General features: G+C 40.2%; 1 protein-coding gene, 1 long non-coding RNA gene and 1 pseudogene across 2 annotated transcripts; 2 read left to right on the top strand and 1 right to left on the bottom strand.

The window, feature by feature from the left end:
* Nucleotides 1-21,421: 21,421 nt before the first annotated feature.
* LOC128087867 (uncharacterized) lies at nucleotides 21,422-26,295 on the bottom strand. Its single transcript, XR_008210036.1, has 3 exons — nucleotides 25,834-26,295; nucleotides 23,779-23,863; nucleotides 21,422-21,685 (listed from the first exon to the last, which is right to left on the bottom strand). It is a non-coding gene; the product is annotated as an uncharacterized LOC128087867 (long non-coding RNA).
* A 40,131-nt stretch (nucleotides 26,296-66,426) lies between these two features.
* On the top strand, nucleotides 66,427-87,625 carry LOC128087693 (uncharacterized; annotated as a pseudogene).
* LOC128087817 (orofacial cleft 1 candidate gene 1 protein homolog) lies at nucleotides 86,756-128,413 on the top strand. The gene is made up of 8 exons (XM_052697733.1): nucleotides 86,756-86,990; nucleotides 101,333-101,409; nucleotides 102,808-102,860; nucleotides 108,649-108,715; nucleotides 109,021-109,197; nucleotides 119,940-120,026; nucleotides 122,998-123,081; nucleotides 127,841-128,413. The coding sequence occupies exons 2-8, from the start codon at nucleotides 101,406-101,408 to the stop codon at nucleotides 128,053-128,055; spliced, it is 687 nt and encodes a 228-aa protein (XP_052553693.1). The 5' UTR covers nucleotides 86,756-86,990; nucleotides 101,333-101,405; the 3' UTR covers nucleotides 128,056-128,413.
* Nucleotides 128,414-144,179: the final 15,766 nt, after the last annotated feature.

Below are 144,179 nucleotides of genomic sequence, written 5' to 3'. Positions count from 1 at the left end.
TGATCATCCTTTCATGATCATATGATCATAGTAAACCAGGTTTACTATGGCATTTCTGCTTACTTGCATGGATGTTTTGTAATTTACAGCACTACAAGAAAACATAGTTCAAGACACTAATGGTTAAAGGTTCATGAGAGAATGTGGAATAAATTGCTTATGTTGAGTTACAGGAGTGTGACTTTTGAGCAGATGTTTGCAAAACATCCTTTCTGAGCAAAATAGATTTTTTTTCCTGCCTCTGGAATCACTTTCTACAGCAGAACAGTGATATGTAAAGAAATATACTCATCATTTGTGTTTATTAAAATTTTCTTCTCATATTACTTTTATGCTTTTGTTATTAGATCTTTTATTGAATGCTAATGGATGTTATTAAGCTCACAAGGGATCTCAGACATTTTTCACTAACTTACCCAAATCTCTGAATTCTGCCATTCCTGTTTTGTTCTCATGAGGCTCACTTCTTACTATTCTTTTTCACTTTTTATCATGTATAGCATTGTAAGTACTCAAATTAGTAATGAAAAATGAAACTACAGGGGTCCACTGCATTGCAGATAATGACTGATAAGTCTTTTCACTTGCCAGTGGTATGTTATGTCATAACTTTCCACCTATATCCAATAATATTTTTCATTATTGCACCATCCACCATACAGAATTGTAAGGGCTTGTTTAGATTCCAAACATGTTTTCCTTAAGTAAATCCATATCTAATAACAATGGTTATATTCTGTTTCTTGCTCTGTAGTGAAAGGTGAAGCACTGTTTTCTCTTAGACCTCACATCGGCTTTACAGGTGCTCAGAGATGTCATCAACAGATATTAAAGGTGATACACCACAAAATGAAAGAGTCTAAGGTGCAGTGATGCTCAGGGAATACAAAAACTTTAGCTTTGTGCTGCGGTGCTAAAGGGATGAACTGTTAATTTACCATTAAAGAATAGATGGAATGAGTGGGGGTCAGTGGCTTTTGAACTGAAATCCTCCCCAGGTGATTGTGTGGAGGCTGCTCCCCAGGTGACAATGCTTCTCCTGCACAACTGCCTTCCATCTCACTGCACCTGCTGCTCTAGCTAAGGCAGAACCTTAGCTCCCTTCTCACCTGTGTAGGACCATTTCTTCCACTGTTGCTTTTGCTTGTCTGGGTGTCCTTTCCTTTGGTGGCCTGCAGTAGAACCAAGGTCAGAGAGATGTATTTTTTTTGCCTGAGTGCTGCAGAGAAGATGCTTTGCTGTGCTATGCTTTGTTTTACTATGCACCACGCTCCCCAGTGTAAAATGCTCTGCTGACCTTCCTTGCCTTGTAGCATCTCTGCAAGACATGACTGTGATGACTTTAGCATGTGTTCTCATCCTGAATGCATCACTTATGGAAGTGAATACAGTCCAATATCAGTCTGGATGAAGTTTAACTATATTTGGAGAAAGCCCACTAACTGCTCAGAGCCCCTAAAGCCTCAGGGACTCCTTCCTGATCACTGCTGTACTCCAAGGGACTGTTTGGTGGAGTAGGTGGTGTCCTTAAATCGTGGGCTTCTTGCAACTTGGAAGATACATGGTGAGTAACTTCAATTTCTTGTACTTCAATCATTTGAATGTTTCAGTGAGGATAATGTGTGAAGGCTGTATGTTTCCCATTTTAGGAATGAACTTGGGGTTTTTTTTAGCTTGGAGAAGGCTATTGTGGAGACCTGATTACAGCCTTCTAGTACTTGAAGGAAGCTTATAAGCAGGAGGGGGAATGACTCTTTATACGGTCTGATAGTGATAGGACAAGGGGGAATGGCTTTAAACTAAAAAAGGGGAGATTTAGGATAGATGTTAGGGGGAGATTTTTCTCTCAGAGGGCAGTGAGGCATTGGTACAGGCTGCCTAGAGAAGCTGTGGTGCCCTATTCCTGGAGGTGTTCAAGGCCAGGTTGGATGGGGCTCTGGGCAGCTTGAGCTGCTGGGTGGTGTTCCTGCCCTTAGCAGGGGTTGAAACTAGATGGGCTTTAGGGTCCCCTCCAACCTAAGCCATCTTATGAACTGATGGAAATATAAAATATGGGTACAGGGAACCTCCTGCCATCCCCAAAGGGGAGGTGGAGAAGGGAAGACTTTCCTGAGGATTTGCCAAGTTATAAAAATGTGTTCAGTGGATGGAGGTAACTGAAATAAGTCACTTGCTTAGCATATTCACTGTCAAACACTTTTTTTTTTTTATTATAACGTCTCTTCACTCTTAACTGAACTGTTCCCTTCTGAAGAGGAAAACTCTGGATCTACTTTAGAGGCATTTCTGTGGCCCAGAAAGGCTGTCCCTTACAGGACTCTTCTCTTGAGGCTTGTTCCTCCCTCCTTGTGGGATAACTTGTGGGTGGCAGTGGTGGTGATATGACTAGTGACATTTGCCTGAGTCTTCATTTCAGTGTGGGTACCTCAGGGACACAAAAAGCAAGCAGGAGCGATGGGAGAACCCAGACACAGACTCCTGCCTTCACTTGCTGGCATGTTTCACTCATGCTTTGTTTCTCTTGGTCTGCCACTGTTCCTTGTGTCTTATCTTGCAAATGGACAGCTAGAATCAAAGGGAAGCAGTTGATGGCTTCTACTTCAAATTGTAAACGCTTCTGCTTAATGTATGGGGACACAAGACTCTGGTTTACATAAGTACCTGCCATTGCTTATAGTTATGTAAAGTAGGGATGAATCTCTAAACCTGGGATCAAAAGCCTTGTACACATGAATGTGTCCATTAAGGGGAGAAAGAAAACAAGGCGGAGATGTGCCAGTGAGAGCACGGATCACTTCACATTTTGGTTTGTGGGAGAGCTGGAAGCAAAGACAAACAGTGACAGTGCATGTTATTTCTCAAACACTAGGTTGTTGTTTAAACTACTAATAGAAAAGGTTCCCCTCTTCATGCATCCACACTTGTTATGCACAGAAAAATCCAGATAACAGCAGAGAGACCAGGCAAAAATTTGAGGGTGGTCTCAAGTAAAGAAAAAGAAAGTATTGCTCAGTGGGCAGAATCTCAAACTGCCTGAACACAGCATGTGATGCTTCTAAAAGGATGAGTGCTCTGGTGCGCTTCTCTGACTTCAGCTTTAGCCTGGGTCCTGCTGGATGAAGGGAAGATCATTATTTGATAGAAGTATGTTTGGGGGAGCAGCAACCTGCAAAAGCTTTGGTGTTCTTTTTTTTTTGTTTTGTTTTCGTTTTTAATGCCTCCACTGCCTTCAGAAAGTTGGGGATGCAAACTGCTGTGCTTAGAAAAAGTCCTCGCTGTGCTCACTGCAGCAGAGGTTAGTTTGTTTTATTTGAGTGAGGGCATGAAAGGCAGCCTAATACAAAGGGTTGGTCCTGCACTGAATGTGGACCAGACAGAGCTGCAGGAGGCAATTTTACTGCATGCAGATAGCTCTCCTCATGCCAAGAGCATAGTTGGTAAGAGAGAGGTGCAAATCCTTCCCAGGAAAGTGTCTTTGCTTCGAGTGCTGTGCATGTGCCCAGCTCTGTGATCTGGGCAGTGGTTACCAACACGTCTTGTAGAGCACTTGCAGACAGAGAGTCTGCTGTTGCACTTTGTAATCTCAAATAATTTGTTTATGGCCCTATAAACCCATGTAGGGGATGTAGGATGTAGCTTACTTCTACAATGCTAGAATTCACAAATGGCAGGTGAGTCTTCTCAGTGCTGACTGTGGTCCATGTGAAGCAGATAGAGCATCAGCCCTCATTGTCCGTCTCCTCACGGATTCCTGCTTGTCCCCAGCATGGTTTTAACCTCCCTCTACTACTTGATTTCCTGGCCTATACAAACCTCCCCAAATGTATGTTTTCTTCTGCATCTCCTGCCATGGAATTCAGCCTTGAGAACGTAAGGATGTGCGTCTGTGTTTGCTGCTGGGGCTAGAAGCCATCTAGCTCACTAAACTTTCTAGTGCGGACCCTCTAATGGCATTTATACACAGTAAAATTCCTTATTACAAATTAGGATTTTAATTCTAAGCTTGGCTTGATAGAATGTAATTTAAAGCCATTTAGGATGGCTTAGCCTTCAAAGCAAACTCAAGATTGTTTAATTAGTCATGCAAGCCACTGAACGCTAACCATAACACAAAACAACTAAAGTATTTATTAGCTTTAAAGCTAAGTTAAGCTTTGTATGTTCCAAACTTTCAATAAAGTGCATTGAGTGTTAAGCAAGTCTTGTTTTTTTTAATCTTCCAATGCTCAGTAAATTTTATCTGTGAATAAAAGCACAGCCTGAGATTTGCAAGACATAGAACAAAGAAGTAAATTAAGCCAGCTCTCCAGCATTAGGGGAAATAGTGGCTGTAGCAATGCTTGATGTATTCTGAGACTCTTCTGCCTTATTTTATTTTAAACTCCAAAACAAATGAAAAGTTGTCCAGACTTCGTGGTACAGCTTCTGATTTTTCCCATTTTCTAAACTTTCTGAAGTGCTAATAAACAAAATCCCAGCAAGCAGCCCTATAAAAGCTGTGAAATGCAGCAAGGGAGTGGTGAATAAATTTGTGTGATACAAAAAGTAAGTCTCTCCATGGTCTCTTAGGAAGTTGCTAGCATGGGCGACACCGGAATTTGGAGGCTGAAGTCAGAAATATTTTTTATACAGCCAATACATAGCCAAGTCAGTGTTATCAAACTTCTTACTGCTTGCTTGTATCTGTACTTGGATCTAGGTGCATTGACCTGGGAGCAGGAGCGGTATTCAGAACTGGGTTATTCCCAATCCCTGGGAACAACGTCCCAGCTCTCTGAATTTGGGGCTGGGGAACAATTCCTTTTGTGCATGGAGAAAGGCTTTTAGGGTGGTGAAGCACTGGCACTGATTGCCCAGAGAGGTGGTGGATGCCCCATCCCTGGAGACATTCAGGGTCAAGCTGAATGGGGCTCTGAGCAACCTGATGTGCTGTAGGTGTGTCTGCTCATTGCAGGGGAGTTGGACTAGATGACCTCTAGGAGTCTCTTCCAATTCAAAGGGTTCTGTGAAATTGTAGCTCTTATACTGTTCAAATATTTCATCACTGATTGGGGAAAAATAAGGCTTTTTGTTTTACAATTTTTGATTTTTCTTCAACGCCTCAGATATTTTTCTTGATCACAGCCATCAGCTTTTTTACAGGTGAATTGTTTCCTAGATCCTGTTGGTATTTATAATGAATTTTGTTCACACCCCTGATAGCAATGGCAGGGAATAAATCGCTTTCCTCCATGAAAATCAAGCCTAAAACAACAGATATCCCTTAACAGATTAGCTAAGCTCTATTTCTACTTTTTTTTTCTTTCTCCAGGACTGTGATAAAACAGACAGAAGACAACTGTTACATCTACTTTTCCCTGCTTTCGTAACTGACTTCCCCTAACTCCCCTCTGTGCTGAGCCATGGATTGCCTGCAGAGATGAGGAAATAGAGACCTGAGGTGGTGAGCTTGTGGCTAAGGGCAGTTCCAAAGGAGGTGGTGTGAGCCCAGAAGCCATTTAGGTGTTTTGTTTGCACACTTCTGCGCTGTTGGCGGTAGGCTTTCACTCTTAGAATAACTCTAGGAATTAACGAACAGCTGTCTTGGTTTCCACAGCAAAGTTAGGAGTCCCAAAGGGCCGTGCTCTGAGGTTGGGTTTCCTGGTATTTTGCTTGGACCTTTCAGCCTAGATACTCAGGTATTAATTTGCAGCAGGATTTCCAGGGCCCTCTGCTTCCCACAGCTGAGTGGTTAAAAGCCCTGGCGCTCCTTACCTCATTTAGGGCTTTTAGAGCCTTGGGGTTCTAAAATAAGCCCTCATTGAAGTAGAGCCCTCCTGATGAGGTTGCTTGAGCCTCTGGCAGCACCTGGTCACAGAGCAACCTTCCCAGTGTTTCTTCTATGGCCATGTCTGTGACAAGGCAGAGCTTACCCAGGCTTGTCAGATCAAATGGAAATAGTCCCATTTGGTGAGATGAAGTTTCCTAATACAAATGTTTGGAATATCCACTGTTGGCTCTGCCTCTAAGACAGATCAGCAAAAACTAAGTTTTGGGAGGCTGTTGAGTATCTTTTGATAAGATGCTACTATATAAGGACAAAATGTTATAATTCTATTTCTTGTTGATTTCCTGTCATGTGAAACGTTTTTTCTGTGCTGAAAGAAACCCTTGCAAGTTATCTCTAAGCTGCTCTGCCCTAAGGCTTTGGGAATTTAACTTCTTCCCCTTTCAAAGGTTTTTTTTTTTTTTTTTTTAAAGCTTGAAACTTCAGGGGGGAGGGGGAACCCTTTCCAAACCTGCCCCCACTCCCTCAGGTGATGTTCTTCTGAAGTGTAAATGCTCAATTATGCAAAGATAAGAACATGAGAAACTTTGGAAAGCAAAAAAAGGTTACCTTGATTAATGAGCAAAGCTGTGTTAATAATGGATTTTTAATCTCATGGCCAAACCAAAGAAGGAGTGGGGGAAGGGAAATAATCTAATCTAATTGGAAGCAGTGCTTGTGCAAAGTCAGTGTAACACCAGGGACAGAAAAAAATGCAAATGGATGAGAGACCACTCATTTCTCTTCTGTCCCTTTCCCACTGTTGTAGTGAGAGGGGACTCAGTGCTAACAGGTGTGCACAAGGTTGTGACACAGTCAGTGCTAGGTGGGAGGCTGCAGGGATGTCTGCACGCTGATATTATCCCATTCCCTTGGTGGACTGGGTCAGGGTTGCTCCTCCAGCATCCACAGCCAGCTTTTGTTCTGTGCTTGACAAGCTGCCCCACAGGCTGTGTCTTGCCCAGCAGAGGTGCCAAAAAGGCTGAGGGGATTATTTTGGAAGGAGTGATGTAGGGGATGGAAGAAGCAGCACCTGGGTCTCCATAATTTTTTCTTCTGTGCCATCCACCACATTTGACACACTTTTATAGCCGTACCTCTGTATCTTTAAACTGGAAAACGTAGTTGCACCAATTAAAAGTGGCTGTCTCAAACACTTGTAACTGCTTCTTAAATACTTCAAAAATAAATGTTTGGGTTTATTTAACACCATTTTCCTAATCATGCTTGTTTCATTTCTAATAGCACAATTCAAACTGTGTTATCTTGATAGTGGAATTAAACTTACTTCTCTATATAATATTACCTGAAAGCTGCTAGATAAGCCTAGCAGTTAACATGATTTAGGTCATGAAAAGCAATAACATTAGAGCAAGCTTATTTATAGAGTTTTTTTTGCAGGGAAGACAATACAAATCATGTACTCAGCACAGAGTATGAGATACTATGAGAGGCTGGTGTTTGGGCTGGTACCATCTGTCCTGCTGTCAGCTTCAGGTCTGAGCAGACTAAGCACGTGACTGAGTTCTGGGATGTTGATGATGGGCAGTGCCTCCAGGTCTGCAGCAAGCAGTTATATTCCTGGTGTTCAGTGTCTCCTTCCTCTCTGGCTATGCTTCATGGATGGTTTTACCTTTGTACCTCTGTACTCTGCACTGGTAGGGCTGCACCGCAAGTACTGTGTTCAGTGTTGGGCCCCTCACTACATGAAAGGCATTGAAGCCCTGGAGTGTGTCCAAAGAAGGACAACGAAGCTGTGAGGGTTCTGGAGCACGAGTCTTACGGGAAGCGGCTGAGGGAGCTGGGGTTGTTCAATCTGAACTGTCTGTCTTTTCATGGGCAACTGTTGAGTAATCCCTATCAGTTTGATGTCTTTTGATTTTTCTTTTTTTTTTAAACCCCTTTCTGTTTAATTAAAATGGATACAAACTTTCCCAAGCTTTAGAAAGCTGCACCCATTATCCTATGTAAAGTCATCTGTGATAAGGAGCATGCATGTAGAATACATGCCTTATTCAGGCCCAGCTCAGCCACTCAAGTCTAACAACATTCAATTTAGTACAGCAGTGCTTCAAAATACTGTGTGCGTCTCTTGACACATCTGCTGCAGGTCCTGCAGTCCCATGGCATGTCTCGTTCCATGTTTATTCCCTGTCACTAGCTTTACATGTTTGTAATTTCTTAAATAGGGGAAAATTACTCATGTTAGAGATTTTTTTTTCTTTTAAATCAGTTTCTTATTGTGTGCAAACTAACCACTCACCTTTCTAGGCAGAGAACTGGTGGTTATCACTTACTTGATTGCATATCAGTGAGTTGATTAAGTGAAGCTGATTTTGATGCTCAGGCTCAGAGAAACAAAGATAACTGTACCTGGGAGCAGCCTATTGAGCACAAGGCACAGAGGCTTCAGTTAAATCTCCCTTCTGGATTGAAATTCCCACTGGATGTTGCAGCAATAGAGATCGCGGGGTTGAATCTGTCTAGAAGTATGCTGAAAAATAATCTCCAAATAATGAACAGCCCAAAGTTACTCACAGCAAGGCTTAAGATAATTTAAATAACGTTTTGAGGTGTTTAGTGTGTAAATTGACCTTATCCTGTGTCTGCATCATTTCTGAGAATTGTTTTGGAAGAAACTTGGAAGTTTTGAAAATACTACCCTCCAGATCTCAAGGTAGTTGTGCCAGGAGTACTGGTCTGGACTCAGCTGAATGCGGAGTTTTTTTCCACTTGCTCTTTCTTTTTTTTTTCTTCTTTTTTTTTTTCCTTTTTCCTTTTACAGCAGCTTACCCCTCCAAAGTCTGTGTTAAAATCCTGCCCTAAAAAAACCTGATCCCTTCTGTTAAATGTGATGTGGGGTTTCTTGTGCTTTGCGTGTACTCGTGCTGTGGCTGGGACAGCTGTGCAGCGGGAGCTGTGCTCCAGCTGTAAGACTCCTTGTCAGGCAGCTACTTGCCAGAACTTGAAACTCTATTTATGTCTTAGTAAAGCATGAATAATATAAAGGTGTCAACACTTCTTTAGATTTTTTTTTTTTGGCTATGCCAAGGTACAGTTGTTTTATAGTTCCATTTGAAAAGCACTCACAAAGCATTCAACAGGGGGACTCTCTAATGGACTTTTACTGCTTTGCGTAGGAGAAACGCAAATTCACAAAGGAGGAACTTGGACACGTACAGCAATAATTGAAGTAAATGTGTGTTCAGCATTTATTAAGCTTCAAGGTGAGGAAGAACAAGCCCGCCAGCCCTGTCTTATGGCCTCAGTTTCCTGTGAAATCAAAATAGTGCGGCTCCTCTAAAAGCATCTCTTAGTGGCAACAGAAAGCTAAAATAATACAGAGAGGAAACTTATTAGTGTGATGGGAGTGAACTGAGAGTAAGATAAATGTGTTCATGTATCTGAGTGCTCTGAAATAATGCACATTCTTCTGAATTAATAGGCAGCAAGTCAGTCAAATTATTCTGTGTCCAATTCTTCTACTGACTTTGTCGCCTATAGAAAGTCATAGCTTGAATAAGAAACATCATCAGAGCTTGAATAGGTGTATCAGTAGGCCATTTATAGCACTCTGGCCATAAGATGGTCAGAATGTTGGAGCACCTCCCCTACAATGGCAGGCTGAGAGAGCTGGGGCTCTTCAACCTATAGAAAAGAAAGCTCTGAGGGCCTTATAGTGGCCTTCCAGTACTTGGAGCGGCCCTATAGGAAAACTGGGGAGGGACTTTTAATGAGAGCATGTAGTGACAGGATGAGGGGAAATGGCTTTAAACTGGAAGAGGGTAGATTTAGACTAGATATTAAGAAGAAATTAGGAAGAAATTTTTTACTCTGAGGGTGGTGAGACACTGGAAGAGGTTGCCCAAACAAGGTTGTGGATGCCCCCACCATAGAGCCGTTCAAGCCAAGGCTGGATGGGGCTTTGAGCAACCTGGTCTAGTGGAAGGTGTTCATGCCTATAGCAGGGGGTTGGAACTAGATGATCTTAAAGGTCCCTTCCAATCCAAATCATTCTGTGATTATATATAGTTTGGAAAAGCATCGTTATAAGCAGTAAACATCTCATGTCCATTTTTCTGGAGGAGATTCATCTCTCTGGAGATGTGAAACTGAAGTCCTGATCAGCAGTGATATTGCTTGGGCTTTCCCTGTGGTGCCAACTGTGACATCTACCTGTAATTTGATGACATCCACTGGTTAAGGCTTTGTTTACCTTATTAAGCTGCTGCAGCTCCTCATTAAATGATAAGAGATGTAGGGCTTATGTCCTTTCACGAGCACTGAGATTCTCTGAGATATGTGATACTATTTGTAGCCCTATGGTTATTAGCTGTAATTATTTAATGAATTAAGTGGTGGTCAGCTAGAAGTACTGAAATGATAGTTCATCAACAGCAGAGCAGAGGTGAACAAGACAGTGAATGTAATTGAGCCAGAGAGCTGGAGATCTAGTAGATAGCATGCCACTGGAATTTCACTCTCTTGCCTGTCTCCTCCCGGCAAGGTTTTGATATTCTGATGCCCTTTTGTCATGTCTGATGGTATCTTGAAAGCAAAGATCATGTATGGCCTCACTGGTGAATCAAACTGCTATGGGTTTCTCTTCTGAGCACAAAGGTGCACATCTGACTGCCAGAGGCATGTGAGTAGTTCTGGTACTGGAAGAGAAGAACTGGGGCTGGGCTTGTCTGTGAGCCCCCTCTCTGACCTTGAAAAACTGAGACCTCAGAATCAGCTTTTAAACAGATTCTGGTGAAAGCTGATTCCCTCGGCCTTTGCAGTACCCATGGGCTCAGGACAGAGGTAAGCTTTGAGCTGTGTGGGCTGAAGTAGGTGACACTGATGCTCCCTGTCTGCCCTTGCTTCCACCTCCCAAGGGTGAAAATGTGTAAATGGGAAGAATAATACAATCTGAATGTGGTGCATGGGAATTCATATATTGATGGTATGTTTAGGAACCTTGTGGTTTTCAATTAAAAGGCAAATTCAGGAAGTGATACCATGAGCTTGTCTCTTTTTTTTTTTTTTTTTTTTTGGCTAATCTTCAGGCATGTTTGAGGTCTGAAAAATCAGACTCTGTAGCTAATCTGTGGAGACCTGTTGCCTCCAAGCCTTTTGTGTTGGAAAACTGAGGGTATGTTCTTTTGTATGTGTTTAAAGATGACTTGCACTAAATCAGTTTTTGTTCTGAAGTATGATTGGTCATGAATTCCTTGCTCGTATATTAATTAGTCAGTACTTCAAGATGCACTCTGATCCAAATCTAGTAAATTGACTATAAACTTGCACAACTTCAATTGTGTGAATGGATCCAGTTATAGGACTTGAAGTTGTTCCTGATTAGATCAAGGCCAATTTCACTCCTGATTAAGAAGTAAAAACAAGATAATAGATGAAAAGGCTTTCAAAGTAAATACTGAACTTTGCTACTGTGTAGAGACGTGAAACCTGAGGTGTATGAAGAGTAATGCTGTACTGTTTCCTACCTGTGGCTGGCAAGTCCATTTACCCTCGGAGGTAAATTTTCCTTAGTTTTACACAAGCAATCTAGGTTAAACAGCCCACAGCCAGCATGAGGTGCTAGGCTGGAGCAGTGAATCATGAGGTTAAAAGGTGCTGGAGTGCAGCACTAGAGTAGACTTCTGAATTGCTTAAGGATAGTAAGAAAGGACAGGAAACTGGAAAGAGTAAGGAAAGAATAAGACTTATATGAGATCCTGGAAGAGGTCTTTCTTGAAACCAGTTGCCTTGGTGTTTCTCATCGCTTGTAGTTTGCTGTTCTTCAGCAAAATTTCAAGTTTGTTCTTTGTGGTAAGTTTTCCCCTGTTGTTGGAAGCCAGTGATGGGGAGATGTTCAATGAACTGCTGGCAGTTTTGTTTTCAGACTCCTGTCTTGTGGTGTTGTGCATCTCCGGTAAGGTACGACGGTGAAAGTATCAGAGAGACATGGGTTGAATGAATGAAGCTGATTGGCCAGAGCTGAGAGTCAGAAGTGTTTGGATCTTTGAGCATTTTCTGTTGTCTGAGGAGATCTGAGGCTGAACTGAACATTTGTTTCTACGTTAAGAGAATAATGGCAGGATTAATGAAGGACTATAAGAGAATATATGCAGTAGAGGTGTAGGAAGGATGTATGAAATTGGGGTGGGAAGCTAAGAGCATTGGAAGTGGGGATTAGGTGCTATAACAAAGGATGGTCAAGGAAAGACAGTGAAGAAAAATACTGCTAAATCTAAATATTATCTTTGTTTTTGTTTTTTTTTAAGAAAAAAAATGCAGATTACTTATGTGTCTAAAACATCGTGTGTCTACTAAATGTCATATACAGATTTGCCATTTAAGAGGTCTATTTTTTTCCCATTTTGTAACTAAAACTGTCATTCTGGAATTAAAATGGAGTTATAAAAATCTGATTTGCCCTGATGTTGAATGAGTTTTTAAAAAAATTGAATGGCTTTTCATGTAATTTTTGTGCTTTGGGCAACTAGTGTGAGGAAAGTGCTATTGCACTGGCTCTCATGTGAATAGACTGGCTTGAAAAAAAAACGAAATTAATTGGATTCTTTAAGAAAACACCGTTACGCTTTGGCTAAGGTTGCACCAACATGCATTGTAAACTCAGCGGCGCTTCAAAACAAAATGCAGAAGTAAATGTTTTCTTAGCTCTAACAGTTGTTAAGGCCATCCTTGGTTGTCACAATCCTTGCTCATATATTATTTTTATGTTTCCAGCATACAGAAACAGCAGCTAGGGGAAGTTTTTTTCGTTTTGTTTTGGGTTTTTTTTTTTTGCACTTGACAAGCTGCATTTTGCTATTTTTCAGTTTGCCTTTTTCTCTCTTGCTGTGAGGAATTATGTTTGGGGCTTAGAAACTGCAACTGATTAGATATGTACTCAGAATTTCAACTTTCTTTACTACTTCTGTAGTGCTGTCATTTATTGTTTAGGTATTGGTTCCACTTCAATTTAAGTCCTCTACTTGGGGGCTTTTTGAATTGCGTAGTTTCTAACAATTTTAGATGAGAATACATTTTTTTTTTTTTTTTAAATTGAGACTCTGAAGTGGTGTACTTATTACAGGAAAAATAATTTAAGAAAAAAAAAAACGTAGTCATTAAAAACAAAAAATTAACCAAACTTGGCAGATGCAAATGCTTCCTCCTTCCTTCCAAAGTAGCTGAAATTAATGTTTAAAAATTAATGTTGAAAATTAATCTTGATATACACCATATGCTTGACATCTTTCCAGTCAGTCATATTGGATCTGTTTCTCTCTGCCTTTGAATCAGGCTGTTATCCAAGCTGCATCATAGCATATGAAAAACATGGAGGATATGAGTGCTTCATCTAGTTTGGTTATGTATTACACTGCAATTTTCTCAGACCTTATCTAATGAATGCTGATTCTACTTCAGCACTGGGACTTCTGAATTACTGTATTTGGAGCAACACAGAAACAGCTACACTAAATACTATAAATACTGAGGGAAAAAATGGATTCTGCAGTTAGTCAGATGTTTTAACTTGTACAGGTTGGACTCAGTCTAATGTAGAGAAGACAGGAAGCAACTTAAAATTAAGAATGATGCTAGTTTAATATAAAGGAATATATTAATGTACTGTACATATTTAATATAAAGAGTGTACCAAGTGAATTCATGTGCTTTAAACATTACACATGAGGAAAACTGACAGTGCCATTCTGTACAGCGCTTTTCCAAAAGCACTTTCTGCCTTTTTTTTTCAATTCTGTGTGAGGCTTAAAGCACTGCAGAAAGCAAGCCAAGCTTTGCGTAAGGCTGGCAATATGCTCTCCTGGCCAAAGGCAACTTGATGCGTTTGCAGCAGGCGGAGGGAGGATGGGGAGATTGGCCAGCTCGTGTGCTGCGTAGGTGCTCCTTGAGCGTGTACTTGCGTAACCTTCCCAAAAAATCAGGCCCTGACAGCTCCAGAGAAACTTGGCTCGTGGGAGTGCACGTATGCCACCTGAATTCAAGGGAGCTATTATCTGCAAGCTGGCACCTCTTGCAGGGCGATTGCATTAGTAGCAGTGAGGGCAGTGACTGCACTGGGGATGCTGCATGGCTCCCTCCCTCTGTGGCATGAAGCTGCCTGTGGTGGCTGGTGGAACTCTAGGGAGGAAGACAGTAGGTCACTCCTGGGGTCTTCTGAAGTTTTTTTTTTTTTTCCTGCTTTTAAACCAAACAAGTAAGTGTTGCCTTTAGCCTCCTAGTACCAGGTCTGTTATTTTTATTTTTATTTTTTTTTGTTTTTTGTTTTTTGCCTGGAAGAATGTTCCTTCTGGTTCCTGACGGCAGTACCCAAGGCCATATCCACCAAGTGAATGAGCTTCCTGCAGTCTATGAGTGCTTGAGAACAATTGCAAATTTAACTTGGAATCAGTCACCTTGCTTTGTTGACTCTATTGAATATTTAGATATGTTACCTACTTAGGCGCTTTGAAAGGGACATCTAACATTTCTGAACGTCTGAACAGCTTTGAAAATCTTGATCTTCTTCTTCTAATCTTTAGCTTCTAAGTGCTTTCACAGTCTGGCATTCTAATCATTCTGAATATATTCCAGGTCTGTGAAACAAACAGTAACTTTCCTTGTGATGGTTATACATACATATGTTCATGTTAAAGATTGTGATATCACTCTTGATCATAAGCTGTAAGCTCAACAAGTGCATTTGAGATCCCTAGATACCTTCTGCAGTTCTAATCTGTTCCGTGAACTGATGAAAACACATTATTGTAAATTAATGAAATCACCTTTGTCTCATCTGATTTTAGATAACGAAATGCAGATATCAGCCCCAGGAGCTGATTGTTTTTGCTTCTTAGTTCTTAACAAAATTGAGGTCCAGCTTCTTCCTGCTCTTCTCACTTCACTTGTTTATTTTTGGTCTTCTGCTTCCATTACCATTTCAAGAATTTTCTTAGCCAAGTCAACTTCAACCATTTGTTTGACCATGTTTAGTTTCCTGGTCTCCTCTTAATTTCAACCCATGCAAGTCTCGGACCTAATTTTTCTGAAATAAGATGGATTTTTGACATTTGTTTAAACCACGTGATATTCCTTTAAAATTCACTCCATGATTGCTCTTCCTTCAAAGATATTGTTTCTGTATATTCTAGGGCTGAAGTGTTTCAGTAGTTTCAGTGAGAAAAAGGTACGGCCAAAAGTCAAGACCTCAATTGTGGGAGGGGGAAGAACAGATGGGGATGGTGGCTATCAAATGGTCATTGTGAATTTCTGTGGAAATATTACATAATGTGTCCTCAGCCATTAGCAGGGAACACACAGTGTTATTTTAAATCTTTTGGGCTCAGGAGAAGGAAAGGTGTCATCTGGCAATGACGTGGCTACAGACACGATGAGACAGGAGCTGAGTTTGCTTGCTCCCTCTTTTTCCTCTTGATAAGGGATAGTGCTTGCACTTCTTAGGTAGACCTTGAAAGATAGCCAGTTGGCCCTTTCTCTCTGTGTTCAGCATGCTGAGAGGCAAACTGCTCTAGATTCTTTCACTCCATGCTGTCTTAGTCCTCTGCTATTTATTAAGTCTGGATATTCTCATTCTCCTTTATACTTCAAGCACAACTATACAAATCTTTCAGCAGTGTGCTTTTCTGATGTTTTGCAGCAGTGAGTTATACAGATAAGTGCTGTGTATTGCATGGTAGGGAGAAATCCATCTATGTTTGCACTATTGTTCTTATAGTAATAGTTTAATATTTTCATTTAAAAATCTCAGAGACCCCAGATCCTCCCTGCAAGGAGATGCTATCTCCATTCCTGCTTATTCTGTGTTTAGGAATTTAATTTAAATAAGAAATTTTCTAAGTGTAGCAGTTAGTCTTTTATTTTTTTATTTTTTATTTTTTGTTAATATTGATCATAATTGGAGATGGACTATCACAGTAAATGTGGCTATGAAAAAGCTAGGTAGGAGGCTCAGTCTGATATTTAAATGAATCACTGCAGCACTTAGAGGACTGTAAAAATGCAGGGTTGAATGTAAGCAAAGTTAAACTAAGATACACCAGAAGGTAGATTCTTGTGCTGGCAAAGTGCCTGGAACTTTTGAGGGATATTGAGGAATAGCCTAAGGCCCCAAACCTTGTGGCTTTCAAGGTTTGCTTCATTCTGTCTTACACTGTTTGTTTGTCTTTGTTTTCTTTTTAAGAAAGGCTTTCAAGTAAAGTTCCTACTTCAGACGGGTACTTCTGGTAAGGTTAACTCAACCACAAGGTTTGTTTGTTCAGATCAGTGCAGCTTGCTAGCCTGATTTTTTTTTTTTTTTTTTGGTGCATGATGTATCTTTCTAGTCAAATGCTCCTCATTGTGTACATCTTTTTTCCTTTTTTTTTTTTTTTCTTTTTTTTTTTTCTGCTGCCCAGTCTTTTAGTTTCACATGCTAGCAAAAAAACTTCAGTGCTGCTTTTAGAGGAAGGAGGTCAGGTGTGACAGCTGGTGCAGATGAGGATGGGGCTCAAGTGTTTTGATCCCTGTGTACCGCTGTGTGCTGCAGTGTGTGGCTATGCTGGTGAAGAGCCTGTAGTCCTCCTCTGCCCTTGCCACCAGCATGCTGGGCGTGATGCTTGTGTAACTGGCCACTGTGGCTTGTGAACGCTCAGGAGGAGTTTCGGGAGGTTGTGCAGCCTTTATGTAGGACAGGGTGTGCTGGAATAGAGCTTTCAGCAATTCAAGGCTTGGGTTTTCTTACAATTAAGCTCTAAGGCGATTAATATGCAGGTTTGGGGAGGACATGCTGAGCAGTGAAGTACGCATTAGTTTGCCTCATCTGCATGTGTGTGAACACCATTTTGTACACGTGCTCACTGCGTTGTGGGGGGAGAAAAGGGTGTGAAATTTGGAGCTTGTTCCAGGAAGAACAGTTGGCTCCTTCTCCCTCAGGGCAAAACCAAGCTGGCCTGTTGCCCTGTTTTGGACACCTCGCTACCCTCTGCAGAGTGAGGCCAGTGCAACAGGAGGAGGAAGCAGGGATCTGCAGGGTGAGGAGGCCACTAATGCTGGCACCAGAATGGCAGTGTCCTCTGTGCATGAGCTGATGCCAAGCACAGCCAGGAAGCCACCAGGAGGGCTCTTTGCAGCCTGCTCCTTGCTGTGCTGGGTGTGCAAACATTTTGAAAGAGGCAGGTTGGGGCCTGCATGGAAGCCTCTTCTACCTTTTATGATTGGAACAGCTTGTGAGGGAGAAGCTGTCATTTTTTCCCAGGGTGTGTGGAACCAGTTTCACTGGTACAGCGTGCTGCTGTGCTGCTGAGCCAAAGCCTATCATGAAAGGGACTGTGACGTACCTGTGTGTGGTGCTCCTGATTTGCAGGAAGGGCGTGCACTGCAAGCTTGCAGCCTTTAGGTACTGTTTCAGCCATCTGCAGAGCCACCTATTTTTCTCCAAGGGCTGTCCCCATGCAGAATCATGGGATGCCAGCCATTAACAGTTTAAAGCACTGTTATAGAGATGCCACTCAACTTTGACTTCCAGAAGGAAGATTTTTCATTTCATAGCTGTTTTTTTTTTTTTTTTTTTTCTCAGTTATTGTCACAAATGGGACCTCTAATGCCTCTGCTTCTCTGGGATATTTCTCAGGGTGGTATTGCTGGCTTTCCTGATTTTATCGTGTCCTCTGGCATTTGGTGTTTTTCCTTAAACTGCAAGTTCTTTGCATCTTCTGAAAGCACGATTCTTGGATTGCCAAAAATATGGTTCTAATTCTGGTGATGAAAAAAGATTAAACTTGCTGGAGAAAAATAAACTTACAAACAAATCTGTTTCCACCCTTTCATTTTGTCTGTAAGGTTGACTCCCAATCATTTTAAACCCTTGCCATCAGCAGTGCTGCAGTAGCCACTGCAAACAGATCTCTCAAGTGGTTAAATAGAGAGTTAGACAAGTTGAGCTACCCCTCCTCACTGTGACTCTGTGTGGGCAGTGACAGCTTCTCTAGGCTCTGCTTATGAAGGTATTTCCTTTGTGATTGTTGTATGTCTTTGAGGACACAGAGAAAACCCGAATCTTTTTGGCAAGATCCTTACGAAACTTCTAGTTCTGTAAATTAAGTTTTAACTTAAAGTTGCCTTTAAGGTTGAGGACTAAAATATTTGGGGCTTTTGACTTGCCGGAATCTTGCTTGCAAATGATTTTTACTGAGCTGTTCTTCAAAAAAGTTTTGAAAGCCTGTAACTTCAGTGCAGTCAAGTAAAGTTGGTCTGGATCACAGGTGTGCCATGATAAAACAAGGCTGTACAACTTACAGGAAAAGAAGTTTCTTCATCTTGCTATGATCCATGTCCTCTTTTCCACTCCCTTCTGGTATTGCTAACATGCCAGGCTTGCCAAGAGGAATTAATGGGTATGGGCTCAACCCCGAAACTGAAGGGTTGTTGGAAACCACCTTCCATTTCATTCATAAGTACTGTGCTTTTGGTGCTCCGCTCCGTCAACATTCTATTAGTAAGAAATTACTCAGAATTTTGGGGATGATTAAAAATGTGCAAAAACTTTTGAGTAGTGTTTACTTGTTAAGAAAATAAATGAAGGTATGTTTGGAGCAATTGGAAGCAGTCCAGCTTTGGGCCAAAAGCTGGAATGCTGTATTCCACTTTAAATTCGCCCTCTCTTGGCTCAAAAACTTTAGCATGTTAATTTGCTTAATTCTTCAGTTCTTGTGAAAAGAACTGTATGTGTGTTTCAGACAGTAAGCCAAGTATTTCACAGTCCTGCATAGAAAATCACTTTTTCACTGATACAAAAGTGGACTGACACCAAAATTTTATGAATGCTTATGTACGTGCACAAAGTGTGGTGCACCCTGCTCATGCAGATATGATGACATAAATGCATGTCTGCAGCTTTATATCCTCTAGCTTTCTTGTCTTGCTGCTTTCATGCAGCTCTGTATATGAAACTGGAAAATACAATAGAAGCAGCTTGAGAAACATATATAGGTCTATTCCTTCTTGCTACCTTCATTCTCATCAAATGTTTTTCTACCCATCAATTGGAATTTTCAAGGTAGGGATGGCAGAGAAGAGTAAAATCAATGAAAGCTGAGGTGTTTATTTTTTGCCATGTAAATGCTGCATTGAGGAGACATCAGTGTCTGTACTAGAAGTCCAGAACAAATCTTGCCCTGTACTGATGGGTTGTTCGAAAGTATCAGCATGCCCAAAACAGTTTTTCCCTATTGCTGTTTGTTTCCCCCAGATAAACAAATTTCACAATGGTTTACAACCCATCCCCAAAGCCTCCAGGCTGCTCTACTTGCTTTAGCTGTAAGTATGTGTGCAGCCTACGGGGTGGAATAATGCCATGATCCGTGTGCTGTGTTTAAAAATACTGTGGCTGTGCTTCTCGGTGGCTGCTGGAACATCAATGTGGTGATAAGTCCAGGGCTGGATGCTGAGTGCTGTGCCAGCTGCAGGGATTTCCAAAGGAGACTGGTGCTACTGGTATATGTCTAAGGTACCCACATGTCCCTTGGCTGAACAGGGTGTGCAAATTGTACAGTTGTCTTCCTATTCTTGTAAGCCTGTGCAACAGGAAAATCATACATTCTTAAGCATAAAACAAGAAAATGAGACAGCATAAATAAACCTGTGTTTCAGTTCCGTATCTGTGTGAAACTGAAGAAATATCAGCCAACGAGGTGTTGTGTTCTAAAGCATAAATATTTAATTGCCACTCTAAGGATAGGCTGGTAAGGGAGGATGGAAAAAGTTAACCACACACTTATTTTGCTTGTGGGCAAAAGTCCAGCAGATCTTTCATGAGAGGGATAATTATGATACGATGGTGCAGAAACGCGTGTGGTAGCACATGTGGATGCTGACCTGGCAGCTCCTGCCAGTGGTGATAGGGCTGTGCGATGCACAGAGTCATGTTTTCTGCTGGGAAGATGTTGGAGGAAGGGCTGAGGGAATGGGATGGAGGTAGGAGGGGCAGGCCCAATTGCAGACCCTCAAGTTCTACATCATTAAACATTCTGGAGAAATAATAGACGCTGGTGAAGGACTGGGGCAGTGGGTGACTGGTCTGAGTCTCTGAGCATCTTCTCTCCCCTCTCACCAAAATCTGCTCTGGCAAAACACCTGATGGAAAGTGATATAATTTGCAGTCAGATGAGGACATGCATATTAATGTAGGCTGCAGGAGAGAGAGGAAGGAGGACTAGTGCAGGAAACGTTACGTTATGTGGAGAAACAGGCTCCTTGGCCACTTTAATTGGCCTTTTCGTTGCAGCTCCGTTTCTGGCTTTCACCAAGGGATTTTATATGGATGGAGATTTTTTTTTGTCCTTCTTAAATTATTTATTTATTTATTTACTTTTTCTTCCTCAGAGCGAGCAGTATGGTGGGAGAGCTGCAGAGGACACAGCCCTGGCAGCACCACGATGATCAAAGCTGAAGGGAGGGCAGTGATGTCAGGGGCTCATAGCAAAGCTGCTGGGCGATGCAGCCTGGCTGCATGCAGAAGGATGACAGGCAGTGGAGGAGATATAGGGGTGTCAAAGGAACAATAGGGTGCAAAGGTGCCTTTGCCTCACCTTTGAATGTGTTCTCAACCCTTTCAAAAAAAAAAGTATCGTGCCTAAGCAATAGGTATACCTACCTGTAACTACAGAAACACGTTTTGAATTGCTGAAATTACAACAAAGGGGCATGTTTTACATGCAAAACTTGTGCATGCGTTTTTGGTAGCGTATGCCTTTTATTTCATTCAAAAGAAAGGCCTGTGAAGACTAGGAAAAGAAGAGGATACTGTCTCTTTATGAATACTAATAAGGAAATCAAGGGGGACAATGGCACTTCAAGTTTCATCTTTCCATTTCCTAGAGGCGCAAACTCTGCAAGTTGTCACCTTGGTGTATTCAGTGCCTCTTGAAGCACTAGACTCCTCCAGAGAGAATGTCAGCCCCAGCCCTGGGCAGTTTTGACAAACAGAGTATATATTGATACATGATAAAGTATGCTAGAAATCACCCCAGCGCTAAAGGCTACTATAGTTTTAATATCATCATTTGAATTAACAAGCATTCTGTGGAGAAATAATGAGCTTTCATTATTCAGAACATCATCCTTACCCCGGGAACTCAGAAACCATTAGCTCTTGAGAACTTAATGAAAAGATGATAAAGAATGTTTTAGATAAAAGTTTGAACGGGTGCACTTGGTAACTAAGGTAAAATATTAATGTTTCTCTCGGTGATGAATCGGTGTTGCTAAACTCGTGCTGTGGGAGGAGGCGGAGGGGTGGGCAGGTGTTCCCATGCATGAGGTGGTGGGCAGGGCAGAGGATGCTCTCTGGGCACCAGGCTGTTGTTAGTGGCATGCCGAAGGGATTCCCGGCTTTGTCAACGACTCGTGGCATTGCTGTGAGAGCTGGAAGGGGTGGAAGGACCAAAACAAAACGGGAAAAAACATTATAAAGTAAAACAAAACATCCTTCTCTGAAGCCACTGACCAGACGCTCCGTTTGGGCAAGTTGGAATGTGGTTGCCACTTTGTGAAATGCCATATGGGTGGCTTGCTATGTGTCTGCAATAAAAACCCTCGGTGCAATAAACGAAGAAAAAAAATATATAAAAGTTTAAATTTTATTGGGTGTAAAGCTCTTAAAGAACTGCTGCTCTCTAAGAGTATAAAGATTGCTGAGTCTCAGTGTAGTACCCCAACTGAAACGTGTTAGTCCTGCTGTTTTCTTCCTTTAACTGTAGCAATTTGCTTTCTTGCTGTTCGTTAATCCTCATGAGTGCGGGGGGAGGCAGCCGGGCCTCACCTGCAGGCGATGGGAGCGGGTGGCTGTCCTGCCTGGGCAGAGGTGGTCTGGGGACCCCTGGGTTCGAACTGCAGTAGGAGAATTGTCATCAGCGACCAGGGATGGGGGGAGAAGAAAGGGAACAAATAGGAATAAACTATCACATAAACAGTCTTAAGTCACGGTGCTTGCCGCTAACAGATGCAGTTAGGTAAATGCTGTTACCTCAAGAGGTGTTATCTTCTGGGGATCCTTATCATAATTTTGTTTTAAATCCGAACAGCTGTTGTTTAACTACCACAGACCACAATTTATCTACAGCTTGAGGCCATAAAGGTACCTTTATTACACTCTCTCCTTTTTTTTTTTCCATTTGATTTAATTTCAGTGTGTCTGACACCAAAATGCTATATACAATTTGCATATTACAATATGCACTACTGCAGATTCCATGCGCTGCTAAATGGGAAAATCGGAGAGGGATGGTAAATGGGTAAAGCTTGCAGTGACAAATAAAAGAGGAAGACGAGCTCCCATGTTTCATTTACATGTAAAATATTCTGACAATAGTTGTTTCTCCAAGAACAAAGAGCTGGTTTTTCTAGGGTGACTGGTTTATGATGGCTGCAAGAAAAAAAAAAAAAAGGATGTTTTTTCTGGCACCGGAACAGAAGCATGCTTATCTGAATTGAGCCCTGGGGCTTGCCATATAATTGGAATAAAACTTAAGTCTTACTTAAGAAACCAACAAATATGGAAGCAGCAACCATATCCAAAAGGAGCAGCCACTGTGCGTGAAGACTGAAAATCACCTTTCTGCAGGCAGTGTCCTGTCTGAAGTTGGAATCTTGAAAAGAGGAAATTGTGGCAAAATGTAGCTTTGTTTGGAGCATCTGGTGTTTTGCAGTGGATTTCTAAAACTTATTATCAGATAATGAGGGAAAGGCATAACAGGCGTTCTGTCATGTGTGGTGTGCATGGGCAGTTGTGGCTCTTAGAGGGTATCCTTCAAATTTCTGCAGTTCCATGCCCAACAACCTAGGGAGGGTATCTTCCAAACCCAGTTTACCACTTCAGTCATGCAAGGAAATTTGTCTGCATGTACTTGAGTTTCTCACAATTGCAATGCAGGAAATGCTTATTGCCTCTCTATGTACTTCCCTTTGCCCTCAGGGAACAGGGAGACCTTTGCTTATGGAGTTGTTCATCTAGCAGCTCCTACTGATGCACAAACAGTGCTGAGAAATACTCCCCAAATGAAAAGTCGGGAGAGAGAATTTGGATAGACCTTTACACTTAACCCCAAAACCTCCAGCGTTCTACTTCATATTAGTTTTTGTTCAGAATAAATAATAGTAATGACAACAGAATTAATTATGTGTATAACAGCTTGATGACAAAATATAACTCACCACCTGTGCTATCCTTCCTTCATGCTAGGTGGGAATATGAAGGCTGAACATGTCTCTGGGACTTGCGAGTGGGGCCTATGTTTTGAACTGTTTTTTTTTTTAAACACAGTATACATAATCTGTTGGCACTTATTAAAAAAAATATACCATAACCCAGGAAAAAAGTTGACCTTTCATATTATGACATCCATCGAGTAACATGAGACTGTTTAGCTTGGCTTCTCAAGGGCAAGCATGGAGGAAACCACCTGGTGGGTGGAAGTAGGCAGTGGATGCATGACTGCTTAATGACCACTTCTCAGTGCAGTTCTTGGGCGCTGCTGCTGATCAGCCTGGCTTCATCTCCTTACACAGTGCTTAATAACAGTATGGGCAGAGTGGACATGCTATGCAGATTTTATTCATTTCCTTTGATCCCCCTCAGATATGTCCTTGTTAATCTATTTCCTTGTTTTGGAAAACTGGAGAAATCAGGAAGGGACTGCAAAGAACCACCAAAACACTGTGTTAATGTAGCAGTGGAGTTTGCAGCATGGAGCACTTCTCCTTGCAGATGTTATGCAGTGCTTAATGTCATAAAATAATGAATGGTAGTGGGACATTTTAAAGGATGTGAGGGTATGTAATGGTGGCTAGTGTCTCTTGAATAGTATTGCTCCTGAAAATACAAATACACAAAATATGTTGTCTAGAATTACAGGGCAGGAGCAAATAAACAGTTAATTGACTGTTCTGTAATTAATTCTACATGCGTGAAGTGCGATACTTACGGGACTTGCCAAAGTAACATACACACTTCACAGTCATCTCCTGGTGCCTTTTCAGGTGTAGAGGATTTTGGTAGTCTCTGTAGCTCTGGAGAGTAATGAAATTGTTATAATTTATTCCTGATCTGCTGTTTTTAAATTTTTTTTTATTTTTTTATTTTATTTTTTTCCTTCCTACCCTCTTTTTTGAAACAAAATCTTTTTCATTGTCTCATAGTCCAGAGGAAAAAATAGTACAGCTGCTGTTTGGAAGCTCAATTATTCTTTGATACAGTGGAATTCTTTTCAGTTGGTTCTTGTCTAATTGGAATGGTTTATGCTTCTTGCTGTGTATTAATCTTAAACACAGGGTGTGACAGTAACATAGCCCAGTGGGCTGCAGACTGAGTGAAGGTACAGATATGTACAGAGACATAGATGAGGCCTTTGACTATCTGGCACCTGATTTTCCCCACCTTTAACAGCATATGCTGTAATTCCATAAACCCGGTGAAATGCTTGTTGCCATCATGCTGGGTAAGTAGCTCAAAACTCAGAGCTGCACATGTAGGAATATGGATGAGATCCTTCAAAATGAGTCCCGGCAACAGTAAATTCTTGACCTGGCTCTGTCTCATGGTTTCAGCAGTCCCCAAAGCTGTGGATCTCTGGACTTCATCCAAGTCTCTGAAGTCAGCTGTAATCTTTTCCAGTGCTGCCACAAAAAGCATCTGTAGTTTGGTGACACAACAGGAGTGTTTCAGACTGCTGAAACCAGGCTTGGGAAAGGAGCTCAGGGGAACTTGTGCGTGCACAAGGTGTGTGTATGTTCTCCAAGTATGCAGCTTGTGCTACGTGGATGTGGAGGTCATCGGGAAGCTTTATAATATGGACTTTGGAATCTCCAAAATGTCGTTTGTATTTTACCTTATTAAATATGGAGATCATGTCAAAGGTAAATGTCAAGGGTCTATAAAATTACCCTTCTTATCTCCTGTATGTTTATCAGTTGATAAATGGAAGAAAGCTAGTGCCAAAATAACTGTGAATGAATAATTTATAAATGACTAATGCATCGTGTGTGTTGTTTCAGGCAGAAAACAGTGGGACATCAATAATCAAAAGAAGTTGGATTAATTTAGCAGTATTTTGCAGTTAATATTGTTATCTAAATGCTGCAGTCTGAACCTTTGTCATCAGGAGATCCTTCTTTTTGTCGCTAAAAACTGATCCACAGATCACTGAAATCAATAGAAGTCAGCTGTTGACTTCATCAGGCTGTGAATCAAATCTATAATATGCATATCTAGCCCTTCTATTTCTTACTGCTTACATAGATTCTTGATTTTGAATTTCTTTAGTATTGTTCCATGGGATGGATGTTGGTTCATCAATTTCCTCCATCCCTGCGTGCCTGTGGATTGAGTGTCCTTGGCACAAAATTTGGTGAACTTAATGGAACAAGGATGGGGGAAATGTGACTGATGAAAGAAATAAAAATCTGCTCTCATATTTTGGATACTTGTGTTTCTGATTTATACAAGTGAAACTGATTTCTTGCAACCTATGTAAGACAGGCTTTTTTTTTTTTTTTTCTTTTTTTTTTTTTTTCTTTTTTTTTTTTTTTTCTTTTTCCCAGCATGTATTTTTCACATTCCTACTCCCCAGTAGATAACATTTGACAGATTTTCAGCGCTGGCCGCTGCGAATAAGGTTAAGCACTGAAGAAGTGAACTAGATTTTCTTCCTATTCCCTTCCATGTGATTTAAATATGGCCCATTTTGCCATCACATGACAGAGCTGCCAGAGATTGCCTCAAGGTAGTTTATGGCTTTAACTAAAGGTCATCTTATGGGGGGGAGGAGGGAGAATCCCGTGGAGTAGGGGGAGGGGACAAATGTATTTTTAAAATACATGCATTAAAAACAAAAGCTATTAATCATTCATTCGGGTGATACAAATGCAAAAGTGAAGCTGACTTTGTATCTGAGTGAATCACTTAGGGGAAAGAAAGCCACCAATAACAATAAATGCTCTTCTCTCCCTCCCTCCTTCCCTCCTTCCCCACAGCACGGTACCTCACGAAGGAAAGGTGTGCGGAGTGGTTGCCTTGATTTCAGTCTGCGGCTTTCGGTGCCTGACCTACATATCTGGCTAGCAGCTCACCGCTGCAGAAAATGCCCTCCTGCAAAACTTCTATCCCACTGGCTGCTAATAAGAGCAATTCTCACGTAGCACTGCATCCATCCCAACAATGTAATTGGTCTGGCTCTCCCAGCCGGGATCCGTTCCTCCTGCAGGCCCACGCTGCGCAGAGAAATCCCAGACCTCCTGAGGGCTGAGGGGCTCCGAAACCGTGCTATGTTATCAACAGCTACATGGTTAGCTAACTGCTGTGACTAAATGGAGATTGGGAAGCACTGCAGGCGAGGGATGAAAAGTGATGCCCTCCCATAGCACAAGGCTGATAATGCAGAATTGGCCAAAACAACGAAACTTCACAGACAGCGCAGCAGAAGGCTTTGGCTCTCTTGTTTGGGCATTTTATTACCTGGAGCAAAATGTGCAGAGAAGGGAGATAATGAAGTACTTGACTAATTCAGTGTGATCCAGCTGGCTAAGCCAGAGGGCCTGCAGAGCAGGAAAAGCTACAGAACTCACTGCTAGCCATTTTCCCTTGGTACCTGTGAAGCCAAAACAAAGAAGTGCAGAGATAAAAAAAAAAACAATAACCTGAGCAATATCAATATCGGGAAAGGGGGAGAGGGACAACAAAAAGGGAGGAGAAACCACTAAACTTCCCCTTCCTCTCCCTTCTGCTCTTTATCTAATAGGGGGAAAAATGTTACTTTCATTGCTTCGTGACATCTTCTGATTCCCTTGAGAAATTCACTGAATTCCCAAATGTTTAGCACCCTGTTTGCTGCAATGCTCAATGCCAACTTGATTTTTTTTTTTTTTTTTAATTTAACTATTATGTACCTTTTGTGTTCAGGAAAAAGACAGACAGATGCATTGTAGCGCCTTCACAAATTCGTGTTCAACCCATGGCCTAAAAGGCTAGATTCTTACCCATGGAGAGACTAGAAAATGTAGAGTGTACATTCCCCTCCCCAGCTTCTAGCCACTGGTGCATTTTCACCACTGCACTTTTTTTCTCTGACAGCCTGGCTATTTAAGCAGACGAGATGCATTGCTCCCTCTCTGCCCTTTCCTTTCTGCTCCCTGCCATCCTCCCTGTGCAGTTCCAGCTGCCCTAGCAAGCTGTTCCCAGAACCGGAGCGTGACGCTAGCAAGAAGCTGGCAGAGAATCAAAGGTGGCTACTATGCTTATTTGAATATCCAAGGCCAAACTTCGTACCTGATGTAACGCGGCAGCAATGCTGGGAGAGGAAATAGAGAAATACCCACCTTTGTGCAGGCAGAATTTAGGCCATGCTGCTCGTCGTGGCTGCCAGGGAATGAATCACTGCTGACCAGCCCGCCTGCCAGCCGCTGCTCACACCATTTTTTTTAACAGGCGGCAGCAGACACTGCGCATCACTGCGAGATGAGCATCACAAACATGCTTTGCAGGGAAGGCGACCACAGCAGACTGCCAATGCTCTACCAGTGCCAATTATAGCGACGCTTTAATCGTTAAATCTGCTTCATGAAAACGGGATCAGAGCCAAAGTGTTTGTGATTTGGAGGCTTGTACTAACTTTTGGTAGTTACCATCAGGGGCAGTTGATGTGACATCACCCTACAACTCTATGTGACTCTTATTTTTAATGGCCCACATGCCTCTACATGATAATTTTGCTGCTGGTGTTTGCTTGGCATTAGCTCGAGAGACAGCAACACCAACAACCAACTGTGAAGATGTGTTGGACATTTGCAGTTGTTATAGAAATTGGAGGCAATGACTGGAGCTTGTTCCCTCATACCTCTAAAATGGAAGTGCCTATTTGCTACCTTCTGCCTTGAAGCTAACAAAAAGGAGTAGTTGAGATAGCTGCTCTCTGACAATGTGGATATCAAGATTCAGGAAGCCTCGTGCAGTTTTATATTTAAGTTCTCCAAAAACACGTTTTACTCTCAGAAAACGTTCTCAGTATTAGAAATGTATGTTCCCTGCCCATTTCTTCCATATGGTGCTGTTGAGACCAGAAGTGCCTGGATAAAGCCTCACACTGGGTACTCCTGGGTGCTGGCAGTCAAGGGCAAAACAGGGAACATTGTCTTGCGATCGTGCTCTATTGTGGTATGGTTGGGATTTTACTGTAGACAATTTATGTGTTGTAAGCTCCTTTTGGGAAGGGAGTTAAGACTTTTATTTAGATCTTATAGTGGAGATGTTTCGACATCTAAAGTTTAAGCTACCATTTATATGACATGAAGGTTACTCGATGGTGTCCGTTGCCTAATCAGAAGTATCCATGTGATGCAAATTAGCAGCTGCTCATACATAAGTCATGAGTTCAAAGAGTCATTGCGATCCTGTATCAATACAACTATCAATAGTGATAATAAAAATTATTCAGACAAAGCCTCTTAAGGCACTGCTGGATTTAGCTATGCAGGAAGAAAGGGAATGTGCCTCTCCCTGGAGAAATGATAACCTGGAGCTATGTTGTGCTTAGAGAAGGGGAAAAAATGGCAACAAGCTTATATTCCTGCTGAGGAAATGAGTATGACTTGATCTGAAAATGTACGTGTATATGTACATTAAAGCATCTTTCTATAGGTGATTTGCTGTATTGCTACAACTATCAAGTGATAATTTCACAAAGAGGTCATATTTCAGAGTTTGGTCCCAGTAGACCAATAATCATGATCTTTCCTGCTCTTTGAAAGCTTGCCTACTGAGCCTTCATGTTACTCTAGACTAAATCTGTGAACCTTTACAATATTAAAAACCAAAGCTGATATGATAAGACCTTAATGAAGTGTTCAAATAGGAGTTAATTAGACAGCCTCATACACTCTTTGGTCAGGATTGTGTCCATCTTGGTGGTCCCAGGGACCAGGCAAGACCCATGCAACAGCATGAGAATTTAAAGTTGGAAGAGATATAATCGATCAGTAAAGATCAGAGGGATGGATCTGAGAAAGGGAAAGCTTGTGTTGCCAGCTCCTCCTTGAACGCAGCTTCCTTTCCCATCCTTTACAAACTGGAAGCACCACCGGTCCCAGCGTGCACAGCTTGCTGGGAGGGCTCTTTCAGCAATGCAAAGCACTGAACAGGAGACCCCAACAGGAGGCTGCTAGCATAAAATTTATTGAGGGTTTGATGCCATGCTTGTTATAAACAAGCAAGCCTGGCTCCTGTTATCCCTGCATGCTTTTCTAGGTGAGATTTTCCCTGGATTTCTCAGAGCAAAGTGGTATCAAATCCTCACCTGGAACAGTGGTGGGAGCTGCTGGAGAAAGCAGCATTACCAGTGCCTGGGTCACCTGAGGACTTATGAGGGTCAGAGAGACATCAACTGGATGAAAGCTGTGTGCCCTGCCTTGTGTCTCTAAATGTTACACTCATGTTTAGATAACTCACAGGTCAGTTGTTCTTCTATTTTGAGCATGCAGCAAACCATGCTGAGACAGCTTGTAAAGCATGTGACTGATTTCCCATTTTTTTTTTCCACTCCTCTCTTCCTGCTGCTGCTGCTTTCCACGGTGCATGGCTTCCCGTGGCAACTAGGAATGCTGAGAAAATAAGCAGAAAGTAATGGCTTCTGCCTGTGTTCTGGCTGTGTTTTGGGGTGCAAGGCAAACACTTCCCATTCCCTGCTTTGGTAGAGAGCTCCAACTGTAGCTGCAACTCTGCAGCAGGAGAGTGGAGGAGGGGAACTGGAGAACCAATTCCTAGGAGCACATGCACTGCTTCAGACCTTTTCTACCTTCTTTGTAACCTCTGTCTTCCAGCCGTGGCTGCCTGTTTGCATTAATTACTCCTTGCTCCCTAGATGCACTCACTTCAAGTTACCTGTAGGGTTCAGAGTGCAGAAACCAACTGACCAGGGTTGAAAGCAATTAACAAACAGGTTATTTTAAATTAATGACTTCTTTTCACCAGCTGTCCAAAGCTGTTTTTTCTTTTTCTTGCCTTGTTCATTTTGAACTCAGTGAAAAGAGGAATTGGAATTCCTTTTGCTATTGTGATGCCTTTTGCCCTTTCTTTTGTTAGTTCAATACTAAGCACTTCCAGCTTTAGATTTAAAACGAGTGTAGAAATACACAGAGTACCTAAACGAACCCTAATGGTATAGGATATTGAGAAAGAGTGGTTCTTTTCTTCTACTAGCTGTCTCTCACTAGATCAAGAGGGGTTTCTTTGTGAATGGCATATTGAGATGCCAGTGCCTTCTTGCTGTGTTGTCTTGCTATCATTCCTTCCATCTACACTCTTATGCTTTGTGGTATGGACCCTCACTGATTTCCTTACAGCTTTGCTGGGAGCTGGATTTGTATCCATCTACCCTCAAAATGCAAGGAAGCATATAATGCTGACATTTAATACTGTAAGAAGCCTTCTCTTTTCTGTGCGCTTTAAGCTTAGGCCTATCCCACCTGTGAGAGCAGCATGAGAAGGAACTCACGCCAGTCAAAATACAATTGTTTTAGGTGTCCAACTTAACTCCCTAATAAGCATTCTCATGTAGCTTCAAGCCATTAAACCCCACTGTGTCAGGTTGTTTCTCTGGTAGGACTGTATGAGATCATCCTGTTGACTCATTGATCTCAGCCTTGGGAAATGTTTTCCAACAGTTTAGCTCAGGTCTACCTCTGAATTCTTATGCCACAAGCTCTACCCCTTTTTGCCATGCTAAACCAGTTCTCTCCTACTTCAGTGCATCTCTTTAGAGGCATCTACATTGTTATGCTTTTCTCAGCTGTAGTGCTAGCCAGACAGAACCTCTAGGGTACAGCTGGGCATGTGACAGCAGTTCTGTCTGGGGAAATAATTGCCCCATTGCTGCTGACCCCAGCTCAGACTGTGTAGTGCTCAGGGTCCAGGTTGCGGTTGCTTTTGGTGCATAAGCAGGCAGGTTTGCCTAGCCTACCTTCAATGATCAATTATTTTGTCTCATCTTCTTAAATTGCTCTGTGTGCTTTACCAGAGAATTTCTGTTTCTTGCCTTTTGTCCGCTTTTCATCTTCGCTGGTTAGATCTGCTAACTGTCCCAGTTATTCTGTGGCTGTTTTGTATGAACTCCCTCCAAATTGCTGCTAGTTTTTGTTTACACAAAGCACAGAATTGAGCTTTTTTTTTTTGCTTTTTTTTTTTTCCATAGTAGAATGCACCCGATCAGTACAGATAAAAACCATTACTTTCCTCTTACTTGCTGTCTCTGCATATGCAGCCTAAAACTGTAGTGACCTTTTTTGCTGTCAGACTGCATTGTGGGCTCCTGTCTAATTTACTATCTGCTACTGACCCTCAGTCTCCTGCCCACTGCTGCTTTCTGGGTTTGTTCTGGAGTGTGTTTTTTATTTTGTTGTAAACTATGGTTTCTTCTGACTTGAATTTCATTTTGCAACTTTTCTGGTGATAGGTTTTGCTTCTCCAGATATCAGCTATCTTTTGTTAGTGGATTTTTTATTCCCTTGGGTTTCCTATTCTCCATAAATTTAATTCAAAGAAATTAAATTTTTTAAGATGATTCTTTGAGAAAGAAACAAGAAGTTTCAATTCCCTACTTGTGTTATTTTGTTGACTTTTTGCTTGCATCTTCTACATGTAAACATCATTAGAATAGTTAACAAGTGCTGATAAATGGAAGATGAGTGACAGGTTACCACTGAAGAGGCAAATTTGAGAGTCATTGGCTGTGTGATGATAATTGAATCCCCTTGAGTGGATGAGATCACCTACAGCACTGTGAAAGTGGAGGAGGTGAGCAGAGCAGAGTGCTGGAGAACTGCTGAGGGACCAAAATCCAGCGGTCTGGCAAGGAGCTACAAAGAGGTGCTGGCAGACAATCTGGGATGGATGTAGAAATGTTGGGAAAGTATGAAATGATGGAGAGGATTTTTAGATAAATGGAAAAGTACTTTTATCTGCTGTGTTGTTAATTCAGCGTTGGTCAATACAGTGCCTGCCTTAAGGTGAAGACAAGGCAGTGTGTGCTTTTTCTATGGAGCAAACATCTTGTTGATGTGCTGCTACTGATTTAGCTGGCTTTAAACCAATTAAGCCTCACCTTGTTTTCTCTAGCACAGTCTCTTTTCTCCTGTGAAGACTGAAGATACGATTCATCCTGGTTCATCTTCCAAAAAGTCCAGGAGGAAAGGGAATTGACTTACACCACCTTTTTGCTCAGAAGATTTATTATTCTGCTATCACTAGAAAGTACTCTGAACATATGGACTTATTTGAACCCTGCACACAAACTCCACAAGGAAGTTTCAGATGTTCAGGTCCTCCTGAATTTATATTCAGGAATTCTCTCAGCACTAGTAATATGAAATGTGTATTTAAACATGGGTGTTGAGATAAAAGAAACTGACTTGGGAGTTTTATTTCAGTGGTTTAACAAACTCGGAACGTTCTCTCGGATTTCCTGGCAGTGCTCAGATTAAAAATTGTTGGTTGAGCTAGAAAAAATTAACCTCGTGCTGTTGATCTCGGAGAAGATATGGTCACTGTGTGCCAGCTCAGGAGCTGGTCTCAAGAGTGCAAATTACCCTAGCTTTATTCTTGGCATGTCGACTTTGCTCTTCATCTGCCTGCTATTAAGGTCAGTGGTACAACATGGCAGGGTCTGTGGCCAGCACAGTAACTTCAGTAGTAACACTGTACAGTGGATATTTCTATGAGACATACTTATGCTATCAATAAGGATTTGCTTCTCTGTTTTTTGTTTTTTTAAGAGATTTCACCTTTGTGCAGATTTAATAGCAAAGCAGTAAACAGTGAGAAAAAAAAATGGCCTTATTAAAAACATAGTAAATGGGTTAGGAAAGAGAAGGTGTTGTCAGAAATTCGGGCCTTTAATGTTCCCCAGAAGTTCCTAATGACGTGAAGAAAAGATTGTGAACTTAGATACATACAACAGATTTTTGACAGGTTCAGATATCTTCTAATCAGTGCTTTCTGAATTGTCAGAGCTTGATATTGCACTTGACAAAATATGAAGGGCCCTGTACAGCTGCATACAGTGAACATGCCATATATACCCCAAGGGTCTTGTGGCCAACAGCTGGAAGATGGATGCAGTAAGCTACTGTTCCAGTTTTCATTTCTTATCTTTACTACAGAAGATATGGGACTATCTTCATCCTGGGTGTAACTCAGTAAACATTTTCCACACCTGAAGAGTCTTGAAAGATGTCTGTCCTGTCTCCTGAAGATGTGACTACTGAATAGTTTAATAAAGATGTTTACCCTTGCTTGTCAGGGTGCCTGGTGAGAGATGTGATGTGCAATCAGGCAGAACCAGATAGTGCTCTGAAACTCTCTCAGCTGAGGGGCTGATCCAGTGCCCAATCCAGTGCCTAGTTAGCAACTTCCCATTTTCCTCAGCTGATATTCCCCATTCACTCAGAGGCCAGCTGCGTCTGCATAAGCTTTTAAAGAAAAGCAGGAGTTTAACTTTTTTCCCCCTGAAACTGAAATTAGAATGCTTTTTTGTATGATACTTATGTGAGGCTGCAATTTGGGGTGTCTTAGCCATGTTAATAATGGCTCCTGCATCTCTTGTTTTTATATGGCAAGATTCATAGATCATGGCCTAATTTTGATCTCTTTTACTCCTGATGTTAGGTTGTTTACACTGTAGAACTTGCTGATTTACTCTGGAACAAACAGCAGTAGAATTGATGCCAGCTGCTTATATGATGCATTAGGATGTGCCATAGGATGTAAAATCACAAGGCCTAAATGAGAGATTTTAGTTATTGAAGATGTGCTTTGCATGTACCTTACTGTAGAAGTTGTCCTTCACAGCCTCTGATTGGGAAGGTGGAAGATCCATTTCCATGCAAATTGTGCAACTTGTGCCAAATTATTATAGATAGATTTATGATACAGAGAAGAGACTGAAAGGAAACTGTATGTCAGAAATGAATTAGAAGCCAAGAAGGAAAAAGAAATGTAAAACACTTGGGCTGCCTGTATCATTTAAATATTTTAAATAGGAAATCATATTTCACTTGCTCAAGGCCTTGGTGTAGGGAACATACTTAAACTGATTCTTAAATTTAACGTGAGCACTGAGGTACTTGAAGAACAGCTTTTCCTCCAAGCAAATGTAGAGTCTTGCACCCGGGGATGAATAACTGCATGCATCAGTACAATTGTAGGGGATGACCTGCTAGAGAGGAGCTCTGAGGAGAAGGACCTGCGGGTCCTAGTGGAAAACGGGTTGGCCATGAACCAGCAGTGTGGGCTTGTGACCAACAAGGCCAATGGTCTCCTGGGGTGCATTAAAAAGAGAGTGGTCAGTAGGTCAAGGGAGGGGACCCTCCCCCTCCACTCTGCCCTGGTGAGGCCACATTTAGACTACTGTCCAATTCTGGGCTCCCCAGCCCAGAATCCCCCCAAAATGGGGATTTCCTAAAAGGAATCCAGCAAAGAGTGACAAAGGTGATAAAGGGCCTGGAGCATCTCCTATGTGAGGAAAGGCTGAGGAACCTGAGTCTGTTCAGCCTGGAGAAAAGAAAACCGGGGAGATCTCATACACGTTTATCATATCTCAAGGGAAGTGGGAGGCAAATGGATGAGACCAGGCTCTTCTCGGTGTTGCATAGCAATAGCACAAGGAGCAATGGCCTAAAACTTGTACAGAGGAAGCTGCTTGCAAGCATATGGAAGAACTTCTTTACAGCAAGGGTGAAGGAGCACTGGAATAGGTTGCCCAGAGGAATCGTGGAGTCTTCTTCTATGGAGATATTCAAGATCTGTTTGGATGCCTACCTATGCAATCTATTGGAGGGTACCTGCTTTAGCAGGGGAGTTGGACTCTATCTCTTAAGGTCCCTTCCAACTCCTGTGATTCTGTGATTCCTCTGGTGCTTTCTCTGGATTGGGTTTAAGATTTCAGGGAAATGTTGCCAACAGTATGTGGTTTTATCATTTACAAATAGCGTTTACTAGGGAATAATCCACAATGCTTTCATCTTTTGTATTATTTAAATACTTGCAAAGTGCACTGGCTAGAAGTGTTATTTGGTGGGGTGATTATATGGTATGTACTTTTGAAAGAACAGAGATGAGTAGCATATCTGCTTGAGTGAAGGGTGAGATTTCCTTGTGCTTGCCTCTGTGTGTGTGAGAATTTGACTGAATTTTGTTGTATTGAATAATTCTAAAAAATTGAATTCCAAGCTGACGTATCTCAATATTTTCATGAGATGGAGCACATTCTCGTCCTTACAAAGAAGGAACTAGACAAAACAATTCTATACAGTTGAAGCCACTCAAACTTTATATGCTTTTTTTTTTTTTTTTTTTTTTTTTTTTTTTTTTTTTGGTGCTTGTGTGTGAAAGCATAAAACAAAATGCAAACTGCTAAAAATCTATAGGGAAGAAGACTACCAAGGGAAAATCAACTCTTCTGCAGTAAATTTTACAAGGATCCTTTTCCTAATGCAAATCATATGTGTGTAGAGAAAACACTGAAAGTATTTCATCTCACATGTTCTAATTCTTATTTACGACCTCTGTTACAGACAGTCAGACCCTTTTTCCTAATGCAATCTATGTCTCCAGTCAGACCAATGACACCCACCATACTTGTGACAAACTGCAATCAATAGAATTTCAAGAATTTGTTCTGATTGTTAGCAGCAACATCTGGGGTGTAAATACTGGTAATATGGACAGCATATATCCTTGCTCTATGAAACAAAGTGTTCTGGGAGTTTTGGATGTAAGAAGGTATTTCCAAGGCTCTTCCTGTGTGGTTCCAGCAATACCTCCAAGTCAGTCCTGCTGTATGAGAGGTGCAGGCGCTAGCCCAGATGTACACAGCAACTGACCTCCTGGCCAGGACATGCCAGATTACTGGCTTGATGGAAAGAGTGCAGTATGGCTAAATTTAGACTCAATGGGAACATTAATCTGAGCCTTCCCCTCCTACCATGTTGTTGCATTACATGAAACGTGTAGGAATGCAATGATGCCTGAGATGTCAGCTCCTCTTTCAGATTTGCTGAAACTAGGTTCAAGTATAGGTTGGGGGATAAGAAAATATTTAGCAGACCAGCAAAGCTGGTCCATTTTTTTTCAAGGAAAGTGGGCTGTTTGTTATTTTTTTTTTTTTTCCCCTCAAAGCCATGCTGTGCTAAGAAGGTCATGATGATAAGAATGGTACAAAGTTATCACTGCTGCTCATTCACTGTAAATGATTCTCTTGACTTAAGTCAGACTTTAATGCGCTTGAACGACTGCACCTCCCACGCTGTGCTGCTCTGAGTGGAAGTGGGTGTGCAGGAGATACTCTGCTTTCCCAGTTTCATTTTCTCTTCTAAGCCAAAGCCTTTGTTAAATCTAGGAATTGTCGTAGACTGATTTTATGAAGGATCATAAGAAGTTAGGGTTTGCAGAGGCCAATTAGTTCTGCTCTGTCTCTCTGCCAGTGTAGAGCTGTAGTATGCAAAGTAATTCCTAGTGCTTTGTGTAGCTAATTTTTAACGTGGGCCTGGAGTGTTTTCACAGTTGAACAAAAGTCTTTTTTTCCTGATGTTCAGCCTAAAATGTTCTTACTCGCTTTCATCCCATGACCTCTTGTTATACTGCCATGTACCACACTCAGCAATTTGATTTGCTTTTTGGTGTTCACAGCATGTAGGTGCATGTGGAAGGTCATTGTATTTTGGCTGTATGGAGTTTCTTTTTAAAAAAGGAAGGTCAGAAATATGTGCCGTTGAACCCCTACTATGTGATATACAATCAATTACACTGCTTGGAGGAGTACTGGTGACAGACTTTGAAGGCTTAACAAGTCTCTTTGTTGAAATGAGCTGTTTTTTTTTTCATGTATTATTCCATGTTCTCCTCACCCCTGTGTTCACAGTATGAGCCAGCCTTTTTTTAGCCTCTCCTTATTTCAATTCTTTCTCTCTTCACCACCCAGCTCCATAATAAACTGTAACAAGGCAAAGACGTACACACAGTAAATCGCTTCTTTTGGCAGAGCAGGAAAGTTTGTGCTTTCTTTTATAATCCTCTTTACGTATTCCAAATTAATTTGTTTCCGCAGCTTTTCTCCTTTGTATATTTTCAAAAGGAATCTACTGTCTGTTACCCTGGAAAACTGCTGTCCTGTACACACTGTGCAGAAGATATCTGCTCAGCCCTACATAATCTCCCTGGTTTTACCACAGCCTCCTCTGCTTTGTGTTAGAGGATGCAGTCAGATGAAATTTGGACCAAAAACCCGCCCCCAAGTTCTTGTGAAGCCCAGGAGTTTTCTACTAAGTTAAGTTTTAAATAAATAAATCTGAAACCACAACTAATGTATGTCATTTCAAATAGATATTTTTAACAAATGCAGGCATAAATATGAATTCATACTTTCAAATCCGCTATTGCACTGTCAAATATCTATTTGAAAATGGTGATAAACAAGCAAAACTGATTAGTCTGCTTTCTTGTTTGAACAGGAGATGCATATAGAAGCAAAACAAATGATGCTCATAAAACTGTGTTCTATTCCATTGCACTGACCAAATATTACTTGTTTTATACATTCTTATCATCTTATTGACACTGATCCTCTTCTGGGAGACAACTCAAAAGCCTGATTCATAAATGCAGTTCCAAGTAAAAAAAAAAACCAATGATATCAGGTCTTAGTTAAAGTTAGAAAAGAGCACTGAGCTCTTCTAGTCCAACCATCAACCCGACCCCACCATGCCCACTAACCATGTCCCTCAGTGCCACATCCACGTGGTTCTTGAGCACCTCCAGGTACAGTGACTCCACCACCTCCCTGGGCAGCCTGTGCCACTGCCTCACCACTCTTATGTGAATACATTTTTCCTAATGTCCAATCTGAACCTCCCATGGTGCAACTGAAGGCCATTACCTCTAAATATCTGAATGCCTGATGTCACTGAGTTATCAGTTCTTGCAAAGGGCTGTGAGTTTTAATGAGAGTTTTTGTTATTTGTCCTTTAAGGATAGAGCAGAGAAACCTCAAATTCTCAGTAGATAAAGGATTGTCCTGAAGAGGGCTGAAAGTGGTACTTTTGGTCATCTAGTCTTCTGGTGTAATTTTAGAAAGTTCAAAGGTGATATGGGCTTTCCAAAGGAAAAAAACACCTAGGAAAAGCATGTGAGCTTTATTTGCTGTGAGATCTGGGAGAAAGCTGACCCAGAGTTTGCATCCATCACCTCTTACTGTGGCCAGCCATGTACCCTCAGCAGATGGAACAGCTACATATTTCACCAGGTCCTCAGAGCATTTTCCCCAGCTGATCAGCATCATTTCTGCCTTGTCCAGGTTGAGCAGCAGCCAGCTGGCCTTCTTCCAGAAACCAGTTTCTGCCAGGCATTGTTTGAGGTTGGCAGCAGCCACATCTGGGTCAGGATGGAAGGAAGGAGCACTCCGGGTGTCATTGGTGCATTGATTGGTCATTGGTGCTACTTCAGAGATGCCCTGCAGCAGCTTTTGAACCAAAGAGGTGAATGGAAGTGAACCCAGTAGGAAAATACTGCGCAGTTGCCCAGTGAAAGATTTGAAAGAGCATATCAGCTCACATGGGTTGGTGAGGGGGAGTGTCTGGAATTTCTCCCTATGGATTTTTGTGTTCATTAGTGTATAAATCTCATAGTGAGCAGATTGTTTTGGGCAGTCTTTCCACTCAGCCAGTGTAAATCCCTGTGGCTAACTGCTACTCAAGTGCCCGGGTAGTGAGCAATGCTGGCGTTGTTCAGGCAGCAGGAGGGAAAGGATGGTGTCCTGTTTTTTGAAACACTCCTGCTTTCAAGCATTTCATAGGTGTATGTCAGACATGATTTCAGGCCATGATGGATATCTAGTAATTGAAGAGATTTAGGAGTGCAAATGTACCTGGACTTGATGGTCATTATGGGTCCCTTCCAACTCAATATATTCTATGGCATCCCATGGGATCTCCAGAGGAAAGAAATGGGAGCAGAAGAGGTTTGAGCCCAGGGTTAACATCTCCCCCCAAGGGAGGGGAGTCCTATGAGTGGATTAGCATTGTGTAAAATCTGAAATTCAGTGAGAGCTTCTACCTTAATGTGATGTCTTTAGAACACAAACTCATTATGATAATGATGTGGTTGGTAAGGAGAAATTCAGAAGGTTTAGCCCCGAAGAACAGGCTCTTAAGAAATAGCATTGTGAGTGTTTTTAATTAATGCATTAAGCTGAGTGCCCATAATATGTAATTTGCACATACTTATAGTTCTTACACACCAACAAAATTGGTGCTAAGGATCCTGTGTTCTTACTTTACCTACGGCAGAAGCCCAATAATATCAGACAGCAAGCTGTACTTTTTAGCAGAATAAAATGCCCAAGAAACACAGCCTGTGTGGAAAAAGCATGGAATGCAATGCCAAAGAATTTTCAGATAACTGACAATTTTTGGTACCTTGTTTTTAAGTATGTGTTCAGTTGTGTGCAGAGCTTAAATGCTGTGGTTTTAGTGAGCTAAAACACCACCCATGATGACTTGCAGACAGCAGGTTGCTGAAGTAACACTTCAGAAGAACGATATCTTTAAACATGTATGTTTCCATTTCTGAGCTACAGGGAAGTGATTTCACACATCTAGGCTATGTTATATAACATAGATATTAGATATTCTGACTTAGATAGTCTTCCTGGAAGTTTTTGTCTTTCCATTGTTCAGTGGAGCATCCACATGAACAGAAGTCAAGAAGAAAATCAGTCACTATCTTTTAAAGTGTCGTGGGGAATATTTTACAGGTGGATGTAAAACAACTGCTGGATGTTGTTTTAAATCATCCAAATTTGGTAATGGGTAAGGTATAAGTTCAGGTTTTCAAAATAATTTGCATAAAGCTTGGTTAGGGTTTGCCAAACTGTCAAACGAGTGGAAGACTTTCTCTGAAGACTTTCCTTAAATCCCAGAAGATTAGTTCCATACCTGATCTTGTCCAGGCAACCTCTGAGTTACGCATAAGAAAACTCACATTCTTGTTGAAAACTAGGCTGTGTTCCATTTTAAAAATGGAAACTTAAGCTTCTAGCTGCTGGAATGACACTTCAGATTTGTTCTTTTAGATGTGAAGATTCTGCAGTATGTATTTGTTTAGGGAAAGTATACATTTATGCTTATATTCATTCACATTTCAAATAACAGAAGATGTTAACATAAGGTTTGAAGTACTGTTGTACACTCTGCACAGTGCACCAACTCACCAATGGTATCATTTAAGGAATCAGTCTAAATAGAGCACTAATAGCTGTCAAATCATCAAAAATAAAATTAACAAATCCTTCCTTTTCCATTCTTCTCACCCACCCCTTACTCGATGTGCTCATCAATTGCTCATGTTGTTTAATACTGCCTATTTCTGATGGTTCATGTTATTGGCCAAATCCAGTGACACTGTTTATTCATCTTTCACTGAAAATATTTAGGAACCAAGTCCTCAGCATCACTCCACATCAGGTTCTCTTGAGATTTATTTTAATATAATAGGAAATAGCTCATTATTATTTAAAGCAGCAGCCTTAACAGCACACTTGAGCAAATGCGGAGTCTTTACTGGCTAATAGAACATTCGCGGTGAAGTTATGATTTTCTCTACATTCATATTGCTGGAACTCACAGTGGTTTAATTCTTCTGTTACTCTGAGTTAATTACCAGTGTCTTAGTGGAAGTATTCAGTCAGGTTGTGTGGCTGCATGGGGACTGATCAGATGAATTGCACAGCACTCCTCTTGTCTGACAGAAATCAACTGTTACTAACCAGTGGGATGGCTAATGGGGTTGTCAGGGCTTGGGGGGGTCTCAGTGAGGAGGGATGGACACTAATGGGAGTCTTAAGCTCTTTCTGAGTAGTTGTAGATGTTACTGGCAGGATGTGGTGGCATTTGGAGCTTAATTTGCCACTTAGCTGCAGAAATTATCAGTTTCCTTAGATTTTGTTTTCCTTTATCAGTTGAAAATTCAAGAGCCTTTGTTTCTTGCAAACGATGTGTCAAATTAAAAGAGTAAATGTGTTTTCTTTTTAATTTTATTTTTATCACCACTTAAATTAGTAGGAAAAAAGTTACTGCTTAAAAGTCTTAAAAGTCTTTTTTTTTTTTTCTTTTTTCTTTTTTTTTTTTTTTTTTTCCCCAAAGCAGGAACATCTAGTGGCAAATTGGCAGAGAGCTAATGTGACCAACCTGCTTGTTCATCTCGTAAAATCTCAGCTTGAGAGAATTCTGTCTTTCTGGGCCCCGTGGGCTCTTGCCTAGAAACCATCATTTCTATCAAAATGAGGTTCCTGTGAGACTTCTTAAGTAGATGCAGGCTCAAAAATAGGACTCATGTCAGGTTTAATAATGGGGACTCCTTTTAGCTGCAGAAGGATCAAAGCACCTCTATCATAGATATCTATCTAGGGAAAATGATCACATCTATGTATGAAATATACTACGTTTAGAAATATTGACTCGTATCATAAATCCAAGGTGAAACATTCTGCTGATGAACACCTCACTGTTAATAATGACAGTCAAAAATGTGCTCTAGTAGTTTCAGTGTAATTTGGCCAGAGACTCATCAACCATCTACATAAAGCTAGCTTGGAAAAGGCATTTTCCTTGTTGAGAGGTGGATTTGACTGGAAAGCTGCAAGAAGCTGTGTTCGCTTGCTGGGTGTCGGATGGAAAGGGGCCCAGTGGTGCATGGCTTCTACCCACAGCACAGGCAGGTTGTTTTGTTGATGATGGCAAGGAGAAAGCCAGACCAATCAAAATGAAGAAATTGGATACATGGATACATGACCTCAGTTCTCAGAACTCCTACCAGTTTTGCCCTTTCAGTATGGACAAGTCCTCACTGTTCTCATGATCCGTCTCCTGGGGAAGGGCACCAGGACCCCAGCCCCATATCGTGTGCCCTGCAGTGAGTGCAGGAACGCCTGACTCCATCCTTCTGCTGGAGAGGGCAGGCCCAATTCTCTGTGGCAATATGGCTTTCATTTCACCTCGATTTTTTTTTTGAAGATGACTCAAGTCCATTAGGAGGAAACAAGCAGTTGTGTCACAGTTACCAAAAACAGCAGTGTTAATGCTCAGCATGTAATAACCATATTATCTTCTGGCATCTGATGCATTATCAGATTTTATATTATGTTGGTGGGAGTGCAAATGTCTAGTACATGAAATGAAACTGTTGTATTATGTAATGGAAAGGTGCATCACTGTCTGGGGTTGTTAACCCTTCAGAGATAGAGCTGCTCTGTCCCCGCAGAAGACTTCTGACTCTGCTGTAGCTTAGATGCACACAAAAGTATGAGTTTCTACCATTTAGCAGGGTGAAATGTTTTGCTATATAAATCTGAGTATCTTCCCAAGAGAACCCCACCTGGCTGTTTAAGAAACCTCACCAGTGTTGAGATAGAAAAAGATTGTTTACTTTTCGTACAAGCAGATCCCACATTTAACTCCTTTTGTGGGTAGCAAATGCGAGTCTGGAAGGCTACTTGTTTGTGAGTCACAAAGTGGGGGTTTTTTTTGGGTACATGGGAAGAAGTAAAATTCAATGAGTCTGAAACTGTTCTGTTCATGCTGATAACTAGGCTGCATAACACAATTGCAGGTGCACTGTTAAGATGAGATTTCTGTTCTTTTCTGTGGCATTCCTAGTGTAGACCCATAGAAATAAAGCAGAGTAAACTCATCATGTGATTTCCAAGTCTTGTTAAGTATTTCAGGCTTTGATCCCTCTCTTTTACTTTATTGGGAAGAGAGTGCCTATCCTTTCTTCTGAGTTGTTCACTTTTAACAACTTTTCTACTTCATATCTTTATTCAATCTGTATTATGAACTCACATCCGAGCCTACCTACCTTAAAGAGTAAGATTCTACAGAAATCATTGGTTTTGTGTCCTTTAAAGATTCCCATTCCTGGCCACACAGATGCTCTGAACTTGGTGTGAACTGCTTGGTTGAGTGAGGTCCCCACCCCACCATCACATGGTGACCCGTAAGTCTGTATTCAACGTACTAGTCATTTGTAACTATTATGCAAAAAACATCCTGTTACTCAGCAAATGGAAAGGAAAAAAATGTGTCTAGAAGGATGCTGCTATCATTGCCATAGTTTCATGCCCAAAACTTGCAGCTTGCATAACCTGTGTCCATCAAGAATACAGATATTTGAGAAGAAGGGAGGTGATCCTGCCCCTCTACTTTGCACTGATAAGACGTCGCTGAAGTACTGTGTCCAGATGTGGAGTCCTCAGCACAAGAGAGATGTGGATCTGTTGGAGTGCATCCAGAAAAGGGTCACAAAAATGATGCAAAGGACCCTTTGAGCACAGGCTGAGAGAGCTGGGGCTTTTCAGTTTGGAGAAGAGAAGGCTCTGAGGAGACCTGAGAGCGGCCTTTCAGTATCTAAAGGGGGTCTGCAAGAAAGAGTGGACAGACTCTTTAGCAGGGTCTGTTGTGATAGGACAAGAGGAAATGGTTTTAAACTAAAAGAGGGAAAATTTAGATTGGGTTTAAGGTAAAGGCTTTTTATGATAAGGGTGGTAAGGCACTGGAACAGGTTGCCCAGAATGCTGGTGGGAGCACTGTCCCTGGAGACATTCAAGGTCAGGCTGGACAGGGCTCTGAGCACCCTGATGTAGCTGTAAGTGTCCCTGTTCACTGCAGGGGAGTTGGACTAGGTGACCTTTAAGGGTTCCTTCTAACTCAAATGATTTGATGATTCTATGAAGTAAGTCCTTTTGTAACTTGCTGAAAATTAGAGGCAAGGGGATTGCTGGGGCAGAGAAAGCAGCTTATGGAAAGGCTGCTTTAGGGAAAGGAAGGAACCTGGTGATAATGAGGAGCTGACATTATGTACTAGTAGACTGGACTGATTGGTCATCTTTAACTTGCAAAATTGTGTATGAAAATGTTGCAAACCTCACCCAGAGAGGGAAAAAATGAAGAGCTGTGTTGGTGGTAAGATTCAGTGGGAATTCTTTAGCCCACATAACAGGTCATCAGATGAGCATCATGTGCCCTATTTGTACATCACACAAAACGAAGTAGTTGCCTGGAATGAGCTGCAGCAGTATCTTGCTGATGTATAACATCAGGGCTGGAAAGCCTGTCCTAAGTGCACACTGCTGAGAAAGATCTCAGTCTTGGGCAGTGTACTCTTTACCACCTATAAATTGCATAGCTTGTTATTGAGGGGAAAAAGCAGAGGTGTAGAGAAGAGAGGAAAGCCTGTTGCCTTTGCTTCTATTAAGTAGTGTTGCACATTTAATGGATGGGTAACAGGAAAGACTGTAAGGGGACGCCATTGTTAATGTGAGCTCCTGCAGCTTTTATTATACTTGCACCCGCTATAGTTAGGGTTGAGCAGCTGTTTCCATTATGAACTCCTATTTCAGGGGTTTATAACTTGGTTGTAAAAATTTGCTCCAGGCTAAACTGTAACTCACCGGGTCTTCGCCTGGGAGAATTTTTTTTTTAAACAAAACTTCAAAAGAAGAACTCCATCTAGTCATTGTTCTGCAAGCTTGCACAGAAGCCAAATTTTACTGGAAAGCCTTGAGAACTGTTTAAAACTAGGAACTGATTAAATTTCCCTCTGTCATAGTTTTAAATTAGCCATGTGAACTACTTTGCAAAATGTGGCTGAAGAATGCAGGCGACCAAGAGAGGAATGCCACCGTGACTCAGCTGATGTCCATTCAGTCTGGTAGCTGCTCAGTTATGGGAGTTTTCCTTTGAAAAGACAGCAATGGGTTATGTAGGATGGAAGAAAGCCGGATTTGCCTTTACTCATAAGATCTATGAAGGTTTATTGTCTGCATATATTAAGCCACACGTATACAATACAAGCCCTGCATTCACGTTTTGTAGCATAATATTTCTGCAGAGGTGTCTTATAACACGTGCTTAGACATACACATGTTTAAGACTCCTGGACATATGACTTCTTTCAGAAAGATCTTAGAATCCCATCACCAGTCTGCCTAAATTGTGTTCAATGGCCATAACTGCCTTTGAATAATGTGTTAAATAGCCTTTTCTTTTTTTCTTTTTATAAGGTGTAGTCACACTTTATAAGGACAGTTTCATATCTAAAAAATTTGAGTTTGTTTGTATGGCGGTAAGTATAAACTGGAAACTGGCAAATCTCTCCAAAACAAATAAATAAATAAATAAAATCAGCAGAAGTTGCAGAAAGCTTACGGAAAAACTTGAATCTTTTGTTTGGCTTGCTAAATTATTCTTGCAAAACAGTAAGAAAATGTGAAATTCCTTCTCTGATTTGTGTCAACATCATCTATTGTCAGATTTGTAAAGCTGTTTTGGTACGTGAAATGGCAAACCACCTTCCCTCAGTTTCCAGAGACAGGAACAATTTGTGAAACCTGACTAAACAATATAACTGAAAAGATGTGAACAATTGCCCCACTGGCATCATCCTTAGATCATGGCTGAATTGAAGAAATCTTGCAGTGACCACTTGGGCTCAGTGCAGAAATTATGGACAAAGCTGTATGGAAATACAGGATGGAAACAGATTTGGTAGTTGGACCTCAAAAGTTAAATTTCTGGTTCCTTTTAATGTTTTAGATATTATTCTGATCTGAACTTTAAAGTAGCAAAAAATGCTTACAACTATCCTAATCTTGTGAAAAGAGGTAGGAAAAATGCAGGTTTCTGTTTGAGCTTCTTCTTTCATTAAACTGCCTATAGAATCATTAAAGCTGGAAAAGACCACTAAAATATCTAGTCTAGCTGTTAATTCATCATCACCATGCCCACTAAACCATATCTTTCAAATACCTGCAGTATTCAGAGTCACACTGTGTTCTGTGGTGCTTTTCCCACAAGACATGAAATTGTCCCATCCTTTATAAAGCACAGATGATGCTCCATGGCTGCGCTGTCCACTCAGCTACTCAGAAGGAAGATGGTCTCTGGGAATGTATGTTGTAGGCATTGACATTTTGGAGTGTCGTGGTATCCTCTTCTCCTGGTGAGGTGAAGAATGCCACCATTAAGCTTTGCCTGTCACTAGCTAAGCTTCTGTAACTCCATTATGTTTCAGACTACAGTATGAGGGATGCTGGTTTGTACTGTCTTTGTTTATAAGTATACTGAAATAAAACACGCTGGCTCTGGGTTCTTGACTCCTTATGTATTATGATTGTTGATTTGAACATGATTGACTCCATATACTATGATTGTTACCTGCTTAGTAACACAGAAATGCCACACAATTGAAATCTGCCAAACTTGATTTCTTTGTGATTTCTTTATCCTACATGTCAAGGATTTAAGAAAAGTGGGGTAACAAAGTCTGCTTATGTGAAAAAGCGAAGCTTTCTTCATTCTTCTATTCAGAATCCACTTTGGATTTTGAGATTTTCTAAGTCTATCACTAAAGACAATAAGATGGCATCTCCCTCTCTGACACCTAGGAGAGCATAGTTTGAACCTGACTGCTCTCTCACAGCAACAGCAGCTGCACTGGTTAAAGACAAATTCACACAGGCAGAGTTATGTAGTCTTCATAGGTTTAAACCAACACTTCATTCTGTTTGAAAATGAATAATCGAGTAGGGAATGCTGGCACAGAGAACTCCTGTCAAGATGAGACTGCATTTACCAGCAACTTCAGTTTCTGTGTTTAAACATGTACTTTGGGTATGACAAATTGCAGCAATTCAATGAGTGTCAAAACACTTTGTTTAAGAAAAAAGAAAAAAATTGTATTCTTGACTCAAGGATAAGCAGAAAGTAGGCACTGTCTGAATTATGGTGTAGTGAAATGTATAATAAGAGTAGAATACAAATCAGCACCTTCTAAAAAAACTTTCTTCCCCCCAGACCATTATTCTGGGCAGTTATTTAATATCTATAATTAAACATGGACTAAAATTACAGGTTGCCAGTGAATGAGTTGTGCCCTGATCTGTCCCTTTCCCATGAATTATGTCCTAGATGACTAAAGTCAGGTGACAGTGACTGCAGTGAGTCTACCCTGAGATAAGGAAGGGTTTCAGGGTGCTTGTAGAGGATGTTCCAGCTCAAGGCCTGTACTTTGCACATGTCTGATGGATCTTCTGCTGACAGCAAGCCACAGACAAATGAATCACCCTACCAGAAAAGTGAAGAAAAAAAAAAACCCAAACAAAAAAACCAACAACCAAACAATAACCAACCAAACTAAACATTTTGTTGGTGTTTTCAGCTCAGATGTTATAGAGGAAAAGCCCTGGGAACTTGTTTGAAAGAAGAAGGAATACATTTGATAAGGAGGGTGACATGACAGATAGTAAGGACTGGTGTGGTTTTTGGCATTCTGAGCAATTGAGTGTTCCTGGAGTGCCAATTCAGGAAGCCTGTGCTTCCTGACCTGCAACGAGGATTTCCCACAGTTTCTCTGACCACATGCACACAAAACAGCTGCTAAGCAAGGAACATTCAGCACTGTCCCAGTTTCTCCCAGAAATACATGTTTTCTTGTTATGCTCCTCCATGGTACTTTCTATGGGAGGTGCTTCTCTTTTCTCCTGCTTTATGGGAACTGGTGATCAGGGCCTGAACCTCTGATTGACCACCTGAGACAAGCAATGGGTCAGCTGTGGGAGCACAGGTGAAGGCAATTCAGCTGTGCTACTAGAAGGGGTGGAGGCTGTCTGCACCTCTCCTAGAGCCCATTTAAGTGCTGAGTGCCCCTGAAGACAGGTCTTTTTCTGGAGGTTGCTCCTTGAGGAGTTTATTGTGAGCCTGCGATACTGGTGAGCATTTCCATTTGCTTTGATTATCTTTCCGCCATGATAATTGTTTTAAACCTAACCTCTGTATACCTATTGATTGTACACCTGCTAGCTTTACTCTTTTGTTTCTCTAATGTCTATCCTGACCATCACTCTCCCTCATCCTGCCCTCTAATGAAACCTTCACCTCCACCTTCTTGCTCTGCACTTGAGCTTCATCTGTTGTTCAAAGCAGTTGTTTGTGTTAACTCCCATTGTGTCATCCTTTTCTCAGGTCCCTGCTGCTGGATGCTCCCATCCAGAATCCTGCTGGCCCTTCCCTCTCATGTGTTGATATTTCTCCCTCCTTTGCACTCTGCTGCTGCTTCCCTCATCCCTCCCACAGTGCCTCTCCTTCAAAAGTTCTCGACAAGGAGGCAGTGAGCAGATAAGGAGCAGGGGCAGATAAAAATCTGCCCCTCATTAGAAAAGCAATGTTCTTTGTAAGGTTTGATTTCTGATGATAGCCTTCTGACTTGCTTTAGCTAAACCTGTTACCCACTCTGACTAATTCCAGGATCAAGTGCCTCTTATAAAAATGATCAAGCCAACAAGCAGAATAAATTACAGTGTTTTAGCTCTAAAGGTAGTATTTCATGTTTAGATCATTTTTACTGCTCAGGTAGGGTACTGTAGGAGTCAACTCAACCCAGTTAATGACCATAAATAATAATGACAGCATTATTCTTTTGTCTTGTCCTTTGCACACACTAATCTGCGCTGACAGCCAGCTTTGCTCTTTTATTAACTCTCCGTCAGCTGTAATCAGTGATGGTGAAGTCAGGCAGCAAAATTTACATGTGCCAAGTCTCACCATTTTTTTTTTTTTTATCTGAACCATTTCAATCTTCAGTTTGCACATCTTTTGGAGTAGCAGTGGGGAGAAAGTATCAAGGGAGGAAGGCACAAATGTTGTGACACGTTGACTTATTACAATGAACAGCATTCATAGCAGTCATAGGATAGCACCATCCTTTGGTTATTCTTCCCTCCTTCCTCCCTCTACCCACTTTCATGAGGAAAAAATATGCAGCAGTAATTATACCTACCTTGAAAGTCAAAGACATATCCTCGATTATATCTTTTGATTATTTTATTTGTGAAGCTAGAAACCAGTGTTTGTATGTTTGGAGAGAGGCGGAAGGGCTTAATGGATCACTTTCTAGCTCTTGTGACAATGCCTCAGCCCATTTTAATGTATGATTTATGCCAGTTGCTAATAGATTACCCGGAAGTTGATGATTAAAGTGGAAGTTTCTTTGGAGAGGGGTGATATAACTGAGGTCGGGACCTCCTAGTGACCTCAAATGTAACTATTACCCTTCTAGGTTAGTTGCAATTGGAGATCAAAGTGCTAGTACAGGAAACATATTTGGTCCTGAGATTGTCAGCTGGGGGCTGCTGTTTGACAACAAGGTAGACAAGCTTGCTGGAAAGGAAATAGGTGTTTTGCAGTTTCTGCTCCGCTCATACATGGGATAAAACACTCAAATTACATATCAGGATGTGGTATTTGCATTACTTTTCATAAGGAGTTCTGCATCTCAGCTGAGTAAAATATTGCTTTATAAACAAGCAGGAAAATGTTTCAGGCTGGTGGCTGCAAGAAACTCTGAGTCTGGCAGCAAACTTTTTTTCTTGCTCATTTTGCAAAGCTGAGAAGCTTTGCTTTATCTCTTGGGATCCTATTGTTTCAGTTGGTGTGGATATAGTTTGCAGAGAGGGAAAAGAGGCAAGAGCCTCAGTACTCGTTGTGGATCACAGAGCATATTATGGTTTGTCTTACAGGGGTGTTCATGCAGGTCATGTGTCAGTACACCAGCACCTGGCTCATGTGCAAAGGGAGGAAGAAAACCCCAACTCTTATTTCTGACCAGCCACCCAATACTGAGTGATTGCTGTCTTCCAGACATTTCTTTAAGGCTTGAGGTAGGAATGCTAAACAATCCTGGTTGCTACAGGTGCCTCATTTGCAGCTTGTGCTCATGTGTGCTCATGTTTTTTAATGAAGAGTCCTTGGATCCGAGTTCCTCTCATTTATACTAGTGAAATCTGTGAGGAACAGAAGCTATTTAATTAATCAAATTAATAGAACGACTTTTTTTGAACCTCTAAGTGGGCAGAGAAGCCAAACCATTGTTTCTTACTATAGAAACACAGCTGTACTTACAATTGCCAGGCAAGTTTATCACCATCGTTCACTGCTTTGCTTTTCATAAAGCCCACTGCTTTTTCCTGGTAGTGCTACTGTGACATGATCCTTAATTGCCATGGGGGTAAGGGTCTGGGAGCCAGTGAAAGCTCATGTGGACAGTGTATGGATGGGGTGTGCTCCAGCTCCTCCCCTTTTCATTGTGGTGGCCCTACATTGGTTAAGGAAGCAAAAAGCTGTAGTACCTGAACCATAAGACAGGCTTGTGTAGTACTTTATTTCTTAGCAGATTTCCTAGAGGAAAAACTGCACTTTTATTTTAGCTCAGTTCCAACACATTACTTGGGTGTTATCGCGATGCTGAACTGCACTGTTGGTGTGTTAGGACAATGTGGAGATAACTTTGTAATGCTGTTAACTGGTGTAGGTTTCCAATTGCATGAGAGTCCTGCATGTAGATGCAGGCCTTTTTTGCACACGTAGAACCCTAAGTGTCTCTGTCTCCAGATAGAGAGTGTGATGGTTCTTTGGAGCAGTTTAAGTCAGGGCTTGAGGTTATAAAAAGCTTTAGCATCATCTCAACTGAAGAGAATGCAGTAAAAAAAAAAATCCCATCCTAATTGTGAAAACACAAGCAGTTTCTCAGGAACACCTTAGAAAGAATCTACTTTAGTTACTTTTCTCTGCAGTATCTTCTACTGTGCTTATCAAGCCACAGTATAACTTTAAGTAAGCAAGGCCTAAGGTTTGGTTGGGAAGAATGTGTGCATGCAGTAATGCTGGGATTTTAATCCTCACAAGTTGTACCAGCAGGTGCCCTGACAATACAGATGAAAACTTCTGAAGATGGTCCAATCAGCTCTGCCAAATTGTCCTGATCATGTATTACTCTTAATATTGATTGAAGGTACCATGGAGGAGATGGTGACTAAAAAGTGGCTTTGAACAACAAATATTTTCAGAAGTGCTGATCAAAAAGGCTTTAAAATCAGCAAGATGACAATACCTTTTTATTTTAGTGTGTAAATTTTCCCATTTTCCACTCACTTCACTGGAACTCTTTGAAAGGGCAGATAATAGCAGGACAAGGGGAAATGGTTTCAAGTTGAAGGAGGGAAGATTTAGGTTGGATGTCAAGGGGAAGTTCCTTACAGAGAGAGAGGTGAGGTGCTGGAACAGCTGCCCAGAGAAGTTGTGGATGCCCCATCCTGGAAGTGCTCAAGGCCTGGTTGGATGGGACCCTAGGCAGCCTGGTCTGGTATTAAATGGGGAGGTTGGTGGCCCTGGATGTGATGGTGGGTTGGAGCTTCATTACCCTTAAGGTCCCTTCCAGCCTGGGCCATTCTGTGAATACTCTGAGTTTTTGTTGACCATTCCTGGAAAACTTTATTTTGCTCTGAGCTTCATCAAGAACCACTGCAAAGTTTTCTTGACTTTTTTTATGTAACAAGTTAATGATAAATAGAATACACAAATGGCTGACCACCCAGCTAAAAGAAAAATGTGTTCAGCTTCATTTCAAGTGAATGTGACAATTTGTGTTCAGACATGCTGATGGAAGCAGTTTCTGCATCCTTCCTTAATGCCAATAGTAGGCAGACTCTGCTTTTTTTTTTTTAATTTAATGTTGATAAAGCTAAGGTTGACATCTTTAGGTCTGGTGCAACCCATCTATGTAGCATGAAGCATTCCGAAAGCTGTGGATCTTTCTCCAGGAGAATTTCCAGATTGCTGCTGGCACATGCCTTCAAATTGCTTTTCAAAACTGCCCCTCACCACCTCATGGAGAACTAGTAGAAATAAGACACGTGGCCCTATAAAGAATGGCAAGCAAAAACCCCCAACAAGTTATTTCCAATAGTAAACCCATACATTGTAACACACCCCACTCTTGTGTAACATAACACTAACGATACCAACCTTTTCTGACATATTTATTCCCAACTAGAAAGGCTGACCAATTTCCTTTACAATCTAATGCTTCCTATAAGGCTGTGAGGATAAAATATTCAACCTGCGCTGTGCAGCTGTATCTTTCAGTATTGCTGTGACAGAGGTTGACAGCAGTTACGTAGTTGCTGGTTCTCTGTGTATGTGGCTCGCATTTTGTAAATGTTATTCAAAACTAGTTGATTTCAAATCTTACTTCTGTTTGGGGAAAGCTGAGAATTTGCCTCAGCTTCAAGAGTCAAGACATAAAATATCAGCTGTGCAAGAAAATCATGCACCCTGCAGAGCTGATTGTAGTCTCGCGTGATGACTTTATTTAGACCAGGCAGTTGCCATATGATAACATTAGAAAAAGGAGGAGGAAGAAAAATCTTTAGATGGTAAATCAGATATATCTAAGCAAGGCAGATGCAATAACCTGCCATTTCTGCTCCATATACAAGCTTAGATTTGGGGAACCCCATGGACTGTTTTCAACTCAGCGTTTCTTGCTTTCAAAATGGAACTTGAACTTAGGATAAGAGGGTTTCTCCCTGTCCTTTTGCACGTGTCTGAGAGGCTTTCAAAGAATGCCATGGATTAACTGACCTTCTCCCTTCATGCATTAGGACTGGGCATGACAGGGCTAGTACTGGGGGAAGGAGGCTGTAATTCTGCTGTGTCCTATTCCAGCAGGCAAGTTTGTGTAGGAAAAGTCACTATCTTTCTTATCTCCTCACTCAGTGCTAAGGGGATGGCAGGATTTGCAGTTACACCTGATCGTATCTGAGGAAAGGCAGAGGAATTTGCTCCTTTGCCAGAGCATGTTTTGCACTTCATTGCACTATTATAAATCACTCTTCTCAGCTGTAACTCATGAATGAGTATGGGGAAGGGGGGAGTGGAAAGGGGAGGGTGTGGAGGTTGAGCAGGGTTAACAAAATTTGAAACAGATTTATGGAAAGCCCTTCAAGAGTAAATAAAAAAAGACAGCCCAGCTGCTGCTGTTCTGCAACACAGCAAACTATGAGTAAGAAATCCTAGTAATTAGTTTCATTTGTAGGTGAAAAAAGGTCTTTGAGAATGTCTGGTATTAATTATCATTAAGGGTTAGTCATCATTTCCATTTGAAAAACCTATATTTTTTATTTTTAGCTTTATGTGTTGTCAGCTTACATGCAATTAAAGAACCCTCAAAGCAACCAAATCACATGTATCACTGGCACAACTTTACAGGCACTGAGCCAGCAGCCTCCATTTGTCCCAGGCCCTCCATGTCCCTGCCTCAATAGGGAATTAAATACAGTGGCAGCTGCTCAGTTAGCACTGATGGAGGAGACCAGACCTCCTTCCCAGCTGAGCGCCTTGCTCTATGCCCTCCAGACTACCTGGCTGCAGCAGCAGTACTGTTTCAGGTGGCCTCTGAAAGAGGCTGTAAATCTTAGTTGAGGTATGTAGGCGGAGACTTTCAATAGCAGAGAGAAATGCTAGGTATCTGTATCATTTGCACTGAAAAACTGGTATGTCTTTGTGCATTTTTATGCTGACTTTAAAATGATTAAAATTAGTATTCTTTCAAAAATGCACTCACCCCATTTTTATATAGAGCCAGACTCCAGATTTGCTTAGCTTTGACTGCACCAGGAAGTGTTTTTTTTTTGCCCTTAAATTCTGTTTTGCATTCTGAATTACAGCACTTGTTTGTGCCACAGCACTGCGTGTATCTGCCACAGATTATCTTTGTTTATCTAGTGTGTGAATTTTAGAGTTTTATTGATCTGTGTTGCGTTAGTAAGGAAAGGTTGGTTTTGTAGCTGGTAATTGCTTTATGGCAAGCAATAAGGACTAGAAGGATTTGTGCTGGTTTACTAAATACGTGGGTAGGGTCCTGCTTCTGTTGAAGTTCTGCTACCGATTTAACTATAGCCAGCCTGTTGCTCCTTTTTGACTAAATCACTGCAAGGTTTTGGCAGTTTAATCTCCTTATCTTTAAACAGAACAACTATTAATTCTCTGCTAGCAGATCTTCCTAACCCTGTTTGGTACAAGAGGAAGTGTTTTGTAGCGTAAATGATGTAATGTTTGGCTCCCGCGCTGTTCACTGGAGCTTGTCAACAGAAAATATTTTGGTTGGCTGTTTCTAAGACCTGAAATAATACAGCATCACTTTGGCTCATTAGGGCATTAAGGATTTCTTGTGTTTCCTATAGATTTAGAAGGAAATGGACAGGAAAGTTTTGCTGGTGATGTGAAGAAGCAGCGTTTCTGAGGGAGCTCTACCTGCTGAGGATTCCCTAGCTCTGGTGTACTTCTGCATGCCCAGCTGTGAAATGCAGCAGCCGTGAAGAAAGGTGTGCAAAAGAATTGTTTTGAAATGCTTGCTCATTAGTCTTAATAACAGCAGAGCTAAAAATAGTTTCCTCATTGTGCTTCTTTTTATTACATATTTATAGTAAATATTTTTTTGAGTGTTTACATATATACGACTATACATATAAAATTATATGTATGGTAATCTGCAGTTTTTGGTTTGTGTGCATCTCCCACTAATATCAACAAGTGGTTTTGTGGACAGAAACCTTCCATGGTATATGGTTTTATTCAGAGGAAAAGCAGCAGCAAAAGAAAATGAGGAATTAAACATTAGCTGATTCTTAATTACATTAACATTAACACTTTAATTTACTTACTAGAACAGATTATTTTGGATGATTTCTGTATTAGTTATTCAAATCTCCACTCATACATTATTGTTTTCCTCTCTAATTGTGTAAATTTAGCTGTTTACATACTAAAATGTGGGTCAACTGAGAACTGTGTAAAGTGGGATCAATATAATATTGTTCTGCAACATCATCCACGCTTTTATCAAGATAAAAATCCTTATGTATAAAATCTGTGGGTTGATATTACTATTAAATCATCCCTCGAGAAAAACCCTCACTGCTAATTAATGAATTATGAAGCTCTGTTTAAAAGATAATCTTTGACACTTAAATCTATTCATAAGAAGAACGTTTTCATCAGTAGATTCCATCAGAAAGTACTAATTAAAGCTTCCTCTTCCTGCTCTGTGTTTAGAGACAACACAGGCGAAAAATGGCTGCTCATGCTAAGATTTTATTCAGATTTCCAGTGCAGTCCAATTTGCATAAATTCTAATAAAGCATTATTAAAATCTATTAACACTTGTCTATGGCAATTAAGTTAAGTTTGCTATTTTGAAAGATTGCATTTCATGCAAACTGAGATAAGGAAACATGGAGGGCTAGCAAAGAATGCAGTGTAATCCAGGGAAATGTGTGAAATGCGTGTTATTCACAAGGCACAAACTTTGGGAAGGAATAAAGCTCTGTTTTCTTAAAGGCAGTAGAAAATTTTTGACTCTATGGAGTTGAGATTCAATCATGGCTGCCCTCAGATGTTTATTTTACCATGTGTATGATATACAAGACTGGTGAACATCATGATACTTTATTATAAAACCTGGAGGGCGCTGTCCTCTAGAGAGAATTGAAAGTTTTAACTAATATTGATTATTTAGTACAGACTGTAAAGATTGTAAATTGAAGTGGGGGGGGAAGGAATGTGGAACAAGGAAAAAATTAAGCTCTTTTAAGTGTTCTTGAAGGTTTCATGGGAATTGGTGAAAATTCATGTGATGTTAATTCACAGAACTTCTTTAGTCTGTGTATGTTGCATTTGTTTGTTCACACAAATTACAGCTGTAATGCCCCTGGTACAAACCCAGGGAAAGAGATAGCATTGGAAGCCAGCTTGCCATTCTAGCTTGATACCCCACTTGATCCCTGTTTTGATAGAATAGCTCTTCATGCTTTGCTGTATGTGCCTAAAGGAATCTCCAAACACTCTTACTGGAGCCCTATGAAGCCTTTGACATGGTCCCTCAACAGATCCTTGGATATCTTGGTAGATGAGATGCTGGACATGAGCCAGCACTGTGTGCCTGCAGCCCAGAAGGCCAACTGCGTTCTGGGCTGCATTAAAAAAGGGGTGGCCAACAGAGAGAAGGAGGTGATTGTCCCCCTCTATTCGGCTCTTGTGAGGCCCCATCTGCAGTACTGTGTCCAGGTCTGGGGCTCCCAGCACAAGAAGGACACAGAGCTCTTGGAATGGGTCCAGAGGAGGGCCGCTAATCAGAGGGCTGATTGATCAGAGGGCTGGAGCACCTCTCCTGTCAGGAAAGGTTGAGGGAACTGGGATTGTTTAGCTTGGAGAAGGCACTGGGGAGACCTGTTGTGGCCTTCCAGTACTGTTTGCATCAGTGGATAGTGATAGGACAAGGGGGAATGTTTTTAAACTAAAACAGAGGAGGTTTAGGTTAGATATTAGGAAGAAGTTTTTCGCACAGGGTGGTGAAGCACTGGAACAGGTTGCCCAAGGAGGCTGTGGATGCCCCATCCCAGGAGGCACGCAAGGCCAGGCTGGACGTGGCTCTGGGCAGCCTGGTCTGGTGGTTGGTCACCCTGCACATAGCAGGGGATTTGAAGCTAGATGGTCTTTGAGGTCCTTTTCAACCCAGGCCATTCTATGATTCTATAGGGTGTCTTAGATTGGGCATAATGGAGAAATTTTCTACTGCAGTAAGTGCGGTGAGTCTCTGGAGTATGTTGCCTTGAGATGTTGTTATTACCCCATCACTAACTGTATTCAAATCCAGACTAAATGGCGCTTTGAGCAGCCTAATCTAGCAGGAGATGTCCCTGCCAAGGGCAGAAGTTTGGGAGTAGAAAATATCCAAGGGTACCTTCCCACCCAAATCATTGTAAGACCCTCCCCCCCCCCTTTTTTTCCACTGCTGCCCCATGCTTGAAAAGGGATACAATGATATGAGGATGCAGGTGGCATGTGCAGTGCAGCCCCAGAGGACTGGCTCTGGCTGCTTACACTCATTGCTGAGCCCCTGAGTAGCTCACCCAAGGAAACCAGGACAACCCCTCTACTGGGGGCCTGAGTTGAGACCCTTGCTCTCTTCTGCTACATTTGTAACTGTCGCTGCAAACTTGAAGCTGCAGCTGCTCAGCACTCTGATTCTGCATTTCTACAGTCTGCGGTTTTTAGGTAGGGAAAGGACCTGTTACTGAGACTAAAGAGAGATTCCAGCTATTAGGAATGCCTTGTTCAAATTTAATGAGCAATACCACTTCTTTCAGGGTTTTCTGGGAGAAGATTTGATCCTTTAGTTCCTGATAACATATGTGCTCAAAGCTTCAGAGAAGCTGGAAGCATCAGTCATCCAAAAGGAAGATAAGCACGGAGGATATGCGCATACTATATTCACCCCAGTAGTTTGCATTTTAAATCTGCTTTGGACAAATTCACCCAAACTCTGCTTAGGAATCCACTTTCATGAGGGCTGTTTTAAGGGCTTTTAAAAGAAATAGAAGCAAACAAGCAAGAAATGAAAATCTTTGACAAAACTCACAGATCAAAAACAAGAGAAAATGGATCCTTTCTCCTATACTTGGAATTCTTCTGTCCAAATTATGCTCTTTGGACTATGAATTGGGACTGAGAGCTGGAAGGTTCTTAGCATTAGGGAAAGTTGTTTGTCAGTATACCTGGAGAAGTCAGGTTTTGCTTTGTCTCTGTGTTCTTCAAGACTTCAACTTCTTCAGTGTTCTGGGAGTTCACTGTTCTGGGAAAAGAAAAACAAGTAACAAGGCTATGGTAGTTATGCATTTACTTTGCACTGACGCTCCAGGATTACATCACCCTGGAAGTTAGCTATTTGGCACTCCCTTGAAGAAATCGGCTGTCTCCATCTCCAAATTTCTGTTAAAACCACATAAAGGCTAGATTTAGTTACCAGAGATAACCTTGGCAATGACTTCCTACCAGTGCTGGTTATGCTTCACTGAAAGCAGAAGTTGTGAAGCAGTAAAGAGGATTCTAGGGCAGGAGATGGTGCTGGGCTATTAAACCTTCATTACTAAAGGACAGGACTGCAAAGGTCATGGCTTTGATTTTGGCTCTCTTTCTTGCCAGCATCTCATATGCTAATTCTAAAGCACAGCATAAAATAGAGTAAAAAAATCTTGTCACTAACCATGGTATAGTCCTTAAAGGCTAGAAGGATTTACAATACTTTGCTTGCATGTATCTATATACTTAACCAGTAAGGTTGTTTTTTTTTCCTGGAGTGAAGCCATATAAGTATCTAGATGGGTGGGATGACATTATTTATATCATTTTCAGAAACAAATTAGTTGTTGGACATTTTTTAGAAGTTTCTCTAATTTATTCATTAACATTTTATTTTCTGTAGCCTGCTAAGTTGGAATTAGGAAAACAATACCAGCAACATTTTGGAGTGTTCTTCAAAGCATTTTTTAAATAGTTTTTCAGTACTATGTGGCAAGAAGTGAAACACACAATATTTTTTCTATTGTACAATAGAATACACACAAGCATAATAGAATATGAATGTTATACATGCTTTAAAAAAAACCAACCTAATATTCTAATGCATTGAGGTTGTGCCTCTCGCAAGCAGTGTTGTCTCTCCTAGCTTTTGCAAGGGGACAGTTTATCCCATGCCATCCAGTGTGGAGAACATAGAATCATAGAGTGGCTTGAGTTGGAAGGGACCTCAAGAATCAGCAAGCTCCAACCCCCCAGCTACAGGCAGGGCTGCCAACCTCCTTACCTAATACTAGACCAGGCTGCCCAGGGCTGTGACCATTTCCTCTATGGATTTATGCATTCCCCACATGTACAAGTTGCCACTGGAGCCAACAGTTATTGAGGACATGCAAAGAAAGCAGGAGTGTGTCCTCTGTAGCTGCTGTCCAAAAGAATGGTGGGACGTGGCATTTCCTGAAGCTTTGATGTAGTTTGAAGGGTTTATACGAGGTGGGGTTTATTTTGGTAAAGTGAGTCCTCCTCTCTGTCTGTAAAATAGTTATCATAGAATGATGTGAAGCATCCTGAGAGCTGGAGCAATGTTGCTCAGATGGTGTTACTGCATGAATGGCGTTCCATGGTGATCGTGGGGAGCAGCCTGCTCTCTCTCAGTTTTCAGAATGAGGGCAGTTGGTGGCACCAAAAACAATTGGAGAAAATTTGCTACCAGTGCTGTTCTGCTGCAGCCCAGACATGGAAATAAAAACAGTCTCAGTGATGAGCATCACATTTCCCGGTATGAGTTAGGCCTTTTGCTGACTGTGAAAAGCATACGGTTAATAATGAATTAAAAACTTAAATACTAGCACCTACACAGTGTGACCAGTGAAAATTTCCGTGACAATCTTCTAATTTACTCCCTGTCTTCAAAATTGTTACTGGATTTTCTGTTTACTTTTCCCCATCTGGCTATTTCCATCCATCTGTGGTGTAGCTGAAGTCTGTCAGATCGTTTCTCAGATTGGTGGAGACTTTAAAATCATAGAATGGCCTGCGTTGAAAAGGACCACAATGATCATCTAGTTTCAACCCCCCTGCTGTGTGCAGGGTCGCCAACCACCAGAACAGGCTGCCCAGAGCCACATCCAGCCTGGCCTTGAATGCCTCCAGGGATGGGACATCCACAGCCTCCTTTTTTAACGTAATGTCTGTTGTGCTTTCCTGCGTGCAGCTCTCTAAATATGTTTTCCTGTCTTTCCACTCACCCGCCCAGTTCTTCACAACTAGCTGCCTTGGCAAAATGTTTCTGGGTTTGCTTCATACCACATGAAGTCTGGGCAAAGGAATGCTTTCTAATACATTTATGTTGCTTATTAAGAAGAAAACCAAATCTAGGACAAGAACAAAATTAATCACTGGCTTATTAGTTTGGCATTGTTTCTTGCATACAGAAGTGTTTTATCAAGCATGTTTTTTTTATAAGTAAATAAATGACAAGCAGGAGTATCAAGCTTAGCCCAGCATGAGTATTAACAGTGGTTACTGCTGACAGCTTTTTGCTATTTCAAAACAACATGTTTCTTTCCCTTAACTCCATTGTCAGTGGGAATAAGGCAATACCAAACCATTCGGCAAGGATGCGTGCAACAGGGAGCATTCATGGCTTTACTTTTGTCTCAATTAGGAGATGTTCTAACTTGCGCTGGGAGACTTTGCCCTGGTGCCCCCCAGAGCTTGAGGCTGTGTCTGCAGCAGAAATCTGGAGCCCTGCAATTCCCCTGCAGCAAGACAGGACAGGGCTGTGGTAGGAGAGCTCCTTCTCCAGCTCCTTCTCTGGTCCTATGCGGTTCAAAGCTACAAAGAAAAAGGTCCCAGAGTTTACAGCATTGGGTTGCAGGGGTACATCTCTTGATTTCAGCCAGAGCTTTCATTAATGCTGAATTGGAAACATTTAGCAGAAGGCGAATACACTGTTTTATCTTAATCTATGGCAAACAGAGCTGTGGCAGCAGCCCACTGAATTTAATAGAAATGGGGTGGGCATTTAATGTGCGGGCATGGGCTTATTACATTTGTTTGGGCACAGTGGCATGTGATTATAAAGCAGGATGCAGCAAATAAAATTCACTCTTGCTGTTCACCCTTGCTGGGCAGGAGTTAGACTTTTGGGGAACTTGCAGTGTGAAATGTTTGTATACTCGGTGATGAATGGGGAGCCCTTGCAGTCCTGAGTGATGTGGGTCCAGATGTGGGGCAGGCAGACTGAGCAGTGTTCCTGTTCTCTCCCCCAAAAGCCAGCTAGTAACTTCAAACCTCTTAAGGGACTATTCTGTGAAGTGGAATTCTGGTATCCAAACTGTCATGCTTGTCTCAGTCTGCCTCCCGTGCTCTGTAGCCCATATCACTGGCAGCCAGTCCACCTGGTTTGTCTTGGAAAAATTTGCCACCCTTTTTTCTCTTTTTTTTTTTTTTTAAAAAAAAAAAAAAAGCACTTGAATCTTTACATCTCCCAACTGCTATTTTGTTTTGTTTATTTCACTTCTTTCAGACAATCTAAAACCTTTTTTTTTTCTTTTTCCAGGTATTAAAAATCTATTCTTAATTACAGGGCTTTGTATGAACTTAGAGAGATATAATAGTGCAACAAAGGAACGTCAGGCTGCCTTCAGTCAGTTTAATTTTACCTGGGAGATCAGGCACATTGACTACAACTTGTATACCACAGTTTTGCTACAGAAGATAAGGGAAGATTTTGTTTTCTGCAGTTTGTGGCACATTACACTGATGAATAGAAACACATACACTTTTTGGGTACTTCCTCCTAACTTAGCAACTTACAGATAAAAGCAAAACAAAAAAAAAAGCCAAAGCAGCACTACTTTTGCTGGTATGATGTTGAATAGAGTTGTCTTAAAATGTCTGTGAAATAGAACAAAGTTTTCATCTGTCACCTTTACATTTCATCTCAATATCAATGCAGATGGATCGTTTCACTCCACTTATTCTCTTGTTTGAAGTCCACATTTTTTATGTTGATTCTCTCATTTTTAGAGATAGAAGAGCCTTTAATCGAATAAAACAGCAGTTGTGATAACCTGATAATCAAATAGGGGAAACTAAACAATGGAAATTACAATTCAATCCTATTCCTTTGCAAAGGATTTGAAATGTTATTCACAAATAACCTTAGACTAAAGGACTTAGCTTTGCTGACATATCCAGGTTAAGTAATGGAGGTCCTTTCAGAAATGATGTTCTTTGATGTATGTCTGATATTTAAGATACACGTGTTGAGTTGTGCTAAAGATTTGAACAGCTCATTTTGGGAACACCTCTGACTTGAAATCCCTGGGATTAAATCTTGAAATGTTAAAATTTTATGGGATGTGTAAGTGGCATGTGGAAATACCAGGGCCACAAACTATGCTAGCAGGGAGTACGAAGCATCTGGATTTAGGGATTTAATGGGAGTTTTTCTCCAGGATGCCATGACTTGCTAAGAGGTGATTGCTAAGGATGGATCTTCCTGGGATTTCTGTATCCTTTTATTTAACTTTCTTGGAAGCATTGAGTTTTATGAGGGCTTGCATGGAGAGTGAGTAAAGAAAGAGACAATTAACTTATAATATTTCACAGAACAAAATAAAGATATTTTGTGTGAAAATTTAACAAAAGCAAAGTTAAAGATCTTAAAGCTAGCTTTAGGTTAAAAGTTGGCCAAGAAATTTTCAAGTTCAATACACAAATGAAAGTCTGCAACTGAAATGATGGAGGGACAGTGTGCTATGATGTGTCATTTCCAATGCCTTATTAAGATTAAAAGGAAATGAGAAGAGCTCGGGCTGCTTGGTGGGGTTGAAATCTTCAGATTGGTGGTAGGATTTTCAGGTTTATACACCCGAGGAGCAGTGCTATAACTCACCATACTATGTAGCCACACAGTGACTGCTTGCCTTAAACCACAACTTTTCCTGGGAAAGAAAAAGCAACAAAAACTCTTTAAAAAAAAAAAAAAAAAAAAGCAAAAAAAAAAGCCTTTATTTATCTTAATGTAAATCTTATCTGCAGCATAGACCTAGTACCTTTTATTGCCACTGTTGTTTCATTGTAGTTTAAATATTAGCCTTTGCAGTGCATTTGCCAGAAGCAGCGTTCCCTGTGTTTTATTAAAAGTAGCTGAAGTTTACCTCCTGTTATTTGTAGATAAAAAAGGCTCCTTTTCTGGCAACAATGTGAATGCCGTTATGTGTGCTGTACGAAGTTCTAACAGCTGTCTGTGACTTCTTGTATTCCTGCCCATTTGTATTGCAATGGGACTGTAGTGTCTGTATACATGCACATGTATATCCATGTATTTGTGTTGAAAAACAAAGTATCTTCAGTGTAGCATTTTATTCACTAAAGTAAACGCTGATGCATGGCTCCTGAGAAGGTGAATAAAGGGAAAATACTATTAAAAGGAAGGCATATTGCATACCTGCTGGGCTTATGCAGTATTTGTGGGATCCTGGCACGTGTGCAGTTACATCCCAGGTCAGCAAAGCATTTAGTCAGGAAAAAAACCTTAAATCTGCTTACAGTGTTAATTTAGAAGTTTGAATCCAGAGGAGCTGCCATGCTATTTTTTCTTATTATCTTTGTCGTTCATAGAATAGAATCATAGAATCATTTGAGTTGGAAGGGACATTTAAGGGTCACATAGTCCAACTCCTCTGCAATGAACAGGGACACCTACAGCTACATCAGGGTGCTCAGAGCCCCGTCCAGCCTGACCTTAAAAGTCTCCAGGGATGGAGCTTCCATAACCTCTCTGGGCAACTTGTGCCCATGCCTCACTAATTGATTGTGACTGAAGAAAGGTAATCTTTTTGCTTTGTTCTTATTTTTTTTTAAAGTAATGCCTACAAGAAGGTGCCCTTTTGCAGTTCTTTTAGTCATTTTTAGTATTAGTTCTTCCCTAACATGTGCATCTCTGATGACTAGATCATAGCTGGAGCAGCAGCTCCTACTGACTTCTTTTAGATCAGGGTTTTCTTGTGGTCCGTGAGTGGTATGATGTGAATCCTCAATGCTTTGGCCCCATTGTGGAGCTTGGCAGAAGTCCTCCCAATAGAGAGAACACAGGAGGGAAATGCTGTGCTGTTCTGCTGTATCTAGAACAATTACGCTTTTAAGAAACTGCTTTGTAGGAGGCCACAGCTCAGTCACTCTTGCAAGCTGCAGGCCTGGCAAAGCTTCTGGTTTCGTCTGGTTTTGTGACTCATGCTGGATCCTTTGGAGACCAGGGGTGAGCCAGGACTGCCTCCTTTCTTTTTTGTGGGGCAAGCCATTAGGTCACTCTCTCCTCAGACCAGGTGTTTTGCTTCCCAATGACTTGCAGAACTTGACGTAGAGGTCTCTGACCTTCTGCCAGCTTTGATCAAAGCCAGGCAAGATGCTCATGAGTTGCTGTGAGATGGGTGGATGGATGGACATGCACACACTCAGCGTGATTGCATTAGCCTTGTCTTCTTAGAAAAACAGATGAAAGCTATGTAATTTAACAGCTGAATACGAGTTCTGTGGACAGTAATAGAAACAATGCTGCCTCTACCACACCATACAGACCTGGCTGGCTTCTGAGGCTCTCTTTGAAGAGCCAGGGACAGGCACAGTTCTGCAGTAGTGAGATGTATGCAGTGTGAATAAACACATCTGGACATTGCTTAAGGGGGGCTGACACTGGTGTCTACCTAAGCATATGCTTTCCACTTGAGCCTCTGTTTGGAATAAGTTCCATGAGGGAGAAGATAGCTTGATCTTGTTGATTAAGCCTGGGGCACAGTAGCGCTTCTAATACCGTACTGCCCAGCTCTCTTGAAGACATGTCCGTGTCCACAAGGACAGATGGTAGCCAGAGATGTGTATTTTACATTATTGCTTACTTTTCCACCTTCATTTCTCAGCCAGTGTACAGACTTTCCAGGAGCCTGTTGCCAATTGCCATGATAAAATTTCTTAAGAAGTGCACAAATTTGACTGAAAATGCACCTTTCAGCTGTTATGCAGAGCAGCTGCTACAGCAGCACAACTAGGCAGGCTAACCTCTTTGCTATCCAGCAATGTCAAAGTGCTCTCCCAGAAGTTTTGTTCTGGAAATGAGAAGCAAGCTGTCCCATTATAACAATAACAGTAGTTATATGTTTTTTCAAAGTGAAGCCAAGTATTGAAAATATGGGGGAAGGTAAAAATTTGGTAAGGAAGAAAGGAAAATATTAGTTCTCTTTCAAGCTAGCTGTTTTAAAAGCTGAAGACGTCACCACATGGGCTCATACTTTTGAGTAGCAGGTTTCTTTACCAGAACTCAAGAGTGAAACTGGAGCTAAGGTTATGTCATAGTTTAAAAAAAAAAAAAAAAAAAAAGGCTGATTTTACTTTGGACATGCTGAGGAACAGCTCATTTTCTACCCAGAATCTTTTGGCAGGTTACAGTGTCTTTCTAGCAAACGTGTGCTGTTTTTCTGTTGCAATATATTTGAGAAATGGAGATTTTTTGGGCTCTGCAGGACATAGAATACTGTGCCTGTGTGCATCTCAAGCTGTGGGAAACCTTTATCTTTAATTACAGACTATGATCTGAATAATGCAAGAGCTTTATATCATACAGAGATAAAGCATTATTGTGTACATGCAAGTGGAGATTGTTAAAACAGTGGAGTATTTTTCCTCTGATTATAATTTTTTAAGCATTAAACCCAAGATTTCTCTTGAAATAACTGGATTTACATAGCAATGCTTTGTTACTATTTGGAGGTAAGAATTTTGTGGAAATCACTTGCCACTTCATCTCGATGCCCAAGTCAAGATGTTTGCTCTGCTGTGCCTGCATTTCTGCTCTACCTTTGTAGGTTCCTACCTGTCTGTAGGTGTCCACCTGGCTTTTGGCTACCCAGAGTTCCAATTTGACTTGGGATCTAGCTGCAGCTGGATGTGTTCCAGAGCTGGGAAACACCTCTGGCTACTGTCAGGCGTAGGTTATAGCAATATATGTGACTACATTTCTGTGTTGCTTTCTATAACTTCAGTATCATTCTACCTGTGAGATTAATATTCAGTGCCGTGGAAAGGATTTTGACAATTATACCTGGACCTTTAGCAAGTATCATTTTTATTTGATGCTATCATCACTTTGGCATTTGCAGTTCTGTGGGCAGCAGCGAGCTGAGCTGTTGCAGTATGGTACTTCAAACCTCGAGTCTGGTTGAAGTAATAGTTAATAGCTACTGCAGATTTACTTTACTCTTGAGCCAAGAAGGGATGAATGCTGGGAGCCAAATCTGAAAACTCGTCACAACCACATGAGATGGAAAAGCAGTCTCTGCGACATATTGATAGCTGTGGATGACAGATGTGATATTTATTGCCATGGACAGTAAAATTTATATACATTAAAAAAATGCAAACTTCGGCAAGCGATGGGAAGCACTGACAGGAAACGCCTTAGAACAAATTTCTGCAAGAAAATGTGGCCGGAGGAAGCTGCTTCAGTGAAAATGTTTTATTTGTTCTGATCCTGGGGGAAAATGGTAGAGTACAAGAAAAGTCAACTTCTGAAATATCATTTCCCTTTACCCAGTGAAAGTCACCTCAACTCTGGTAACTAAGGGGGATGTTCTTCCCTGGATAGCTTTGTAATTAGGGATGTTTGTGTACCATCTGAGAAGAGAGCTATTTAAATGAAAGCTTTACTCCAGCTAAATTAAACTGGAGTGTCCAAAAATGTTTGGGTTGCCCTTTTCTCTTGATCAAATAAAATACTCTCTGTTAAATATTTAATATGTATATTGTTCCACTTCTTTTCTGCAATATTAATTTTAGTATTTAAGAAGCCTAGCAGAGTATTAAGTGGAACAGTAGCTTTATACAGTAGAAGATTGATTAATAATGCAAGCTTTTCATCAAATTATAGGTTCCCTTTTGTTTCTTTCCAGCCTAGTTATTGCAGTCTTGTGACACTGCCTGGTTACTGGGAGAAAAACTGAATTCTGATAAGAAAAATTAGGAAGATTACTTCAACAGCCAAAATTGGATAAATTGTTAACCATTATAGATACTACAGCTTAGAAATACTGGAAACAAGGTTAGAAGTGGCAGGAGATATTTTCATCTATCACAGAATTGGGAACTTCTATTTAGAAGGGAGGGTAATTGTACATTCCAGTGTTGCAAGTGTCCCCCAAACATCAACGTATATAATGTTTGCATAGGGGAGACCTTATCACTCTCCATAACTGTGTGAAAGAAGGTTGTGGCAGGGTGGTACAAGCATGATGGTACAAGGTACAAGCATGAAGAGCTTTGTTCACCAGCTCAACTACTGTGGCTTCACGAGAGTTTCATGGGCCATGGAAAGATCTCCTTCGCTTCCTGAGTTTCTGGCTGAAGAAGTGGTGTTTGCTAGCAGTAGGAAAGTACGTACATCAATTGTTCCCTATGTGAATCGGCACTCACAGTACATTCACAAAGTATCTTGATGTAGTCAGGCTATGTGGTAGGACTGAATTGACCAGCAGTTGAAGGTTAACCCAGCATTTGGCTCAGCTTCACATAGTTGTTTGCTCACTTCCCCCCTTCCCAGTTGGATGGGGGAGAGAATTGAGGAAAAAAATGAGAACTTATTAGGAAAGAGACAAGAAGAAGGATAATAGTTGTGCCTGTGTATATCTCTATATACCTATGTGAATAAGTATAATAAGTGATCCATAAGAAACTGCTCACCAGCCCTGGAACCAAGCCCAGGACACTCCCACCTCTCCAAGACTCCTTCCATTTGATGTCATATGGTGTGGACTGTCTCTTCGGCAAGTTTAAGTCAGATGTCCTAATCCTGATTCCTCCCAGCTCCTTGGCCCCTTTGCTGAGGATGGCCTTGGCTCTGAATAGTACTGCTTTACAGCAGCTAAAACCATTGGTGTGCTATCAACACTGGTTTTCTCCTGGAAGCAAACCATAGTGTCATACCAGCACTCTGAAGAATACAATTCCATCCCAGCTGAAACTAAGCCACCGATAAACCTTGCTAATGCCTGCATTTGTCCTCAGCCGTGAAAAGTCCTGGTTCCTGTATCTTGCTGTCCTTTAGCACCACGCCGACAGCAGCTAACTCTTGTACTTTTCCAGTTACTGCTATACTCTAGCCCATTCTTCAGGAGACAGATTACCCACACCTGCTGCAGCACTGCAAGTGAAGAGCAGCCCAGAAAAGAAGTGCCATGGCTGCCCCTGGTCCTGCCCTGCAGGAAGCATGGAATGAGACCCCCCAGAAGAGCAGCACAGGTGCTCAGCTCATATGGGGAGCAGCTGCTGGGCCAGAGAGGAGCCTGCAGGCAGCAGAGCTGGAAGGCAAGCAGCCAGCGGCACTCATGGGACCCCTGCCAGCCGGGTGCCCCAAGGAAGACACACCCCCAAGCACAAGCAGGCCCTGCTCACAGCCTGCTAGGGTCTGCCCTGTTCCACGCTGCCACTGAGCAGCAGCCAGATGCTGGGTGCCCACTTTGACACCTGACCCCATTCAGAAAGAGCTCCCGCAGGCCCCAGAAACATCCCAGCTGCAGGCTCCCTGGGCCACCCTGCCTTTCCTTTGTGCATGTTTTGTGATGGCCAGGACAGCAGTGGCCAAGATGATGCCACTGGACTGGCAGCCATGGGCAGCCCTGCACTGCCCAACGTGCACTTCTCCAGATGCCAGCCGTGGGACGGCCCTGTAGTATGGGACCCACTGCAGGCAATGGGACAGCAGCCTCTCCTTACTTGTTCTACTTTGTAGTTCATAGGTGTATACTTTAGGAAATAAAGTGCTAGGAAATAAATGTGCTATCACTATCTATCCTTATCAAAAGTTGATTTCTCTTCCATTTACAGTCTCCCTTTGAATTCAGAAAGGCCTTGGAGAGGCAATCCCAACAGCCTTCTGTTCTCCAGGCTGAACAAGTTCAGTTCTTTCATAGGAACTGTCTTCATAGCAGATTTTCTTGACCAGAGTGAGGTGGGCATGGAACAGGCTCCCCAGGCTGCTGGAATTCAAGGAGTGTTTGGACAATACTCTTAGTCTTAGGGTTTTAATTTCCATTAAAAAAATAGTGGTGGTAGCTGGTGGTGTATTCACAGATCCTTATTGGATCTCTTCCAACTCAAGCTGGTCTATGATTCTAACAATTCTACTGTGTATAGAAAGGGCGCTGTAGTGGAGAGATCTTCCAATATTAGGTGAGAGGGTAGTCAGGGTGGTTGGGGGGGTGATGAGAGCTGGGATTTATTGTCTTATTTGGTTAACTCCAGTGTAGTGGGTCAATGTTACAAGCACCAGAGTCTCAGTGGTGTGTGCAAACTTGGAAGGCATGACCCTAGCCCATCTGAAGGAAGCAGCAGAACTCCTGTTGACGTGGGCAGGACTGGATTCTGCTCCAAACCTGTGTGTTCTGCTCATCAGCAAATTGCAGCGGTTCCTCCCTTGGCTGCTGTGAGCTTTGAGCTTGGCAGTCTTGTGGCCTCTGTAAGGCAGGGTGCTGCATGGTGGTTTGCTGTGCTGGCGCGATGTGCGTGAGTCTGCAGCGTAGACTTGCAAATTGAAAGGCATGGAAAGTGCTATATGTCACAGTCGTTTAGACTGCTGTGCACTTAGCACTGGAAGTTTTATAGAAAGGCAAAATATACAATTCAATTACAACTGCTGCAATGCAATCCAAGTTGATCTAGTTTCTCCCACATGAGCTGACCACAATTTTAAGCTTGGCATAGCCTGAAAGCTTGAGGAATGTATTTCCAGTAATTGCCAGGCCGCTTCATTATTTCTGTGTATACATAAACACTAAGCTGTGATCATAGTGGTCATGCTTGAGCTGCTATCTGAAATTCACTTGTGCTATAGGGATTGACTAATCTGGTTCATACTGACAGCAGTTTCCATTTACTGTATTAGCTGTCTTTGACTTTGAGTGTCATGCAACTCCAGCTAGAATCAGAAAACAAAAACTGTTAAAAAGTACGAAGTGCGTGAGTCACACAGCAGAAAACCCACGTGTCATCACAGAATCCATTATTTCTTGTCTCAGAAAATGAGACCAGGTGGCAGAAGATCCATTTATAAGATGCCAAGACTATGAAGCATCTAGTGAGGAATAACAGACGGTCATTTAGCTTTTAAGCTTATGAGAGAGGAATAGCAAAGAGTCAGTCCTTTGCAGCCTCAAGACATGCTCTTACTTGGCCTGCATAAACTTCTCCCTTAGTTAGTGTTTCTATTTGTGCACATATCATGGCATTCATAAGAGTTAATCCCTAAAAGTTCTTTTCTTTTGTTCCCAGGCAAAGTCTCTTGTGCAGTCTGTAGGTTTGTGGGTTTTTTTTCCCTGTTTCTCTCAGCTTCATCTGTTGTGAGTTCTCTTGCACAGGGCAAACTAAAGCTCCAAGTTAAAACTGGATGTACTTCTTTATTCCTTCCTAGCAAATCTATTTCTTTTAAGTTTTTTCTCAGGATATTGATTGCTGGTAATTTAATGTGTCTCAACTGTGAAAAGCTGTTATGACAGTTTCACACACTATTGCAGTTTTTTATTTCCCCATTCACAGACAAAAATGGAAGATTTTGCTCGCTGGAAACTGTAATATATAATTCAGATAGCATCACCTCTGTCAGTAGCCAGATGCTGTAACTTCCAGCAGCTGGATTGTTATTTTAAAATAGCCCAGTCTGTAATTATTTGGTCTTTGTTGCGTTTCTATAAATGAATTAGTCCAATTAAATGAATCTTCAGGTAGTTGAGACATTGTTCAGTAAAGAATGTGCTGAACTATGAATTTGGCACATAAAATTAAGCCTGTACTTAGGGAAGAAGTGGAAGAATGCTTGGGACTGCCAGCATCCCTGCCTGTCTTATCACAGGACTGTTTCTGTAAGCTGACAAAGGTCTGTATGTAACATGGATGGTGACTTTATTTACTAATATCTAGTTCACCTCCAATGACAATCCTGTTGATTTCACCCCTCGCCTCTCTTAGTGAATCAAGCAAAGTCTTCAAGGTCTCCACACCGTTGTGTAGGGTATCTTGAAGACCACGTTGGGCGCATGGACAACACCCACTGCCTTTCTCTGATTTTAATTGGAAAATAGCATCTTCCTTCCTACTGCCTGCAGCACAACTCCAGAGGCAGAAATATCTGTTGAGTAGATTAAAATTTAAGTGCTCTAATTAGAGAAAGGGAAGGAAGTTAGAGAAGGAAAAGAAAACCTTATTTGAATTTGTTTTACCTTGAAGAATGTGTAGTGCATTAGAATGAATGAGCAGGACTGTCTTAAAAGTTGCAGAAGTTGAATGCTCTCAACTTCAGAAATGCCGTGTTTATGGTTACCAGAACAACTTCCATGCAATGCTGGCATGGGAAGGTCCTGCAACAGCTTCCCTATATGGTCTCCCAAAACGCCCCTGTCTCCTTTCCTCACTAGAAAAAACTCACCTCTCCTGGTGTGATTCAAGGTTTTGCCTATGTCAGCCCTTGACTACTCCTCTGCTTTGAATGAAAAGAACAAATTAAGCAGCAAATTACAGGCCAGGTGAAATGAGACGTTCCCAAATCATTTGTTGATTTGATAGCAATTCTAATTTGTTTTTTCTCTAACAATGATGTTCCACTAGAAAACCCTTGTCTGTCCTCAGAATGGTCTATGTGAGGCCCTACGCAGATGCCGTTTGAGTCCATGAGATTTTCTATATTGCCTTTTGCAATAGATTAGCACAGCTTTCTCTCAGCTGAGATAAATACTGTATGGAGAAGTGAAAGATTGGGGTGTGCCACCCAATGCAAAATGTGATTTATTCTCTAGTTAGTTGGTGTTGTCGAGGAACTGTCAGGTCTGTGGTTGGTAAAAGCCCAAACCTGGTATGGTTGTAGTCCAGCTAAATTCAAATATATGTTTCCACAGAAACATAACAAAACACTGCAGTGATGGTTATAGACATCCAGAATAAAAGAGGATTTATAGGTGTGGAGCCTTTTCCAATGGTAAACAAGGGGCATTTTGGACAGAACAGGAGGAGAGAAGACCTTAAAAATAAAGAAGCCATCTAGCATTCCATATGCAGAGAAAACAATTTCCATGCCTCTTATCAAAAATGTGTTAAATCAGCTAACATTGATATAACTTCAAGCAATTAGGAGCACGCTAATAATGATATGAGTCTTCAGCTGTAAATAATTACGCTGCCTCAAGGCTATGCTTTAATTCTTGGCTTGCTGTATCTATAAACAATAATCAAACTGCAAAGCAAGTTGTGTTGTTTTTGTTCACAATTTGTGAAATGATTTCTGTACCCTACAGTGATGCTGATGGCTATTTTGACCTTCAAGAACTCCGGCCTGTGAGGCTAAGAGCTAATGTGTACTTCCATCGATCTGAGTTACAGGCACACAGCAGGTTACTGTGCCTGTTCTTCACAAGTACAAAAGCTGCTATCGTCAATCAGTGTGTGTTGTGAAAAGGGGGCTTGCTGCTGAGACTCAATAAATAGGGACATTAGGAGGAAATGTTATAATTGCTGCTACCCACATCTTGTTAATGAGTAATGTACAGTTAGACTCCATGCAATTGCAGCTAAACTGTTTATACAATTTATTCTTATGTTGCAACTAACATTTAACATAATGAAGTATCATAATTGCAGCCATTAAAGTCAAGATTAAGATTTGTTTAATTAGAATTAAGAAAATGTAGAATAGACTTTGAAAATGTAGGGTTTAGTGGGTAGAATCTGCAGCATGTAGGGAAATTTAGAGGATGAGTGTTAAAGAGCTTTGTTTGTAGAAAAGCAGCGCAGATAGGGTGCGATTCTGCTGTCATCCCTGCTTTTGGAGCAGCTCTGTTGTAGAACATACAACACTGACACAGGTGTAAAATTGAAAATGACCTGCCCTCCAGTTCTGACTCTGATTTTTAAATCCTCAGATCAAATGTAAAATGGTCTTTATTTAGAAGCAGTGTGTGTATACTTGGCTTCCTGATGAAGTGTTCAAGCACATCTGTATGCAGAGTTGCTATTTTATCCTTGGTGCACACCTGAAATAAGTTGGGCACGAACAGGGGATTAAGAATGGAATGACTCTATACACAGTGATACAGAATTATGATATACATACATATATATTGTTAATAGAGTAACGGCTCTCAACTATCTTGAAACACTGCAGATACATAGGGTCAGGTAAGCACCAGCATCTGGGAGGGGGAGGTACGTAGGAAACAGAGAGTGGTGCCCTGAAACAGAAATTGTATGGGATATTTGTGTGAACCTGCAAGCAGCTTTTTGGAAGTCAAACAGTATTTAGAGGCAGCAGTAATATCTTAAGGCTTGTAGTTTGAATACAGCCCTGTGTTAGAGTTCTGAGGGAGCAAAGTAGATGGTAAACTAAAAACACCATGTTATTTGTGAGGCAGCTCAATTAGCTGGGAAGGGCACCTGGGTGGGATGTCTGTCTCCCAGGGCTGGTATGTCCACAGGAAATACTGCTGCCAATTTCACCTCAGCTTTGAGAATCTGATGCAAAAAATACAGTGTGTTGTGTTGAAAAGATAATGTCAAGAACATAAACTGGTTTTGGAGAAATCAAAGTAATTTTAAATTGTTCTTTATATATATATATTTGTTATTATTTTCACATTGTGGTTTCATTTCCTTTTCCCATTTCAGAGTGGGATTGAACATTTTGCTGCATTTGGCGTGGGTTGGTTAATTTGGCATGCAATGGTTAATTGTTTGGGGATGCTGTGATTTCTGTTGTGAGCAGAATTTTGTGCAGATCACAGTTGGCTGAGATACGAAGCTCAGGAACATTTTATTTTCATAATTTCTAGAAGCTTTTTAAAAATATCTTTGTATCATTTTCAGATTGGATTTAGAATTTACTGAGTAAATATATTGCAGCAAAGATCTTTGCAATGGCATATTAAAGAACTCACTGATCATAAGCACTGCAGTCAAACATGTGATAATTTATGCAAAGAATAATTATAGATGACAAACAAAAACAAAGGCCAATTAGGACGATTACTGCTGTGGTGTCATATCAAATGAAATTTTTATCATTCTTTCTCTCAGCACTGGACTAAATCACAGCATAAACCTGTTGGTCAACATTTCTGAAAGAAAATGAACTGAACAGCTGTAAATATTGGTACAATGCTGAAGGTTACAGACAAAGTCAGTGTTTATCTAAAATTTAGATTGATTCCCTTTAGAAGGATTGATATAAACATGGAATAAAATTGGCATTGATTTCACTTTTAGGGGAGAAGTCACTGACTCTAAGATAAGACACATTTAGATATATTTGGTTGGCTTGCAAGAAACTGTGCTGTGCAGTTGTTGTGTCTTTTTTCTTGGCTTGCTTTCAGTATATTCAAAATAAGAGTCCTGTGACAGCATTTTAAAGCCCAATTTATTTATTTATTTTTAAATAAGGTGCAGCATTGCTTGCTGAAACACGATAGTCCTCACACAATATAAGCACACATAATGTGTATTCCCACAGCTGCACAACACATTACTGGAACAATTTGTTTTTGAATGCTAAGGACTATTTCTAGTTCCTTTACCCTTAAATTCTAATTCATGTATTTAGGGAGGCTTGTGGCTTGGGGTATCAGATATGCTGCCCTCTCCTCATCTCCTCATGGCTGTTGTGCAGATAGCTAGGAGGAAGCCTAAGGCTCAGGGATACCTGGAAGGGGTCTGGAAAGGGCTGTTTGAATTATCAGCATGATACCTTGCTAGTCTGAGGCAACAAATTCCTAATCCAGAGAAAAATGCCTTTTCCAAGTGCTTGTAATACAGTCCTGTCTTGAAAGCTGTAAGGTCTACTCATACACACTATTACAGTGGACTTCTAATTAGTGCCATAGCAACAGCAGAGGATTTTGTAAGGTATGTTCTCCTGGTGGTTGTAGGCAGGGATAAAAAGTCTTTACCAAAGAGACCCCAGAGGACCTCTTACCTGACTCTAAATGTAGTTCAGGTTTGTTCTATGTATGTAAGCAACATACGCCAGATATCAATATGGAGATATCAATAGCGATAGGAGCACCAGTCCACCTTGTCCCCATCTGTGAAATCTCTTTCCTCCCTTCTTCTCAGTAATTGAGCTAGGCATGGAATAGAAGAGGGGGATGCAAACTCTTTGTCCTCTTGTTAAGAGCTGACAGCTGATAGTTTATTGTTTTTAGAAAAATGATTTTTATAATGTTTAAGGTACATGTTGGAGATGTTGAGCAGATAAACTGAATTTATGTTTTTCATAAGTAAAGATGTATTCAGCATCTATGTTCCCACCCTTCAGAAAGAGAACCCTTATCCAGCTGGAGCTGGTCTGTTCTATTTTACTTATCAAAAGCCCTACCAGGATTTACATCATTATTGAGTCCCATTGGTAGTGTTTCTATGAGTTAAAAAATAAGAAAATAATAAGCCTGATGCAAATGATACATCTTCTAAAGCTATTGTGCCTGAGTAGGTAGCACAAAGGGTTTCCAGGCGGGTGCCACCCCATGGAGCTGAGTTGCTGCAGCTCCCTTTGTCCGTGGCGCCGGGAATGCCAGTGTCCTCAGCTGACTCCAGCTAAAATAGGCAAAACAGCTCTTGGCAGGACTTTGCATCCCACCACAGGGCTGTGCCCTCAGCTAGAAGGGGATGCTCAAAAATGAATCAACCCTCCCTGCCCCCTCCTCACCCAGACCTCTGTGGGCACCCTGAGAAATTAGGGTGTGTGACCCTTGTCACACCCTGTAAAATTAGTCCTGTCTTTTAATATCTCATTAGAAAGGCTCTTTTCCTTTTTTGCTAAACTTGGCCAACTGGCAAAAGAAAATAAGAGCCCTGAGAAAACATTTGTCTTTGTGCAGCAGGAGGGGAAAAACTAAATCCCGTTACATTAGGTCTCTTCAGCCGAGAGTGCAATGATAACGACTGCAGAGAAGCAATTTTAGTACTTCCCAATGATTACAGGTTTACAGTTCCATAATTATTTAATGCTCGTTAGATTTATCTTTTTAAGTATGCCGCTTCTGATGCAAGATCTCTTGCTAAGCTAATTTGGAGCGACTCCCTGCCAAATCAATATCAGTCTTCTGGCAAATATTATTAAATATTTGTTTGATACCTATTTACAAGTAGGAAAATAATTTTGCTGCCAAGGGATTGTAAATGTGTGGAAAGACCCTCTGACAGCTTACTTCACTCACTGCCTACAAGCCAGCGACTGCATGCCAAAGTTGGAAGACTAAGATGAAGAACATAATTAAGGAAACATATGAAGGCTAGCACAGGGTTTGAGATTAATTAGCTGTGCGTCAATAATCTCATCAATATCCGATTAACAAATGACACATTGCCCAATGAAACATATTGATTCATTCACCCTCCACACTGTTAATAAATTGAAGCTGCTTTGCTAAATGAGAAAGCTGACAAAATAATGGCTTCCTAATATTCCTCCAGTATTGTGATAAAAACATAAAATTAGCCCAAAGTATACTTAATTTAGCAGCACTGTCATTGCACTTATGAAGCCTGCTAATGCAGTAGTTCTGAAAGATATTTTTGTAGGCTGAATGGTAGAATGGAAATGTTAATACAGGGATATGCACAGAGCTAGAAGTGTAGATGTTATCTGTTGGGATTGGGGTCCTTGGATGAATGTGTTCTTTCAGAAATGAGGAAAATATGTTGTTTAATGTTGGGACCGGCATTTTAATGGCTTTGTGTGTGTGTGTGTGTTTATGTTTAAATAAGATAAAATATTGATGTGTAAGAGTAGTATGTAAGAGCCCAGAATACAAATTTTGTCACTGAAATTTTTTTTTCCCATTTGTTTAATGGGGATAGTATCCATACTCTGCATCGTGAAGGCCAGATTAAAAAAAATACATGGTCTTTGAGGAGGAAGAATATTCAGAAAAGTTGATGAAGGAAGCAGGTGGGGAATTAAGGGAATCTTGTTTTTTTTCCTATGTATTGACACACTCTGCCTGCTCCTATAGAAGAAGTTCTCTGTAAAAAAAAAAGTGGAAACATAGCTGGGGACAAGATGTGTGCTATTTACTCGTCTCACTGCCAGGGGCATTCAAAATAATTGAAAACACCAGCAGCATAAAGCACCGATGGTGTTTTTCTGCTGTGCAAGTAGTACTACCTTGTTGGTTTCTTATGGTTGAAAAAATGGTGCTACCACAGCTGTGTCTCACACTGACTGCATTAATGCTGCAGCAAGGGGCAGAGGAGCTGCTGCCAGCCTCTGGGGCCTGAGCATGGTTTCACCTGGCACAGAAACGGAGAACAAGCCCCTCTCACAGCTTTGCAGAAGGGGATGCTCTTTTCTACAAGCTACAACTCCTCCTCCTGATGGGAGCAGCGTTGTGGGTTTTAATACCGAGGAAAGCCAACGAGGTGACCACCCTCCTTCCCTCAACACCCACGCATGACATCTGCTCTCTGAGTGGCACAGCAAGGCATACCATCCCAGTCACCTCCAGCCACTCTGCTTGGAACAGCCAACCATACCCCTCCTCCCAGCCCAAAGGGGCTGCTGGTGTGGGCTGTCCCCGCAGGCAGTAGTGGGCAGCAGGTGTGAGGGGGACCCGTGGTGCAGGGAGGCAGCTGTGCTGGCTGCCTGCCCACACCGCTCTGCTCCAGAGATGCTGGCACAGTGCTTTCTCCCCATGGAAAGCAGGGTCAGGCTGAGAGTGTGGGGATCCTCTGGAGGGTACCGAGTTGGGATCTGTGCCCACACTGATGGTTTGGCTGGGGTTGGACAACTCTGTGCGACTGAATGTGTGCTGAGAACATTCTGTATAGCAATTGAGGTACTGGAGATTCTGGGATCCAGATGATTTTTGTTTGCCTGCATGCATGTATGCACATGTGTACTCATTACACACAGATCTGTATGTAAATCTTGTCTCAGGCTCTCCAGAAGGGAGAGTGGCTCCTGTAAATTTTCAGTGTCCATGTTCTAGGAAACTTGGAGGGTTTGAGATCTGGAGGCCAATTTTTTATTTTTTAAATAACTATTTAATGTTCTTGTGAGGCTTTTACTGTTCATTGTTATGCATTCAAAACCTTAACTCTTGGACCTCACAAAAAGGTTTTATGACTGTGGCTAGAAATTAGTGATCAAAAAGGCTCTTTAAGCATTTAGGCTCATTGCCTTGTTGTTGAGGATTGTTCCCCACCGTGAAGAACTATTTCTAACCCCATTTTAAATGAACCAGCTAACGTTTGGTCCATCTGTACTTGGCTCTTAACTAACTGTCATTAACTTTTTAGGGCTCCGTGATATGCTGAATAACTTGGAACAACTAATGATTTTATTACCAATCTTAATATTTAGAGTTCCCTGTGGAGTCATGTATGGCTCTTAATGAAACCATTATTTACAGGATTAAAATCTCTTGGCAAATTTCTTTCCTTCCGACTACACAGAAATTAACACAGACATTAACACAGACTTACAGTCCAACCTGGGGTGAAAAAGGGCTTTATATGACTTACTTCTGCTTTCTTTAAAAACATTATTCCTATAAAGCATCAACAATCAAAATTACAGCTTATTAACTTTCTACTTGAGCTCAGTTTAGGATACCTTATTACTGGAAGCAATTATTATTAGTTTGATTCTGTATTGTCTTAGGGTTTGTCTTTGTAATAATTAGTTATTTGAATATCGAACACCAAGATACTCCCACTAAAACAAGGAACTTAAAATAGTAAAAGATAGTCCCCATTAAGAAGGACATCCTTGTAGCCAGTGTTGTAGGAGTATTAGATCATACTATCAGAAGCATGAAATTCATTATCTGAAGAATTTGAATAGATAGATGTTTACTTATAGGAAAAAATATATGAATTTCTTATTGGGTCTCTGGCTGTGTTCACAGCCTCTGGCACAGTCACTGGGTAAGAATTTCATTTGATGTAAGTTAAGTTTCACATGGGGAGATTTTTTAACATCAGTGAGGACAGTGAACTTGTATCACATCTCTTGTACACCCACAGTTTTTAAACTTAACCCTGACGTAACCTCTTTCAACAAATGCTCTTGAGTTTCTGAAGTGTTTGTGAGTTTTGTCTTGAAAGCTTTAGGCTGAGGGCTCTCTGATGTTGTAACTCATTACTATGTGATCTAGGATTGCATGAGAATGCCTGTCCCAGCTCAGGAGAAGGCAATGACGAGCATCAGGCCCCTCTGTTGTGCCATGGTGTGGATGCTCTGCATACTTTGACCAAATCACAATTCTATCTTCCTTGTCCAAGTAGGCAGGGAATACTCTGGAACAGCAACTTCTCCAAGAGGCACGTGTCCACCTCATGTCATGAGTGGACTTCGGAGCAGTTCAGTCAATAGCAGAGCTCCTGAAAACTGTAGTAATATTTCAGAAGCAGTTAGAGGGCAGGGATGTACGTCTGCCTCCAGGGAATGATCCTCAGAAACCAGCAGGAAGAAAACCTAATTGAAAGTGTCAAAAAAGAAAAAAAAAATAAAATAAAAAAAAATAAAAAAAAGAAAATCTACTTCTATCAGACCTACAGCATGCTAAGATCTGAAGGAAAACTAACTAAAGCTGGGGACATTGGTTAGTGATGAGAGCTTTTTGTCATTTAACTGACACTTTCTCAGCAAAACTCATGATGTCACAAAAATGAGAAACTAGCAGGTATCTTCTTGTGCAAATCCTACTTTCTCTTATCTGCTCAGGTAGCAGTGCAGTTGAGAGGCTTTTCAGTTTCTAACAATCTTCTTAGTTCTGATATAGGCAGCTACCTCTAACAAGTTCATTCCTTCCTCTTCTTCGATCTGGACTCATGTGGACCATGAGGAAGTGGTAATGTCTTTGTGTGCAAAGGCTTGGATGGACTTCTCTACCAGGAAGCATTTTGCCCAATTCTTAGCCCATATGTATTTGTAAAATCCACATGTTGTGACAGAAACTACCTAAGTGTATGATGTGCAGTATATACTATAATGTTCGTTTCAAACCTACTAGCTGCTACTTTCATTGGATTACTGACAGTTCTTGAACTAGAAGAAACAGTGAAAAATTTTGGTTTTTTTTACCACGCCATTTTGGTAGCTTATAGATCTTCATATGTTCCCTGAGATCTCTTTTGCAGGCAAATAATTAGAGGCCACTTAACTGTTTCTTAGACAGAAACCATTCAATATCTTTGATCTTCTTTCCTGCTTTTTCTCTACTCTTTTCAGTTTTATTGTACTTGTTTCTGTGCTTGTGGCTAATCTTTTATCTGTGAACCAAATGTTGATTTGACATAGCAGAACAAGACAGTGTCTTTTGTATGTATAATCACTGGCTATAAGCTACTAGCCTGTTTAATCACAACCTCTGCTATACAATCTATGGCATGGAAATTCACCTATGTGATGTCCAGCCAGGCTTTGTAATCATCCCATACAGAGTCCTTGGGTTTTCTATTAGTTAGAACTTTGGTTTAATGCTTTCTTTTATCTTGAATTTCCACATGGATCTGTTGGTTTTGCTTTGATGGTGGGCAGTGTTGGTGAATATTCTTGTTTGAATTCCTATCCCAATAGTTTAGACCAAAATTGTGAGGGTAAGAATTTGGTTGCACACAGACACACAATCCCCCAAAACAAAGTTGTTGTTTTAGGGAAAGGCTTTTCTAAATGTGAACTAAAGTCAATAATCCTTGCCCCTTTCTTTATCCAAAGAGTGATTTTAGAAGTTGTTCTGAGATGAAAAATCAAACTGCTTCAAGAAAACAAATAGAGAGTCTTCTTCAGCCAGCAAAATGTATATAATTATATTATTTTTCTACTCTTCATTTAAAAGTAGGGGGCTCAGAGCTTCTGCATAAGGAATTAGAGCTGTTACATTGCTACTGATGAGCTCAGTCCCTGTGGTAATATGTCCAGACACTTAACTGGAAGCTGGAGCTTCAGTTGTACAGCCTACATTGGTGAAGGTCTTGACCAAGATCCAATTTTAGGCTTTATGTCAGGGTCTCAGCAGTCCCATACTTGTGGTCTGTGTTCTTAAATACTTGTTAGCTCTTGGGTCGACAAGGAGGAAAAGATCCCTTGCATGTCATATCTGAATCTGATTGACGATGGGAAGGGGATGTGTGATGATGCTGTGTCCCTGCAGTCTTCAAAGTCTTCACTACTTACTGTTCTCCATTATAGCTCTACATTTTCCTGTGCGTGAAAATGAGTGTGGGATACTCATTGCCTTCCATTATGGATTAGTAAGAAGGTTGTGATGCTGCATGGGGTTGAAGTTTATATGAGAAATACTGAATGTGCTGTGATGCTCTCACCAAATCCTTTGTCTTGCTTAGTGTGAGGTGCTCTTACAATTTTTTCTTTGGGCGCGAAGAGAGCAGGTAAGCTGAAGCCATGAACCCATGATACCTTTACACAGGATGCAAAGTATATGATATTGATAGCCATTATTGAGTTCAGTAACACTGGGCAGTAAGAGATGTAGCTGTAAGAGCCGGTTTGATGCACAAAGCTTCACAAACCTATGCTGAATGGTCTGTGCTGTGCCTCAGGTATTGTGGTAGTTTCTATTCTCCATCTGTAATATGGCATCAGGGAAGATCTTGTTTTTCTCTCCTCTTTTATTTCAATTAGAAATATTTCAAGCAACAAATATGTCTTTCAGAGCATTGTGCACAAAAATTCCTGGCACTGGTGCTAATACACATGGGCAGGATTGTCAGACAGATTTAAAGTAACAATTGAGTTGACCAAGAGCTAAAGTGGTGGGCAGCAGAATTTTGGGGCTTCCTTCATATAAACGCTGGCCATTTTCTGCCATGCAGCCTTTCGTTGGTGGGTGGTAACTCACTGAAATGTCAGTTGTTAGAATCAGACATTCAAAACAAAAGACTTGTTTTTAAATAACCAAATGCAGCGATCATAAAGAATGTTGCTTTTGAAAAATTGTCTTGTTTCCTTGAATCACATTTTCCTGCTAGTCCTCATCCCTTTATTGATGACAGATAGAAAAGGCTGTTGCTTGTGTTAGCTGTAAACTACCCTTTGTCAGAGCCCTTTCCACCATCTGTCATTGCATAACTGTATGTTCCCAGGTTTGTAACTCTAATGTGTTTTTGCTGTTTTGTGTACAGTACGTTACAAGTTATAAAAGCCTGAGTAAATAATTCATGTAAAAACCTTTGTAAATATTGTCAAACTGTGGAATAAATGATTTACTAAGAGGTCTCTTGGCTCAGCCTAGCAGCTTTATTACTGTAACTTGTTTTGTAAACAACCTCCCTCCCCCCCACCTCTATTTTTTCCATCAAGTAACTTTGTGTAAATTCTATTGTTAAGTACTACTTAGATGCATTTCAATCACCATAAATAATGCAAAATCAGCACTTTAATCAACTGAGGACTCCATTCAAAGTCAGCTAAAGGTGTAGTTTGTGCAAGACCCTTAAGGGAACAGATTTTCAGTGTGTGTAGATCAATATATTTCCCATGTGTGTGTAGATCAGTGTATTTCCCACTGCTTTCATTGCTGATTACGTTTGTTGGAGATGTCTTGCTCCTAGCTGAAAAAACTCCTAGTAGACCTTGAGTCTGTAGAGAGTTGTACCTTTTTTTGAGGGCTTTTTTTTTTTTTTTGCACCATACAGATGTTCTGTAAATGCAGGGAGAGATCAAAACCTTGAGTTATGAGAGATGGTCCTGAAAAACAATTTTTCATCTGACTTTTTAATAAAGCACTGTCTGAACGGTCAGAGGAAAAGTAATCGGAAACATTTGTGTAAATGAATAAGATGACTTTGCTTTGATGTATTCATAAGAGCCTTGTTAGCTTTCTGAAAACACAGCTGAAAATGAAATGTTTCTTCAATAATGTTAGCGGAATGGGAAAATGTAAGTGGGAAAATGTGTTGTATCTTAATCCTTTTGGGGCAGGCACAATTGTGTCACTGCATGTGCTTGTTCTGAGTTTGTTTTGTGAAATAAAGACACACTTAGCAGGTATCAAACCACTGATGAACAACTGTGGTGGTCTTGACTCCGCAAGTTGTGGACCACCCACACTGTCATATTGACTCAGAATTGGACTCAAGCCTGAAGTCTGAATGTCTTTTGGTTCCATACTGGTTTTCATGATGGCTTCCGTATAGCTTCTTGCAGGCAGGAAGTATTTCTAGATTGATTTGAAGCAGCCCTGTGCCATTGCAGGTAGGATGCACATATGTTGTTTTAGGCCTCCTAGCTCTGTAAGCTTGAAATGAGGTCAGCAGAAAGCTGTTGGACAGGCTGGGCACGATCCACTCACCTTCTGCTCAATGGGCACAGAGCACCTACCTGTTCTGTCCAGGTATGCAGCAGTGACAGAACAATCTCTGCAAATGTAATGATGGGAGGTGGCTGGAGGATGTGGGAACAGTCTGTCGGATGATACTAAGAGCTGGCAGACTCCTGAGAGTCCCTTCCTGGCCAACTCTTGGTATGGTAACTCAACTCCTCTCCAGTCACCCTATCTCCTTTGGCTCTTAAACTCCATGGAAATGGATTATTCACTTAAAAGCCTCAAGCCTAGAGCACTCAAGTTCATCTTTCTTTATCAAATCCTTCATTCCCATCGTGTCCTGCATCCATGCTGTTACCTTAGAACAGAAAGAATTAATTTCCAGTGAGAAGCATCTCATCGCTGGTAGGATGAACTCCCTTGTCAAAATGTGCAGTAGGTGTAATGCATAAGTGAACAGAATTTGTTCAAACACACAACCATTGACATCAGAATTTCTCAGGCACTGCAGTTAATAAAAATGTTGTTTTCTAATTAATCATTTTGGTGTGACTTTGTGCTAGGTAGCTTTGAACAGATTTGCAAAGTCACTTCCAAAGATTTCTAATAATCTGGGAGTGGGGAAAAATCTTTTGTTATCTTTACTATATTGTGTCTGATATCAAAGCTATCTAGAAATGAGGAGATGGCATTTTTATTATATCTAAGGAATGAAGTTTTAATCTGTTGTTGATTCACTTGGGTTCAGAGCAATCAAGCTACCTATGACTCTAGAACTAAACTTAGACCAAGAAAAAAAAAACAAAAAACAAAAAAAACACAACTAATGGAAATCTTGATTATAGGTTTTGTGCATTTTCGTGTGTCTGATGTAGTGAGGAAACAAATTCCCCTACTCTGACTTTTTAACCCACATACAAAGAGGATGGTGGTGTCCCAGCAGTAGAATGTAACTGAATGCGTGAGAAAGAAGAAGCTGATAATGGAAGAATTCGATCATGGAGAGTTGATGAAAGAAGAAATAATGGCGTGCCCTCTACGAGTTATTACTGGTAGTTTCCATAAAAGTTGAGCAAATGAAGTCTGAGGCTCAATTAAACCACATCTTGTCTTTCTTCTTCTGTGCCCAGGACAATACATTGTTTGCTGTGAATAGACCACCCGAGGGCTGGTCATGTGTTTTGGTAGAAATCATAGTTTCGTCAAACAAAGCAAAAGACATAATTATAGACTTTTTATATAAAAAAACTATTTTAATTATTATTGTGCATTTCTAATTAGAAATGTGCTAAACAGTTGCCGTTAAAAGTTTAGAAGCATGAAAACGGCAAAACACCAGAGAACTTGTTCTTTAAAAATCAATCCTGATTTGGCTCAATAGGAACAGATCAGCAGGAATTCCTTCCATTTTGGGGGGAAGCTGGGAGTAGTGGGCAAGATGTTTTTTTTCTTATTTTGCGGAATGAGGAAAATTCTAAACACCACCACCTTTGTTCCAGCAGTTATGGTCACTCTGAAAAGGTGACTTTTGAAGCTGTTCTTAGTTATAGTATGAAATATCTGGTACCCAGCCATTAACATGATTGCATTCTGAGAAGTGTATTCCTTGATTATATAAAATCTTGTTGACAATGCAAAGTACTTGTGAAATATAACAGATTGTTATAGATTGAAAGAAGATATATCCTAATTCTTGTGGAGTTGATGGGATTCTAGACAAGGGCAGGAACAGGACTACAGATTGCTCTGTAGTACAAGATTCATCGCCATTTTGTTTTCTCATTATGGTGTGCGTGCACAGGTATTGTTGTTTTCAATACCTGTCAGCTGTTGTTTTCACACTGGATGTGATTGTACTGAAAGGTTTCATTTTAGATGCTCTGAGGAAAACTTAATTTTTGTGTTAGTTACTTTAAAGCCTTCTCCCATGTGGGCTACAGGGTGGACTATGGAGACTCATCTCTGCTCCCAAGTGCTTTGTAACACCTCTGGTGTAATCCATGCTTACTGAGTGGCTACTCCATGTGTTGCTGTCTTATATCCTGCGGTCATCTTTGCTGTTAGACATTTGTGGAGACTAGAGTAATGGTTTAAACCACAACCTGGATGTTCCCAACGTTCCTTGGCTGGTATGCTAATCAATATGAGCTGGCTACAACTTCTGGTGAAAGGAGTCTTGCACCTGTGCAGCTCTGCTGACAACAGGAGATACAGCCCTTCTTAGCCTCATGATCTCTGGTTTCTCTAAGAGTAAAATACTTTCTGTATCGATTTGCTACAAAATAGGAACTAATTATGTATGAATTAGAAGGGACTGAGCATTGCATGCTGTTAGCATGAAAATTCTTTTCATTTAAAGCGATGAAGTTTTTCTCAGATGATGATCTCTGTGCTTACCAAGCATGCGGACTGACACTGCATCTCTTTAATGCAACAATCACTTTTAAGGAAGTATATATATAACTAAGTCCTGTGTTATTTCTGGCTCCTTCTGGATTATTTCCTTTCAAACTACTTAAAAAAAAAAAAAAAAAAAAAATTATAGCATCTAAAGCCACGGGCATGGGTGAGTAACCCAACATGATAAGGGCAATACACAAAGCGACTACTAAGTTGTAAGGGAAATGCAAAGTCATGGTTTGGACCAGTGATTGAGCACTTGGTGGGCAGGCAGGGCCAACCCAGGGGAGCTCAGGTGCAAGCATCTGAGTGACCAGAAGGGCTGGAGTCAGGATCCACCTTTTCCCAGACCTCATTTAAGAGTTGGCAGTGGGGGTGAGGGAATTTTGCTGGAGATCCCTGCATACCTAAGGCCTTTCAAGGGTAAGTAGCTTTTTCCTTTGCTTCACAGCACATTCAACTGCTGTGTTTGGGCTTGTTCTCATTTGATGTAGTCTGAGATTGTGCTACTCTGTTATTATTGCTGTATTTTACACCATGTTATAGCATTATTGTATTACACAAGCATTTACAGTCCAAATGCTGGAAAAGAAGACAAATGTGAATAAATGTGGAAATGGAGTTGGACTCAGTGATCCTTGTGGGTCTTTTCTAACTTGGGATATTCTGTTCTACTTTAAGAAGCAAGAAAAGAATATGACAAGTCTTGTCACGATAGGCGTGGCATATCAACAGTACAGTCTGGGACAAGATTTTTAACATGCATTACAGCAATGTAAGTTTTAGTAATACACTCTTTCTCTTGCGTCTCTTCTCTGGATCATATTTAACGTGTACTAGGCTAGCTCATCTCCAGTGTGATGTGGTATATGTTTTGTGTCTGACTAGTTGAAAAGAACATGGACTTTTAGAGAAAGAAACACAGGACTACTCTTGCACTTCATTTTCCAAATATCTGGATCAAACAGGACCTGTACATCTTAAGCAGATCGGTTTATCAGAGAGGAATTACGAGTGAGCTGATTGCAGCAACGTATCACAATAAATCCTCTGGGTGGTACCTGCTGCCACAAACACTGCTGGACTTCATCTCCTCTCTGGTGGATTGTAGGGTTACAGCAATGCAGTACTACGCCAGACACCTTTAGCTGCAAGCTTATGAAAAGGTCCCTGTAATAATGACTGTCTAGAGCACCTGTGGAGTGTTCTGTATTGGCAGGTGCTGGCAGTGCACTGTAGCAGAAAGAGGAAGCTGTTTCCATGGTACATCTCCCCTGATTTGGGAACCTGGGGGGAAGAGCACCCAGGTCTGAACGTCCTTCTCTGCATATAAGCTGCCACGAGTAGATGTTTTGCAGTGGAAGTATGCTTTGGCACTGAACAGCAGCTTGATACACACATCGTAACATATGATTGGGGCTATATATAATGGCTGGCGTTTTGTAACCCCAGTGACTCACTGTTTCTTTCTTAAGGAAAGAAAGCCACTGGAGCCACCTCCTGTGCTGCCTGAAAGGCACACCTTTGCAGGTCCCACCTGCTGCTCCTCACTTAGCACTTGATAAGATCTCCCCTCTTGCTTCTCTCTCCAGGAGCCAGAAGCCAAGAAGCATCCTTCTCTCACTGCTGGTCTCTCGTGCCAGTGGATGGACATTGCAGGAGGTTTTCATCATGTTGCTTATCAGCAACTTCGTAACACAAGTATTTTCTAGCTGTCAAACCCTCAGGGAGAAATTACCTGTAATTAGCTTGTTCTGTGTAGCTTATCCAGATATGCTCAGCAGTGCTATTGCATTTATTTCCTGAGTAGCAGTAATTATTGAAGAGAAAAATAATAATAAAAAAACCCTCTTGGACCACTTATCTATACCTGTTCCCCTTCTCCTCAGGTGTGGGTTGGTGTTGAACAGCTTTCTATACCGAGTAGCATGTCAGACCCAGTTCTGAGAACAGTGCACCCCATGGAGAAGCTGGAGACTGCAGAGGTATCTGGTGCAGACAGTCTTGCCCTGGCACCTGCCACCATGCCAGCAGCCGACTCACTGTGGGGACTGGAACGTCACTGTCACTATAGAGACAGCTGCGAGGATTCGGTTTCAAAAGGTGAAGAGAAGCTGGGAATTGGAAAGGTAAGGCTGGGTCTGTCTTTCAACTGTTGAGAAGGGTTTTAAAATGATGCTAAGGTTTTTTAAATGGTTTGAAAGGATGTCGCAGTGATGGGTGCTCTGTTATATATTTGTGCTTGTGTGTATATATGTGCAGGTAAATATACTATGTGCATGTTTATGCGATCTGTTTTGAATAGATTGTGTACGTAGAAAATGAAGTATTTTTAAAGAACTTTCTGCTGGTGTTCTGCTGGCAATCCTCCAATTAATTTTTTGTTTACAGATGGCGTGAAGCAAGACTTGAGTTCTATTTAAATTTAATTTTAAGAAGTCGTAAAATACACACGGCTTAAAGATTTTATCTATTTTGCACAGAAGCTGAATGAGCTGCATGCATTGTAAATTAACGTTGTTCACTTCTGCCCCTCTTCCTGATCCTCTGCTGTACTTTAGCAATGATATGCATGTAAAGCAATGGTTAGTGTTGACAGGCAAGATAAGGATCAGCTATGAGTCATTGTTTAACCACACAGGATTTTAAAGCCTTGGTATACACTGGTCCACAACAGCTTGCAGATAATCCCTCTCTGCCCGCTCTTATATCAGCAGGAAAAGCTGCCCCTTTTGATGACTTACCACGTTCCTTACAGATGTAACTCATTTTCACTGAGGCGTGGACTTGTTTAAACGTTCAGCTTGCACTTTTATAGACCCCAGCAAGGTGCTGATGCCAAATGGATGTCTTTTGTACTGTGACAGCCAAAGATAACTGCATAGGTATGGCTCTGAGGGAAGGGGGAAGAGGCAGGGAGGAGCTTATTGCAGAGCAACAGATGAATTATTAATGAGCAGCGATACACAAGCATTACTGCAGGAAGGTATTAGAAGGCATCCAGAGGCTGATACAAGGCCTTGTCTGAGGTGCTCAGTGCTGTAAGGCAGCAGAGGCTGTGTGCATCTCTGATCTCAGGCCAGGGATGATCAGTAGAGCCCTTGAGCTCTTCTCTCTGCCCAGTCTGCTGCAGATCCAGAGGGGAGTAGTCAGGGCACAGTGGGTTTTCTATCATGACATACTCCTTGCTTTGACAGCTGGAGGAAGTCTGGCATGGGAGCTGAATCTATTGGCTTCATGTCAGCTCCGGGGTATCTTAGTCGCTTTGGGAATTCCCCGCCGGGGAAGCACCACTGCTGTTGGAAGCAGGGATTGGAACTCGGCCCCTGGGGCTGTCCACTTCAGCAGAGGGTTTTGGCAAGGATGTATGTCTCCTTTTTCTTTTTTAAAAAAAAATTCTCTATTTCTAGGTCTTCGATTTTTATGAATAACTAAATGACAAGTAAAGCTTCAGGATTTACCCTATGGCTGAGTTTCCCGTGGGGGTGTTTGCATGTGTATGTAATGCTACTTGTATTTATAATTCCTGCTGCTGTCGTCACCCACACGTCTGCAAGCGCAGAACAAAAGGCAACTAGCTCCCTTCGCAGTAAGCTGATGGCCCCACTGCTGTGTGGAGGGTGTAGAGAGCACAGAGAGAGCCTGGGGGGCCCAAGGAAACCCTGAGATAACATTGGTTGGACTGCCAAAGTCAGGCTTCTACAAATCACCATAATACGTGCGTGCTTTTTACTAACAAAAGAGACAACTGGGTTTGTGAAGAACTGAATTCGCTATTTACATGCAGCTGGGCTTTGCATTTTTAGGGGGGTGTTATTGTTGGGACATGCAGCTAGCTGTCTGACTTCTGTAACAAACTGCATTTATAACTGGTTTATCTGATGACTGCTGCAGGATCTTGCCTACCCACATTTTAGTCACTCACCTTGACTTCTGTTTCAGGAACTTTCTGACCAAATTGATCAAATCAGTGCTGGTGAACTTTCAGGTTTGACTCACTTTCTGAGATCAGGCAATGTCTCAGTTATGGCACATCTTCATTAATCATTTCATCATGATTTTTAGGCAGACTAGAAACTGTAATTATGTTAGACCCAGAGTTCTTCCAGTTCAGATCTGTCTCTTATTGTGGTGATTTCCAGCTGATTCAGAATAAAGGAAAACCTACATTAAGTAGAAATCTCTCACTCTTTCTAAGCTCTGATAGAATCACTGTTTCAATATTTCTTTTTTTAAAAAATAATTTTATTAATTAACACTTATACCTTTGGATTTGTTGGATCTAACTGCCTCTTGCATTATGAGACAAGCAAACACAGGTCTGGCTGATGGGCAATCCTAAGTTTTCAAGCATTTTGCATACTTGTGTGTTGGTTTCAGGAGGAGTTGGGTACTAACATTACTAAGGGTCTGTTTTGAAAGAATTTACTGATGCAGAAGCCACTTCTGAGGGACAGGATCAGAAAAAGGGGAAAGAAGGCTGTGCTCGCTGTCCAGCCTAGGGCTTGATCCTTCTGGTACATTCAGTTTTAATTCTTTATTACCTTTTGCTCTTGATGCTCACACTTACTATCTGCTCTGGCCACAGAATATAGGCGCTTAGTCTTCTGAGGGAAGGATGGCAATCCACACCTATTCTGTCTGGAAATTACACTGTGGCAAGATTTGTCTTCCTCTATGCTGCAGGCATATTTATTTGCACCAAATTTATTTCATAGTTCACCAGATGGTACAAGAAGTAGAGCAACTTCAGCTATATATATTTTTTTCTATTGTTGCACTTCTATATATTCTTTGTGAGATTTCCTAGGGTTTTCTTTGACTCAGGCTGTTAAGGTAGGCCACAGTTATTTTTGTGTTCCTTTGAGGATAAGGGAGAACCAACTGTAATCATGCTGTAGTGGTTGTTGGTTAACAATTTATGTAGGAAAGATGGGCATTTCACAATGTGAGACAGATGCTGGACATCATTTCAGAATTATGAAGCTAGAGCTGTAGCTCCCTTCTTTGCCCAATGGTAGATACCTCTTTTATTTCTACACTCTTCCATTTGCTAGAGTATGTGCTTGGATTTTTCCAGTTTTCTGGATTCATTTTTTTGACTTTCAAGATATCCTCAAGAAATCCACAGAGTTTACTTTCACCTGTATTTATTTTATAGGAGAGTGAATGAGACAAAAAAAACCCCACACTATCTTGAATGCCCAGTGTTGCAATGAACGTATGCATTACCTTTTTGCATAAATCAGTTGATTTTTGGGGAGGGTTTGAGAGAGCATGGAAACCCTGTGGTGCTGTTGATCGTTCTCTCAGATTGGGCCCCACATCAGTGAGCCAAAATTTGCAGGTAGTCCAGCCAGGATTTTTCTGCATCGTAAAGGGAATGATGAGGAGCTTTAAGCTCTGAGAAGATGACTCAGTGCTACTGGTGTTGAGTTAAACCTATCACTGTACCCATTGCAGAGGCACGCAGTCCACACCCAACTTCATCCTCTGCCTACACACAAATGTGTCATCTATCTGTGCATGACTGAAGCACTCATATCAGAAACATTTACCTGCCAAAGCTGCGAGAATTGTCATAATTAATTGTCTCCTTCCATCTTCTCTAGTATTACTATTCTCACTGATCATCGTGTCCCATCTTTGGATCTTCAGATGGATCCTATTATGCATGTAGGCCTATCTGGGAGAACTGTATATACAAAGCCAGTAGTGAATCATGTCAGCCTAAGGAGAACTAGTTGAAACAACATTTCAAATACAAATGGATCTTTTTGTTTGTTTTGGATAAACTTAGCGTTGCTTGATGCCGAGTATTCCATTCAAAGTTTAATTTGGATTAGTGCAATTAATCAGTGTGTGCTTTTTCATGAGTAGCAGAATTTTTAAAAGTAGCCTTAATTTTTATCCAATTTATACAATTCAAATTAGTATCGATTAAATTATATGAAGTGCAGAACTATGGAATTCATTCACTTTCCCCATACTGTGTAAGAGAGCCTGTAATTTCATTCAACTACTAGGAAAAATAATGTTCCAATGTAGAAGTACATGAACACATTTATTTTATGGTTTTATATTAAACTTTCTGACATATCAGAAAGTGGCCCTCTAGGGCCAAGACTGGGATTTGTGTGCATGTGTATCTCTGAGATTAGGAACTCTAAGAAAGTTTCCCTGTTGTTTTCTCAGTTCTTCTGTGCAAATGTAAAGCCTCAAGCCATCTTTCAGAGCACACGAGATCATGAGTTTCCTTAGGCAAAGTGTAATCGAACTTTGTCTCAAAACAAAGGTGAAAGCTAAGGCACTGCTCTTGAAGTAGGGGGTTTCTGAAACATCCTCAACAGAAGAAGGAAGAGACATGATCTCCTGACTAGGACAAGCTGCTCTGGGTGCTGCTGACAAACCAATTGCTTCCTAATGCTAAAAAGTCTGAAGGTGGTGGAAAGATTTCTCTGGCAGAGATGGGGAAAGAAGGGAATAGAAGCAGAGGGTAAATAAATTTCTGTATTCACTTTTCTCCACCACAGGACTAGGTATGGTAGAAAACTAAAAAAAAATATTTTAAAGCAGCTATTATGAAACATCCCTTGGTTGCCACAGCACCATGGGAGCTGTGCAGGTCTAGGAGAAAAGTACGGAACCCCAAACTCTGTGAACTGAAACCAGAAGATTCACAGAGTCCTACTTCTGAATCTAGTCATGCTTGAGTCACATCCTGCCTTACCTGACACTGTACACATGATTCAGAGAAAACGACGTGAAGCTACTCCTCTATGGTAATTGAAATGAGAAGGACATTTGCTGGCATGCATTTCTCAGCATGTGGCACAGCAAAATACTTTTTTTGCAGACCTGTCAGCAAAGGCTGGCAGAACAAAGGAGGGCCAGGAATTAATCTAGGATAATGGACAAGAGGTGGCAGGAGGAGCTGAGAAGATTTGAGTCTTGTGGTGATTTTTACTGCAAAGCCAGGAGCACAAGTTTGACTTGTTCTCAAATAAGTCTGAATTATTTGTCTAATATTTAAGAAGCAACATACAGTGTTAGTGGCAGCAATACAATTGGTCATTTTTACTTTGTTTTTATTAACTTTTAAATACAGAAATGCATAAATATAGCTTTGAGTACATATTGTGCTCTATTCTTAGTATTTGAGTTAAGATACTGTAAGATTGGAACAAGTGCAAGTAGGAGTGAAGAATTCCAATTCTACAGTGTCTATGAATGCCTGCAAAGACTTGGCTGAGCACGGTTTGCAGCCTTGGATGTAGGACTGGAACACGAGACTTTCACTGTCAGCACCCTACGATGTACAGTGTGTGAAGAACGCTGTTTGGGTAATGGTGGTGCAAATTTCCCATACAGATCAGAGACATAAGATGTGCACAACTTGTAGCTCTGCTCAAAAGTATGGATAGTAGCTTACAGAGGTTGGAGATCTGGCAGAAGATCCCTGATAACATCCACTGTTTTCCTACCATCACCTACCACTGCTTCATGTAAGGACAGGCAGGCTTACTGCTGATACGAAGCTCTATCTGATTGCATTTCATGCAGCCTTCTTATTCTGTATCACAGATTGTGGGAGCATGTTTCACACCCACGCCTGATTTCTCTATTTACTCCACTCCATCTTTCAGGTCTCCTTGTGCTACATGAAGCATCTGCTAGTGTTCAGTAACTTTCTACATGTGTAGTTCCATTGCTTTAGGACTTTACAGTAGATTTTCCTCGCTCTGGCATGTAGAGATACAAACTGTGCCCCTGGGCTGAGTGCCGGGAAGTACTCAGTAGCACCAACTGCAGACAGTGTGAAGGAAGCTGATCTCAAGGCATCTTGTCAGCATCCAGGCTGAACATTTATAGTCTGAACTGAAGTAAATTATGTGATGCCCTGGTATGAAATCAGCTTTTTTCCTGTTGTCTGTGTGCTAAAGGAAGCTGTTTCTGTAGCTGATGAATAAGGTATGAAGTGTAAACTTTGCACTGAGACTCTGCAATTACCTTGCATGTTTTCAGGAAAAAGAGGATAGTGCATTCCTCATCAGCTTGCATCCAGATGTCAGCATATGGGTTGAAATTTCTTTTTGAAGAATGCCATGCAGACTAGCTCTTGGTTGAATCTGAAGCAAGTATTGTCTTGCTGAAGCTCTTCAGCTTGTTTCCCTCCTCGCACCAGTTTTCATTTCTAAGATGATTTAAAACAAAAACGATGAAAATAAAAAACAAAAAGCCCCTTAAATTCTCCAACTGGGAGCTCAGACCCTAGTATTCCACTAAAATATTTGCAATGAAAATCCAAATAAGAAATGGGGCTTAGCATTCTTATATCCACTAGATCCGCTGTGAGTCAGCCATACCTTACATGGAATCAATGACCCGGTAGCAGTACCTAGTTGGCGAAGCTCCTGTATGGGACAGCTCTGCTCCCATGCTGGTTTAATTTTCAGCCAGGCAGAGCACTGTGTCCTTTTTAGCTTTGCCAAACCATTTTTCCCATAGCGTTGGCTATAATAACAGAAGTGTTTTACTGTAAGGCTGGCAATGGAGCAGATTGCCCAGAGAGGTGGTGGATGCCCTGCCCTTGGAGACACTCAGGGTCAGGCTGGAGGGGGCTCTTTGTAACCTGATGTAGCTGTAGGTGTCCCTCATCTTTGCAGGGGAGTTGGACTAAATGTGCTTTGAGAGTCTCTTCCAACTCAAACGATTATGATTCTATGATAGTGTTGACCCATCTAGTGAACAGCTCTGGTGCAAGAAGCCATACTGTCAACCAACTCCCTGCATTTTCAGTTGGTGCGATGAAACTGTCTGTTCCTGCTCTGTTCGGTACCCCAAAACATGGTTATTCCTAGAAGGAGGTCTTGTGTTTTAATTATATTCTCCATATTTTTCAGAGTGAGAAGGGAGGCTTTGGATTTTTCTCTTCACAGACAGGCTTGAAGTCCTGGCCAGGGTTACAAAGTAAGCCTTAAGCAGAACTGAATCTAAATTTTTGAGTCCAAGTGGAATAGTTCTATTTTGAAGCAATTATACTTCCTATTTTTCTTTTTGGGAAAGAAAAAAAAAAGTCAATCTGCTTGTTCTTTTTTGTGGAATATGTGGTATAGTGAATCTGCATCCATCTTTTAATGTGAACTCATCTTTGAATACAATATTAAAGAGTACCAAGTGGTTGTAACTCTCTTAAGATGACAAAATAACTCTTGAAAAATATTATGCTTATTTTTTGTACAGATGGCATAATTCAGAGGACTTGTGGTTCTGATCTGTCCTGTTGTTATTATATACTGTTATTGTGAACAGCAAATGGACAAAAAAGGAATCAATGCAACAAAGCTTTGTTGTTAGCATCATAAAACCACCGCCTTAAAGACTCAGCAAACTTCCCTTCCATCCAGAAATACAGGTTTCAGAACGTCTTACCTGATATGTGGACAGTTTTGGTTTATTGGCATCATTTATGTAAAGCAGGAATAAGGTACTAATAAGTTTATAGCATGTTACTGAGGGCTGGCACTCACCCGTGATATTTACAGCTATTATCCTGGATACACTGGCATGTTGCAGTATAAGGTGAAGAAAAAGTCCCCCAGGTTAAAGACATAATGACCAGTCTTTTTAATTCATGCAAACTGAGCATCCCAAGTCCGTTCATCTGCTGCAAGTAATTCACTGAACGAACTGGTTTTAATGGGGCAGGTAGAGGATAGACTGTATTAGTCTCAGTCCATAGCCCTGCAGTCATATGATGGCAAGGATCTTACAGATGTCATAGAGTCCTGTTGGATTCTGCCTGTGGAGTGTCTTGCCCACACACAATTCACTGCAACATCAATTCCTGCAAGGGGTCATGTTATGTTTGTCTTTCTTTGCTTTTTTAATTAACTCAAGGACCCGACAGTTGCAAGAAAGCATATGAAAGATTCATTAGCTTCATTGGTTCATCAGAGAGAAGATATTTCCTAACTCATCTCTCTAGTGCTCTGGGAGCACCTCCAAAAACTCTTGAAAGACCAGATTTGGCATTCTTAATTCAGATAAAAAAATAAGAATTTTTTTTAAAAGGGAATATTTTAAGCATCATTTATGCATCTTATGGCAGCAGAACAGGACAAGTTCCTGTTTTATGACCTTTAAGGAAGCATGGATTGTTTAAAGTAACTAACTAAAGGCTTAAAAGAAATGTAACCTATAGGCATATTGGTAACTTTTAGAATTGCAGGGATTGGAAGGGACCTCAAGAGGTCATAGAGCCCAATCCCCCTGCTAAAGCAGATACCCTACAATGGACCACACATGTAGGGGTCCAGATGGGTCTCTAATATCTCCACAGAAGGAGACTCCACAACTTCTCTGGGCAACCTGTGCTAATGCTCCGTCACCCTTACCATAAGTATTTGTTTTTGCATGTTAATATGGATCTTCCTATGTTCAAATTTTAGGCCATCGCTCCTTGTCCTATCACTACGCCTCACTGAGAAGAGCCTGGCCTCATCCATTTGCCTCCCACCTCCCTTTAGATATTTATAAATGTTTATCAGATCTCCTGTTAGTGTTCTTTTCCCCAGGCTGAACAGACCCAGGGTACTCGGCCCTTCCTCATATGGGAGATGCTCCAGGCCCTTTATCACATTTGTGGCCCTCTGCTGGACACCTTCTGGGAGATCCCTGTCTTTTCTGAACTGTTGAGTGCAGAACTGTACACAGTACTCTACAAGTGGCGTCACCAGGGCAGAATAGAGAGGAAGGATCATCTTCCTTGGCATGCTGGCCATGCTCTTTGTAATGCACCCCAGGATAATATTGGCCTTCTCAGTCATGAGGGCACACTGCTGAGTTATTGCCAACCTGTCATCCACCAGGACCCTCAGGTCCTCTGCAGAGCTTCTCTCTACCAGGTAATTTGTACTGATGCATGCAGTTATTCATCCCCAGGTGCAAGACTCTACACTTCATCCAGATCCTCCCTACCCTTCAAAATCTTATACTTTTGTATTTCAGGAGATTGAAGTGAAAAATGGAAAATTAGTCCACTCTTCAGGTACAAAGCCATTTGCTGTAGTAAACTAAGTTGTAGCTAGAAAGGCACATTAGTGAGCCGTATATTCTGTATTTTGTATTTTACTGCTGTTTCTACTCTGTGAGCAGTCAAGCACAGACAAAAAATGTAAGAGTGAACAGATGGAGCTGAAGATTCACTGAAGGTTGCTTCCAAGTCCATGGAAGATCAATCTATTTCTGTGTGGAGAGCTGGAGTAATGATTTTAGTCCCTGCCTTTGTTATGGTGGAGATGATGGAGGGAAAGATGAGACTTGATACACATTCTTGTTAGTAGTTTGATGTTAGTTTAGGAGGTAAATTATCTTTATAGAGAATTAAATAAAACAGAAGATTTTGTTTTCGTATTTTTTAGCTATCGTGAGGAAAATGCCAACAAAAATAAGCATACAGTATAAAGGATGTTTGTCAATCACCTGTCCAATCTGAGACACTCTGTGTGACTTTTAGTACTTTATGAAGGCTATTTATGCTGTTTCTACCATTTTGTCTGGATTTCCCAAAGTTTCCAGTTGTCTATACATTTTGCACAGGACTTGTGCAGTTTCAAAATCAATGTTAGTCTTCTCATTAACTTCTGCAGTAGGATGTCCTGAAGTGGTGAAGTTGATATAAGAAGTTGCTGCTCATCAGCAGTTGGAAGTTATTACTGTTCTACATAACAAACAGGGCTCAAATTCTGTAGTAAGCCAGGCTAGCTTGGTTAGGGAAGACCAGTATCAAAGGGTCATGGCAGATTAAAAACTCTTACCAATTATAACTTTTGGATTTAGTTACATAGCTGTTAATAACACAAATGAATTATGCTAACAAGAAAGTATATGTGATATTTTTTAATAGCAGCAGCTTATTTAAAACTGTGTTGCTACTAACATCTGCATGAGAAAAACTGTGTGTTTTAGGATGAAAAGGGACCGTATTGAAACTTCAGATGAAAATTCCCAGTATTTGAGCTGTCTTGTATTCACTTCAGTGCTATTACTTTTTAAAGAGTGAACTGATTGGCCATAAGTATCTGAAACTTATCTCGTCCTTGCTGTAGTGAATGAGAAATAATTCTTTCAAGACGGTAAAATTATCCCATCTGAAACTGCTAGGGTCATAGAATATCCTGAGCTGATAAGAGACCCACAATGATCATTGAGTCCAACTCCTGATTCCATGCAGGACCAGTCAAAATTCATACCCTGTGTCTGACAACATTGACCAATCACTCCTTGAACTCCAGTGCTTGGGGCTGTGACCACTGCCTTGGGCAGCCTGCTTCACGCCTGACCACCCTGTGGTGAACAAACATTTATTTTAGGTGATGTTAGAATGTGATACTTCAGTCCTTAATTTGTTATTTAGGGAGAGGGACGAAGGATAGGGAATCAGAAGAAATGAAGTGCAATCATGCCATTTTAATTCAGCATTTTGGCGTGCTCAATTACTATAAACACTCTCAGTTGGGAGTAAATATATTAGTCTGTTGTTTTCAATGAAGTAATTCATGCAAATACAGAGAAACATATACAGAAGTGTTTTGCAGGTTTGGAACCTATAAATTAAAGAGTAGACTAGACTGCTTTCTCTTCAGTTATTCTCTCCTATTTGTTATGCAATATGTTTTTCAAAATAATGAATAATTGTATAATCATCCAATCCATATCCTAAATAGACAATCAGCTGGTAGACTGCAGTATCTAAAATGAGTAATGATATGCTTGTGGAGATCTTTTTTAAGACCCTTTATTGTACTGGTGAAAAATGTAGTATTAAAAGCTATTTTTAGATTGAACTGTGGGTGTAACACAAGCTAGTAAAAGCTAAAAAAGCCCAAACAACTACTACTCCAAAGCAGCTGATGGTGGGAAAATAGCTGCTTCTGGTTCAGTTAAACTCCTTCTTGAGTGAAACCAGCTTTTTCCAGTGAGGCTATCACACTGCCAGTATGCTAGTTAAAATGCATAGGCATCAGTGAAGTATTTCAAGATTTTGCTTGCTCTTTACAGCAAGTTTGCTGCCTTTTTACTTTCAAATTGCCTCCAGTCCTGAACTAAGAGGTTAGCTATGAGGCAGCAAATAGTACCATGAGAGTGAAAAGGGAGAAAGGCTGCCTTGCTCTTCCCTGGGCATAAGAGAGGTAAGAAGAGGATGTGCTATCCATCCCACCCAGGGACTGGTCATCCATGGACTTTTGGATATAGTGCCATGTCTCCGTTAAGGTGCATCCACACTCTCTTGCTCTAGTCACTGCTGCGTGCCACCTTGGTGAAGTCCTCCCTCTCCTCTCCTTTTAAATTAGCAATGTCTATTATAATGGCAAAGAGTAGATTCTGTCTAACTCTCCCATTGTGAGGCAGTATAATTTTCTGCTTTGTTCTGACGATGGAAGAACATAAACATTTTCAGATTCTTGGTTTATATACCTAATGCCGAACTTTGCCATTATGGGCTCTTGTTTCAACATAAGCTTTTCCATCAAGGAAAACTTACTTAATGATCACTTTTTTTCTTGCTGGAGTTCCTTTTGCCCTGGATGTGGTTGTACAGTTTTCTAGAAGTCCAGATGAGCAGTAAAATGTAATTACAGAAATAGTTTTGGGGAGGGGGTTGGGGGTGGGAATAGGTACTTTTTATTCACCTTAAAAGTTTAGATCTATGGTTATGTCAGGCCAATGAGAGTGTACTGGACTGCAGCCCAGGGGCAGGAATGAATGGCTTGAGAAGATAGGGGCAGAGAGCAAAAGCTTATTAAGTTGCTTTGTCACCAAGTGAAATGTGTCATGGGATTGCTACTGACTCTTCTGTTTGATCAAATGATATGGAAACTGCAGAGGGTGTTCCATTTTCTTTTTTTTTTTTTTTTTTTTTTTTTTTTCAGCTATCTTAGTGGTTGGAAGCCAGCTTCAGCCATATTAGATCCACTGTCTTCCCCAAAAGGGGAATTCAGCTGAAGTCATATTTGACCACACTTTGCCTGTTTTTAAAGTTTCAGAACTTTTTTTTTTTATTATTTTTTTTTTTAAGGGATACAAATACAACATCACTAGCAGCTATTTCCAATGGAGTTTTAGCTTAAAACTTCAAATCTTAGAGTAGGAATTCTGATTGCTAGCTTTCTGGATGGGGAAAAAAAGAAATGTAACACCGAGTTATGCTGACAAAGTACATTTGATTTTAAAAAAATGCCAGGCGTGATTTGCATTTTTCTTCTTCTCTTGGTTGAATACTGATGGGATCAGCTACAGACCTTTGGTTGCATGCATCTACACTTTATCAGCTAAATCTTAAAAACCAAGCTGCAATTCTGTTCGCTTATTTATCAAAATGTCTTTACACAATGCTGTTTCTAGTTAGTAATATGCAAACTGCACTGTTATGTCCTTGTTCATTTTGTTGCCTTCTCTACAGCGTTACCTCGGTTTCTCTTTGTTTGTGCTCAGTGGTTATGATTTGTTAGCAGGTACGTGGCAGAGGAATGCACTCACTGGGTTGAATATATTGTTACGTATGTTTTGTCAATGTAAAATAGCACACAGAACAACAAAAGGAGGAGTAATGACAATGTATAAACAAATAGCCTGTGTTGTTTCATGTTGACACGTATATGACACTAATCCAGAAGCTCATGCCAGAGGCAAGTGAAATATGTTTTGAACCACTAGAGGCATTTCTTCTGGGATTGCTCATACAGTACGATTTCTGTCTCCTTGCTTTCAATCAAACTCCACTGATCTATTAACAACAGTATTCATATTTGAGGTGGAATATATGTAAAATATGACACTTTTACAAGAGGTATTTTCCAGTGTATCCATGATGGTATTCTTGCTTAATTCAGAGGCGCATCAGGTGCATATCAAAAAACTTCAGCGTTGTATAGTTACACACATATTTCAAATTTTAATCTTTAACTGGTAAACAGCAATAAAGGCCTTTATTTGGTGTGGACCATATGTGCCGTTTGCAGGGAAACTTTCCTGGAAAACAGTGCCCAATAACTGTAGTTTCCTACTCTGAAAAGAAGTGTATATAAAAGTAATTTGAGTATTTGACTTCTATTTGAAGTAGTTATGGAAATCAGAGAGTGGATAGTAGCACTTCACAAGGAAGAGTTAAAATCTATGGGTAACATAGTGAAAACAAACAAATAAAAACAAACTACTCCCTGAAAATAAGTCATGATGTAAACTCTGAAGCCCTTTTCAAAAGGGATGGAGCTGTTGGTGTTAAAGTTGTGCCTAGTCTAAATGTATTATATGTGAAGCATGTTTAATAGTGTTTTTTTTCCCGTGGAAACTACAAGTGATAGAAAAAGCACAATACTAGTGTTAGGTGGAGCAAATTCTCAGTCACAAGGCACCATTTTTCAGTGTAGACACTACTATTAGCTATGTGTTCTTGCCACTGATGAACAAGAGCCTGCATTCTGCACTAGTAAGAATATGAACTGGTGGAGGTGATCTGCTGTTACCAATGCTGAAACACACCACCAACCACCTCTCTGTGCTCACATCCATTGTTTGGTCTCCATAAACATTCAGCAAGAGTTGATGAATGTCAATGGGTGCCATTTTTTTTTTCCACATGGAGGAATTCAGTGACACACTGTTTCGTCAGACGCCATTTTGTCAAACTGCCCCTCTGCTGCCATCTGCCACGCTGCTACAAAATGTGATGGAGTATTGGTGGGAAGTGCCATATCACTAACATCCTCCCTGGCATTGTGAGCCAACAAAATATAACAAGAGGCAATTACTTTTGGAGCAGCCCTTGTATATTTGCCCATAGCATTGCCCTAAATTGTATAGGGGTCTTTTTGTGTGTGTGCGTGTGTGTACGCTCAAAGGCATGCACAAAATATTGCACATTTTTTAAGATTTGATGTACAGGTCAGTACTTTTAACTGACGTGCTCCTTTAAATGGAGGCCATGTTATTTAAAAATTACTAGAAAAAAAAGCCTTTTGTAGTGGAAAAAAAAACCCAACTACCTGTTTTGCTGGGTATAGACCGTGATATGGATAGAAAGAGAGAAGTCAAGATGATGGCAGTGCTGAGGTTCCTGGTGCCATGATACTGCATCCAAGGGATTTGATGGTCTCTTGTGGCTTTGCAAATTGCTTTACCTTTGGCTCTTCTTCAAAGAGCAGATGTTGACCACAGATGAAAATATTGAATTTACAGCTTATATCTATCAGTTCTTTCTACTGGCTGCTTCTTTTGATTCTACCCTTTAAAGGAGAGGAGTCATTTCAAGATTTTATTGCCTTTGGTTTGTCTTTTTCTTTTTTTTTCCCTTCTCCTAATTGAACCATAATATATAATCAGAGAATTCTTAAGGTTGGAGAAGAGCACTAAGATCACCTAGTCCAACTGCCAAGACATCCTCACCATGCCCACTAACTGTGTTTTTCAGTGCCACATCCACACGGTTCTTGATCACCTCCAGGGACTCCACCAACCCCCTGTGCCATTGCCTCACTCACTTTATGAGTAGAAATGTTTTATAATATCCAACCTGAATGAGTTCTGTGCCATACCACTGGACTAAAAAGAAAGTTATCCATGGCATGCAGAGGATGTGTGATTGGGTTGGGTAAATGTGATTGTAGCCTATCTTATATGATTACTGTGGGGGGGTTATTTCAGCATCACAGCACTGGCATCTCAACCCCATGCATGGTCTTGGCAACCTGAGCAGGGCACCAAAATCCAGGGGCGATGGCAAAGGTCAGCAGACTCTCAGCATTAGCGAGTCCTGGGCAGAGCTCAGCCCTTCATTCATTACTGAGTAACCAAAGTGACAATGCAGCCTTTTTCTGTGAAGAATTTGTGTCCCTGTTCACTGTCCATTGTGTTGATTTCAATGAAACCTAAGCGCATGCTTAGAATTAGGCTCTTCTTTGCGTGGTGCCCTCAGGAGAGAGAGTTTCCTCAAGTTGGGCCAAACATGTACTTTGTACAGGGCATCCCCTGACCCAGAAGGTCAATTGAATCTTCTGAGGGATTCTGAAGGGATATTTTTAATTGTTCAAAGTCTTGTTTTATTTTCAGGCTCTGCAAAATAATCTGAATATGTGTTTGTATAAAAGCATAAGGGAAAAGCTGGCAGAGAAAGAAGCTTGCTATTCATTGCGGTTCAAATCCTGTGACCGGGGTGTCAGACAGAGTTTTGCCATTGATTGCAGTGAGCACAGGGGCAACTCATCTGGCCCTTCAGAAGGAATAATTTTTTTCCCACATAGAGACAAAAGCAGCTAATGTAAAATTGAGAATTTTTTTGTTGATGAGATATATAACTTGTAAAATTATGGTGGGATTGCATAATGGTTTTAACCTCTGTGTGGAGAATAATTTCTGTGCTTCTAATTGAAATCCCATCTCAAGGAGGGAGGCACAGGTGAGACACACCCAGATGCAGGATCACAGAAGCATCCTTAGTCTGGTAGGTTTGGCACTGCAGTTTTCACGTTAGCTATGTTCCACAACAAACTTCACGTTACTTGGTGCTTACTGTCCATGGGTAGGAATTACCCACTTCTGGTTGGTTAATTCTGCTCAGAAAAAAATCCACCACCTCACTGTGCTTACTTGCACTATTTGGGCTCCATAAATGTTCAGCAAGCATCAATGAATGTTAGTGGGTGCCAACGTAATAAAATAGGAGGCATTATTTTCAGAGCACCCTTCATTTTTTAACGTGATCTGATGTAGAGTTTTTGAAGAAGTGAAGCGTTGTTTCCTCACTTTACTCTTTTGCAGCAGCAGAAGTCCCATCCCAGCAGATTTCTAGACTGATGCTCTGTAATTCTGTGTGTTTAAACCTAAGTGCATTAATGATGGTCTGGGGGCTGAAAATTCAGAGGATGTCTCTCTATTTCATTGCAGGAGGAAGTGTTTTTAGCCGCAGATCTAAGAAAGGACAGGCTGGCATGGAGAAAGAGGTAAGTGAAGGAAAAAAAAACACTTAAAAAGAAAAAAAAAAAAGAAAAAAAAAAGGAAAATTGAAAGGGCTATTCCTAACATTGCAATTTCATAATATTATTTGTAGTGTGATGGGAGGGAAGTCAGCAGACACGTAGGCTCCTTTATATCATTGACAAGTCAAGGGGATGATTAACGAGAGTACCAGACAATGTAATGGTAGGAGAAGGCCCACAGAAGTTAAACAAAAGTGCCTTCAGAATTTAGAGAATTCCCATGATCCATAGTAGGACCTCATTGTGCTTGTCTACTGTTTCTATTTTTGATTAGATTTATAAACACAGCACCACATATTTTCATGTGGCTCGTAGCCCCAGGGCAGAGCGAGATTGACTGCACTGAAACTGTGAGGCTTGTGAATTTCGGGCTGGGGATGGAGTGAAATAAGTAGTGTAATTGTTTTTGTGGAGTGACCGTGGGACCTCCTCTGTTCTGAATTACACATGGTTCAACCCTTTGACCTAACCAACCTCGGCAATGCCTGGTAGATCTCCTAAAGCTGTGCTGAAAGGTCCTATCAGTGACATGTTGGAACATTATCTGTCATGTGAGATGTGTGCCAACAACCATATTAAACTACATTAATTACTAGTGAGGCAATGTTTGTGACAATCTCAACTTCATTTAACCCATCATCGTGTTAGTTATTGTTTAAACAGGAAGTACAAGTGGGGACAATTTATGAAATCAAAATGCACCACCAGTGTTTTCTTTAATAAATTGTATGTTTTACTTTGTTTTATTTTCATCCTTTTTTTTTTTGTTCTTTTCATCAGCTCCATAGACTGAGTTTTGGAGGGCTTTTCTATTTTAAGACTAACCAGGGAAATTACTGCTTCTTAATAGCTAAGCTCACGTGCCAATGTAATTGTTATTTCTTCCAGTGTAGTGGTAACTGATAGCACAGCTGACTGGGAACACAGGGCTTGGTTTTCTAGCAAGAAGCAAACATGCTGAGGTAGTTTTTATGTAAGACTGTAAGATCACATGTGGGTTATTTGCTTCATTTATACCTTCCCACCTTCACAGTCCAGCGAGTGCATCTCTGCACAGCAATGCTTGCGCACCTCTGGAACAGGAGCAAAGCACAGGCTTCAATGTTGCAATTCTTTGAGAACACTTTTCTCATAGAGCTGAACCTTTGGGTACCTGAGCATGCTGTGGGTCCTCAAAAGGCAGCCTAGGATGTACAAAGTCAGGACCTGTCATGCCTAGCTGTGCTCAGCATTATATTGGACCAGACACGGAAGGTTACATCTTCCAGCTCCACACCAAGCTGCTTTCCTTCCGCAGGCTTTTCCCTCCAGTCTCGTTTTCCAGCTAGCATGGACTGAAATGAAGCGGGTATTTATTTATTTCGTTTTTTAATTGCTGCAGAGTCAGCTAAAAAATATGTTTGACCCTACCAAGTGTCATCCTCATTAGCAATGAAGAGTTTGCTCTCTGCAAAATCTAATGTGGAGTGCTTAAAGCAGACAGGTGCAAATTACAAGCTGTTTCTCTTTGGCTGCCATCCCTTAAATAGACAAAAGTAATGGGCTGGGAGGAGGGAGAAGGTTCCAGCTCCAGCTGCATAAAGGAAAGCCTTAACAGGGACTTGCCAGCTGGTTTAAAGAATTAAATGCTGTAAATACCAACTCAGGGGTTTGTGTGCTTGCAGAGGAATACATTTTTAGGAAGGCTCCATCCCTTTTTATGCAGGCACATTATTCTTTGAAAACTGCTCTGCATTATTTTAAGGCTAATGCTCTCACTGAAGTGAATAAGAACAGAAGCCAACATACCTGTTCCTGCTTACTGTCATTACACTCCTTAGAGCATTTCAGGCATTATTAGGTTCCTGGAGCCCTACCAGATTGACAGTATTTCCAGCTACTTCTTTGTTGGCTGTGTTCAAACAAGGCCCCAAAGGAAAAAAAAAAACAGCAACCCACAACAAAAAACAACAAGAACAAAACCATGGATGAATCTGCTGAGCTAGTTTGCTGATGTTAGAAACAGTTGTTCATATTAAGAACACCTAATTTAATTTCATGAAAGAGACATAACATGCCAGTATGTGTATGAATCTAAGGTATGCATTTCCTAAAAGGAACTAAAACTCTGTCATTCCAAAGTTGCTCTTCTTTTTGACTTCCAGCTTGCATAGGGACTGCTGTCTGGAAGCAGTAACTTTAACTTTAACTCTAAGGCTGCTGATGAGGTCTGTCTGTGTGATCTTCGTAAGCAGATAAGGGTAGGGAGACAGCTCAGAGCAGAGCTTGTTTACAGCAGGACAGAAGAAAACAGCTAGACATAAATGAGGGCTGACGGTTTCATGAAGCACAATTGGTTGATCACAGATTCAATATGACTGCCCTGAACTGAGCGATGATCCGTACAGTATGCAAAATTCACTTTCTTGCTGGTCTGTGCCCACCAGCCTTCCAGCAGCTTTCCCAGAGCCCCTCAGCCACGGCTTTGAGTGGAACCAGAGCTGAACGCAGCATTGTTGTACCCAATTCCTTTTGACAACAATCACATTCTTTTAAAAACTTCATAGGTTTTAGTTGTCACTGGTTATAAATGAGGGTTTTTTTTTTCTTTTTTTTTTCTCTTTTTTTTTTTTTTTTTCCCCTTGCTGCTGCTGCTGTTGCGGTGCTCACTACTCTTGCACAGACCTGGGCTCCCCAGTTTCGGATGCTCCTGTTTTTCTTTTGTTTAAATTGGTGTTGTTAAGCAGACTGCAGGCCTTAATGCCAACGGTGCACGCGGTGGTGACTGCAAAAAGGCATACAGAGGTTCAGGTCGCTTTGAATTACATGCTGATTATTCTGTGTTGTGCTCAGCTACTTCCGTGTCCCCTCGCCTTTGTCACACTGCATGACACTCGAGTTAAAAAAAACTAATATACATTTTTAATAAAAAATAACAGGCATGACTTTGAACTCATCTTTGGACCCTGTTCTACAAGTAGAAGATGGTTTCTGGGCAGAAATGCATACATGTGCATTCTTCTGGATATGGTCACACAACTGGATGTTGCCTGCAAGTTGTCACTGAGAGGGCTTTCTTCTGTTTGCTGCTGGAAATCTAAGTTTTGTAGATCCGTGAAATGATTAAAGGACAATCCCTTTAGACATGAATTTGCATAAATACATAAGTTAACGAGTAGTGACTAGCGATAAAATGAATATAGAATGCCACTGAGTAATTTTGTGCCTATTATCTGATAAGAAGACAAAGTATCTTAAGGGGGGGGTGTTGGGGAAGGAAATAAAAAAAATAAAAGGATGTAATTTAAAATACTTAAGGGTGCCCATATGTAAACAAGAAGGATGGAAGAATCAGGTGGAGATAGATATGAAAGGAGAACTCTCTTAATTTCCTCTGAAGCACAAAGTGACAAGAACATGTGTTGATTACACAAAGGCCACCAAACTGCTCTGTTATTTAGTTACTTGAAGAAGAATCCCTGGAAGGATTTCACCCTGCTGTAGAAAATCAGGTGTTGCTTTCATTCAAAAAATATGAACTCACTGAAAATGCCTTTTCAAAGCCTAATCAAGGGACAAGGGCATCGTTTCTCTCAAAGCTCTTTGTAAATAGGAGTCACAAGCATGCTGCATCAAAACTCAAAAAATATTCATCTGTGATTGCGCGAATGAAGTGCAGAAGAACATACATGGCTGTATCTCTGAAAAACAGTAATTGGTGCTAACTGTACTGAATATAAAGAAGCCAAATAACAGCAATAAAATCCCACAGTGTGTGTTTTGTAGGTCTGGAGGAAGAGGAATACTTTCTTCTTCCCATCCCCCCGCCCCCCTCTCATTGTGAGGGAAGTGTCGTGTGTTTTACAGAATATAGCAATTCGAAGCTGACTGTGACAAATACAGCCTGCAATTGGTTTTGCAGGGAAATCTGACATGCAGAAGGAATATGTGTATAGATAGAAAGTAGTGCGGATCATCTTAATTCTGTCAAAGTTGCAGATGTATCTTGATGTATACCAGTTTAAAAATTTGTCCCAGAATTTTTGTCTGGGTGTTATTTTTTTTGCTGTTAACGTAAGGTTTAAAGCTTTGTTTGGTAATTATATACAATTTATTAAGAACAATGAAGATACAACATTTTTATAAATGCTGCGGCATCTTTAAAACTAACTGAATTAAAATATTAGGAATGTAAGTAATGCATCAGTACATTAATTTTGAAAGAGTTATAGAATTCTAAAGGTGCTCACTAAGCCAACGTGTATTTTAGAAAGATTTTTCAGTTGGGGAAAAAACATTGAAAGCAGTATGGTGACTTTCTGAACCTATTGAATTCTTGTCAAAATTATCATTAACTTCATTTGTGCTGCACACAGCTTGTAAGAATTAATTCTGTTGCTTTGGTACTTACTGTAGCTTCCAGAATGCATCTAGTTCATTTTTGCATGTTTACATTTTTGTAGGACAGTAGTCATCTTGATTTAGAAGAATTCTACTGTTGTCAGACTAACATTTACACATGTATGCATATATTCATATATATTAAGTTATAATATCTATATTAATCTGTCAGTACTATGGTTCTATTGTTTTTGACAGATTTATTGATCGTGTGCTGCAAGCATTGCTTTTTACTGGAAATTGGCACCCACAATCAAATGGGAAAGATGGATGCTCTAAAAATTGCAATTTTTCAATTATTCTTGTAATTAATCCTTTCGTATTGACAGTTTCCAGGAGCTATGTTGCCAGGAGTGGTCTTTGTCACTGGACAATTAAGCAACTGGCTTAAAAAAATTGTGCTCATTTCAGGAACTGCCATGCGAGATTTGAAAATAAATAGGTGTGAGCTGTTCTCTTGCTTTGATTTTGGCTTTGATTAATACTCCCAGATGTTCTTTGTTTTAGATAATCTTTGCCTGCTTTGATTCTTAGTGTCCATTACTGGGGTCTGTAGCTAGGCATGAGCTCATGTGAAGTTCTGCAAGTGTTGCGCAAGGTTTTGTACCAATGTAGACTTCAGCACTTGGACCTTCCTGTTGGTACCAATATGGCCATGTTTATTCTGGACCTTGCATCCCCATAGGAATTAATTTGGAACTTGTCATGACCCAGTTCCTCCAGTAGCTATCATCTTGTTTTCACCGTAGCTGCTGTTGGTGCATACCTAATATTAAATTAATTTTTCATTGTTGCAATGACTCCTCTCCCCTGGACCGTGATCTCTCTTTTGTAACCTCTCAATGTAAATTATTTGGGATTGTGTCCATTTCATCATCTCATATGAAAGTGTGGAGCTCGTTCATTTCCAGCTGCCCTGTGATGAACAGCTACACTGGTTATGTAAGTGGACTTAGGAAATGCAGAAGGGGGGGGTGTCAGGGAAGCCTGTCTGTGGATAACATGAATGACCAAACTTTTCTAAATGAAGCACTGCTGTTCTGCAAGTGAAATAAAGCAGTCTTATTCTTTATTTGTTGAGGCTCCTTTGCATTAATTAAAATTGGTTAAAAAAAAAGACTAACAACAACAAAAAAAAAAATCACAGTATTTTAATGTGACCTTCATTTGGCATTTGTTTTAACTTTTCTTCTCCTATTTTATTTAATTCTTCCACTGCTGTTGTTCAATTAGTGTTTGACCCCTTTAGCAGAGATGTAAATTAAATGACATTTCAATGCCATCCCATATTTAAAATACTGTGTTAGTTGTGGATCATAAAGGATGATCTTCGTTCTTTAGCTAATTTATTCATTTAACAATTTCCCTCCAGAAGTTCCAGCAGAAGGCTCTGAAGCAAACTAAGCAGAAGAAATCCAAGTCGGCTGAATTTCTGATGGGTGAGCCTTGCTTGATGAGTTATTGCTCATAATTTGTGTAAGGATTAATTAACTAATTACAGACAAATGGCTGTGGGCGAAATTTTGCTCTTGCTTGTCAGGGTGCAATTTGTAATTATTTTAATCATTTATTCTTTTTTTTTTTTTTTTTTCCTGAGTTAATTTTAACCTAATTCTGTTTTGGCGACATTTGAGGACGATACACTTGAGTCTTTCAGCAAAGGAATTACTAGAAGGAATTTTCTGCTTGTCATTGAAATACACTTTGCTGTAATGTGCTCTTCTGACCTCCTTGTTTTCTGTAGTAAAAGAAGAGAGAGCAGCAACAGAAGGCATTGAAAATCCAGCTTTTAACATCAGCAGCGCAGATCTTTCAGCATATCAGACTTCAGAGGAGGACATTATTAGACATGACAAGCTGCATAGCACCCTTGCAGCTCACCAACAAAAACTCAGGCTGCAAGCCCATGCTGAACCAAGAGGTGAGGCATCAAACCGGATTACCCTCAAACGGAGTGACAGCAGTTGCACTCCTCATCGAACCTGCACATTCCGCCGGGTGTTCCCATCCTGATGCATCCCAACATCCACCCCCAAAGCCCCAAACGCCTCTGAAAACATTGGATGATTGCAGGTTTGGGGATCTGTGCTCCTTTTTTGTATTCGACTGGCTCCCCTTACTGTGGATGCAGGTTGCATGGTGCTCCCCCCTGAGCAGATGGGAGTGCAGGGAGCCAGCTCTTCTTATGGTGAGTCCCCTTAATTTGTACCAGGTTGGATTTCGGAGGCACTGTAGCAGACAGATGCTGTTCCCTTGCTGGCTCCCGAGCATTGAGTAGCTTTAAACAGCTTACAGATCAGTGATTGATTGTTGTCCTCAGATCTCCCATATGCCCTCAGTCAATCGGCATCTTGCCTCTGCTTTATTATATTTTTCAGCCACTTGTGCTCAGATATTTAGAGCAGAGACTCCTGTTTGCTCTGCTTTTCCAGGGAAGCGATCCTGCACAACCTGGTTTTTAAGCTCAGCTGTGGTGTGGCACCCAAAAAAGATCCTGTCTCATGAAGCAACGTTCATTATTTAGGGTAATGCAAACTATTAGGATCTTTGGTGACATCAGTTTTTTGTATTGCAGAGGTTTGGTATCTTTGAACCTATTGCTTAATTACTCCATTTTGAATTATTATTACCACTGAATGTTATGACTAATGGTTGTTTTTACTTAGTAATATCATGCGATTAAAGAATGACTTGGATTGGAAGGGGACTTAAAGCCTATCCCATTCCAACCCTCTGCCATGGGCAGGATTGTTGCCCACCAGATCAGGCTGCCAGGGCTCCATCCAACCTGGGTTGGTGAGAAAATACAATGAGGAAAAAGGTGAGAAAAAGAATGTAGAGACATCTGATAAGTTATATGAGGAAAATCTTGGACTAAGTTCTGAAGTGAAAGCAATCGTTTCTGAAGTCAGACTAAAAATCTTCCATAAATATGTATTGAAAATATCATTTTATTGGAATGTGCTGTATCCTTATCTTGAAGTGGACTGTAATCAACCATGAATATGTGAATGTACATACAAAACCCAAAATCTCCCAAGGTACCAAAGCAAACAATACAACTTTAAGGTATCCAGCTCACCCAGTGCTTCCTATCAAACTCCCAGGCAGTGATGCCACTTGGTGAGCACCCTTGAGTACTCACAGACTTATTTAAATAAGTAAGTACAGGCTGTTGAGCCAAACTCCAGGTATTTGCTTTTAAAACCCTGGACCTTGTTGTGTTAATGTTTTATCCTCACAGGCCCAGAGAGCCCATGGCTCCTGATAGCCTCTCTCACAATTAGGTCTGGCTTTCCATTTAGCTTTCACGTGACTGCATAGTGCCACATGGAGCAGGAATTCTCTCTGCAGCCTGTCAGAACAGTGATTAAGCAGACAAAGGAATTGATTGTTTTTTAATGAAATAGTCTATTTGGTAAAAATGAAGTTGAGCTCACTGGAGTCTGTCCATACTTTCAGTCGTTGCTTCAGAAATTTATGAATAGTCTCTTCAAGAAAAAAACACTTTTACAGACTAAAATGTGTTTTTTTACCCATTATGGTGAATTCTTCATTCACAGTATCATTCAAAAAAACAACAAAAGCCAACAACAACCAACCAGACAAAATATAACACCAAAACCCTCTTTTTTTTTTATTTTTTTATTTTTTTTTTAAGCACGGAACAGAAACGAATTTTGCCTGGAACGAAACAGTTTGATTGACAAAGTGCTTTAATGGGAGATGAAGGCTTACTGAGAATTAAATATTTTGTTTCCCCAAACTCATTCTCCTTCACAATCTTTTGCCCATCTATTTAACCAGAAGACCAGTTATTCATATAGCTCTGCCTCTAATTCATGCAGCTGTTAAAAAAAAAAAAAAAAAATCATCCATTTATGCCATCATAAAAAAAAAAGTCTAGATTGGAAGAGGCCTTTAGAGATTACCTGGTCCAACCTTGCATTGAATTATTCTTAGTCTAACTTCTGTCAGAACTTGTTTGGCAGTCACAGGGGCCAGTTCAAACTTATTGTGGGCTGCTAACAAAACAACAGCTTCAAGCCTGACCAGAAACCTGGGAAAAATTGAACTACACCTTCTGGTACCTCCTGAGCTAATTTTCTCCACCCCCAAGTGTAATAGTACTTCATTAAAGAGGAAATGGAAAAAGCCAGCTACATAGAAAAGCATGGTATGGCATGATTGTAGTGAATGGTAGTATTTCATGGTCCTGTCCATGACCACAAGATTCTCTTCTAGCTCTCAGACCCCAGGCTGAATCTTGGTTACTTGACAGGGAGTAGCATTGGTCAACTCTAATTCTTGCTGTTAAACTGCACAACCTAAAAGCAGTTATAACCTCAAGCACAATTATTTAATTGCAGTGTTTAGCAGATTACAGGTTTAGAACACTATGTAAATATCAGGCTGGATTTCATGCTATGCCCTTGGAGGCATGGTGCTGAGATGGCATTGCCTTTCCATTGTCTTTCCACCTGTCACCTGTGTCCTCAATGGCAGCAAACAGTAGCTACAGGAGTGCTAGCATTTCCTCCATCCTACAGTAGTGTCACAGCCTGTTCCTCCTTCTGTGACTGCTGGAGGGAAGTATTCTCTAGAAAAACCTCCACCTGCTACTTTTGAGATGCCTTCTCACAACACCTCTGTGCTGAGAATACTGAAAGGAGTGTATATAGTCAGCTTTGTGTTCAAGACAGCCTCAAAGTCTGTTCCTGGAATTTGACACACTGTGCAAAATACAGATTATTTAGGGACAAAATTGCCTGTGCAGAAGCCCATCACATTGCAGCTTGCTTTCAGCTGGCCCCTACCCACCTTAATTCGCAGGTATGATAGAGCTATATTGACTTTTCCATTCCCTTTCCTCAGATAACAGTACATCACCTGAAAATGAGTGTGTGAACTGAGTTTTGCCTTGAATAGCTGATGAAATATTTCCAGTTTAAAAAGTTCAAGTATTTTTTCAGAGAGGATTTAGTTCTGTGTAGAGCCAGGAGTTGCACTCGATGATCCTCGTGGGTCCCTTCCAGCTCAGGATATTCTATGATTCTATGCTCTCGTGACTCTGATACTCCATTTTTTCCATTTGTCAGGCCATTTTATTCCTTACACTGTCATATTTTCAGTGATGGACCATATTCCCAATGTTATCATCAACAGTAGACAATTATTCAGGAATAAGCTTTTGTGTAACTTTCTGCTGTCTGCTTCCATTACTGCTCTTATAGGATGGTGACCTGGTGTTGCTGTTAAATGTTATAGTGACCCAAGGGAACTGGCTGTTTACTCAGATTTACCAATTATCAGGCACCTAAATGGTTACAGTGGGTTCTACCCTATTTTCTCTTCATGATACACTGACCTTTTGCTGATCGCTCCTAACCATCATGTTTGTTTCTTTCCCATATTTCTCATGAAATTAAGGTCGTCTGGCAATTTTTGCAATTTATTTGTTCCTGAAAATTCTCAGTTTACTTGTGACTACATCCAACCAGCTCCTTCCTCCTTTCTTCACCTCAGCAAATATTCGATTTGCCAGAAATTTTCGCATTAGTCATCCCAGTGGGAGGTCAGATAGTGGATAAACAGACAATAGAAAAATATTTAGGATCACATTACCCATAACTGGAGTAAAGGATGGACATTTCATGTGCGCCTGAAATCAGGGTGAGCTCCCATTGCCTTTTTTCTTTTTTCCAGAGGTATTTAAATCCAAAACACTAGGGAGAGTTCCCAAGTGTTCAGGTGGGCTTGGTGAAGTCTGTGCCTAGCAAATCGCCTTGGCGGAAGCACCAAACCGCCAGGAAACTGCCTGCCCTCTTTGGCTGAAGGCAGAACACGAAGGCAGTTGCTCAACCTTGGATGAATGATGTATGTCACAAGAAATCCCTTAACAAAGGGCTATGTATTTAGTGTTTTATCATAGGCCTGCAAAGCAAACATTAATCTTTTCCAGCATTCAGATCCTCAGCTATTGTGAATAGTTAATTTGCTAGTGGCTTATAGCTGTTTGTACTGCTTGGTGCTCACCACAGCCACAGAACTATAAGGCTCTGGTCCAGCTAATCCCGAGAAGAGCTCTGTGGGATGGCACTGTTCACATTTCTACAAGATAGGTGAAATTTCTAGCCCAGGCATGCAGAGGGAATGTATGTCAGAACAAATTAGTCTGTGTTCTTTCTGGGATGCCAGTTACGCATGCAAGCTGCAGAATCCAGGCACAGGGCTATCCAAGCATCCTACCATTACATGATCCACCTTGCACCCGGCCTCTTCAGAGGCTGTGATAGTCTGTGGCTTTTGCATGAAAGATGAAAGGAAGGCTAATTGTCTTCTCCTGTATCATTCACAGTAGAACAAAGGCTAGAGGCAGTCTGACCCTAAATGTTGATGTTTCAGGTTGAATTGTCTCCAGATGATGAAGAGTGCTCATTTTTTTTTCCTATCATCCCCAATACACAAATCCTTTTTCAGAACTAGATTATCTCCTAAAATCAAAAGCCCTAATTAATTCTACCACTTCATCTGCAATAGGCTCTGTTAACATCTCATATCATGCTCCAATAAATTTGCCCACAGAGATTAACATAGTTTAAAAAGAAAAAAGAGGGAAAAAAAGCTTCAATTGAAGACCAAATCTATTTTAATTAGCATTGGTATGGTATGGTATGGTATGGTATGGTATGGTATGGTATGGTATGGTATGGTATGGTATGGTATGGTATGGTATGGTATTAACATGGCTATACTGCTTCTGGCAGCAAATTAGCATCTCTATGTAGTCTCCTGCTGCACCACCTCCTAACTGCAGACTTGGGCTGAACATATCTAACATGGTGCTGCCTGCATCCTGTGAGGAGCATCCCACTGTGAAATAGAGCAATTCTGCCCCTCATCAAAAGCCAAAGTAAAGCCCTTAGCCTTTGCTAAGAGATGAGTTACTACTGAAGGTAGTTCAGCTGTGGCAGGACAAAATAGGCCTTTTTCTGCTCAAGCATGTAAGCGAACAAAAGCTTTGATCTGCAGTGTGCAGACAAAAAGAGTTTTGGGAAGGAGCCACCTGGGATAGCAACTTGATAATAAAAATACCAGCAAGAGCATCAGTAACACCAGACTGTTAAGAGAGAACTGAGGATTTTTGAAGTCTAGTTTCATTCTAAGGAGTTGTTAGATACCCACTGGAGAGACAGTAAGCATGAATGAAAAAAAAGCAGGCAACTGCTGGGAATTCATGTTTATGTTGCCTGCGAAGAAAACGGGGCCTGTGACATTGGCATTTGCATTGGACATAAAGATTTGCATAAAGTGTGGAGCTAGACATGTGAATCAAAACTGTATCTTTTTTTTCTTAAGCAACAAGAAAGTTTATATGTAATAACTCAAGTTGTGTGTCTGTGGTTCCATGCTTTCTGATTTCAACAGGGACTCGAAATGGAAATGCCAAACCCAGTATGCAGGGCATGATGGATCACCATGTATGCATAGGAATAAAAAGGGTTGTCATTGGAAGTAATTTTGCGTTGAATTACACAATGTGTAATCCAATTGAAATCAGCAGAACAGCACAAGGTGTAATGTAGTGTGCAAAACGTGTTCCATTGCATGCAATTTTGACAACGGGGATACCGTGCCACTCATCTAAGTAATGTGCTAAAATTGAGTCTGTGAAAGGTATGGGAAGAACTGTGAAGAATGGATGCTTTTTATAATTGGGAAATACCCTTTAAGAAGGGTATGTAAGATATGTTTTTAAGGCTAATTTATAGCACTTGGGAATTGTTTGCTTCATAGTAGTGCTGTTGAAACTCTGAGCTTCTCACTGTTCCAGAAAGTTCCTTTGATGTGACTGCATTGCACAGGATCAGCTGTGCACACCAGCCTGGTAGCACTCAGTGTCCATTTTCCCCACTGACCTATGTCGTGTTGTCTAACAGTGTTCCTAAATGAACTGCAACAACAGTAAATCTTTCTTCAAGTCTTCAGTCAGCAGCGTTTCCCCAGGAAAGCTGCAGGTCTCACACTGGTTTTCCTTAGCACAGGGCCCTCGGTTGCCTGTAGGAAAAGGAATTAATCCCATGCTGTACATCTGCACAGCGATAAACGTGGTGAGTCTTCCAGGAGTGGATTGGGGGAAAGGAAAGTGGGTGCAAAGAGTGTGGGCTAGGCACAGCATGTACCATGCTGCTCAGGCACGAGTGGCCCCTTCACCAGCATCTTGTCAAAGCTGACAAGTGAGTTTATTCAAGACTTGCAATATAAACATCAGACACAGTTATGTGGTTTGCTCATTACCTATGGTCTCCGCTGAGGATAAGGAAAATGACATACGATACCTTTAAACTTTAAAAATCAAAAAGAAACTTGTTGATGATAATATTTAACAAGCTGTGTTTTCAAGATAAAATCTACTCTACCGGCTCTTGCTGCATGGCTCTAAGTTTGAAGATGCCATTGAAGCCTATTTTTTTCATTGAATTCTTCCTAGTCTTATTAAAATTTGAAGTTCCATGTGTAAAACAGCCCACTCCCTGATATATTTGATGATAGTCTGAAATGACTTAATGCTTCCCAGCAATCCTATTCTATGTCTGTATCTCGAACATACAAATAATATTTGTCTACACCTATAGGTAACAATTTTAGATCTAAATCCAAAATAATAGCAATTTATCTTACTTAAGGCATTTAGCTTTTATAAGTAATGTAGATCAGCTTATATATATTACAGTGAAGGCATTTGTAATGGCCACAATTGGAGACAGATGTAACTGGTACTGTGCTTCAGTAACCATATCCAAAAATCCAAATTAAAATATAATTTCAGGTTAATTTGTAATAATTTTCTACTAATTTCTGGCAAAACAAGAACAGGAAATTACTGTTAATTTGTGGATTATATACCAAATCACTGTCTTATTTAGAATGAAAACTTTCTTTCTAACATTTTCATTAGATGTGTATATATCTAGCAACACAATTTTGGAATAAAAACTCAAAGCATTTGTTCTGAAAGTTTCTACCTTTCCTAAATTATTTTCCAGTTTTAAGTAATTTTTAAAAGTCTCACCTGAAATCTCTTCTCTTCCCCTCCCAGTCCCAAGCCAAATTGAGATAGGCACCTCTCTTAGAGGATATTCAGGTTTGGCTCTGGGATGCTGCTTTGGTTCACGTGGTTGCATGTCATTATAAAGAAACCAGGAAAAAAACACAGAATCTTACAGTGGGCAGCCCAGAGAGCCATATCTGCAATGCTTCAAGAGCATTTTAGGTAAAATGCCATCTCAGACTAAAATCAGTCTTTCCTCTGGCTTATTCAGAAGACTTTCACGAGTTGCCTTATAAAGAACTCCAGCAATGTAATACTAAGTCATTGTTAGGGATATCTGCTGACCATGCTGCTACCTAAAATGGGAGGGCTCCTACTTAGTAAGGGAAGTTGGCTCAGACCATGATCTGTGTATCCCATTTCACAACAAAAAATTTGCTTATTCAGCGATTTTTGCATTTGTCTCCAAGTATCATTTAAAAAAAAAAATGAATGCCTATTCAAGCAGCTAGTAATCAGCCACTTGGTTATTAGTAATTCCTTCATTTTTACACTGGTCAAGAGAAGCTCAACCCATCCAGTGAAGTTTTATTATTTAACTTTCATTAAACTCAAAACTTAAATCAGTAGTAAAATATAGGGGACAATGCAATAATTGCCTGTCATCACAAATTCTTGCTGTACCCATGACATGATATTGGTATGGGCTGTCTGATTTCTTTGTGGAGTAGATCTTGCAGAAATGCCCCTTACTTACACCATTTCTGTGGTATTCTCAGGACATGAACTGTATAATTGACTACAGACATCTTAACTTAAAAGCCATCTTAGAGTTTCATCCAGTCCTAGTAATGTGCATGGAGTCCCATGGGCTGCGTTCAAGGATTATGCTAATTTTATTAGCAACTCCTCTTGATTTAATTAAACTATACAAATTCCCACCTGGTCACTATTGTGCCAACACCCTTCCTTCCATTTTTATTCGAACATATAGATAATTCTTGTTTTTGCTCTTCAGTTCTGATATTCTGAATTATCCATTGTGTTTTCCACATGAAGTAGCACAATTTTGAAGGGAATGAATAGAGTTTCAAACTCAGTTGTTGGGTCTGAGTGATTCTCTGGTTCGAAGCAAATAGAACACATTTCCAAAGTCAGTTAGCTCTTCACAGCAGCAGATATTCAAAATAACTTGCTTTTTGAAAGCACCAAGCCGTCTGCTGCTGTTTAAAATACCTGCGAGCAAGCTCTGTATTAACGTTTGCTTTACCGTGTTTATACCATGAAGCAGAGCAATGTGAATTCCTTAGTGGACTGTTAATTTACATGTTATACACTTTCAAATATTTCCAAAAGCAAACGTGAAATGATTAGTAATCCATTCACGTGCTCACAAAATGTTATTAGTAAAATGCCTTAGGCAGTAAGTTATGTTGACGAAAATTGATAATTTTATATTTTAAATCTAAAGTAACCTTCTCTGCCTCCAACAAAACCAGAGTCCAGAGCTGCTGGTACTACCTGGAGCTGTGTTGTTCAATTCTCAGTGTATGTTGAACTGAAAGGAAAACAAAAAAGTAAAATGAGATTAGAGCGAGCATCCGAGGTTTGCGGGGATTTCTTCTCTTCAGAAAGCCTCTCTGTAAGTTTTCTTATGTCCTGTACTTTAAAATAGCTCATTTTCTTTAAAGTCAGCGATTCTGACATTTAGCAGTCTTTCCATCTATATGGACTTTAAAGACTGAACATTGCTATGGAGAAATCAAGCCTTCTTCTGATTATTTCTGTATGACTTTGTGTCTGCAGTTGTGCGTTGTCCTGGCTGATCCGAAGCTCTTAATGAAATGCCTCATGCTCCACAGAAAGTGGTTAGGGTTGTGCTTTTTCAAAGAGGACCAAAACCCAATTTTGTTAATAGTTTTGTGTGTGTATCTCTTTTTTGAATAATAGTTTCCATGCCTTGTAGACTCAAATACAACATGACACTTCCTCCTAAATGCCAATTATTCTGTCGTGAAGAGTTCTGCAAAAGTCTGCTCCCCAGAGCTTAGTCCCAAACCCAAGGGATAAAGAATATAGTGCATTAAAATTCAGTAGAATCTGTTGTGATATAAAGACCGTGCAGAAACCCTATGCTATCTGACTACTGCTTGTATGTTTGCAACACATACTTTCCAGCCATTTACATTTATGACTATGAAGTAACTGAATAGAGATGTATCGTCATTTTCTTCTTGAGCACATGGGTGAATTATTTTACTGACATGTGCAGGGGTGTTCATATAACATCGTGGTGCTTTGTGATAGAGAAAAACAATTACAGTGAATAAGGTAGAATGGCTCTGTTATTGCAGTACATAAGACTTTGATTACATACTGCCAAGATTCATACCAGTCTAGTAGTTGTTGACAGATAAAGTAACAAAAATGAAACTCATTTATTTTTTCTTTATTGCGACCTCAAGGTAAAGCAAATTTTCAGTTCTTGTACTTACTACACTGAAGGAACAGAGACTGACAGTCAAAATGTGCCGGTCTAGAAATATAAATTAAACCTAGTTTCGTATCAAAGTTTCATTTAGTCTCTGAGAAGGAGTTGCTGTTTGGATTATTTTTGATCCTAAAACAAATATACTGCAGACTACTGTAGTGTATGCCGGATGAGTTAACACCCTCATGCATTTAGCTCTTACGTATTAGCCCTGTTCAAAGAATTTTACAATTTGTTATGGACTTCATTACCCTACATTTTTTCTCTATTTAGTCATAATTTACTGTTCTCGAAGACGAAGTGAACATAAGGGTGATTTTAATAGAGCAACAATTTTCTTGAAGGAAAAACATTTTTTAAGAGAAAGCTCATCCCTTTCCCTCTTGTGTAAAAAAGAATTGTTTTGGTTGATAGTACTGAGAGCTCCTCCAGGCAGCTAGATGCTGTGTTGGTCCTTGATAAGTCTAACAAATGACTTTTTTTGGTGTGTGAACTTGATTAGTTTCTAAAGAGCAGATACAACTAGCTGTTGAAATGGAAAGTGCTAAAATGAGTGTTTTTACCCCATCAAAACCTTGGATTAGCTACCTAGCCCAACTAAACATTATTGCTGTTCAGATTAATGAGGCAGTTTTCTAGTATCTCCTCTGTAATTAAACACTTCTGTGGTTGACTACAGTATTAAAGATGCACCAGACGTTGAAACCTCAGTGGTGAAATTTAAAACTGTTGAAATTGGAGGGGTCAGCTGTGAAACACAAATTCATCTGCAGTGTGGGTAATTCACTTGCAAAATGAGTTTCAAGAATAATTTGGCTTACGTTGGAGATGTTGAATTTTTTTATCTTTTTCTGTCATTCCATCATCTAAATTTGAGAATTTTTCTCATTAGTTTTCAAGTAAAAGTAACATAAAGTGCACTTGTTTCCAGAATTACCTTTTCTGACCTTTCACAAGATGATAATTGCAGTACTAGTAGACTTAGAAGACTTGTTAAAAAAATTAAGCTTATAAAGTAGCAAAAAATGCCCCTTTGCTTGCTGGTGTCGATTTCAAAATTAACATTTTGGTTCATGTGCTTCTAATAATCGCTGACCCTTACTTCATGTGCTTTCCACAGGAAATGAGTACAGCAGAAATTACTTTGACCTACTGATGGATGAGGAAATAAACCCAAGGCAGTGTGGGATGGAGGTCAGTGAAGAAGGTGAGGCAGAATTAAGTATGTAATTTTGGTGTCAGAATATTCTTTTCCATTCATGAAAATGAGGTGACAAAGATCACGTATGCAGTTCCATTTAAATATTGAGGTTTACAATTTAATTTATAAGTCTTACCTGCTCTGAACATGATAGGCAGTATGCATAGTCTTTGATCAAGGACAGTGAGTTAATGGACAGGTAAAAGTGAGGCGGTGCTGTATTCACTCTCCCACCATAGCAATAATAATAAACACTCCAAGAAAACTGTCTACACCATGTTCTCTTTAATTAACATACTTAGTCTACAAGTGAATACTAAGCTGCAGGTTTTGCAACCCAAAGCCTTTGTTAGACAACAATTTTGTTAATAAGTTGAACGTCTGTTTGCTTAACAGAAGAGAAACCCCAGTGTCCAGAGTTCCCAGCATAACAGGAGGCCTCTTTGGGTTTTCTTTTTACTAGTTTAGCCAAGATATTCAGCTTTGTTGTCTGTTGGTGATAGCAAGGAGTGGGAGGGTGTGATTGCAGTGCTGGGAGAAGTTATGCATAGGTATGAGAGAGATTAACCAGGAGGTGTTGCTTTTTTTCCTGTGCACAGAGGAAATTCTCCTTCACTTTTAGATAAAAAAAGGGTGGGAACGGGCCTGCCTGAATTTGCGTGGGCTTAGGTAAGAACATCATCATGGTAATGAAGTGCTCAGCTGCAAACTGAATGCTTCGGCCCAGCTCCCGTAGTTAAGCCCAAACCTCCTAATAGCATGTGAGACTGATTTCTAAGTTTCTACCTCCCCAACTCTTCGTTTTGTCAAACTTTGTGCTTATTTCTACTGCAGAAGCTCTCTAGACACACAATTGTAGGCATATGTGGAAATAAATTGTGTAGGTATGAATATTTGTCTACTGCAGAGTCTCAAAATGAGTCACTTTGGAAATTTGTGGGAAAATTTTATTTGCGTAGATACCAAGATTTAAATTTTCAGGCAACCACGTGTGACAGAAAAAAAAACACACTGTAGTGCACATCAGTAACTTGGATTTCTGTGTACTGGTGAAAACAAGATGATTATTTTAGTTTTATTGAGGGCAAATTACACCTAAACCTGTAATTTTTCTATCCTTTGTGTAGAACAGCAGTGATCTTTAGAAGTCAGCTTTTGGCTCAGAGTTGTCAAGTGAAAGATTTTTTTTGTCGATGCTGCCTTGGTTCATCTTATGAATAGGATTCATGAATCATGGTCTGCTTTGTACCCAGAGAATGAACAGTGGATTAGATTTCTGTATCCTTGTGAATGTGCCTAAAAGCCGGCACTGTAGAGTGCTGACACCAGGAATACAAGGTAGTACAGCTTTTGTTGGGAAAAAACACTCTTTTGGCCATGTAAGAACTGCTGTACACATGTAATCTTTTTTTTTTTTTTTTTTTTTTTTTTAATCTGGAAGAAAGCTTTAAGAAAGTCCAGACAAAAATGTATCCTGCCAGACTTGAGATACATGTATGGCTGACCCTTGATGCTCTTCCTTTTTCTTCCCTGGCAAAAATCTCACTCAAATCTAGGGTAAGGCCTGCTTATTACAGACCTACTAGTGACAGTACTGGCCTCAAGTTAGTCGTGTTGGCATTTTCAGAGCAGTTAAAGTGCTCTATTGACCAAGCATCAATAGATGGCAGGTTGGATGTGGGTGCATTTATTTGAAATCAGTGATGCATAACTGCATGTCATGAATGCAAGCATTATAGAAATAAATAATTTTTTGCTCTTTTTCATCTCTAGTAAACTGTGGAGAAGAGAATTCCATTCTTTTATCTTACATTTTCTAGCTTACTTAGTTTTTTTTTTATTTTTCATAGAGCCTTTTTGCTCTGCATGTTGAAGACAAAACACTGCAATTTTAGGTGAATTTTGAATTGCTTTCTTTTGTACAATCCACTGTGGAATCAGACAGAAAAACAATAACAGCTCTTCAGTAACATAATAAAACTTCACCAAAATGTAACTAAAGCCCCCCAATTCCTAATTATTTGAGTGGGACTGTAATATCTTTCTTTTCCTGGAATAATGTCATTTATAAAACGCTGATTTTTCTACATTATCCTCCTAAAATCTGTAGTATAATCAACTCAGAGCCAGTGAAATGTGACATGTGAATGCCATAATGTCAGTTTCACAGTCATTTGTACGTCTATGAATCTGTCCATCCCTTAGTTTGACAACAGACATCTCAACAACTCATTATCACACATACTCATGAAGAAGCTACTTCCTAGTTTCTTTTTTTCCTCGCAGAATAGAAGTTGTATAACTAGAACTTATTTGTGTGTACTAGATAGAATAAAAACGGATCAGAACTGAAGTCTGGTCCAGGATGGTCATACTCTTAACAGGAGATACATACAATTTCCTTCTCTTTCCATCCAGGAAAAAAGGAACATATGTGTCCAGGACCCTTGCTCTGTTTAAAAATCTGCAGATGTTATTGGGAATTTGAATGATTATCCTGTCCCAAGATGAAAATTCATAGTATATTGTAACATCTACTCGTGCTAGATAATGTGTTAGTATTATGGACAGTAAGGTAAAAATTTTAATAAAGATCCAAAATCATATTACAGAAGAAATGAGGTACTTTGATTTTTATTATGAGTAAAATAGAATTCACCTGGCAATTTGAATATATATAATCAGTTCAGCAAGTCTATTAGCAGAATTAGCCAGTTTCAGTGCGGACTAAGATATAATGTTGATCACCTTTGAAAAATGTGCAATTATATATTTTTCATTTTAAAATGTCTTTCATAACTCAGAAGAAAATGACATCTCTGCTATGAAGCTCTACACTACAAAAAATAATGTGTTTCTTTTGTATTTCTTTATCTTTAGACTTTAAAATAAAGTTATCTGAAATACTGCTGAAAGAAGCAAAGAAACATTAGATGTCTCACTATTGTTTTGCTGTTGTTTGTTTTTGTTTTGAAAGATGCTGTGAAAATTGAGGAGCAAATCCTGTATGGTAAAATGATGAAGCTTCTGGATGAAGCAAGCAAGATAATGGACTCTCAAGGTAAATATATATATATATATATGCATTAAAATATATGCATAAATGAAAAAATTCTCTTGAGACTGAATGAGAGGAGGAGAGTGGTAATCCATCCCTTTGAACTCAGAAGGAAAAAAAGGACAGTGATTTCACTGTGAGACTGTAAGATCTCTTCCCCCAAATGCTTTTGTTTGAGTCCCATTTATGTGGTTTTAAGCATAACTTAGGTGGTGTGCTTTCTTTATGCTACTTCACTCTTGCTAAATTCCATAGGAATGAAGACTGGAAAAGTCCTTGCTTACATCCTCAAAGCTAGAAATCTGAGTCTTTTTTTAAGCCCATAAATAAGTGAGCTGTTCTTTGGACTGCATGGTACTTCCTGTAATATTTCTGTTATATCCAAAACATGCTTTGTCAGAGGAATAAAGTAGGCTGTTGCCTACAGCACTGGAGGTCCAGGAACTTGTTTCCTGACTAGATTGTGAGTCAGTTTATTCTAGAAGAGGCAAACTTTTCATTTGCCTGGGGCTGCAAAATCCCTTGATTTGCCATTAGTCATATCAGTAATATATTTGAAACCCATTTTGTCTTATTTTAAATGTAAGGAAAATAAAATACAACCAACATATTCATGCACGTAGCTTAAACTTTAATCTTTAACACATTATTAGGAAGTCCTGGACTGATGCATGTTAACTTCAAGTTCCACATTGCTGAGAAAGCTTATAGCAGTGCTGCAGGTTGTGTGTTGCTTTTGTCTTATAACAGCATGCATTAAAATAAAAAAAAAATACTTGGCTGTGGTGAAGTCAATGTTAATTCTGTAGGAAAGATGGACACTGTCTTCTTCTACCAATATTTATGGCATTTCATCATCTTCCATAGCCTTATCCTCCAAATATCCTTGTGTGATTTAGGAAAATGTCTTGATGTCATTTACAGGCCGCCCCAGGTAAGGTCCAATATCCTTTCAATTAGCTTTCTGAAAGTTTGCTGCTGTGATTTCCCCTAAATTCATGGGAGAGGGTCAGAGAAGCTGCTCTGGACAGCAGTTCATCTCACGTAACACATTTGCTTCTCAATTGATCAGACTAATCACACCCTAGAAGCAATTCTTCACTTGCATTTGCCTCTGGAAGGATCTTGGAACCACCTTCCCCTTGACCAAAGCCATCTGAATGTATGTGATGTGCACTGAGATGATGATCTCCCCGTAGGGCTCCTGTGAGGGTGGGTACATGGAGCTGCCAGTTTTAATTCCAGGGCAGGCAAATACACTAACAGCAATGTCTTATGTTCTATGGGCATGCCAGAAACCTGTGCCTATGCAAGAATGGAGTGAATGTGGGAGCTGCAACAGCCTGCTGCCATCTTGTCTCAGCACTTCTATTTCATAAAAAGAACCATGTAGACATCAGAAGTAGTGCTGTGGGAGAATGTTGCACCCTTTCCCACTTGAATTTATTAATGAGGCTCTTTATGGCTTTGGTGAATAAAATTCTGAGAAGAGCAGAATTTTCTTGAGTAAACGAGGCTTTTGCAGTCTTCACCTCTGTGTATTTGTATGGAGATGTATTTATTTCTGCCTGTCTGTTTCTCACTTTAAATTTATCTGTTTTCCTCTTCCGAAACCTTTTTTTTTTTTTTAACAGAGAACAAATCTCACAGCTCTGAGTTCCTCACCAGTTTTATGAAAATGGGCAGCTGAGCAAAACAGACAAATCTCCATTGATGGAAAAGCTAATATGAGAATTTGACCCTAATTAGACATCTAAAAAATTGTAGAAAACTGGGTTTCATTTGATTCCACTTTTATAGAGAAGCTTCTTTTTTCCATTTGACCACTGAACTGAAAAATCACGTAGTCATACAGTCCTAATTAATAGATGATCCCCAAAGGAAAAGAAAGAACATGGCTCTCAGAATTTATATCATTGCATATTTACAGCATTTTGTCTCTGTTGGTCACTATTGTGGTACATGTTAAATCAAATTATAATCAACCTAAAATGTTGATTGTCTGCTTTTTAGAGAAGATGTAGACTGTACATTTTTTATCTAGGAATAAAGTCTGTTAAACAATATAAAATGGTGTTTCATGTATGTCTAAATGATGCCAGGTTCCACAGAATAGAAAACATTTTTATTACATTTTTCTTTGAAATCAACAGAAAAATCAAAGCAAAATGTTTTGTAGGAACTTAGCTGTTTGATAAATGAGCCTTTGGTATGTTTTCTTTTTATTAAATAGTGTTCCAGAACCAAGCAGCCAAAATGAATTTTCCTTGTGGAGTTTATAGGTGCTTCATGCATTCAAACTTGCACTGAGTTGTAGTAAGCTGGTAAACCTGTCCTTTAAAGACCCAACTCAGAACACAAACCACTGCTATCCGATGAACAAATGTAGGAGTAAATTAAGTTAAAAGCAGCCAAGCTAACACAGGATAGATTCTTTGAATTACATCATAGCATCGATAAATAAAGCCTTAATGAAAGAAGAGAAATGATTTACATTCTATTGAAGGTATGACTTGTGCCATTAAATACAATCAAGGCAATCAGAAGTTTGACACAGATGCTAACATCTCAAAGAATCCAGCTTTTAATTAGTTTATCGACCTATCAATGAACTTCATTTCAAATTTTCAGCCATTTCCTCCTGCGCATATAAATCAGTAACATTTTTAGCAGTGGCTAATTTGGTCAGCAAGGAGGTAGAGACTTTCTTTTTTGTCAAGCTTTGGACAAAGGCAGTGGTTGGAGCCTTTATCAGCATGATGCTGGGTCAGTTCAAATCTGGAGCAACATATCGGTGACCAAGTTTCAGATGCTCCTTTGTAAAATAGCATAGAAGGAGCTACCAACCACATTGTCTCCTTGTCTCCAGCTCAATTTTTCCAGTGGTGCTTAAATCATATGTGTCTTTCCATCAAGTAATTTTCAAATCTGAGCCATAATTTATGTTTGTATTTTTAGCAGTTATCTCTCTTGGAAAGGCTTTAGAAAATATTCTCTCTCTTCTTTAGTTCTTCTTCCACAAAACAGTCAATAATGAGCTCACTGTCTTCCACCAAAGCCAAATCCACTTGATAGAGTTCCTCACAACAGTGATAAGCACCAAAAGAGGAAGGCTATGTTGATGAATCGCTGCATGGTTGCCTTTGCAGACTGAATGCTTTTCTTCCTTTTTTTGATATATGAAGACTTTCTCTATCTACACCCAGCAGATCTGAAATGGGAATGTATTGTCCTCCCAGGATGTAAACTTGCACTGCTCCTGTGAAAGCAGTAAGGCAACTGATTTATACCAGCTGAGCATATGGCCCGTTGTGTCAACACAGTATGGAACAGGCAATACTGCATCCTCTGCCGTTGGCAATGTTTTCATTTCCAGTGCTTCCTGGATTTTTTTCTGTGCTAGCCAAACCTTTAATGTTACAGTAAATTTAAATGTAAACATCTTTTTGTTTTTGCAGTTAATAGTTGTAGGTCAAATCACTTTTCATTAGGCTTGTAAGATACTACATGAAGAGATTCTGTGTACCCTAAGGTAATGGTTTAGGTTGTTTATATCTACTGTACACTTCCCCCAACGTGATTTTGAATTTGTATCCTGTTGTAATTAAATAAAAAAAAAAAACTCTACTTCCTGTGTGTTGGTGGCACTGAGGTGATTTAAGTGCTCAGAAGGCTCAACAATTAAAGTCATTAAACAATGAGTAGTGCACAAAACAGAAAATTTTAATAGCCTTAGTTTTATCTTTCCTTTTCTGGTCTTCATTAAAGAATGAGGGACATCAAAGCAGAGGGAGAAATAAGTCTTTTAACTGCTTTCATATCTTAGGGTAGGGAAAAAGGAAGGCAAATAACTAGATATGTCATTTTGTTGTCGAGAAAGGCAAGAAGAACTATAAAAACATGCACTTATACACAGAAATATGAAATCAGATGTGGACAACCTGATATCTGTCATATCTTAGTGATCCTGATATGGAGAAATGAGCAAAAATAATTGTCTTTATTATCTACGAGCCCAACTAATGTTTATACTGCAGCAGATATCAATGAGAAGATGTGCATTTTAAGTAGCATGTTGAATTGCAGTGAAAAAAGGAAAGTTTGTCTGTAAGGTCAGCTTTCTGAATTAGATTTATTTTTTATGTACATGCAGCACTTACCCTTTGGTTCTGTATACGTCATAGCAGTGAAATCAATGGAATGATGTGGGTGAGAGGAGAACCGAACCCAATTAATTAGGTGGGAGCTGTGTGAACACACCTGGGGGAGGAATCTGATCCTTCAGAGTGAGTGGGAGGAAGATGAAATGCTTGGTGTGGTTCTGCTTAAGCCTCCCTTCCAATTGCAGTTATTCCTAATCTTCCCCAGGAATGAAAACCAAAGTCACTCCAAATCAAAATTCTTCTATGGGAGAGTGAAGTGACCATGGATTTCTAGAGTATCCTTTTTGAGCTTCTTAAGGCACAAGCTGTGCCTTTATGCTGACTTTGCTCTTAAGGATAGTTTTCCTGGTAATGGTATTTGGAATCTGCCACCTGCTTTATTTTTACTTATTTATGCTGACTTTGCTCTTAAGGATAGTTTTCCTGGTAATGGTATTTGGAATCTGCCACCTGCTTTATTTTTACTTATTTCTTTTAATTTTGTGGTATGAATTGTTGTCTTTCTATTTTGGCAGACCAAACATTGCAACCAAGAAGTACTAATTGATGTATGAAATCTCATTTGCTAAGAGAGATTCCACCACTTTTGTTTCAAGCAGCCCCTGTCACCAGTGAAGATTCTTCAGACTCTGTGATGCCTGTCAGCTTCAGTAAGACACGTGACCTTCACAAGGAGCTTGAAGATGAAGTGATTCCTTCATATATCGAACAGTTCGAGAGAGATGTTCAGGATGACATAATTATGTTTGGCAGCTTTTCACTGGAACAGGTCAGACTTAAGAACTATGAGATAATTTTATCGCTGTCTTCATAGCCTGATGCTGGCTTGTTGACCTTGTACACCCCAATTCTATTTCACTGCCCAATGATACATATATTGAAAGAGAAAAAGATAACCCATTTTATCAGCTTGCTTCATGTCACTGGAACTCTGCTTAGCTAATAGCAGAGCCTTTGTCTTTGTCTCTATTTCAATGTGAATAAAACCAGATTGCTTTCATTGCTCCTTTACTTAATAGTAGGGTGTTCCTTACTGCAGTATTGCAGTTGAGTTTCAATCAAGAGTCTAAGCTTAGGACATCTTTCTCTGACAAATTTAACAGAGGCTTATTCATCTATCAACAAGGAAGTTCAGATTGGAATCCAGGAAGGATTTATGTAGCAATATTTATTGTAGAGAGGCTACAATTATTCCCAGTTTATGAATCTGTTGTGTTTTTTCAGAGTGCCAAGGCTTCCTGTGGTTTTCTTTTTGTTATTTCATAGTTTGAAGAGACACGGTTGGGTTCATGTTGACAAAGACACAAGTTTTCAGGGCTGAAACGATACTTGTGGGCACCTAACTACCATTTATCCCAATGAAAAATCTCATAGCAAGACTAGGGGACAGGCAGAGAGATTAATTGATGAATCTATCATTTTTAATTAGCAACATGAGAACAGCACACTGGCTCTGATGGGCTTAAAATAGGCTATCCAGTGACTAATGGTGATCTAAGCTTTCTTTTATTTTCAGAGAAAGTTTTTAGAATTTTTTCATTGCAGGACCAAGCCTCATCATTGCCTTGCTGATGTTTGTGGGGACAAACATCCTTCCCTCTAAACCCTAGTGTGGCTGTATTTCATTCTGGATTTCATTTTCATTGCATCATGCATGGAAGGTGATTTGGGAAAAGTTGTTCAGGAACATGAATAGGCAAAAAATATCACCTGCTTCATGGGGCTGATGTAGTGACAACCTGGGAACAGTTGAACTTTGTGGATAGCAATTTTCCAGAAGACTTTATATTATATCATGAGTTTTCATTTTAAGTTCGGGTTATTCAGATGCCCCCAAATATTTGTGAGTCTCTGTAGCATGTGAAAGAACACAGTAGATTTGTCAGTTCTGTATTTACCTTCCTTCTGAACATAGTTATTGGGAGGATCATTTAGACACACTTATTTCATTTTTATTTTGTTTGGGAAAAAAAAAAAAAAAAAAGGAAAATCCTTATTTAAAGTGATTGAGCTACTCTACCATCAGGATAAGTTCTATACTTGCAAATGGATACTCAGTGCTTTACACTGCATATAAAAGATTGTGAATGACTGTTTTCTGTCCCTTGTTCCCCAAAATCTCTGACTTTAGCTGTCCAAGTGCTATTCAGGAGTTCAGTCATACTGGCGTGGTACAAGATGTCACATTCGCATTGCACAATGCTGAGTATTACAGGAGGATCACTATAAAATCTATATTGGCTTCTACCTCATTGGTTTATATACCCATCCTTATCTTGGAAGCACACAGAAATGGGACATTCAGTTGCTTTCAACAGGAAACAAAAGATGACGTTGGAAACTGAGGTCGCAAATATGCATGTCTGATGTCTTACTAGTATTCCAATGCACATAACAAAAATGTGAGCACTCTCTGGTCTTTAATGTACCTTCTGTGCATGGTGTGTGGATCAACTTTTGTAGTACTGCAGTGCTGAGTACTTTCTCTAGCAGTTGCGAGATTGGTGTTGGAGTGCTGTCCTATTCTTTAGAATCTGCCACTGCTATCTTTGGGATAATTCCAATTTTTGCTGCTTGATTGTACATTTATTGGTTTGAAAAAGTATTTAATTCACTCTGTGGTATTTACTTTGTATTGAGGAAAAAAAAAATCCTTCCCTTCCATCTGCAGGTTTAGTGAGTAACAGATGTACTTTAGCCAGCATAATTTATGATTAGTTAATTTAATCTGCCACAATGACATAAAGTGAGCCTGAAACAAGCTTCTATCAATTTTGCCGTTAGAGGTAACATAATATTTTCAAATGTCTACCAAACTGAGTAATTAACCCTCAGGCTGAGCGAAGGAGTCTAATAGACATCTCTCACATTCCTTTGCTTTGACAAAATGAAAACAAGAAGTGGGAGCCCAAGGGTTAAAAATAACAAATGATAGTTTACAGTGCATGAGAATGGTTTCATAACTGAGGTTCAGAAACACACCTGAGTTAACTCTGCTTCTTTTTAAGCTGCCAAAAATGTCCTCCAATAAGGCATTTGATTTGCACTTGAGCTTTGTCGGCAGCATTGGCACAAGAAGGACATCCAGGCATTAACTCTCTACCTTATGGTTCAGTACTCTTCTCCTCTGCTTTTAGCTTCATCATAAATGAGTGGCTTTTACTTAAATACACGCTCAGTATGTGAGATCATCATGATTAAAAGTTTTTGAAACAGCTGATGCATTTTCTGTATGGGGATGAAAAAGGGCTTTGCAAGATTGTAGATCTGAAACTCTAAGCTGAATCTTTGTTTAATATTCTGTTTTGTGAATGTGAAAGCTGATAGCTGAGGTCAACAAGAAAAACATAAGGGGAGATCTAATACTTTGTTGTAAAGAAACATTAAGCAGATATCAATATTTGATTAACAAACACATTGAAGTATAGTAAGTTTTGAATGCAGTTCTGTTTCCTGCGGTCTAAACTGCAGCCTTAGAGATTTCAAGAAGTGACATTTGCTTTTAATAAAGAAAAATGAACAATATTAGAAGAAAATCGTAATTTTGGGACAGTGTTCCAGATGCAACCAAAGCAGGCTATGCATTACCATGAGATAATGGAGAAATACATGCTTATGGGCAGAACTAGATTGTATGGAGTAGAATAATGTACAGAGGAGAGACCTGACATAATTCTGGCTTAATGTGTTTGATTAAAGAAAAGATGCTTTCAAAACATGTGAGACTGCTGAGAATGTAGCAAACACTGGAGACTGAGGTGAAACTGTACTTGGTGACAACACAATCTTGCCAATCCTTGGCTCAAATACCGTGGAAAAGTACCAGCTATAGGATTTTCAGCTGTTTCTGAGCAGAGACAATAAAAGTGACAACTCGAGCTTATGTGAGTTTTCTTAGAAGTTGAAGAGTGGTGCAATTTTAAGGACCAATACTTCCTCAGCCATTGAGGATATCTATTTCTGGTTGGCCATCATCTTCCTATGTCTTGCCCAGTGTCCTTGACTAAGTACGTTTTGTCTTCAACTTCTGTCTTTCTCTGTAGAATTCAGATGCTGCATTTAATCCTCTGTGCTGGCATAACGCCTTGCAGGACTTGACCATTACAGCCATATAATCACTTTTCATATATGTCTTCAATAGAAATTAATGAAGAATCTCTGGAAGCAAAGTGCAAGTTTTACTCTTTGGTATCAGGAGCTGAATGGTAGGAAATGAGATATTTATTGCAGGTTGGATAATAGTATGATGTTGCCTTTCATTGAGAGATTTACCTTTTGGTTAAACAGCAGTTAATGCCTCTGGGCCTTAGACCTAATATTCTTACAGGGCTAATGTCATCATCCTTGCCCTGTCAGAGAGATCAATTTATATGATGATGTGATTATTAGTTTTCCATTGATTAATGCTGGATAATGTGGGTAAATTTGGTGCTGTGAAAGACAACGATGTATCTTCCCTCTAACAAATTCAGTGGAATAAGGCCTCAGTCATATAAAATACAAACACACATCTACTTGCGTGTTCTACACCCTTGGATAATGCTGTCATTTTTATCCCAATGGTATCTACAGACCTCCCCCTCACTAAAGCTGTAGCCTGTTAAGTATTGTACCATCCTGTGTGATCATCTGTGTGAATATGATGCATGTGTGAATATATGCACCTAAAAGCAATCTGACTTTTCTGCACTGAAACCCGGCTGCTCCTTTTTGACATTGCCAAGATTTTATATGGCTATGATGTTCCAATTAGTCATTTCTTTAGTTTTATTGAGAATTGTAGGTTAAAAATACAAAAGTTGATAATGTTTCTTTTACATCACACCTTAAAGGTGGGTTGTTTTGCTGCAGCTAAGCTACTTATGTGCTACTGTCACCTGAATTTCAAAGCTTCTCCCCGGTCTGTTAAAATCATAGAATCATAGAATGGCCTGGGCTGAAAAGGAACTCAAAGATTATCTAGTTTCAACCTCCTGCTATGTGTAGGGTCACCAACCATCAGACTAGGCTGCCCAGAGCCACATCCAGCCTGGCCTTGAATGCCTCCAGGGATGGGGCATCCACAACTTCCTTGGGCAACCTGTTCCAGTGCTTCACCACCCACTGATGTAATGATTTCCTTTCATTTACGTGAAGTAATAGGAAATACGCGCATCTCCATTTTACTGAGGAAGAAGGACTCAGGTAGACTGAAATCTACACCCATCAGAAGTAGCACTTTGTCTTGGAGTGTATCATTAGGATATGCTTGTCAAGCTCATAATAGTCCTGCTAGGTAGAGTGCTTTAGGACTGCAGGAAAAGCACAGTGCTGAAATCCAAGCTTGAGGGGAAAAACACAAGGTGAATTTCTCAGAGCCTGGGATATCAGGTTTATTACATTGGATTCTGTATTGTCTTACTGCCTTGGGAGACTCTGTGACCGTCAGGGAGTCTATGGCCACTCACAGGGCAGACTCGAAGCCAAACCATATATATAGCCATGGGACTTCTCCACAATGGCAGTCTGACATTTCTAAATATGTTTTTTTTCTGCCAGGCTTACTCCTGCTTCTTCAGTGGGAAGCCTGGGAGCATTCCAAAGTTCTAAGGCTCCTCTCTATTGCATCTGAACACTCAGATTTTCAGATTTCTTCTTCTGGAGGCAGAGAGAATGGAAGGGGAATGGTGGAAATGAATCTCAACAGAAGCAGAATTCCACAAAAAGATGTTTTACGTGTTTGTCAAGGACCTGTCGCTGTGCTGTCAGGAAACCTGCAACATTGATATAGCTGCTCTTTTTAATTGCAATTCTCTTTTGATTGTTTTGTGCAGGAGTTATATGAAGTTTAAGTCAAGTAAATAATTAGGTAGCAGTAATGAAAATATTTTATACTTCACTGAAAAGGGTTTCATTTATTTTTTACTGCTTTATTTCTTTTTTTTTTAAGATCAGAAGGGAAATTAAATAATTAAAACAATTCTTGATATTCTATTGAGCTGTAACAATGAACTGTACAGATACTGTAATTGATGATAATGCATTTGCTGCTGCTTAAGGTAATCTGTCTGCTCAGCTCTCTGGCTCATTATCCTCATACAGACTCAAGTAAGGAAGTCCATTTCTATGGTTCAATAAACAGGCTACTGGACAGATTTGTCAAAGAGTATTGGTAACTGCCAAGTCCTACTGAAGTTACATCAAATGCCAACACCTGCTAAAAGAAGCAGAACTCACATTAATATGTAAAGGAATAAAATAGCGCTATTGATGCATAGAGGCATAAAGTGTGAAAAACTAAATATAATGAAAAAAAAATCACTTATGTATATTTTCCAGATTTTTTTCCCAGAGAAGTTTTACTTATATTTTTAGTAAAAATAAATAAATAAAATTAAAAAAAGAATAAAATAATAAAAATATAAATCTGTATCCCCAGCTGTAGTTAAGAGAACTGTAGACTAGCTTTTATGCCCGGAGACTCCTTAGAAGAGCTGATAGACTATGCAAGTCTTACTGAACTACAGATAATTAATTGATCTAAATGTTGTACGTTTTTCCTTTTATGGTCTTACATTAGAGTTGAATTTGCTGAAAGGAATATATTCTTATTTTAGAGTTGCGTTCACTGAGAGAAATGTGTACTTTTGAGCTCTGCTTCATGGTATAGAATAATTTAGTAGTGGAAAGACCTATGTAGTATACCCTTAGAATGGACACGGGTTTTGGAACTAGCGATTAGAATGAGAACATCTCGTTGAATGTATACATCTCAGTATGTTTCTTCATAGCGTGACGCTATGATATCATTGGTCATGTTAGTATTTGGGGAACAGGTCAGACCAACAAAGCCTACGTTACAACTGGAAATTATGAGCTGACTGCACTTTTTACTTAAAGTAGAAAAGGAATGGAACAAGATAGGGGCTTGCAGGAACAGACCTGTTCTCTGTGGGGAAAAATTTCTAGACATTTCAACTAGTAATTTTCACTGTTGTATTTAAGTCACTTATACAGTAAAGTGTGCCTAAATTATCTCCCTTGCTGTACTTTTCATATACTAATGATTGGTGAATGTTTCTTAATTACAAAGTGTTCAACTATACTGGCATGCTTGAAATAGAAGATGACGTAAAAGCCAATATAAAAGGAAGTTATTGAGTAAAAATAAAGATTATTCTTATAGATTACAATTATGCAGACAAATTTGTGAGGCAGTGCTGTGTTGTCAGATGGAAAAAGGAACAGGACTGAGAAAGATGTGGACTGTAACCTCAGACCTAAACATTGGTTTTTATGGGGCTGTAACAAGCAAATTTGTTACTATGACTCAGTTTTGCCTATCTGCAAAACAGACCTAAAAATAGATACCAGCTTTAGGGAAAAATGAGAGAATTAAAGGAGTAAAATTTTATGAGGGACTTTGAAAAGTCTACAGAAATAATAAAAACATTCTGTGCTGAAATTAACAAACATTTTTAAATTAAGGAAGAATGGGGGGCGGGGGGAACCACAAAAAAGTCTCAGCATTTCCAATCAGTATTTCCTTTCAGTTTCTCCTTCAGTCATTCATGTCATAGTTTGCTGCTGGTATCCAGAAAATAGAGAAGTAGAACCTGGATTTGTTACTTAGATTATTTTCTTTCTTTCTTTCCTTTTTCTTTTTTTTCTTTCTTAACGTGAGCTACTCATTTTAAATGTAAATTAATGAATTGACATAGTTCACTTGGTTTCCACTGTCTTTGCTTGTGCTAAATGAATTTGTACTGTAGAGTATATATTGCCTAACAGTGGTTATCATCTTCCACTATGTTCTGATATTTTGGCTAAGATCACCCAGATCTTCTTAGTAGCTGCTGATTTCTAGGCTCATCTGGACACATCTGAACTAGCAGAGCTTTCACAGGGTAGCACATTTATGCTTAAAGTCTCTTCGTCAATTGCAGTAGTCACTGCAGCATTGTACATTTTCAGTGCTCTGCTATGGTTGTCAGACACTCTGATAAATGGCCTTGCATACACTTGTGACACACTGTAGATTTTGATGAGGACATCAAAGCTTTATGACCTTGATGCTATGTCTTCTCAACTGTGAAATGAGAAGCATTTGAAGGAATATCTAGTGGTCATGGAGAAACTACAGGTGGCCTCTCTGTGTACGGCATGATAGAAATGAGAAGGGCAAGTCCTCCCTTGTGAGTCCAGAGAGGAAAAAATTTATTTTGCAGGAGCCGTGTAGCTCTGCAGCAGAGATCCCTCCAAGGTTTTCTTGGAGCATCTTAAGAGAAATAAGTCAATTTTTAAAATTTCTTTGTATCGTTCCTCTTGGATCAAAAACCTGCATGAAAACATGAATTTTATGGAAATTCAGGAATTTGTTTAGCATATTTACTTTACAACCAGTGTTCAACTTTCTGTAGTTGTTCAAAATCAGTGTCTTGAATTTAATGCTTATATTTTACAAGATGTCTAGCTCTGCAACCGTATATTGCCTTTCTATGTTGATTGGTAGCTCAGTCTTCACTGCTGAAAGGTTATTAGAAATGATGCAGAGCTTTACAAATTTATTGAAAGGATCAGCCTATAATGTCACTAAATGTACACATATTACTCAGCGTAAAAAGGCTGGAGCATGACTAAACTAAATCTCACTTTGCATTCTGCAGGATCAATTCTGAAAGAGCACGAGGTGTTTTTTTGTTTGTTTGTTTGTTTTTGTTTTCCCTACCTGTTATAAATGTCACAGTTGTCTAAGTTTTAAATTTTATGCTCATGAACAGTAAATTAGTTTAATTTTCTCTTTGGAGGGAAAGTCATGGCGAAGGGGATGCTTTTTCTTTTTCCTTTTTAAAAGCCTGACTGAGTGTTTCTGGCAAGTTTTTGGCAAAAAGCACCGTGAATAATGCTACCATGTACACAGGATTTTGACATAACTTTAAACGTGTTTTGTAGCCATCTCCCAGACAGGGTCAGTCAAATTCCAGTATGTGCAGCTCTCCTGGCAGGCATTGTTCAGCTGCTAGACTCTGCTTTCAATGAAAAACAATTATGGCACTTGTCTCTCAATACCTATTTTCCTTGTGATCTCTTTTCTTTTAACATGGAGAAGATAAGTCTCTCACAATCACACCTTGCACAAAAGTTAACATATTCTTTCTTGACCTCAAATGGTTCTGTGCTATGCAGTGCACTAGATCTCGAAAGTTCCTGTAAGTGAACTTCCTCACAGCAGTCAGAATGTGGAGGAGGGCTGGGTGGCACTGGTGGGATGACTAGAGATGTGGTGTTTGTTTCTAGTCCTGACAACTGTTTGCTAGGTGAGTGTGAACTTGCACCTCACTTCTTCCACATGTGAAAATGAGGAAGACAAGATTTCACTGCAAAATGTTTTGGGATGGGCAGATGAAAACCCTGAAAAACTTTTGTTTGGGTGTTTATGGGTGGAATGTCAGCCCTTTGGCCTTGTCTCTACCTGCGCTGACGTACTGATAAGGGATTTCTGAAAGAGAGGAATGAAGGTGAAACACTGGGATTCCCTGTATGTGGAATAAATACCTGTGGGCAGTGGGAGCTGCTGGAGATCCTACTTGGTAGTGTCGTCACACTTCCTCTGTTGTGCCCCTGTCTTGTGGGGAGGAAGGTGAACCCCCACAGCTCTTCTCACAAGGAATGCTGTCTCATCAGGCCAAGGTTCCCACTGGCTGCTTCAAATTAAGACAAGGTAAATCGCTTAGCAGAAGCTTGAAATAGCAGTACTATGTATGCACTGAAAAGGGAAGGCTGAATATTTTATGGCAAGACTTTGCTAAATGATAGAATACCAATCATGTTTTGCTTAAAAGTTTGTTGAATTTTGTGGAGTTTCTTTTCAATGAAAAGGATGTCTTTGGAAGGGATTTTTTGGATTTTTTTCCAAATTGAAAATTGCTACAGGAATCAAAATTTACTGTTTGTGAAATAGTTTCACAATGAAAATTGTCAGTCAGCACTGATTAATACCATTGAGTCAGGTTCTTGTTTTTGCCTACTGTAGGAACAATACTTACCATTGTTTGTCTCAATGCTGAGCCCGAACTGAAACACTTTGTTCTGTTACTGGTCTTGATCATGCTCTCTGAAATCAGTAGATGAGCCATTTACATAATTAAACCTCAAGATATCCAATGAGGAAACTGAGAAAGATGTATGAAGAAGGGGAGTCCACAGCTAAACTGCTGCCTGGTATCAGGATGGGAAATAGGATAAAGCAGTGCTGTGATTGAGCCCTGCTGTCCTTGGGCGATGCCCCGCTTTCTCCATTACACCTCTTGTGAGCTCTGAAGGATATTCTTTGGTTCCCAGCTTTTAGTCACTTTCTGAAGGGGCCCCTTAATGTCTGCGTCGACATGAAGTGAAACCACATTTCATGCCTTCTTGTTGGGAACGCCCATTGCCAACAATGGGTCATTTTTACAGTCTAGACAATGCGGGTGTCATGATGAGAAACGGGCTTAGTTATGTGCGCGATGGTATATGCCATTGAGAAAAGGCTCTTGAGTTTATTCCTGTAAATCTCTGATTCAAGGGGTATTGCGGCAATGATTAAACCACATTAAATAAAAAAAAATACACGGGCTGCTCTGGTTTTGAAAACTTACACATTTTTTCCTCTATTAAATTGCTTCCTGGTGATGGAAATGTCTAGATTTTTTTTCTTCTACTGCATCTACTTTCCTTTAGCTTGCACACCCCTGAGGTAATTAGTGTAGGTTAAAATTTACATAACTGACTTTGGGGTTTAGGAATAGGAAAGATGTAAATTTATTCAAGGTGGTGAATAATTCATTTTAAAGCAAGTTTCCTGTTTTTTTTTTTTTTTTTTTTTTTTTTTTTTTTTTTTTTTTTTTAAATCATGTTGAAGATGTATTACAGACTTTTAGAGGTTTTCTGAATAGGACCCTAAGCACTGAATTTTTGATATATTTTATTTCTTAGTGTAGGTAAAGAAATATTAACCATGACTCATTGCACTTTTCCTGTTCAATAAGATTTGAATAAACTTAACAAATTTATTAGGTAGATGATAGAGCTTTTTAAAAATTATCATGACACACTGTGACAAATATTTTACTAGGATCCAGAAGAAATAGTTTTAACTCATATTCCCACTGCCACTTCAGAGGCAGAGAGATGGAAAACAGTGTAGTTCATACAGAGAAACCCGATTAATATTTTCTTTTGAATATTCATTATTTAATTAAGATTAGAAAGATAAACAAGGGGATAGGATAGCTATGTGAATCTGTAATATAAGCAATTTAAAAAAAAAAAAGTCTATTCCTGCTCAGCATAAGCTGAGACTGGCATTGCCTGAAAGGTGTTGTACTCTTAAAGCTACTTGACATTTTAGGTGAAACAAGTTTTTTGTGTTTTCTTCTTTATCTAAATACCTACCTGATGAAAACATCTATCCCAGGCATTCCTAAGAGCTTTATCTAGGGGGTAAATTATGAACGAAACCTTTCTCTCATCTTCTTAACTTTTGTTTTAACTTCTTCAGTCCAAAACTTTAAACGCTCATCCCATCTGCCACCAAACTCTGATTGGAAACTTTTATCATTAACCATTCTTGAGGACATTGAGCGCTGTTGCTCAGTGCACTTTCAAATGCCCCAGCTGTGACAGCCCAGACTGCCCTTACCAGAAAGCTCCAAACTCTATCAAAGCAGAGATGGGACTGGAGCCAGCTCCCAGCCCTTCCTAAATGGCGTAGGTGGTGATTCACCAAGCTGCAGAAAAACTCAGTGCCAGCATTCGTGGGAGTGGGAGAAAACATGGGGCCTAGTCCCTGTTCTGGAGGCTTGTGATAACCTTCAGCCAGAAGTAGTCCAAGAGCTTCATGCCGGACAGCTGTAGTAGAAGTGCTGGGGGAGATGATGGCTTATCTAAGTTAGCCTCCCATTAGTTGCAACATCCAAAAATATCAGTCCCTCTTACCCAATAATGTAGTATACATACGCAAAAGCATATGAGTAAAAAAAAAAAAAGAACATAATGGAATAAAGTAGTGATAGCTCAAATTCCTAACTGCTTCTGAAAAGCTTCGACCAGAAGATTTAATGCAAACCTTTGGAAAATTGTTTATTTATGGCTTTTACTTCCATGATTTTTCTTGGAAACAAACTGAATTATTGTTGTTGTTTGCTTGTAGGACTCAAAGCACCACAAAGAAGCCTCCCACCACAATAAAAAAAAATTGCAAGCCAGGATTCACAAGCTCTTTCAAAGGTACATAAGATAAGGGCTACTTTGTACTTCCATCCAATGTACCAAAGGTCTTTCAGTGCTTTATAGATATTAATGAATGGAACCTCTCCCATACAAAGGAACTCAGGCCTAGAAAAATTAAGCCTGATCTTCTGAAAGAAGCCTCTGTTTTGGTTACCTCCATTTTCAGATACCCTGCTTTGGTCTGCAATTATTAAGTGCTATACACAGTGCACTTCAAAAGGTGACCAAATGGCTTCTCCCGGTGCCCTTCATCCCTGCCTCTGAGTTACCCCCAGAGAGCGAAGGAAATATGAATTGGAGCAATGTTTTCATGATCGAGCTATGCATGACCTTCAGATAAATACATGCATCAAATTACCTGTAAAGAAGTGAATGGAGGAAATAAATAACCCTCATGGATATAGCTAAGTATAGCTAAGGAAGCTCTTTTTACTGTGACAGCTGATGAGCGTGCTGGAGAGCACAAAAGCAGTCTAACTTGACTGACTAAATTATGCTCTTGAATCTAATACCCAGTGAAAAGGGAGAAAGGAGGAAAACAGTACAACCCAAAAAGAGATCAAATGCGGTTATTTAAATGTTTGATGTTCAGTAATGGAAACTGTTTACCTTCATAATTGTGTATTAGCAGCTAATAAAGGCAATAGATACAGTAGTTTAAAAGTAATAAAATCAACAACAAAGTGTATTTAATTTTAAATTGAATTGCAAGCAAATGGGCATCCTAATGAACCTCTGTGTCAGTGCAGCTCTAACCAAATTAAATGAAATAATTTCCATCGTGAGAAGCTAAATAAGTACAAAGTTACAAACAGATGATTCTTCCTGAGGAGAAAAGTTAACTTTCAGATATTTCAGCTCTAGGAATTAGCTAATCACATTCAAGGAGCATCTTCTGCTCCTTCCCTTAAGGGAAACTTAACCCAAGTCTACTTGAATGCAGCTCAAGAAGAAAACTTTTAAAGATGATTGACCATGCATTTCTTGTATTCAATCCTGAGCATCATGGTTTCTTGTCCTTTCTTTTCATCAGTCCTGGCTTAGCCAAAATTCCCAGCTGTATTATTGGCACAAACATCTATGCAGGCCTTCCAGCTAATTCAGCTGTTGCCTGTGCATTTACGTGATTCAGTTCTTCTGGTAGGGAAATGTGGAAAGCAATTTAGCTTTGTGCCAGTGCTGATTTTACTGATGAAAATGGACTATGTTTCTGAAATAATGATTTTTAAAAGGAGTAGAGAAAGTCTGAGTAGAAAATGGGTGGAAGCAATGGATCAAGAACTTAGAGAAAGAAGTATCAGCTTTGGAAGAGTAGAATTCAAACTGTTCTAAGTAGCATATGTACACAAGACTGGGATGTTTAGCATGATTGCCAAATCACTGCAAATAGTTTTCTTAGTAAAGAACCGTGTTAATCTTTCTTCTAACATTATCATCTAGCCTGCAAAAGTGGGAACAAGAATGTAGATGCTGGAGTTGAATTTTCCAAAAGCCAGACAGAAAATACTGAATGGGAATAGTCCAGAAGTGCAGCCAGGCAAAATTTTGTTGTTTGTGATATTTTTTGCCTTCATGAACAGCAACTTTCACCTTTTTCTTCTGATGGTGATTAGAAACTTAGATGATACATGGGTTGGCAGCCCAAAAGGGTTCGTCCCCTGGTTTTCTGTGTTGTCTGTATGTCCAAGCTAATCCTGAATTCCAGTTGTACCTAGTACAGTGATTTCTCCCTGCCTTTGCAAGACTTCTCTTGCCATGTTGCAGGCAGCTCCTGTTACTGGCCCTGGGCCACAAATTGCCAGCTTCTGAGAGCTTAGGGCCATTCCTGTTTAGATACAAGTGCAGAGTAGGGACAGAGGAATTGCTCCTGGTTCTGTGTCTGTTGAGAAATTGAACGGGATTACCAAATCACAAAGTTTTGTAGGGCTTATTGTAAATGACTCAGTTATGTGTTTGCTCCTGCTGCACACTAGAAAACAGGGCTTTTCTCGTAGGTTACAATACCTTTCTTGCATGCTGTGCATTAAGTAATGTAGTGCTGGGGTGTCTGGTGAAGGTCTGTACTTATGCTATTTCCTGGAGTTCTGTATTGATACAGGAACCATTCCTAAACAAGAATTCTTTGTGGAGGTATAATTATCCCAAAAGTTACTTTAACAAAATGTTAACACGTGAATGACAAGGAAGGTTTAATGGTTCACCTACAGCTGAAAACCTGTGCATGCATATGTATATATAATACACATACATATATGTATATATACACATATATTAGTTACATACATAATACTGATTTAAATTAGATTTTATTAGTTACGTACATAATACTAATTTAAATTAGATTTATTAAAAAATATAAGACAAATCTAAAAATACAAGACAGTGTCAGAACAAAAGTAATGTGTAAAATTGATGAAGGCAAGCCCTTTCCCAAAGCATTGATAATTCTCAAAAACATGTTCCAAAGATGTCCATCAGTCCTGAAAAGTGTCAACAGAGGTAATGGGTTCCCACTTCAACATAGTTAATTTAGAATCTGAGCCCAGAAGTTCCTTTATGTCAGCCTGTGGCACAGACTGACAAGTAATGTGCATAGTACTAAAGCTGTGACTGCTTTTCTCCTGTGCTGCTTCTTGAAGCCTAGCCGTTTCTCCATGTAGCACACTGTTGTTTCCCCTGGGTGCCCTGCAGGGCTTGTGATACATTCAAGGAAAACATCAAACTGCAATATAGTTCCAATGGCAAGTGTTTCTCATGTCTGCATTGTAGCTGATTCCTTTTCAGTTCTTTTTCCCTCTTTCCTTTGTAACTGCTGCAGAGGGGGAAGCCAGCCGTTGGCAGCAGAGGTGAATGGATGTGGAGAAGTTCCAGGCAGCTCTGGTAACCTTGCAGGCATGAGTACTGGATTAAAAGGAGGAGCAGAACTTTGTGCAAAGGTGAGGTCCTCCATGAATACTCTTTCACTGATGCAAACTGCTAAATGACTGGATTGATCATATTGCATTTGTCTATACATTTTTTTTTTCCTTTCATAGTTTAAGAGGATAGAATTTAGCAGGTTTGAAAATATGCTTTCCAGCAGTGGTAACTATACGCTTAAAGAGAATGTCTAAAGCTATTAATGATGAATCATTTGGGCATGGCAAGAGTTCTTCAAAACAGTTTGTCAGCGCTGGCCAAGCAAAGTCTTTCAGCAGGAGATGAGACAGCTATGCCACCATGCAAATGAGACAGGCTTGAAATATGATGAATCTTCTATCTCCTTTTCCTACTCGACTGACACTCGCTTTGAGGAAGGTTGTAAATGCAAGAGAGATTGTGGTATAATTCCTCAGACTGGCGTTTCTGCCCCCCAGTCACTATTCGATTATCTTCCAAATTGCTGTGTTTCAGAGAGATAAAGATTTTTTATGGCTTGCTGACTTGAAACAACCAGAAGAGCCAGAAAAGAGATGGCTAACCGGCCATGCATAGTAATTCCATTGGTAAATGACAAAATCTTTGTTTGTATGACATTTCCAAAATTACTACAGAAGATGAATCTAAAATACAAAATGTCACATTTGGCATGCAAGACTATCACAATATATTTCAGTATAAAATTCATAGAGGCGTTTAATTTAGAATGTGTTTAATAACGAAGTCTGCCTGCATCAGTAATCCTGCCTTGAGGTTTAAAAAGATTGTCTTATTTATTCACATAATGTTAATTTTTTTATATATGATTTAGAAACCAAAAATATTAAGGTTAAATCTTCATTGTTAATTAAGATTTTCTAATTAAGCTGAAAATAATTGTCATTCAGATTAGTGGTTAAGTATGGTTTGTGTTGAAAAACAAAAGAAGTTTAACAAATTCATCTGTTTATTTAACTGCTTCATTTAATTCCAGAAGCTTTCTATCTATATGGAAATATGGTATCTCTCCCAAAATAAATCCAAGGCAGGATTAAGGAAGAGATTATTATTTAAACTGTAGGTTTAAATTGCAAGACTACTAAACCCAGTAGTTAAGGTAGCCATTTGATTCTAAAATGTGGCACGGGTTCTTGTATCACATTACATTAGAAGGAGATGACTCTTGTACTAACATTTTCTCAAAATAATGAGAGGAATGGATATCTCATTGGGGAAAAATCACTGCTGATTTGAAGCACTAGATAGATAGTTACTGTAGAAGCCACTGAATTTGCTGAAGTCAACAAAGGAGCCAAAATGGAACTCCCTAATTACATGCTTGACCCTGCAGGTTGTATTTGGGCAGCGCTGATGTGTCTTCTGTCATAGTGGGATGAACCCTACACCTTCACACGGGTGAACCATGCAGGCAGTATACTGCTGTGCTTGCTTTCCTTTGCCAGCCTCCACACTACAAGCTGAGTGTACAAGAAAAGCACCAGAAAGTCATTTCAGATATGCAACACGTTTATTCCATACTAAATATTCTGTAACTTAGACAACATCTTGTTCAACAGCAAGCAGCTGTTGGATTCTTTCTATGGTGTTGGATAAATGTAGCTGTAGGGAGTGGTTATTACACTCTACATGCATTGCACTTTGATTATTATTTGCAAGAGAATCTGATTATATGATAATCAGAAGGCGAAAGGATACTCTGCTTATTGCACAGCACTAATAGCCTTGGCAATGCTAATAATTCGTGCAAGAACATGGCCTGCCTTGTCTCTC

Source organism: Tympanuchus pallidicinctus, unplaced genomic scaffold, assembly GCF_026119805.1.
Source record: "Tympanuchus pallidicinctus isolate F22 unplaced genomic scaffold, pur_lepc_1.0 scaffold31, whole genome shotgun sequence".
In the NCBI taxonomy this organism is placed as follows: Eukaryota; Metazoa; Chordata; class Aves; order Galliformes; family Phasianidae; genus Tympanuchus; species Tympanuchus pallidicinctus.
The sequence above is the reverse complement of the archived record's forward strand: the minus strand, read 5'-3'. Positions and strand labels throughout refer to the sequence as shown.

Excerpts from the sequence above, each read along its gene's own strand:
- LOC128087817 (XM_052697733.1), top strand. Across the intron at positions 108,716-109,020 it reads GTCGGCTGAATTTCTGATGG|TAAAAGAAGAGAGAGCAGCA; the intron begins GTGAGCCTTGCT and ends TGTTTTCTGTAG. Across the intron at positions 123,082-127,840 it reads CAAGATAATGGACTCTCAAG|CCCCTGTCACCAGTGAAGAT; the intron begins GTAAATATATAT and ends TGTTTCAAGCAG.